The 118,055-nt window shown below is 34.8% G+C and overlaps 3 protein-coding genes across 13 annotated transcripts; 1 reads left to right on the forward strand and 2 right to left on the reverse strand.

The window, feature by feature from the left end:
* Window positions 1-7,313: 7,313 nt before the first annotated feature.
* LOC126814483 (GATOR complex protein WDR59) lies at window positions 7,314-78,143 on the forward strand. Of its 9 annotated transcripts, XR_007677623.2 has the most exons (28): window positions 7,314-7,376; window positions 11,708-11,757; window positions 13,149-13,281; window positions 14,574-14,659; window positions 14,901-14,981; window positions 15,364-15,401; window positions 17,011-17,099; window positions 17,484-17,600; window positions 26,702-26,782; window positions 28,450-28,609; window positions 29,404-29,483; window positions 41,674-41,883; window positions 45,030-45,191; window positions 45,427-45,522; window positions 46,260-46,428; window positions 47,846-47,909; window positions 51,189-51,348; window positions 51,839-52,008; window positions 52,162-52,243; window positions 52,759-52,874; window positions 53,349-53,481; window positions 58,069-58,132; window positions 64,126-64,183; window positions 70,009-70,104; window positions 74,698-74,818; window positions 75,629-75,771; window positions 76,627-76,731; window positions 76,989-78,143. XR_007677623.2 is itself a non-coding variant. In XM_050539632.2 (27 exons), exons 1-27 carry the CDS (start codon window positions 7,323-7,325, stop codon window positions 77,126-77,128), a joined length of 3,000 nt encoding a protein of 999 aa, XP_050395589.2. In that variant the 5' UTR covers window positions 7,314-7,322; the 3' UTR covers window positions 77,129-77,741. The 9 variants fall into 9 exon arrangements, 6 of the variants coding, with proteins under 6 accessions (XP_050395589.2, XP_050395590.2, XP_050395592.2 ...); XR_007677624.2 differs by lacking the exon at window positions 70,009-70,104; XM_050539632.2 differs by lacking the exon at window positions 64,126-64,183 and having other exon boundaries at window positions 76,989-77,741.
* Window positions 78,144-80,112: 1,969 nt separating this feature from the next.
* LOC126814495 (uncharacterized) lies at window positions 80,113-87,253 on the reverse strand. 2 transcript variants are annotated; one of them, XM_050539668.2, is made up of 8 exons: window positions 87,066-87,253; window positions 85,984-86,061; window positions 85,396-85,608; window positions 84,406-84,540; window positions 83,114-83,174; window positions 82,395-82,462; window positions 81,247-81,341; window positions 80,113-80,577 (listed from the first exon to the last, which is right to left on the reverse strand). In XM_050539668.2, the coding sequence occupies exons 1-8, from the start codon at window positions 87,090-87,092 to the stop codon at window positions 80,454-80,456; spliced, it is 801 nt and encodes a 266-aa protein (XP_050395625.1). In that variant the 5' UTR covers window positions 87,093-87,253; the 3' UTR covers window positions 80,113-80,453. The 2 variants fall into 2 exon arrangements, with proteins under 2 accessions (XP_050395625.1, XP_050395626.1); XM_050539669.2 differs by having other exon boundaries at window positions 87,150-87,250.
* Window positions 87,254-90,175: 2,922 nt separating this feature from the next.
* Window positions 90,176-99,084, reverse strand: LOC126814492 (protein-L-histidine N-pros-methyltransferase). 2 transcript variants are annotated; one of them, XM_050539665.2, is made up of 7 exons: window positions 98,988-99,084; window positions 98,667-98,784; window positions 94,540-94,730; window positions 94,238-94,338; window positions 93,951-94,059; window positions 93,609-93,793; window positions 90,176-92,313 (listed from the first exon to the last, which is right to left on the reverse strand). In XM_050539665.2, exons 2-7 carry the CDS (start codon window positions 98,766-98,768, stop codon window positions 92,099-92,101), a joined length of 903 nt encoding a protein of 300 aa, XP_050395622.1. In that variant the 5' UTR covers window positions 98,769-98,784; window positions 98,988-99,084; the 3' UTR covers window positions 90,176-92,098. The 2 variants fall into 2 exon arrangements, with proteins under 2 accessions (XP_050395622.1, XP_050395621.1); XM_050539664.2 differs by having other exon boundaries at window positions 98,667-99,072.
* Window positions 99,085-118,055: the final 18,971 nt, after the last annotated feature.

Here is a 118,055-nt window from a genome sequence, read left to right on the forward strand (position 1 = left end):
TTTATCTTACAAAGATCTCTGTTCTTTTCGATACTGGTACTGGCATGTATCGGACCGTATCGGGATTTTGCATGTTCGATCCTTGTATTGGCTGAGAAAGTTCTTCAGGATTTTCCGACGTGGTTTCCCCTTGTCAGTGATGCAAGACGGAAGACCTGACAAGGACAGCTGTACACATGTCTAGTGGTTTGAATGGGAAAAAAAACCCCAAGGTCCTGTGTATACATTGGCGTGCACGTAAAAGATCCCTTAGTAGTTGGAATTCAATATAAGAGTAGGCAAAGTTAATATCCAATTGACTTTAAATTTATACACAGTGTTTAAGGTCATGAGACGAAGAAGCCTATTGATTTTCAGCGATTTCCGATAATTACTGCCAAAGTTATGGCCCTTGATCGCTTCAAAAAATCTTGTGGACGCTCTAGAGGTCAAAGTTAATATCCGATTGAGTTTAAATTTATACACAGTGTTTAAGGTCATGAGACGAAGAAGCCTATTTTCTGATAATTACTTAATGAGTTGTTACTCTTAATCAGATTTTAATGTATTATAAATGTTTCATTACCGAAAAAAGTAAAAATATATGACAACTCTTGTTGACTGCCCGGACGATTTAGCTGCTGTGGGCATATGTTTCGTTGTCTGGCAACCTATCTTTTTAGTATAGTACAATTACCATTACAATTGGAAAAAGTATTATAAGGTTGGTTTTTTTTTTCAATGGTAGATTTATGCATACGGTGTGTATAATAATTAAGATATCATAACAAACCTATTCATTTCCCTGATTTTTACACTAACATTTTGGGTATTATTTGAATTAAACATGAATGATTTGTCTGTTGCAGGTAAACAAACTTATGAAGAAGCAGCTGCATATATTCAAGCGCAATTTGAAGCCAAGAACAAGAGTTCAACGAAGGAAATCTATTGTCACCAAACTTGTGCTACAGATACTAACAATATTCAGTTTGTGTTTGATGCGGTAACAGATGTTATCATCGCAAACAATCTGAGAGGATGTGGCTTGTATTAAAGTGTCTACAGACTATGAGAACTATGTATCTGTTTGTGCAATGTCGTGCCGTCTGTGACTTATCATCCACATTCAATTGGACTTTCGGCAGAGAGCAAGCAAAAATGTCTCTGCTCATATTGTGTGCAATTTTAATGCCATTATTCTTGGGAAAATATACAGGTCCTTCTTGACGTAACTGTACAGACTCATTCAGGATATGGAAGCCTAGATATATATACCAGGAATACGGAAAATTATTTGATTTAAAGACATGACACTTATATATGTATTGACTTTTTCTTGCTGCAAATTTTATCTATATTGGTGTTCCATAGGAGATGCTGGTATATTTTGCCAGTGTATGAATTGTTTTAGTCTGTTTAAGTTTTGTTCTATGTGCAATATTTGTAACATTCAAGCTCATAGGTGTTCATACAGCTGACCAATACCTGTATTTGTATTTCAAAACGTATCATGCTTTTAATAGCTCCTTGTGTTTTGCACATTCTGGTTGTTGGCGACACCATAAATGGACGACTCAGCAACTAGTGAGATGTTTGAAGAGAGAATGCCGTCTACAATTAGTGAATATTTTACTCCAGTCTCATTATGTTTCGTAGCTTCTCCATTACTTGGATCAGACATCCTCTTTTCCAACGAGCAAATAAATGTACTAGCATTGGAAGGACACTAAATGAAACCTCATGGAGAACTGTACATTTTATCTGTTAACATTTCTGCCATTGTGAAAACACACACACACACACACCACAGATATCGAAAATCAAGATCTCAATGTGGAAGAATATGGCCTTGTAACCTTCCATGGTTCTTAAGTGATATTTTATGTTAATGTTTGTGATAAGAAAAACGGGAAGACAAATTATTTGTTAACATGGCATCAAAAGTTATCAATGTCGGAAATAGTACACTTGTTTTATTTGTCTGTAACATAACATCTTGCATAATTCAAAATTGTTTCAGGACGGACGGTTGGATTTTTTTACATTAGTTAATATGAGAACTGGTAAATTGGTCCGAATGTTTAAATTTCTCTGTGCCTTGTTAAATATGATCTAGGAAAAAGAAATTGTAATAAAAGAGACCGATTTATGGCCAAAGAAAATTAAACATAGAACAGTGTAAAGGACTAATCTAAATCTATAACTTCTAATGCACCCTTATTAAATAATAAGATTCTGTTAAACTATATATTGAAGTTGATAGAATTTATTTCAAAGCTTCAATGTAGTTAATTAAAGAGCTTTTAATGTAGGTTTAATATTTATGTCGGTTGGCCTAAATACATGTAGATATTAATGTCTATCATCTTAATTTTGATATATAAGCATTTAGACTTTCAACAAGCCAACTTTGATCACTTCTGTAATATTATAGGTTTTAAAATAATCATACTGCTAAAATATGCCAGTATATGTATTATGTATACCAGTATATGTACGGCAACAAAGTGTACTTGCACAATATACTAATTAAGTACAAGAAAATATGTATGAATGTATATTGTATGTAATGATTTAATAAATACTTACAGCAAATCATGAACCATGGCGTGTATACTTCTAGAAAATGTCTAGCTGTGTAATATGACATTTTTGATGTAAAATAGACTAAGAAAGGTATTAAAATACGATGTGAATGAATCACATTACTACAGAACCTGTGTTGAATGATATACATCATTAGAAACCTACAATCTAAGGATTTTATCCATTGCTAAGTGTGTATAAATATGTAATGTCAGACTAAAAAATATGTCTGAGATTGTGTTCTTGTCTTGATTCATGATTTGCTGTCTTAATTGAATGTGACAACTGTTAATAATATTCTTGTGTGTGTTTTATTTATAATTGCTAGATATACAATGTAAATATGATATAATATGTATTTTGATCCTCTTTCATCCTAACTAGTCTCTCTCTCTCTTTCTCTCTCTTATCACAACTGATATAGCATCAGGCAAGCAGAGAAAATAATTACTAAGATCAGATCCGATACAGTATGGTGTTCACTATTACAAGATCGCTGGGTCCAACATTACTTTGGTGCAATATATTATTTATTATTAGAAAATGTATCCAAAACATTGCTCAAGTTTTCTGTCATAATAAACATCTTTCTTTGTATTTCTTAAATTAACTATATGTTCTCCACTGAAATCTTCATTTGTCTCACTTACATTATAAAATGTAAGAACTTTGTGTAGCGAGGACATAAATCATTGAAGTATTATGGCCTCAGCGATTGTTCGGTTGTAATATTATTAACATAATATTATAATAATAAAAATATACCTTTCATAATATCACTCACTAAATAATTTAATATAATATTTATTGTTTAATTTTATTTAGAAATATCAAAAGCAGTGTTCTCATAATAGTATTATTTAAAAAATCTTTTAATGATGACAACAAATTTTTTTACAATTGTTTTATATTTAGTTTTAAGTTTTGTATACTATACCTTTTACTCTGGTTTCCCTTTGCAAATCCGAATCAATGGTCTTTAATAGAAATCCCTTGATTTATGTTTATTTAAGTTTTAGACATGTTTTATTTTGTGAGATTTATCTTGTAGTTTATTTAAGTTTTATCGTTTGTTTAAATTACCTAGCTTCAAAAGGTTAGAAACTATTTATGAAAAACATGACATTGTTTATATTAAGTATATTCATATATTTATCTTAATTTTGTCTTTCTAAAAGACACAAAAACAAAGATAGTGTGTGATTATAAACTACACTGAAAACTGTAGTGATATAAAACAGACATACATGGAAAATAAACCACTTTATAATCCAGTTTTATTTGATAAATCTTATGTGCATATTGTTAAGTTTTAAAGTGAACAAACATACTGCTGTACTGCACAGGGTACATGATTTACAGTTAATAGTATTATGTAAAAACGGCTTAATTAGGAGTGAACCTACACTTGGCTGCACTGTACATGAAGTGGTTTTGATTATCTACTTTTAGAAGAAAAAAAACATTGCGTAATCATTTTGGCCAGGGTATTTAGCAGTTTTAGCCTCAAGTTCTTATTTATTATAGTGTTTCATAGATCAACCCATTTTGTATTCATCAGGTATTAATAAACTGTGATTTATTCTCAAGAATGCAACCTTTGTAAAGCCAGACTAAACTCAGTGACAAGCATAAAAAAATAAATAAAATCAGTTGACAAAATAAAATCAAAAGGCATTACCATTATGGGCAGGGCGGATGTAAAATTGTTTGAGTGTATCAACAAGAAAGGCCACAGCAAATTATCTAATTTGTTTTACATTTAATATGTTATTTATTTGACAGAGGACATGTTTTTCTCTCATGAAAGACTTGACCAATTACTGAGAAACTAATTAATTGATAGAAAAGTATACATGTACATTACTTTAATTAAGATGATTTATGACTTTTCTTATTTTGGACAAATCAATCAAATCACTGTAGATTTCTACAAATCTATTAGAACAGTCACGGCAAACTTGATTCTTGAAATGATATTTATTATTAACTTATTGAACATATGGCTTCAAAATGTGCATGATATTTAATATAGGAATTTTTTTAGAAATAAATAGCTGCTCAATACTGATATTAATAATATAAATTATGAATATTAATCATATACTATAGTGAATCACTACAAATGCTACAGTAAAGTTTGTTGCTTGCATTCAATGTAAATGTAATTATATAATGTAATTTGATGGCTTGTCTTTGGCCATCTACTGTGTTCACCTAGTGTTTAAACTAGGTGGTTTAAAAGGGGGTGTTGGTGGGTAATAGTAAACGATAGAGTGGGGTGGGGTATGTAATGAAATGGTGGGAAGGGTTAGATGTGTTGACGATACGATTAGAACTGGTCATATTATGATCAACTTAAATCTGTAATTATACCGTCTTGTAGTTTGTATCATCTTATCCATGCTATGTGTGTGTGCGAGGAGGGAATCACTGGTAGGCCCTCCTACTAATTTATTTATTTCTTTTATTTCAATGTTCATTGAGAAAATTGTTGCATGAGTGTACAGTTTCAACTTTTAAGAAATGATTGTTTTATGGTCCAATAATATGTGTATTCACACTGACAATGTTGATGCTTCTTATCCTTATAAGTGTAGGCTGAAACAACTATGGCGAAGGTGTTGTCATTAGGGAGATATTAATACAAAACTGATAATAATGGTCAACAGAGATCTTTACACACAGTAATATTACATTGAACCAGAAAATTGTGATCGCAAATATTTTGATCAAAATAACCATCTTGATCAACTCGGTGATATATAGTATGGCCTAACAAAAGGATGTGAAGCATTAATGTGTCAAATGGCATTCAATGTATGTACTCAACTTTCATCTTTAAACATAATTACATGACCATTATCATATTTCTGTTTTGTTTTTATTTTTTCCAAATGGATGATTTTTTTGTACATCATTGCAAAATAACTGCCAATTGTAAACTGCAATTTGAAAGTTTTATTTGACTTCAAGGAATCATCATTTGATATTCCACCATTCTAGTCTTGTCTAGAAAGCCTGGAACTTGCTAACATTGTATTAGTGGACTTTAGAAGGTGCCACAGTAACGTCAGTGTATTATTGTCTCTCTTAAAACAACCGAAAATAAAATATTAGAATTTTACGAGTTTGGATTTACTCTTTACATTACATTCCTTATTACAGTCGTTAAAACCATTTACAGTTGATCATCTATTATCCTAACATAAAACAGCTATTTAATACCATAAAGTTTCCAGATTATAATACATTTATTCATTAATAAGACAGCATATTGAGAGTAAATTGTGTCATTTCCTGATAGCACGTATTTTAAACACACATGTAATTCTTTGTGAAACCCAGTGTCTGGTTAAAAGCTATGAAGGGACACCTAGTCACTTGAATAGAAATAACCATTTAATATTAATATGTTATTATAACAAGCTCCATTTAGTCAAAAAGGCCCTCTCTTTCTATGTTTAGAAAACCAGGCCGACCTTCGGATGTAGACTATGGTTTGGACTACACTCTGAACTATCCCGACTGTGCTCTATCGTATGGTATGGCTGGTCACGACCACAGGTTGAACTATAGTGCGAAAATCCGTGCAACTGAAGGCTACCCTGGGTGATTACATTTTTGTACAAATGACAATCTTGAAGATGAAGCAGATTGTGTATTCTGCTGAAGCATTTGCAGCATGGGAATACCATCCTTCTATCCAGATAGAATGGGTTTTTCTTTTAAATGGCTGAAATGTCCGTCCCCAATTTTATATCAGTGTAGAAATAGCTATGTTTGCAGTGGCACGTTCACTTGGACAGTATTTAGCTAAGTCATACTAGACATATTGCTGTGATTGAAATGGTCAATCTTAATTGTCTGGTCTAATGTAAGTGCAGTTAAAGAAAATGAAACATATTTTAGAAAAATTACTAAGGTTGTGTGAATGAAATGGGGTACAAGATATTCTTATACATATATACTGGACAACAACAAAATTTACTATTATATCCTTTAAAGGGAGGTCATAATATCTTCCTTCAAACTGGTTTCCCCCTGAAAATAAACTGACAGGCTTTACCAGACCTGCTATTTCTTTTTTTATAGATTTGATATGATTTATTGTGATATGATATTCAACAAATAAAGTTCTCTGATACATTTAATTATATGAAAGTTGCTAGAGGTTCATAGTCTGGGCTTGTTCTACACTTGATCAAATTGACTGCAAGGTCATTTTGGAGAATGTTATCATGTATTATGCTAATGAACAGCTAATCAACATAAATGTGTCACACCCATTCCACTGTCCATGACGGGTACTAGAAGAGTTGTCCCCCTTTAGTCTCCAAATCAGTGTAGAATTTCGAGCTTTTTGAGACTTCAGTTTAACCCTGTCATATTTTTTTTTTTTTTTTTAATTCTCTTCTATAAATAATATGGATATGAGTAACAACAAACACCGTTTCCATTCAATAGATTGATAAAAATCACTAACGTTTCAAATAAACAAAATAATTAAATAAATTGACATCAAGAGTTATGCACCCTTGCTGCACTATGTACTACAAAAATCCTAAATATTGTCATCTAGAAGGAAATATTTCTTTAATACGATATAAAATTTATTTCAAATTTGTTGTTTTTCCAAAAAGTATTTGAATTGAATCAATAATTAATACTATGAATAACAAAAATTGGGAGACAGGATGGCCATATTAAATATTAAATGCTGGATAACCGAGACAAAATAAATATATAAGAAAATGGCCGTACAATGGAGTACGGAACAATTTTTTGCGGAATACAAAGATTTACAGGTTTGTTAAAGCTCTAATAAACTTGTTCACTTTTGACTCAACCTTAGTTATGCTGAATAATGCATGAAAAGCTCTTTGAAATGCGTTTGTATCATTGTCAACTAAATTCATCCTTTGGTTTTCGTGCCTCTACCAGTTCTCTAGCTACGAGAACGGAACTAAAAACGCTGAGATATATACTGATGTGCTTGATTTTTAGCTAGAATTGGATGCCTAAGCCTTTAGTTCCAAGTGGCAAACTCAATTTCTTTATTAATGCATGCACCATCTTAAAAATAAGTTAATTTTATACTATTAATTTAGTACTTATTACACAATCTACTGAAACAACATTCATTTATCAGCAAAATGTATATTGACAATAAAGTAAATCAAGCGTTGTTTTTATCAAAATTGATTCGGACGTTCATAATTACGGCGTATTACTACTGCGCAACCCTGATCAGATTAGTACTTTGATTGGCTATTTATGTGTTACAGACGTAAATTTAAAATGTCGGGAAAAGCAATCTACTGTCGCTTTGATTTAAAAAAGGGGGATTTGTACCCGTTTCAGGTAGGATTATATGCTTAATTGTAGTTGGGTGTGGCAGAAATATTATAAATAACAATAATGTGCTACGTTGAAGTTAATAGCACCATTTCTTATCTCGAAAAACACAGAGGGTTCTCGTGATCGTAGAGACTTGAAATTTCGTTACGACGAGTCGTAAAAATAGTCCTCAGGCTATCACAGGACTATTTTTACGACTATTCAGTTTTTAACTTCGCCGATGGAGGGCTCTGAAAGTGAAAGCATCGTCGCAACAATAGCCTGAGGACTATTTTTACAACTCGTAACTTTTGATTTTATCGACTTTTTAGGTTCTCCTAGAGATAAGACGATAAGTTTATCCGTTCGACGTCATTTTTGTGGTTAGTGTTAGGTCCTTCATTGCAAGGTCGTTTTTGGCGATTCTGCTGAACAAGGCAGATTTAAGCCCTGGCTCTTTCTTTTTTAAGTCCCACCCATCCCTGCACATAGCTTATCACATAATAAACCAATTCCCATAGTCGAGAAATTTCACGTAACAGTTGGGTTTCATATCATATAATTATGCGGTAAGGTTTCACCTTTATTTCAATAGAAATTGGTTCATTATATGTTAAGCTATGTGCAGTACAGTTTTGGGTCAGTTTATGTGTAAAGTAAGGGAGCTACCAGTAACCTTTTTGTAGTCATTTGACTAAACTTGGTTTAAACTTGAAATGTATGTTTATAACCCACAGATCTCGATTGATTTCGATATTCGCGCATATCGGACCGTAACTTCCTGAATTATGGCCCCTGATTTTACAAAAAATCGCGTTTTAGCTTGTGGACCCCATAGAGGTCACAATTTTTATCAGTTTTACAAAACCGTTTGAATATATTACCGTTACACCCTATTAAAGGATGGTTGAGTTCGAATTTCGTAAAAATCAGGGTTGTGGATCCTCTGGAGGTTACAATTTTCATCTGATTTTGATGAAATTTGAAATGCATGTTTATAACCCAAATATCTTGGTTCCTTTCTATTTTCGTGCATATCAAATCATAACTTCCTGAATTATGGCCCCTGATTGTACGAAAAATAAAGTTTTTCGCTTGTGGTCCCTCTAGACGTCACAATTATTATCCGATTTAAAAAAACATTCGAATATATCACCGTTACACCGTAATTTTGTCTGAGGTTGAGTTTCATGAAAATCAGACAAAAAATGCCAGACAAAATGTACATCTGGTATATCAAAGTTGTGGACCCTCTAGGGGCCACAATTTTGATCCGATTTTGATGAAACTTTATAACTTGATAATTATTGCCAGAGTTATGGCCCTTGATCACTTTGAAAAAATCTTGTGGATGCCCTAGAGGCTACGTCATGAGACGTAGAAGTCTATTCATTTTCAGCGATTTTCGATAATTACTGCCAGAGTTATGGCCCTTGATCACTTCAAAAAATCTTGTGGACGCTCTAGAGGTCAAAGTTAATATCCGATTGACTTTAAATTTATACAGTGTTTAAGTTCATGAGATGTAGAAGTCTATTCATTTTAAGCGATTTCCGATAAATACTGCCAGAGTTATGGCCCTTGATCACTTTGAAAAATCTTGTGGACGCTCTAGAGGCTAAAGTTAATATCCGATTGACTTTAAATTTATACACAGTGTTTAAAGTCATGAGACGTAGAAGTCTATTCATTTTCGGCGATTTTCGATAATTACTGCCAGAGTCATGGCCCTTGATAACTTAAAAAAATCTTGTGTCCGCTCTAGAGGTCAAAGTTAATATCTGATTGACTTTAAATTTATATACAGTGTATAAGGTCATGAGACGAAGAAGCCTATTGATTTTCAGCTATTTCCGATAATTACGCCTAGGCTTCTTTGCCTCTTGTCATATTACAGTCATGGCAGCCATTTCATATTTCATGTTCTTCATTTTTAAACGCCCACATGGAAATGTGGTTGTATGTTGCCATCGCCCCCGTCTGTCCGTCCGTCCGTCCATCGTCCACAATTTCTTGATAACGCCAAAAGTTATCATCCAATGGTTTTAAAATTGATATATGTTGTTTACATTAGTGAGATGAAGAAGCCTATTTAATTTCAATAGGGTTATGGCCCTTGTTTCACTTTCTTTAACCTTGTGAACGCTCTAATGCCAAAAGTTAACATCCAATCTTTGGGAAATTTATATGCAATATTTAAATTAGCGAAACAAAGAAGCCTATTGAATTTCAGCAATTTCTGTTTATCACTTCTAGAGTTATGGCCCTTGTTTCACTTTGTTGAACCTTGTGAACGCTCTAATGCCAAAAGTAAACAGTCGATCTTTGTGAAATTTATATGCAATATTTAAATTAGTGACACGAAGAAGCCTATTGAATTTCAGCAATTTCTGTTTATTACTTTTAGAGTTATGGCCCTTGTTTCACTTTCTTTAACCTTGTGAACGCTCTAAACCCAAAGGCTATCATCCTATCTTTGTGAAATTTATATCCATTATTTAAAATAGTGAAACGAAAAAACCTATTGAATTTCAGCCATTTCTGTATATTACGTCTAGAGTTATGGCCCTTGTTTCACTTTATTGAACCTTGTGAACGCTCTAATGCCAAAAGTTAACATCCGATCTTTGTGAAATTTATATGCAATATTTAAATTAGCAAAACAAGGAAGCCTATTGAATTTCAGCAATTCCGTTTATTACTTCTAGAGTTATGGCCCTTGTTTCACTTTGTTTGACCTTGTGAACGCTCTAACCCCAAAAGTTATCATTCTATCTTTCTGAAATTTATATGCATTATTTAAATTAGTGAAACGAAAAAGCCTGTCAAATTTCAACAATTTCTGTAGATTACTTCCGAGTTGAGACCCTTGTTTCAATTTGTAGAACTTTGTGAACCCTCAAACAGCAAAAATTATAATCTGATCTGTATGGAACTGTCTTGTAAAGGCCCCCGATTATCTACAAAGGAGGGGGATCACGTGGCTAAGTGGGTAAGACGCTGGCTCGCTAGTCTAGAGGTCGGGTGTTCGATCCCTGCATTGGCCAAGAAAGTTCATCCCGATTTTCCGGCGTGGTTTCCCCTTGTCAGTGATGCAGGACGGAGGGCCTGACAAGGACAGCTGTCTAGTCGTTCGGATAGGACGAAAAACCGAGGTCCTGTGTACACATTGGCATGCACGTAAAAGATCCCTTGGCAGTTGGAATTTGATATAAGAGTAGGTCGTAGTGCCGCTGCCCGTGCAAAATTTCCCTCATAGCACACTGTATGCCCGTCTTCATTAGCCCAGGTTAGGAGCAGAACGGTAGGATGTTAAACCCCATTTCATTTCATTTTCATTTACCTACAAATGAATAAATATGCGACAACCCTTGTCGACCGCTCGGATGATTTAGTTGCTGCGGGGGTATGTTTCGTTGCCTGCCAACCTATCTTAAAAAGTACCATATCTATCAAAGCAGGAATGTGGACGTATATTGCAGCGATAGCGATGCTCTTGTAAACAAATTACTTCTAGAGTTGTGGTCTGGTTATTGTTTTGTAAAATATCCAATTATCCACAATTGTGACAACATTTATGATCTGCTGCTGTGATGTTTCATTGCCTGGCAACCTATCTTTTTATCATATTTATTATAGCTACCCATACTTCTAACTTAGTGCCATGTGACTCCAATTTATAAACAAATACCACTGCCCGGTTATATATTCATCAACCTCCCCACATTTTTCCACACTCCGCCTTTCCTTATTTTGAGTATGTCATATTTTTCATTTACTAATTTATGTATACTTACAGGCCAGTGCAATGGGTGTGGATTGTGTAGGACAATGGGCTTTATTAGCTGGGTAAGAGATATAATTGATGATCTTTCTGTCTCCTCGCAACTTTATAAGTTATTTTTAAGAATTATGTATATATATGTGAAAACAAAGAAAATGCTTATGAAGTACAGGCTAGTATATTCTATTTTTATACACCCACATTGAAATGTGGTCATATATTGTCTTTGACCCCGTCCCGTGGTCCGGTGTCCACAATTGCTTGTGGACGCTCTAGAGGCTTAAGTTAATATCCGATTCAATGTTAAAGGTCATGAGACGAAGAAGCCTATTGATTATCAACGATTTCCCATAATTACTGCCAGAGTTATGGCCCTTGAACACTTTGTACAGAGTTTAATGATTTTCAATGATTTTTTGATAACTTGACCAGCTAAATCCATGATATTAAATGTTTTGTATACTAAATGTTGGCATGCGCCAAACAAATTCTAATAATTTTCTGATAATTATGCCTATATATAATCGTTTCGATTGACTTTAGATTGATACACAGAGTATAAGGTCTTGAGATGAACAAGTATATTGATTTTCAATGATTTTTGATAACTCGACCAGCTAAATCCATGATATTAAATGTTTTGTATACTAAATGGTAGCATGGGCCAAACAAATTCTAATGATTTTCTGATAATTGCTTAATGAGTTGTTACTCTTAATCAGATTTTAGTGTACCGGTATTATAAACGTTTCATTACCAACAAAAGTAAAAATATGCGACAACACTTGTTGACTGCCCAGACGATTTTGCTGCTGTGGGTGTTTGTTTTGTTCCCTGGCAACCTATCTTTTTAATGTACAGCAATTAAACTTTAAACTAATCAAGTTAATTACATAAATTTTCTGGTATGCAAATTGACTGACAGATTGATTTCACATTTACAATGTCAGCAAGCCATTGAATACATATAGCTACATTGACCGAAATGAGAGCTGTGGTCTTTGATGATTTATCTTACAATATCTTTTTTTTTGTTCTCGATTTTTTTGTTCACTTTTAAACATACATTATGCAAGAGCTAAATCTGCCTATTGCAGGTCTTTCTTTGGGCCTGAAATGCTGTATAAACTATTAATTAGACATTTATTAACAAAATAAGACCATAATCAACTCTCGATGGCATAGGATACTGAAGATTTTAACTAGATTACAACGGTTCGACATTTAAAAATTAAATTTAAAAATGAGAAAGCGAGGCTAAGTCTCGAATATACCAGTACCCTGGTTACCACTATGCACACATCTTGTCAAAACTACAAACAGTGATAATTTGGCTCAGAATGACGTAATTTGAATGAAATTTTCAATATTCTAATTTATCATCTATTTTTGAATTATTATAGCAAGAATGACCAACTCTTTATTAAACTCTTAACTAATGTATCTTTAATTGCAGAAGAAAAGCCTTGGCATTGGTTAATTTGAATAACACAGATAATGTTATAAAGGTAGCCAGGAAGAGTAAATGGGAAATCAGTTGTGTACAATGGAATCCTCATGCTTCACATGCCCCTATATTTGTTACTGCTGTAAGTTCGATTGTTTTCATTGACTTTTCTGGAAAATTTTAGTTTAACTATAAGTGTCGCTAATCTCTTATTATGTTCTAATGGACACCATTGATTTCAACTGCCTAATGTGTATTACTGTTTCAACAAATGACTAGTGTCAACCAATACCAGTCTGGTCCCAGTCTTTTAGAATTTCTTGCCTTGAATCACTAGCATGAAGGGCCTATACATTAGTCAATCCTTGAAACAAGCTAAGTAGCATGTAAGATGATATTTTCATCAATGCTCAGCTGTCTGATCAGGTAAATTTTCCTTCCAGATCCCCAGTTTGTTTCATCTATAATAATGATTTGAATTAGTTTACCATGACCTAATGCTGTTCATTCTGGTGCTAAAATATCCAGTAATACAAATATGGTCCAAGGTTTCAATGATCACAAGTTTACAAAACAAGCTTGCAAAACAAGAGCATTTGTCTGAATCAACAAAATGCTTGGGCATGTGGTACTGGAGATCATTTGGAGGCTAATTCAAAAGTGATGAGACACTTTAACTTTTTTCAAAATTTATTTAATGCTGTTTAATATCATTTAGCCTAAACCTAATGGAAAAACTAATGTCATAAGGCAAATGCTCAATGTTGAGGACATGCACCAGCCTAGAAACAGCATCTTGTTCTGAGAGTGATATTTATATATATTCATACTGAAATTAAACTATTATTATCGTTTAAACTTTAAAGTGTAAGTAGGGAATTAATCGGAACTAGGAGATACACAGACTGCTGTTTCTGTTTTTCTCAATATTTATTATCTTGTGACTAGAAGTCTGTTCTTTTTATGAATGTTTGTTTTCAAACTGATGTTCTTTCACTGTCTCACATAACAATTAATGGTCTTGATTGTGCAGAAAATTGTCATGTTACTGTACTGTACAGCCAATCCCTGAAATGCATTGCCTTACTTAATTGTATATTATCGTCACCCCCGTCTGTCGGTCCAGGCGGCTGTCCTGCGGCCACAATTGCTTGTGGACACTCTACGGGCTAAAGTTAATATCCAATAGACTTTAAATTTATACACAGTGTTTAAGATCATGAGAAGAAAAATCCTATAGATTTTCAACGATTTCCGATAACTACTGCCAGAGTTATGTCCCTTGATCACATTGAAAAATCTTGTGGATACTGTAGAGGTTGTTAATCAGATTTTAGTGTGTTGTAAATGTTGCCATTACTTACAAAAGAAAAAAATATGTGACAACCCAGATGACTTAGCTGCTGTCGGTGTATGTTTGTATTTTTTTTTCAGTCTAATCAAAGATTAGATGTATACACATGGAGGGATGGCACAGCTGAACATAAATGTAATTTAAAAGCTCACTCAAGGACTGTTAGGTAAAGAAACTTAATTTGAGATTAATGTGTATGCCATTAAGAATATTTAATTGTTGTCAACCGTGGCAGATTTAGTTCACATCAGGTCCTATGCTAGTTTTATAGAAAGCATGCACAGATATCTGGTTAATTTTGTGTTTGTCTAGCAAATAATTTTGTAATGAAATAAACGTCTTCTGACTCATTCCATTTTGAATATGCTCCAATAACAATAATTACCTCCATTATGTTTGATTTACAGTGATGTGGATTGGTCACCATTTGATGTAAATATTGTAGCATCTTGTTCAGTAGATACATTTTCTTATTTATGGGACATCAGGTATACATTTAATTTATCAGTGTTTCTGTAAAGATATCCAGATGAGTTTAGTTCTATAAATAATAGATCTACAATGCTGCATTCTGAAGTTTGATTTTACTAATTCTGTCACTTAAAAGTTACAAATCTTGATTTTCTTATCCAAAATATAAAATATGTGACAACCAATATGATACAATGATAACAGCAACTTAACATCTAGGTTTACATTGTCTACTATTCAAAGAAACTATATGTAAATAATGTTGTATAAATTAATAATCTCCCTTGCAGCATGACATATTATTGGGTATTCAGTATTGACATATGTCGAGAAACCCAGGTGTAATTTCTTAATTCTATGTATTATGATTCTGTAATTTGTGTTGAATTATGTTTGTAGAGAACCAAAGAAACCTATAGCTTCTTTCCAGACAGTAGGTAAGTAATTCCCCTTAAAATCATATTTATTTATTACCATTTTTATATATGCCCAATTTCTGCTAATAACTTCATGGGTTGTGGCCCTTGTTTTCTTCATGAAATCTTCTGACAGCTCTTGAAGACGCCTATAGAGTATAGAGTGTTACAGAAAAAAACAAAAGTTAAATATAATGGTCTTCGTCATCCAATCAAAGTTCATCTATATGGGGTAGGGCCCTGAGTAGAGGCTATCGAATGTATAACCAGCGGCTGCCAGGCATGATACGCCCACATTTTGCAAGAGATGGATAGAGAACAAGCTAAAAACAGACAGGTTTTTTTGTACAATCAGGGACAATAATCCAGAAAGTAATGGACTGAAATGCAAATATCAAAAGGGACTGAGATCTTTGGGATGTAAAGATATGTTTTAAGTTTCATCAAAATGAGATAAAAATTGTGACCTCTAGAGGGTCCACAACCTTCGTATTGCATACTTTTACACAATTTGCGTACAAAGAGCGGACATTTTGTCGGGTAGTTTCATTTCGATTTTCCCGAAATTCGAATTCAACATTCATTATGGTGGAATGTTAATATATTTAAATGGTTTTTAAAATCCGAACTCAATCAAAATTACGGTGTAACGGTGATATATTCGAAAGTTTTTTATACGCCCACATTTTCATGTGGACGTATTATGCTGTCGCCCCTGTCCGTCCGGACGTTTGTCTGTCTGTCCATCCGTCCACAATTCTTTGTGGACTCTCTACAGGTCACAATTCTTATCCGATTTTGACGAAACTTGAAATATAGGTTTATCCCCAAAAGATCTTGGCTGCTTTCGATATTGGCATGTATCGGATCGAAAATTCATGGATTATGGCCCATGATTGTACGAAAAATCACGTTTTTAGCTTGTGGACCCTATAGAGGTCATATTATTTATCCGATCTAAAAAAACGTATTAATATATCACCGTTACACCATAAGGACAGCTGAGTTCGAATTTCGTGAAAATCGGCCCAAAACTGACAGACAAATGGCCGCCCCTCGTTCTCAAATAGCGTAAAAATATGGTATATCAAGGTTGTGGACCCTATAGAGGTCACAATTTTTATCCGATTTTGTTGAAACTTGAAATGTAAGTTATAACCCAAAGATCTCGGTTCCTTTTGATATTCACGCATATCGGACCGTAACTTCCTGAATTATGGCCCCTAATTGTACAAAAAATCACGATTTTAGCTTGTGGACCCCATAGAGGTCATAATTTTTATCCGATTTAAAAAAACGCATTATTATATTACCGTTAGACCCTAAGGACGACTGAGCTTGAATTTCGTGAAAATCGGCCCAAAACTGACAGACAAAAGACACAACATTTACATGTAGATCTAATGGTATACTTTAATCTGAATCTGATTGTTAATGCAAATGGTATAACTTGATAGTGGTAGGATTTGTGAACATGTCATATCTTTTAGGGTTTCCAACACATCAGTTCTAAAGTAATTCAGGATTGGAATGTTGAATATAAATTAGATGCATTTAATTATGTTTCCATGCAAATGTTTATGCTCAAAATAAAATTACTTATAGAGCTTGTATATTTGAACTGTTTTAGCTGGAGCTTACCAAGTAAAATGGAATAAAGTTACAAATAACCAGTTTGCTACCACACATGAAGGCGATTTGAGAGTATGGGATCCAAGGGTATGATCTGTTACTCCTTTTAGATTTTTTACTGATCTGGTTTAATAACCAATTCACCTTACCGAATTTACCTTATATTGTCTCGCATGCTTCAATACATAGATTTTGTACTGCTCTGGTTTAGTCATTAGTTCACAATATGGAGCAATAAGAATGTCCCATGTGATATTCCTAGCACTTGCTGAAAAGAATCTCCGACTTTTTTTAAAACCAGTTCCCACGTGTCAGGGGTAGTGTCCTCATGGCTGACAAGTAGGGTCTACTAATGTACACATTAGCAGTTGGAATTTTGCTGAAGAGTAGCCACTTGTCAGGGCTGACAAGTAAATTTTAGTTATTTTCACTTATAAAGATAATTTAATCAAGGTTTTCATATATTTTTAGAAAGGAAATATGCCATTAACTTATATAGCTGCTCACTTATCTAAAATACATGGGTTAGATTGGAGTCCATCTAGTCAGGATCATCTAGTCACAGCTAGTCAAGATTGCAGTGTCAGGGTAAGATGTTCATAGTAACTTCATGGATTATGGCCCCTTATTGTACAAAAAATCACATTTTTAGCTTGTGAACACTGTACAGGTCATAATTTTTATCCGATTTGGTTTAAACTTGAAATGTATGCTTGTAACCCAAAGGTCTCGGTTCCTTTTGATATCCGCGCATATCGGAACGTAACTTCCTGAATTATGGCCCCTGATTGTACGAAAAATCACGTTTTTAGCTTGTGGACCTTATAGAGGTCATGATTTTTATCCGATTTAAAAAAACGTATTATTATATCACCGTTACACCCTAAGGACGACTGAGTTCGAATTTCTAACAAAATGGCTGCCCGTCATTCTCAAATAGCGTAAAAATATGGTATATCAAGGTTGTGGACCCTATAGAGGTCACACTTTTTATACGCCCACATTTTCATGTGGACGTATTATGCCGTCGCCTATGTCCGTCTGGACGTCTGGACATCCGTCCGTCCACAATTTGTTTGTGGACACTGTAGAGATCACAATTCTTATCCGATTTTGACGAAACTTGAAATATAGGTTTATCTCCAAAAGATCTCGGCTGCTTTCGATATTGGCATGTATCGGATCAAAACTTCATGGATTATGGCCCCTGTTTGTACGAAAAATCCATTTTTAGCTTGTGGACCCTATAGAGGTCACAATTTTTATCCGATTTTGTTGAAACTTGAAATGTAAGTTTATAACCCAAAGATCTCGGTTCCTTTTGATATTCGCGTATATCGGACCGTACATTCCTCAATTATGGCCCCTGATTGTACGAAAAATTGCGTTTTTAGCTTGTGGACCCTATTAGAGGTCATAATTTTTATCCGATTTAAACAATCGTATTGTTATATCACCGTTACACTCTAAGGACGGCTGAGTTCGAATTTCGTGAAAAACGGCCCAAAACTGACAGACAAAATGGCCGCCCTTCGTTCTCAAATAGCGTATAAATATGGAATATTAAGGTTGTGGACCCTATATAGAGGTCACAATTTTTATCCGATTTTGTTGAAACTTGAAATGTAAGTTTATAACCCAAAGATCTTGGTTCCTGAAATTCACGCATATTGGACCGTAACTTCCTGAATTGTGTTCCCTGATTGTACGAAAAATCGCATTTTTAGCTTGTGGACCCTATAGAGGTCATAATTTTTATCCGATTTAAAAAAACGTATTATTATATCACCGTTACACCCTAAGGCTGGTTGAGTTCGAATTTTGTGAAAATCGTCCCAAAACTGACAGACAAAATGGCCACCCTTCGTTCTCAAATAGCGTAAAAAACTGACAGACAAAATGGCCCCCATTCGTTCTCAAACAGAGTAAAAATATGGTATATCAAGGTTTTGGACCCTATAGAGGTTATAATTTTTATCCAATTTTGTTGAAACTTGAAATGTAAGTTTATAACCCAAAGCTCTCGGTTCCTTTCGATATTTGCGCATATTGAATTGTAATTTTCTGAATTATGGCCCTTGATTGTAGGAAAAATCACTTTATTTTTAGCTTGTTCTCTATCCATCTCTCGAAAATGTGGGCGTATCCTGTCTGGCAGCCGCTGGTCCATTCTTGACACCATTGAAAAGTACTTAATTTGAAGTTGAATTCTTTGGTAATGCTAAGAAATATTTGTCAAATGTTGCTGCAATGTAAGACACCACAGTACATAGAAAATATAAATAGGTACACTTAATGTTTCTGCATGACTCAATCATCCAGACAAATGTAAACAATCGGAGATAAGGCTACGAAAAGCAGGATAGTGACTAAAGTGTAAGTGAAAATACATATTCATAACAAGGATTTATTGTGTGTCTGGCCAACTCAATGTAATCACTCTACTAGTTTATGGTGTGATATATTGTCATTTATGCTTACTTGAAACATAAAGATCCATATATTTTGTTGAAGGACATATTTATGGACAATTCCCGTACGACATTCAAATTTATGTCAATAACATTCCTACAAAAATTACGCATTTTCGTAATACATTGAATGAATTGAATGAAAGCTTGCCGATCCTGCTTTGACATCAAATTCAAAACAGTAATATTCCTTCAAAATTACGTGTCTGTGTTTATACGTCAAAACACTATTTTCTTATAACTTCAGTGTATGGCGTACATGACTCATAGCACATAGCTTCAAAAGCACTGCCTTAAATGGTAATCAATTTTCGTGCGGCAATCGAAATCGCGGGAAAGTTCCACTGTGGATGAGAATTTCTATATGGAGTGTTAACGGACCTAAAAGATATCGCAGACAAAATGACTGTCCATTGATTTGGGGTGTTATCTACTCTTACGATATGTGACATCTATGACTAGTTTATACATACTGTCCTTTGGTACATGCTGTGATTAAAATGTCTGACACTGGTGAAACCACGAGGTAAACACTTAGATTAAATTATGATCACATACTTATTGGATTGATGAATAGTCCGACAAGGGGAAAGCAATGACTTCTGTTTAAGATTAGATTGATGAATGGTCCGATAAAGGATTAAGTCAGTCAATCATGGCAGATTACGTAGTTAATGAAGGTAGGTGTATAGACGATATAACACGATGAATACGTTTGATCACTTAATTACCTAATCAATCCAGCCTATCATCAACGATAGTCGGGTCGAGTGGTAGTTATACACTCAGTACACTATATTAATTTTGGAATTTTGAATATTGTTCACCATATCTTGATGTCCGATTGAGCATATTCCTGGTTGGACAATTTTGGAAAATAGCCTCGAACATGTCCGGAATATACGGACGAAATCCCATCACTGTTATGGACCCTGACTAATACTGTTGTTAATAAATGTATTCATACTCACCCCACAGCATGGATGTTGTTTCGCCCATATATGCCGGACATGTCCTAGGCAAGCTGGCAAACGTCCGACCTGGAATATGCTCAATTAGGCATCAAAATTCCGAAAAATATTTACTGTACTGAGGGAAGAAATATTATTAATCTCGATTGTCATTGATAATAGTCGTGATTGATTAAGGACGTTGAGTTGTATAGTATATGCACTAACTTTTCAACACCAATCTTATTAAGACTTTGCACACTTGTTCCATGTGTAAAATAACCCAGAGGACACATAACAGTTTGACTATTTGTTGTGTAGTAATGGAGATACAAGCAGAAAGAAAAAAAACTATTTATAGCGAACTAGAAGGTTTCCTCGACCTAGATCAGTTCTTGAATAAATTTTGACGTTGTACACACCGTTCACGTCATCCGCAGTAAACAATCATGGCCGCCTCCAGCAGTAGTTTCACACTGGATCATTGACATCTATCAATATATGATGTCAGAAGAAATTCCCTCAAAGATGCGATTATCCAGGTCTACCATCTATCGCGACTGGATCATGGATGAATTTGATTTTTTGATGGTCGAAGACCACCATTTTTGAGAGCAGCAGAGTAGTGCACTGAAGTAAATATTTACTTTTTACATCTGAATTGTTGTATTTTAAAACTTGTTGTAGAAGTATTCAAAGAATTTACCGGAAAACACAAAATCTCATTTGAAGGCAAATAATCAAAGATTTTAAAAATACTTTGAGTTGATAATTTACGTTTTTGGTGTCAAAATGTAGCTTATAACCTCTACTTTTGATTCATGGAGGGGATTATCGATATCTCTTTTTAGCATGTACTAATAGAATTCCCAGGAAAACTTATCGTTTTTTATATGCCCACATTGAAATGTGGTAGTATATTGTTGTCGCACCTGTCCATCCGTCCGGAGTCCACAATATCTTGTGGATGCTCTATAGGCTAAAGTTAATAACACACAGTGTTTAAGGTTATGAGACGAAGATTTCCGATAATTACTGCCAGAGTTATGGCCCTTGATCACTTTGAAATATCTTGTGGATGCTCTAGAGGCTAAAGTTAACATCCGATTGACTTTAAATTTATTATACATAGTGCTGATATCAAGTATCGATGCATCGCCAATGCATTGATTCAGCTGACGCCGATTCGATTCTCAGTACTTTTTTGTATTATCGATGCATCGCCAAAAAATACTAATAATTAGCTTTATGTGTCCGAGGACTCCGGGGAGTTCACAAGTTCGTCCACTAGAATAAAAAAACACCTTTTAAATACGTTTTTCTGCGTGTTTTATATAATTCAAAATAAAACAATAACGGAACAATTCAATGAATCCCGCACAAATTATAAGGCTTGACCTGTTTACCCTACGCTTCCGTTATGTTTGTCTCCATTTTCCAGTGACTACAAAGACTGCGTTTGCTGGTTACGTCCCCTGGCTATCATGTCCTTTAACCCCAAGTTCAATTTCACGGTTCATTTAAATGACCAAACGAACTGTCAGAAGGATAATATTTCTCGGATGGTTCTGAACGCTAGTTTTAAAACGATTCAGTCTTATTTTCTGCCACGGGCAATAGAGAATATACTTCATGAACCCCTATAGACAGACTTTGATACGATCCGTATAAATAATGCAAACGCTGTCTCTTGTAATCACCTCACCCTTCACGCCTTCACAACAAATTTGAACAATGGCTAACAGTAACGAGTGTCAATTGAAGTGAATCGGACGATATTAATGTCATAATAAATAACAGAAGAATATTGTGGAAATAAATTTATTCAAATAAATCGACATTTCTATAGTAGGCCTAATGATAATGTTAGGGAAATTCATGTTTCTATCAGAAATACTAATGTTATTTCTGTAATTTTTGATTAACAAAATGGCGGCAAAAAATTCCCGATGCATCGATACGAGAATCTATGTTTGCGTCCGATGCATCGATGCGTAAAATTTTACTTGATATCAGCACTAATTATAAGGTCATGAGACGGAGAATCCTATTGACTTTCAACGATTTCCGATAAGTTATGGCCCCTGAGTGTATTGATAAATGTTAATATTATCATAAATGTAGTTTCTACAGATTCATTAAATTTCCTGATAGTGATATTTATACAGTTAGAATTAAGCAGATGTATCACATTTATTTTGAGTGTTTTTGTGAAAGTCTAGTTCTGAAATTATTTCCCCCTGATTTAGTGATTCAACATACATTACTCTACTGTACTCTGTATTCAAAGGCTTTCTTAAAGTTAAAGATACCTTATGGGAGATTACATAAAGAGCTGGCAGTTCTCACTATAATAGTTAACAACTAGATAATGTAAAGGGGATTTGCTGAAAATTTCAGTCAAATTTAGCCACTTGCAACCAAGTATTTAGCGATTGAATTTTAAGCTTAGCCTCGATCATCATTACTAAAGTTGGTACGATAAAAAACATAGTCTCGATTATCTAGTCCCGTCTGTCAGTCCGTCCGTCGTCCACAATTTCTTGTGAACACTCTACAGACTACATTTATCATCTGATTGTTTTGAAATTGATATATATATGTTGTTTGCATTAGTGAGATGAAGAAGCCTATTTTATTTCAATAACTTCCGTTAATTTCGTCTGGAGTTATGGCCCTTGTTTCACTTTGTTGCACCTTGTGAACGCTCTAATGACAAAAGTTATCAACCGATCTGTATGAAATTTATATGCATCATTTAAATTAGTAAAACAAAGAAGCCTATTGAATTTCAGCAATTTCTGTTAATTACATCTAGAGTTATGGCCCTTGTTTCACTTTGTTGATTTTTGTGAACGCTCTTATGACAACCATTATCATCCGATCTGTTTGAAATTGATATGCATCATTTAAATTAGTGAAACGAAGAAGCCTACTGAATTTGAGCAATTTCCGTTAATTACGTTGTGAGTTATGGCCCTTGTTTCACTTTGTTGTACCTTGTGAATGCTCTAACGACAAAAGTTATTATACGATCTGTATGAAATTTATATGCATCATTTAGATTAGTAAAACAAAGAAGCTTATTGAATTTCAGCAATTTCCGTTAATTACATCTAGAGTTATGGCCCTTGTTTCACTTTGTTGCTTCTTGTGAACACTGTAACAACAAAAGTTATCAACCGATCTGTATGAAATGTATATGCATCATTTAAATTAGTAAAAAAAGAAGCCTATTGAATTTCAGCAATTTCCGTTAATTACATCTAGAGTTATGGCCCTTGTTTCACTTTGTTGAATCTTGTGAACGCTCTAATGACAACAGTTATCATCCGATCTGTTTGAAATTGACATGCATCATTTAAATTAGTGAAACGAAGAATCCTATTGAATTTCAGCAATTTCCTTTAATTACGCTGTGAGTTATGGCCCTTGTTTCACTTTGTTGTACCTTGTTTATGCTCTAACGACAAAAGTTATTATCTGATCTGTAAGAAATTTTTATGCATCATTTAGATTAGTAAAACAAAGAACCTTATTGAATTTCAGCAATTTCCGTTAATTACGTCTAGAGTTATGTCCCTTGTTTCACTTTGTTGAATCTTTTGAACGCTCTTATGACAACAGTTATCATCCGATCTGTTTGAAATTGATATGCATCATTTAAATTAGTGCAACGAAGATGCCTATTGAATTTCAACAATTTCCGTTAATTACACTGTGAGTAATGGCCCTTTTTTCACTTTGTTGTACCTTGTGAATGCTTTAACGACAAAAGTTATTATCCGATCTGTATGAAATTTATAGGTATCGTTTAAATTAGTAAAACAAACAAGCCTATTGAGTTTCAGCAAATTTCCGTTAATTAGATCTAGAGTTATGGCCCTTGTTTCACATTGTTGAATCTTGTGGATGCTTGAACGACAAAAGTTATCCCCCAATCTGTATGAAATTCATATGCATCATTTAAATTAGTAAAATGAAGAAGCCTATTGAATGTCAGCAATTTCTGACAATTACTTCTAGAGTTATGGCCCTTGTTTTACTTTGTTGAACCTTGTGAACGTTCGAACGACAAAAGTTATCATCTGATCTGTATGAAATTGATATGTATTATTTGAATTAGTAAAACCAAAAAGTTTGTCGAATTTCAACAATTTCTGTAGATTACTTAAGTTCCAGAGTTACAGCCCTTGTTTTAGTTTTTAGAACCTTGTGAACCCTCAAACGACGAAAATTATAATGTCATCTGTATGAAATTGTCTATTAAATGCCCCCTTATTACCTACAAAAGAACAAATATACGACAACTCTTGTCGACCGCTCGGACGATTTAGCTGCTGTGGGCGTATGTTTAGTTGCCAGGCAACCTATCTTTTGATTTAATCATCAATGAGCGTTGAGCAGCAGATAGATTCTAATCCAGTAAATATCACAGGCTAGCAATGACATCAAGACTTGATTATGGTCTGGATAAGTTACTTAATATCTAATTAATAATTTAGATAACATTTTAGGCCTAAAGAAAGACCTGTAATTGGCAGATTTAGCTCTTGCATAATGTATGTTTAAAGTAGCTAAGTCTCTAACTCAATATCATCCAAAATCTTCAACATTGAAAACCCGATTTATTTGTCAAATTAAATCAACATTCATGTTGTGATCTTACTGGAAAAATATGGGCTTTTGATATCCTTTATTTAAGACAAAATAAACATTTTACCATTGGTACACGAATCGTGTACCATAATGCGCTTCAGCCCCAGTTCTATCAAGAGATTCGAGGGACGAGGCTAGACACATTGCACCAAATCAAACGGCGTATGTAGACTGGAATAACCAGACGCTAGAAATTTGCACTCGCTTGAGACTGTTGGCTTTATGTTTCGCCGAACATAACTGATTTGAAATTGGAGTAAAAACGGAAACCATTGAATGTAAATCAGTTTATATACATTCATATTACAGTATTATATGCGTTGAGACCCACTTTTGTCAATTTCTAGGTCCCAAATGTTAGCTATTTAGCTCCTTTAAGTGAAAATACTAAATTTTCTCACTTGGTTCAGTGTGTTATCTTAAATCAGTATTCAAAGACTTTGTTACCCTTAACTTACAAATAGTTTCATATATTTAACAATTTAAGTGAAATCTGGTAGTTTAGTGACTTTTAGTGACTAACTTAGACTTCTGAACTGATTTTGATCTAATTTTGAAGAATTGTTGGTCTAGTCATCATATTATGTACTGTGTTCCAGCTTTGGATAAATGAGGGCTCTCATTTAGCCCAGCATGATTCATAGGTAAAGGGAGGTGGGAGATGTATTTTAATTATTGCTGATTTATAATGCTCATTTTGATAAATGTTTTATTGTCCCCTGCATTAATTCTAATTAAGTGAGAGTGAGGACACTCTGAGTATAGATTCATTTTATCATTACCTTGACTAAGTTCGAGGATGAGAATTTTCTGCTTAGGTTAAGGAGTGATAAGTAATTTGATTGGTCAAGACATTGAAACATAACAACTCTGCTTTTAATTGATGTAGAATGTTTAAATTTGATGTAGATGTTCATTAGGTGAATGTCTTGACTGAGTTCAATGATTAACATTTCGAGCTAAAGCTAAGCTTTGGGACAAGATAACTTTGATTCTATCTGATAGAGAGTGAGAATGATGAAACTCTGCACATAGATTCATCATATCATTATCATAAGTTCGATGATGAGAATTTTCTGCTTAGTCTAAGGAGCGATATGCAATTTGATTGGTCACGACTTTGGAACATAACAACTCTGCTTTTAATTGAGGTAGAATGTTTAAACTTGATGTAGATGTTCATTAGGTGAATGTCTTGACTGAGTTCAATGACTGAGCTAAGCAATTTCATTGATACTTTTGAAAAAAATAAATGTGCGATTAATTAATATGTTTCATCTATTTATTTGGCTTGTTGTAATTTTGTTACAGTCATTTATTTGTTTTATGATTAATAAATGACATTTTACACCCTATGAGTATGAAGATGTTTTAGTTTATTTTTTTGGATTGAGGCACACAAAGTATATCCAAAGTTATTGTCCTGACTTTTGAAATAATTTTATATACTTTATATAAATAATTGGCATTGCTAATGAATGCCTCATGTAAACTGAACATACTAGAATTCATCATACTTTACAATCTGTGGTAGACAAAACTCCAGTTGTAAGCTTTTCTTTATTTCATTTATTATATTGAGAAAAATAATTTTTACTGTTTTTGTTAGATTTGGAATTGGAAAAATCATCAGCGTTCAGAAGGAATGATCAGTTTAAAAGATGTGCCAGTTTGGAGAGCAAGATATACAGTGAGTTTTATGTTTACTGAATAAATATATATATTAGCCACTTGGGAAAAGCTTACTCATGTCAAATAAGTTACGAGCAATCTGGTTTAGGAGTTTCATTAGGAGCAGGCAACCTTTTGAAATTGAGAGATGCTGTCACAATAGACTTGTGTAATTTCCAGGGCTGTTCAGGAGCACTGTAAAGTGGCAGCCTAGACAATTTCTAGCAATTTACTGGGGGGATTTCAACATTTAGAGAAATTATTAATATGTTCATATAACAAAATCTAAGTAGGCCTACGCATGGACTCTGGTCATATTTGGTAATTTTATATTTTTTTACTGCATTGTTTGGTTATTGTTTTTTTAGCGAGTTACATTCTGTGGAGATTAGTCCTTGATTTCATAATAAGACCACATTTGAGGTTATGAATATGAATTTATTCACATATAGAATTTTTGTTATTGTTCCCCACCTTTCAAAGAAAGCAGGGGACTATTAAAATGGGTTCTTCCGTCCGTCACACTTTTTGTTACACAATAACTCTCATTCTAATTGAGCAAGACTGTTCACACATGGCGTAGGTGTTTATTAGGTCAATGCCTTGATGGAGTTTGAAGATGAGAATGTTCTGCTAAGGGTAAGCAGAGATAAGCAATTTGATTGGTTGATGCTTTGGGACATGATAACTTTAGTTATAATTATGTGAGAGTGATGAAACTTGGTGTATGGTTTCAATAATTTAATACCTTGACTAAGTTCGATAATGAGCATTTTCTGCTCAGGGTAAGCAGAGCGGTAAGCAATTTGATTGGCCGTGACTTTGGAACACAATAACTCTCTTTCTAATTGAGCTAGAATGTTCAGACTTGGTGTAGGTGTTTATTAGGTCAATGCCTTGATGGAGTTCGAAGATGAGCATTTTCTGCTTAGGGTAAGCAGAGATAAGCAATTTGATTGGTTGATGCTTTGGGATGTGATAACTTCAGTTCAAATTAAGTCAGAGTGAGGAAACTTGGTGTATAGTTTTATCACATCAATACCTTGACTAAGTTCGATAATGAGCATTTTTTGCTCAGGGTAGGCAAAGCATTAAGCAATTTGATTGGTCGAGACTTTGGAGCACAATAACTCTCCTTCTAATTGAAGTAGAATGTTTAAACTTGGTGTAGGCGTTATTAGGTGAATGCCTTGATGAAGTTCGGTGATAAACATTGTCTGCTTACGGTAAGCAGAGATAAGCAATCTGATTGGTTGATGCTTTGGGGCACGATAACTTTGGTTATAATTAAGTGAGAGTGATGAAACTCTGCATATAGATTCATCATATCATTATCATAAGTTCGATGATGAGAATTTTCTGCTTAGGCTAAGGAGCGATATGCAATTTGATTGGTCACGACTTTGGAACATAACAACTCTGCTTTTAATTGAGGTAGAATGTTTAAACATGATGTAGATGTTCATTAGGTGAATGTCTTGACTGAGTTCAATGACTGAGCTAAGCAATTTCATTGGTCGATTCTTTGATAGAGAGTGATGAAACTTAATGTATAGTTGATAATCAGTTTGATTGTTTGATACTTTTGAAAAAATAAATGTGCGATTAATTAATATGTGTCATCTATTTATTTCGGGATTTTGGTTGGGGACAGCCTCACTGTTGGCGTGTTGTACATAATTTCAGCCGTTTGGTGATGGTTTAGTGACTGGAGTAGTACCACAGTTAAGACGAGGAGAAAACAGTCTCTATCTGTGGAGTTTAGAGAATCATAATCAACCTGTCCATGCCTTTATGGGACATAAAGATGTAGTTTTAGACTTTCAATGGCGTAAACAATCTCCTGGTGAGTTAATAATTACTGTAATGTTCAAACTTGGTGTAGATAATCATTGAATGAATGTTGACTGACTTTGATAATGAGCATTTTCTGCTCAGGCTAACCAGAGATAATCAATTTGATCGGATGAGACTTTAGAAACAATAACTCCTCTCATGTTTGAGAGGGGGCGTATATAGTTTCGTTATATCCATACTGTGACTTCTGGGGTTATGCAGAGGGATAAACTGTTTCATTGCTAGATACATTATTAACAGATCAATGAGCAACTAATTCATGAGTGACGTCTATTTATTTTGGGATTGAGGTTTGTTATAAGCACGGACCTCTGCCTGAAATTCCTATCTAAGTTCCTGTAATATAAAATACATAATGATTTTATTTTGTCAATGTTTCAATATATTACACATATATTACATAAACCTTGTTTTTTGATATTTTGACTTTTAAAGCTTGTGATGAATAATGGATGAATAGTATTGAATTCAGAGTTATTCCCCCATTTATATTCTCACTTAGGAAATCTTGTGAACACGATACAGATCGGTCCAATATGGGCAGGGTGGGGACATCCAAAACAGGAAAAATGTTGAATTTTTACACATTTCCAACTTCTTCAAAGTTATTTGATAGATTTCAATCAAATGTGGTTGATATGTTGCCTTGAACGTATGTTTCATTGTTTGACAACGTTAGCTTTACAAATATTTTAAAGATTTTAAAAGTTCCTCTTACAAATAATCTTTATTTCTGCTTCTCTTGGTCTTTAATGTTGACTGTAAAAAGTTTATTTTTCTCAGATGAAGTTGATTATCAGCTTGTAACATGGTCACGTGATCAGAGTTTAAGAATATGGAGAATAGATTCAGCATTACAGAAGGTAGTATATTATGTCACATCTATTTGTTTTTTATCAGATTTTCAGTTCATCTTGCCAATTCTTTGTCTGTCTGTCCATCATATAATTTTTTTTTTTTATATATATTTTTAACTAACTTAACATAATTTCACTTGAAGGGTTAAATATTTACCAACTACATGTATCAAACATCAGTAATGTGGAGAAATTTTAGTTGATTAAACCCACATTTGCCAAAAAGGATTGATTTCTAACTTACGGAATACCTGCCACTGCCAAAAATCACAAATTTCTATCTTAGCATGCATGTTATGTCCCCTTAAGAGCACCACTGTACTCATATTAAACTAGTGTTTGTCTACAATTAGCTCCCACTTGAGAACAGACACTAAGCTAGTTGGCCGACATTTTAATTCCTAAATGGACGATTTTAGTCGAAAACTCTTAAGTATACAGTAGAATCTGTACGAGCAACCACTCCTATTCAGCGACATCTCCTTGAAAGGGATCAGGATAAATTCCCCCCGCCCCCCTGTAGAAATTATATTCTATTAATAAGCGGTCACTCCTCACTATTTTACTAATAAAATAGCATTATTTTAGCAAATAGCATTATTCAACGGCCATTGTTGAATGATACATGTACCATCTTGTCGTTTCAAGTTTCAGCTTCGTAACACCTCCGCTAATCCCTTGATTAATAGTTAATTATCAGGCCCGCCACCGATCAGATAAAAAGAACTGGTTTATTAAATGACAAACCCCGATCATTGTTTTCACACTTAACAAAACATTATGTGATAATGATTCAATAAACTAAATCTACCGTCTTTCCATTGCCACTTTGTTGCTGAACAGAAGTTTTAGCGCTTACTATATTGTATATAGAGTTACAGCCCCTGAAAATCAGTGACAAATTCAGCGATGCTTTTTTGGACATGTTCCTTTTTGATAAGATAAATTAATTCATGGATTTTCTTCTCAAAAATGGATAAATATTATCAAATACATCACAATGGTAGACAGTAGCATCAATGTTGGTACAAAATGAAACGTTTACAGAAGTTATATCAGGGATTTGAGTTAAAGGATTTTCATTCCAAGCAAATTTCAGCGACCGTCAAATTTACTGATGTTTGCTCCCAATTCATTCAAACGTAAAATTTACTTAATATTAGCACTAACAAACACTGAGATTTTATTAAGAGGTCACTCCCTTTAAGCTGTTGGTCATGAAAAATCATGTGAGTGGCTGCTTAATACAAATAATACTGTACTTCGATAATTTTGAGAAACATTTATTCCTCTTCAATTTAATATGATTGAAAAGGGGTTTTTTTTCTTTGTGTGTACAACAGATGTGAAACGAAGTATAACCACATTACAAAATAGTATACTATTTTGGGGATTTTCTCGAAGAAGATAGTTGTCTGTGTGCAGAATGCACTATACTCTATTAAAATCATATAGTTGTGATTACTAGGAAAATGTTTATCAAAATATATGAAAATAGTATGAGTATAAATTATAATAGTCCGGTGTACGCATCCTGTTGTTTTCGAAAATTTTTATAGAATAGTGGTAGTATAATGGCGGATATTGTAAACATTATTATTTTAAAAATGTATAACGAATATAAAACAACATCTTAGCAATTATACGCAAGGCCTTTTGGCTTTAAAGTTAGGCTGAATTGTTTATCATTTGAGAAATTCATAGAAGTTCAGTCTGTGCCTACACTTCAGTATCCCAAACGCCTTGCGGCATTGATGGTACATTGTGTGTACGAAAATGATCCTTGAGTGGCATTTAGCGATTGAGCACATTAAAAAAAAGACAACACAATTTATATGGAAAAGCAATCACTGGTGTGTACACATATAGAACGATATCAAGCACAAATGATAATAGTGAACTAAAAGGTAATATTTATATGTTAAAAAAAGGAAACCATAAGACTTTGGTTGTTTCAATACAGGGCGATTGGTTCAATTGGTAACTTAATATCGTTAACACAAAAATAACTAATAAGGTAAACAGCACAAAGAAGGACATGAAGGTAATTAACTGATTAATTTACAAAACTAAAAATAAAGCCCTGTAATTACATCAGGATGGTTAACTATGTCCTTGACTATATTGTGAATTAACAAATTAATATTATTGTCGTTTCTCCATCTTTATCATGTCATCATTTGGTTAGCTTCTATAATTTTTCTCTTCTTCTTCTGGTGTTTATGGAATGCTAGGGTTAGGATGTTGTTCCAGTCTGGTTTGTGGCTCTGGTACGAAAGATGCACATGACGTTATTTTCTACCTGACTAAATACTACCTATTAAAATGCAATAAGTAATACAAGAAATCAATTGTAAAACTTTAAACATTGGTGGCACCCTGCGTCCAGAAATCATTATATATATTTGTATATTTATACAGAAACGAAGACAAGAACATCTTGCAAACACTACTTCTGCCAATTCACAGATAACTTCAAATATGTCTATGGGAATAGATTGTAAAAAGTAAATCATGCCTTGTTTCTTAGGGCAGTATAAATGTTTGTCGAAAACTACAATGGAATGTCAACACAGTGTCAAATTTTACAAATGAATTTTAGCATTAAACTTTATTATAAGACAGTCGTGGTAAAAATGATTAAGCAATACGAAATTGATAAAAATGATTGGAAATAAATATATTTGTGACCATCTCGGTGGTAGTAACCTTATACACTATTATGGCACTACAGCATCAAAGCTGATGATGAAAAATAAAGTTTGAGGCCAGCTACACCCAGCAAAAGTTAAGTTGATTTTTCTCACTTAACCTGGCCTTCGAATACAGCTAAAAGACTAAACACTTAACAGTTAAGGCAGCTTAGCTTAGCTTAGCTTAACTTAAGTGAAAATTTTATACTTAACATTGCCTTTGAATACCACTTACCCTTAACTTACAGGAAGTAACATATATTGAAGTGAAATCTAGTAGTTATAAGAGCTAAATCTGCTTATTGCAGGTTTTTCTTTAGGCCAGGGGGGGTTGGATGGCTGAATGGTTAGCGTGCGTGCACTGTATCATAAAGTCTGTCATTGAGTCGACTGGCGTGGTTTTGAATCCCCGGTTGTACGTGACAAGGAGTAGGGTCGCCTGTCCAACCTCGTGGGTTTTCTCCGGGTCCTCTTGTTTCCTCCCACTGCTAAAGACCCCTATGCGCAAGCAAATTATTGAAATAAAATTAAACCATATTTTAGTCCCGAAATGACCTAGTCTGTGTCGAGTGGACGTTAAACCCCATTTCTCTCTCTCTCTCTCTCTTTAGGCCAGAAATGTTATATAAAATATATTCCATTCTTGGAAGGAGGCTAACCAGAAATGTATTAATTTCAGAAACAGGAGACGAATTCAGGAAACGGCGGCCTATTTCGATTATTTACAAAGAGTTAATGGGAATTTTTCACTCGTAAACAATTTTGTCGGTGCAAAAAGATGTCAAAGGTGAATTGCGAAATTTTGAAATATTCAAATACCAAAAATTTAACCATGAGTCAGACTATCCAGAAATGAATTAATTTCAGAAATAGAAGACGAATTCAACAAACTATGGCCTCTTGTGTTTACAAGCCTGTTAATGTAGATTTTTCACTATTTTTATACACCCACATTTTCCGTCCACAATTTGTTTGTGGACACTCTACATGTCACGATTTTTATCTGATTTTGACAAAACTTGAAGTATAGGTCTATCTCCGAAAGATCTCGGTTTCTTTTGATATTGGCATGTATCGAACCATAACTTCATGGATTATGGCCCCTGGACACTCTAGAGGTCACAATTTTGATCCAATTTTGATGAAACTTGAAATGCATGTTTATAACCCAAAGATCTTGGTTCCTTTCGATATTCGCGAATATCAGATCATAACTTCCTGAATTATGGCGACCCTGATTGTACGAAATATCGCGTTGATAACCCAAAGATCTTGATTCCTTTCGATATTCGCGCATATCGGATCGTAACTTCCTGTATTATGGCTAAGGCTGTGCAAAAATATCGATACAATCGATAATCAGTAGAAGTTATTTAGCGATATGATAATTGATATTGAAATTCAAATTTCGATTATCGGTATATTTACCTTCTGACGGCAAGTTACGGTCACTTTCACATGACTGAACTTGCCGTAGTCTGGCATTAGCAGACGAATGAATGAATACACAACGTCAACACAACAACTATTTTCCCCCTCTGCTTACAAACTGGCACATTTTAAATATATATTATTGTAAAAAACTAAACTTTAAGATTAAGTACATTATTTTAATATTTTCGTTGTTTTTGTTGTTATTACTAGTTGAAACTAAAATAGGTCACACACTTTGTGAACAATGACAATCGCACGTGATATATAGTAAAATTAGAATTATCTCCCTTCTTTCCCGGGAAAGGCAAAAAGCGAGGTATTGAATTGTTTTGGTTTTTACGGAACCGACTAATGTAACCTAATAAATGTAACAGTTATCTACCTTCATGGACTCTAGTAATGAAGATAAATAACTTCAATTTACTTTTGTTTGTTTTTTTATTACGATTGAGTATTGACAGATTGTATAATAATATTAATAAATATAATGTGTTTAAATAAACAGAAATAAAGACTGAAGATGTTTTGGAATATTTTTATTATACAATACTATTATTAAACATGACTGTTGAAGAACAAATACAACAAAATAGTGGTAGCCTGTGTCGACCAACACAAATAACAGATCGGTAAAGTTCGGATTTTTCCGGAAAAATGATAATCGATTATTATCGATAATCGCTGACAAATTCTTGCCGATAATCGATATTGAAATTTCATATCGATTCCCAGCCTTAATTATGGCCCTTGATTGTACAAAAAATCACGTTTTTAGCTTGTGGTCCCTGTAGAGGTCACAATTTTTATCTGATTTAAAAAAAAAACGTGTGAATATATCACCGTTGCACACTAAGATCTTAGTTCCTTTTGATAATTGCGCATATCCAAACGTAACTTCCTGGAATATGGTCCCGATTGTTCGAAAAATCACATTTTTAGCTTGCGAATGCTCTGGAGGTTACAATTTTTTTTCCAATTTTAAGAACCGTTTAAATATGTCACCATTCCACCATAATGAAGGTTGAATTCAATTTTCGTGAAAATCAAAATGAAACTGCCCGACAAAATGGCCGCTCTTTGTACACATAAAAGTATGTATAACTTCCTGGAATATGGTCCCGATTGTTCGAAAAATCACATTTTTAGCTTGCGAATTCTCTGGAGGTTACAATTTTTTTTCCAATTTTAAGAACCGTTTAAATATGTCACCATTCCACCATAATGAAGGTTGAATTCAATTTTTGTGAAAATCAAAATGAAACTGCCCGACAAAATGGCCGCTCTTTGTACACATAAAAGTATGTATACGAAGGTTGTAGACCCTGTAGAGGTCTCAATTTTTATCCGATTTTGATGAAACTTAAAACTTATTTTTATATCCCAAAGATCTCAGTCCCTTTTGATATTTGCACATTTCAGAGCATAACTTTCTGGATTATTGCCCCTGATTGTACAAAAAATCGCGTTTGTTTTTAGCTTGTTCTCTATCCATCTCTTGCAAAATGTGGGCATATCCTGCCTGGCAGCCACTCATGTGCGATGGCTATTTATAGACTCTTAGACTCTTGCGCTGAGTGTTATCGCACGGCATGACTAGCCAGAAATTACTTCGAGATAAGCCACTGAAGCGTGCACATTCTCGGGTGTCAAGTTCAATTTTTAGTAGGGAACATTTTTGCTGCATCGGGCACCCTATTTTGTGTAGATAAGTATTTTCCTAATATATAGTATTTGAAGACTGAATTGACTAGGGTATCAACATTTCCCAGAAGTATTTAGATAATACTCCATGTATTATGAATGGGAATAATAACAAAAGGTTGTTTACTTGTTGGGTATTTCAAATAAGATTACATGTCATGGTATTGATATATTAAATAGCTACATGTATATAATACACAAGGATATAAAATCATTTAGCGTGTAGCTGGTACCTGCGAAGTATATTTACAATCAATGGTTTGGCTGTGTTGTTTTTTTATATAGTGCACAATAACAACACTAAGTCTGATTGAAAGGTAAGTTGAAAACACTGGGATCAAGTTATGTATCATAATATAATATTTCTTGAACATCACTTTTTGTTAGTACTGTATAAATTTTCCTGTTCTTTGTTAACTGAATAATCTTTGGTTGTCTGCCAGGGATACATAGATTTATTATATAGTTTAAATTAATTTATGTTTTCTGGAGAATTTATGTATATAGTTCAAGTTACTATACGTTTTCTGGAGAATTTATGAGGGCATTGTGTATACTGGATAATATTATAAACTGGCAATGGAAACTAAGCAGAACATCGTTTTCAGTTTCTGATATTAGGGTAATTGTATTATTAGTGTTATTGATTTTCATTTTAATCATAATACTGATAGCTAAAATTGGCCTCATAAATTTATTGATTGTTCATATGTATATTTGGTATTTGGAACATTGAGCTGTTTTGAATTGAAGATGTATTGGTCATGTGTCTGTCAACAACATGTTTATAATCATTTTTATACACGCACATTTTCATGTGGACGTATATTGTCGTCGCCCCTGTCCTCCCGACAATTTGTTTGTGGACACTCTACAGGTCACAATTCTTATCCGATTTCGACGAAACTTGAAATATAGGTTTAACTCCAAATTATCTTGGTTTCGTTCGATATTGACATTTATCGGATCAAAACTTCATGGATTGGCCCCTGATTATACGTAAAATTGTGGTTTTAGCTTGTGAACACTCTAGAGGTCACAATTTTCATCTACTTTTGATCAAACTTGAAATGCTTGTTTATAACCCAAAGATCTTGGTTCCTTTCGATATTTGCGCATATCGGATCATAACTTCCTGAATTATGGCCCCTGATTGTACGAAAAATAGCATTTTTAGCTTGTGGTCCCTCTGCCGAAACTGCCAGACAAAATGGCCGCCCCTCGTATGCAAATAGTGTAAAACATCTGGTATATCAAGGTTGTGGATTCTAGAGGTCACAATTTTGATCCGATTTTGATGAAACTTGAAATACATGTTGATAACCCAAAGATTCGCGCATATCGGATTGTAACTTCCTGAATTATGGCCCCTGATTGTACGAAAAATCGTGTTTATAGCTTGTGTATCAAGGTATATCAAGGTTGTGTACCGTCTAGAGGCCACAATTTTGATGAAACTTTAAATTTATGTTTATAACACAAAGATTTTGGTTCCTTTCGATAATCACGCATATCCGAACATAAGTTCCTAGATTAGGGTCCCCGATTGTTCGAAAATTCACATTTTTAGCTCGTGGACCCTCTAGAAGTCACAATTTGTATTCAATTTTAAAAAAAACGTTTAAAAATATCACTGTTCCACATCATTGAAGGTTGAGTTCAAATTTTGTAAAAATCTGACTCAAACTGCCGGACAAAATGGCCGCTTCTTGTACGCAAATAGTATAAAAGTATGTACCGTAATACTAAGGTTGTGGACTCTCTTGTACGCAAATAGTATAAAAGTATGTAATACTAAGGTTGTGGACTCTCTAGAAGTCACAATTTTGATCCGATTTTTATATTCGCGCATTTCAGACCATAACTTCCTGAATTATGGCCCCTGATTGTGCGAAAAATAAATTTTTTGTTTTTAGCTTACTTGCTATCCATCTCTTACAAAATATGTACGTATGTTGCTTGGCAGCTGCTGGTGAGAAAAACATATGATCAGTTTTATTCACTCACATGTTCCCACAATCTGGTTAAAACACAGATCCTATTTTGTTTCATTTTTATATTCCAAAATTTGTTTTACTTGTCTTTACTACACTTGGTTCTGGAAGAGTTGTCATAGGGTCATAAGTCAGTCTTTTGACCCCTGACGTGACCTATGGCTATAACTTGTCAGATCTTCATGTAGTGTAGACCATCGAAAGTATAAGAAAACGAAACGAAATATAGATCTGTATTTTAATCAGATTGATGTTCCCAAAAATATAATTAAAAGCTCAAAAACCGACAGTTTAAATGATGCAGGACGGAGGGCCTGACAAGGACAACTGTCCCAGTCGTTCAGATGGGACAAAAAACCGAGGTCCTGTGTACACATTGGCGTACATGTAAAAGATCCCTTGACAGTTGGAATTCAAAATAAGAGTAGGCCGTAGTGCCGCTGTCCAGGCAAAATTTCCCTCATAGCACACTGTATGGCGTATGCCCGTCTTCATTAGCCCAGTTCAGAGCAGAACAGTAGGATGTTAAACCCCATTTCATTTCATTTCCGACAGTTTAATGGCAATGTTTTAATATTTTTCACCTTTTATGTTGAGGTGTATGTCAATTGATTCATCAATAATTCACTGGTTATTGCCATTGATTTGTCGAAAAATAATTCATTATAATGTAACCTGTTGTTTAACATATATTGGAGATATCGTTTATGAGTTGGAATATGAATGGAATTAGTCAATTAATCATTATATGTGAACGTGATTTTCATGATCTTTTATGAGTCAGAATTTGAATGAGATTAGTCAATTAATCATTAGATGTGAACATGATTTTCAAGATCTTTTATGAGTCAGAATTTTAGTGAAATTAGTCAATTAATCATTAGATGTTAACAGGGCTAGCACTGTCGGTCGCCAAAGTCGCAATTTGGGATAAAAATATGCAAGTGGCGATTAAAATTTGATTTTGACGATAATGTTTTGAGGTACTGGCGATTGATTCTTTTTGAGAACTGGTGGAAAACTATCTTAAAATTCTAATCGTATTTATCCTGGATTAACCATTATTGAGTGTCAATCACATGGGAAAATACTATAAATTAATCAACTGGCTGATAATCCGGATCGCGTCGATGAGTAATACTAATCATTTGTCTTTTATTAATGATTAGTTGATTGATAATTTCCAATGATATACATAAAGCCTATCTCAAGTCATTATTTACTCCTAATGATTAATTCAATCGGCGATTATTTGATGTTTTGTTTCGCCTTTAAAAAAACAAAAAAATGGTAATATGTGTAATGAAAATGGCCGTCACAGTTCCTTTCAAAGAGAATTAAATATTTTGATAGTTGAATTCCGTTTACTGTGGCTTCATATACGGCATGCCTATCAGATATCATTATTTCAAATCATATTATCTTGAGCGAGAAAACAGATCGCCATTTGTATCATATTACCGTTGCCAAAATGCTCTGAAAGTGAACGACAGGTATAATTGTAAGCATCTCTAACAAATAAACTTGTCTTCGTTTCAGTCTCAGTTCCCTAACTTTTAAAATCGACATTACAGGCCTGCTACTACATTGTGTACTCCGGTTAAAAGAAGTCATTATAATCTCACTTAACTTTAATGTACCTCCCATAGGTCACTTAAAGTTAAGTGGATTTTTCTCACTTAAACTGGCCTTTGAATACCACTAAAAGACTAAACACTTATACTTATAATGTAAGGGAGCTTAACTTTAAAGGAAAATTCAATACTTAACACTGCCTTTGAATACCACTTACCCTTAACTTACAGGAAGTTACGTACCGGTATATATAGTGTTCAAAAAAAGTAGGGGATATTTGATTTTTAAGTGTTATTAAAGTCACCTAATGAAACTGACGAAGAAACAAATGACAAAATGAAATGAAGTTCACATTCATCGATTTATTCCAAATGATCGTTAGACTAAGTAAGGCACAGACTGACCATTATAAGGGTAAAATGATACCCGGGGTCAAACAGCAAAGTTACCACAGCATCACAACCAAGTCAGTAACGGGTAAATCCTCCACTGTTTGCCAAACAAGCATTGATCCGACGTGGCATACTCCTAATGAGACGTCTAAGGTCATTTTGGTCCAGATTGTCCCATTCCTGTTGCAACGCAGCAGCAAGTTCTTGGACATTGGTAGGACGTTGTTGACGTTGACGTAACCTCTGTCCAAGCATGTCCCAGACATGCTCGACGGGGGAGAGGTCGGGACTCAGTGCTGGCCAAGGTAATGTGGTGATGTTCTGTTGTTGGAGGTAACCTGTAACGATCCTGGCCCTGTGACATCTTGCGTTGTCATCCTGGAAGATGAAACGGCGGCCATGACGTCGTGCGAACGGCACAACATGGACTGCCAAGATGTTGTCCCGGTAGTACTGGCCTGTAACACGCCCTGCAACAACATGTAAAGCCGTTCTTCCAGCAACAGTGATGCCTCCCCACACCATAACAGAACCACCTCCAAATCGATCATGTCTGATGACGTTAACGTCTTGGAAGCGCTCGTTTCGACGACGCCACACCCTCCTACGTCTGTCCAAAAAATCAACAGTGAACCTTGACTCATCTGAAAACATCACATTGCTCCAGCGTCAATTATCCCAGTGTTGACGATCCCTACACCAACAACGTCTTGCCTGAATGTGATGATCTCTCAAACAAGGGATCACGCGAGGACGTCGGGCGCGAAGGTGACCCCTATGCAGTCGATTCCGAATCGTCTGGCCACTCACTCTCACACCAGTGTCTGTTTGAAGACGAGCGCTAATCTGATTTGCTGTGATGACACGATTTCTCATGGCCAAGGTACGGATAAATCGATCCTGGGCTTAAGTTGTCGCCCTTGGTCGACCTGAGCGTGGTCTGTCCTGTACAGATTGTGTATCACGGTATCTGGACCATAGCCTGCTTATGACAGACTGAGAAACATTCATCGTCCGCGCCACAACCGCCTGTGTTGTGCCGATCTGTAGCATGCCAAGGGCACGTAACCTTTCATTTTGGGTAAGCCGATGCATATCAAAATTTGTTTTCTGGTCACTAAAACAATTAAACTGATGTTTCCACCCTGGAATTCAATGCCACAATGACTGTAACATTCAAAGTCAGAGTCGTGCAAATCTTGGGTTGGACCCCCATGATGATCCCAAGCATCACCTGCATTCCATGCGGTAGCTATTGGTACGTTTGGGCGTCACATGTAACTGGAAATGTTTCTTCTGTTAGGTTCTATAGTGACTTTTTTCGTAGTCATTTGCATATTTTAGTATTATGCCCCCAAAATCAAATATCCCCTACTTTTTTTGAATAGTATATTTAAGTGAAATCTAGTAGTTAAGTGACCATCTGAGACTTAAGATATCCTTTGAATACAGATTCAGATGTCTTTCAATTAGACCAATCATATCACAAATAGATTGCGATATATATTATTGCTCTTAATTACAGATTGTTTTTATACACCCACTTTGAATATCCGATTGACTTTAAATTTATACACGAGACCAAGAAGCCTATTGATTTTCAACAATTGCTGATAATTACTGGCCCGAGATCACTTTGAGATCCAGTTGACATTGAATTTATACGCAGTGTTTAAGGTCATGAGACGAAGAAGGCTATTGCTTTTCAATGATTTCTGATAATTACTTCCAGAGTTATGGCCCTTGATCACTTAAGAAATCTTGTAGACGTGCTATAGACTAAAGTTAATATAAATTTATACAATGTTTAAGGTTTAAACAATCAAAACAAATTCTAATGATTTCTGATAATTACTTAAACATGCATTATGCAAGAGCAAAATCTGCTCAATACAAGTCTTTCTTTAGGCCTGAAATGTTATCTAAATTATCAATTAGACATTAATTAACTTATCCAGACCGTAATAAACTCTCAATGTCAAGGCTAGCTTTCGATGTTGGCTGGATTAGATTCCTATATGTCGCTTAACGGCCATTGATAATTAAATCAAAACTGGATAATCGAGACTATGCTGTTTATATTAATGATTTTAGTAATGAGGACCGAGACTATGCGAAAATTTCACCCGTTTCGTTCTCGGCTCATAGTGGATCAATTTGACTGAAATTTTCAGCAAATTACCTTTACACTATCTAGTTTTTAACTATTATAGCGAGAACTGCCATCTCTTTATCTTATCTCCCATAATGTATCTTTAATTGGTTATTACTCATATTTTTGTGTGTTGTTTATGGTTTCATTACTGACAGAAGAAAAAATATGCCACAACCCTTGTTGACTTCCCTGACGAATTAGCTGCTCTGGGCTTATGTTTCGTTGCCTGACAACCTATCTTTTATGTTTTAGTTATGTGGACACCATGTAGCTGATAATGACACATCTACCCAGCAGACATCTCTACTCACTAGTAGACTACCAGAAGATTTAAGTAAATCAACCACTAGTCTATTAGAAGAACAAATGGCAACATCTTTTAATACTAACCAGCAGCTACAGAGTTTAATTAATGAATTCTCTTTAATTAATTCTAATATACCAAATGTTACAATTGAAGGGGTAAGTACATTGTTGTTTTGTTTGGGTTTTTTTGAAACAATCTGATTAAAACACAGATCCTATTTCGTTTCTTTTTTATAGTTCAAAATTTCGTTTTACTTGTCTTTACTACACTAGGATCTGGAAGAGTTGTTATATTACCGGCGTTCTGGTTGAAGTGAGGGATAAGCCAATGAAACAGTCTATTACAGGGAACTGTGGTCAAACCACTAGAAATATCAACGCTGATTGATTAATCAATGTCTGACGTCATAGGGTCAAAAGTTGCTTGTACGACCCCTGACACGACCTTCGAGTACCATTTGTCAGATCTTCATGTAGTCTAGGCCATCGAAAGTATAAAAAACGAAATATAGATCTGTATTTTAAGCAGATTGTCCATGAAACTAATACTGATTTTGAAATAAAACATTTGGATGGATACGATTGATATAGCACTGCATTGAAATACAAATATGTTAACATTAGCTCTGGCCATTTGAAGTTTACACTAGCACAGGGCTCATGCTGTCAGTTGCCAGAGTTGCAATTTGCAAATTAAAACTGAAATTTGCAATTGAAAATTTATTATGGCTATTATTTTGACCATAAATCTAATGGTAATTTTTGGGTGTACTGGCAATTCTTTTTAAGAATTGGGAGAAAATAAATCTTAGAATTCTAATTATATTTTATTGTGTTGAGTTGAGTGACCATTTTGTTGAGTAATCCGGAACATGTCAAAGAGTAATTGTTAATTCCTAATAATAAAGCCTTTCCTAAGTCATTATTTTTTCTTTACCACTGGCAAATTGTTCTAAAGTCAATGATGAGTCTGATGTAAGCTCCTCTTGACCAAATGAAATTGAAATTTCTGTCAATGATTTTGATTCTGATATTATTAAGTTATCTGAAAAAACATTGCTTCGAGTAGACCTATTGTAAATTCAAAGAAAGTGGAAATTTAGTAATCCTTAACTAAAATTTGCATTAAAAGAAAAATCAAAGTTTGTAAAAAGTACACAATATTGCTGCTAGCAGAAACTCTCAAAACCAATTTTTATACGCCCACATTTTCATGTGGACATAATGTCGTCTCCCCTGTCCGTCTGTCCACAATTGTTTGTGGACACTCTACAGGTCACAATTTTTATCCGATTTCAACGAAACTTGAAATATAGGTTTATCTCCCTTAGATCTTGGTTCCTCTCAATATTGGCATGTATTGGACTGTAACTTCATGGATTATGGCCCCTGATTTTACAATAAATCAAGTTTTTAGCTTGTGAACATTGTAGAGGTCAAAATTTTTATCCAATTTAGTTTAAACTTGAAATGTAAGTTTATAACCCAAAGATCTCGGTTCCGTTCGATATTCACGCATATCGGACCATAACTTCCTGAATTATTGTGTTTTTAGCTTGTGGACCTTATAGCGGTCATAATTTTTATCCGATTTAAAAAAACGTTTGAATATATCACTGTTACACCCTAAGGATGGTTCAGTTTGAATTTCGTAAAAATCGGACCAAAACTGCCAGACAAAATGGCCGCCCCTCGTTTATCTGGTATATCTAAGTTATGGACCCTCTACAGGTCACAATTTTGATCTGTTTTGATGTTTATAACCCAAAGATCTTGGTTCCTTTTGATATTTGCGCATATCAGATCGTAAATTCCTGAATTATGGCCCTTGATTGTACGACAAATCGCATTTTAGCTTGCGGTCCCTCTAGAGGTCACAATTTTTGTCTGATTGCAAAAACATTGAATATTTCTCCGCTACCCCCTAATGACGGCTGAGTTCGAATTTTGTGAAAATCGGACCAAAACTGCGGACAAAATGGCCGCCCCTCATATGCAAATAGTGTAAATATATGGTATATCAAATCAAGGTTGTGGACCCTCTAGAAGTCCGGGGGGGGGGGGGGGCGTTGGATGACGAAATGGTTAGCATGTGCGCATGGAATCATAAGGCCTGTCATTGAGTCAACTGGCGTGGTTTCGAATCCCCGGTTGACAAGGAGTAGGGTCGCCTGTCCAACCTTGTGGATTTTCTCCGGGTCCTCCAGTTTCCTCCCACTGCTAAAGACCCCTATGCGCAAGCGAATTATTGAAATAAAACTAAACCATATTGTTAGTCCCGAAATGACCTAGTTTGTGTCGAGTGGACGTTAAACCCCATTTCTCTCTCTCTTACTCTAGAAGTCACAATTTTGATCCGATTTTGATGAGACTTGAAATATATCTTTATAACCCAAAGATGAAAAATCGCTTTTTGTTTAGCTTGTTCTCTATCCATCTCTTGCAAAATGTGCGCGTATCCTGTGTGCCAGCCGCTGGTTGTTTTGAAAATATCTATGGACCACCTGGTTTGTTTTTCATATAAATATCATCTATATTGTAATAATAAATGAAATGAAATGAAATGGGATTTAACGTCCTATTGTTTTGCTCCGAACTGGACTAATGTAGACGGGCATATGCCATACAGTGTGCTATGAGGGAAATTTTGCCCAGACAGCGGCACTACGGCCTACTCTTATAGCAAATTCCAACTGTCAAGGGATCTTTTACATGCACACCAATGTGTACACGGGACCTCGTTTTTGTCCCATCCGAACGACTAGACAGCTGTCCTTGTTAGGCCATCCTTCCTGCATCACTGGCAAGGGGGAACCATGCCGGAAAATCTGGATGAACTTTCTCGGCCAATGCAGGGATCGATCACCCGACCTCCAGGCTAGCAAGCCAGCATCTTACCCACTTAGCCACATGATCCCTTTGTAATAATAAACTGTTCAACATGAGAATTAGTAGATGAAAATTTGTAATGTAAATAATTGCAAAATCAGCATATATTATATTGAATGTTAATATCCACTCATTCATTTCTAAATGTGATGCAAAATTCATTAAACTTTCAGTTATTAAAAAAAACTTTTTTTGTTAATATCATTCACATTAAAAGTTGTTTTATGGCAACACCGATAGATCCTGAGCACTACTATCAATTTTATTTATTAAATGACCCACTAATGGTTATCATAATGGTGTTAACTACATGCTCCAAATCAAGACTTTGATATTTATCGTGTTTCATCTTATCTTGCCTAATCAAAACCAAATGTTAAAATTAACATGTTTTATGACATTATCTTTTCTAGATGGATGCTGTGTATAGAAAATGTTTAGTAAAAGCTGTTAGTGGTAAAAGATCTGTCATCTTAAATTTAACCTTTCCAGCCGGTTACCCCAATGGAGAAGCTCCTGTATTTCAATTCAGTGAGACATCTCTAGATCCTAGTATGGAAAAAAAGTTATTAAAGGTACGGTAAGAAAGATGCAGTATTTACTGCTGAGGATGAAAACTATAAACAGAACATTGACCAATAGTCAGCATCATGCAAAGGATAATACAGTTACTAATTTATTTGGCAACGTTTCGAAGAGCATTCTCTGATCATTGATGTTTTATTTTTTATAATTTATCAAACATTGTCGTCTTATCAACAACTAGAAAAGGGAGATACATGTCTTTATATAACTTTATTGTACTTTTAGGTATTAAAAGACACATCGTTGAAACATGTACAAAGAAATATGGTTTGTTTAGAACCTTGTTTACGTAATCTTATATCATCATTAGATAGTTTGACGGTAAGTATTTACAACAACAACAACAAAATCCCGCACAGATTTCCAGTGCCAATTAAAAATATAAGCTATCAAATACACAAGATGGACTTTAATGTATGTTATAGTAGGGTAAATGAAGTTTCATTATCAACCTTTTTCAGAATTTTAACCTCTGTTCCACATGGCCAAAATTGAAGGTGAAAATGGGTATATTTTGTACATTTTCAATGTGCATTGAGTTTTTAGACTGAATATTTGGAAAAGTATATATCCCATCAACTCAGAATCTTTTGTAAATTGATAAAAGACAATCTGACATTAACTATGCCAATTTTGGAGATTTTGTATACAATAGTGACTTTGCCAGAGGCTGTGGAAATCCTGAAAAAAAAAGTGAATAGTTCATTTGTTCCACATTTTGCCACCTGTGTGAATAGCACAATGCGTGTGATGCTAAATTTATAATTTACAGCAAAAGTTGTCTCAGATTACATATTTGATAATTCTACTCCTATTAAAAATGTTAGTTTAAAGCTCCCCGAAAACCTGAAATTTTTTTACCCTAATGCCATATCTCAGCGAGTTTTAGACCTAGAGAGGTATAATTTTGGATTTGCTAGCTTAAGGCCATATACTATAACATATATTTTTTATGATTTTTTTGGAGGGGGTCATTTTCCAAACTTTCCGAAATTTGACATGGAATGATCCATCTATGTTTTCTTTATTTTCATCCACAACTCTTTAAATACTTTCAGCTAGAAGAACGAAGAACACCAGATACTGAAGTACCATTTGACTTGACATCACAAACTGCTGTTCAAGCCAAATCTTTTAACTCTAAAAGGTTTCGTACATCATATGGAAACTTCCAGGATTCTAATATACCATTTCCTAGAACTAGTGGGGCTAGCTTCTGTTCAGCAGGTAACACACACTATTATTATACACATCTGTTTAAATTTCTTTTGACTCTTATCAGGATTCTTCAATGTAACTTTCCAGTATTGAATTCTCTCTATATGGAAATTTGGGGTGAAAGGACCGGTGCTGGATTAACCTAGTAGCTATAGTAGTATATGCTACAGGCAATGCAGTTCCAAAGGCCTGCCCTATGTATATAAACTATCAATTATTGCTCTATTGCTCGCACTATACTGCCTTCAACTTGTATGTGTTCCAAATGTAGAAAATGTAACTTTGAAGTTGCTATCTTAGTAATACTATTAATTAAATGTGGGATATATTTGTCATATTATTTTCTGGCTGTATAGCAAATCAAGAAATTTAATTACTTTACTGTGTAAGTAAAAAAATTGAAACTTCATGGATTATGGCCCCTGTTTGTACGAAAAATCACGTTTTTAGCTTGTGGACCCTATAGAGGTCACAATTTGTATCCGATTTTTTTTGAAACTTGAAATGTAAGTTTTTAACCCAAAGATCTCAGTTCCTGACGATATTCGCGCATATCGGACCGTAACTTCCTGAATTATGGCCCCTGATTGTACGAAAAATCGTGTTTTTAGCTTGTGGACCCTATAGAGGTCATAATTTTTATCCAATTTAGAAAACGGTATTATTATATCATGGTTACCCCCTAAGGAAGGTTGAGTTCGAATTTCAGGACCGCCGATTGTATGCGAATAGTGTAAAAATATGGTAAATCAAGGTTGTGGACCCTGTATAGGTCACAATTTTAATTCGATTTTGATGAAACTTGAAATGCATGTTATAACCTAAAGATCATGGTTCCTTTCGATATTTGCGCATATCGGAAAGTAACTTCCTGAATTATGGCCCTTGATTGTAGAAAAAATCACTTTCTTTTTAGCTTGTTCTCTATCCATCTCTTGAAAATGTGGGCGTATCCTGCCTGGCAGCCGCTGGTTTACGGTTAAAACTGTTATGTCTGTCTGTCTGTCCTTTCCATCTGTTCGTCCACCCTTTTCATGATACAATAACTTTGATTTTAATTAAGCTAAAATGTTCATTGGTATATATTTTATTAGGTGAATGCATTGGCTGATTTCAATGATGAGCAATTTCTGCTTAGGCTAAGCAGGGTTAAACAATTTCATATGTTCATAGTGAGAGTGATGAAACTTGGTGTATAGTTTCACTCCATCAAAACTTGGACTAGGTTCAATGAAGATCTTTTTCTGCTTAGACTAAGTTTGATTGCTCAATACTTTACAAAAAAATAAATGTGAAAGTAATTAATAAATGTCATCAGTTTATTTTGTGCTTGAGATGGGGAACATCAACCCCATTATTGGTTTGTTTTACCTGGTAAATGTTTGATATCATGGTGTATAGTATAATAGACATTGTTGGAATTTAGGTTATTTAGTTGTATATGGTAGGCCAGCTGATCTGAAAAAGTCCAGTGCAGATGTTACACCAAAGTAAGTAGAGTTGTTTCTTCTTGCCTAATATAGTCTGGTCGGGGTGGAAAATTTGCGGGAAGAAATTCCTACCCAAATGATTTCTTCATTTTCTGAAACAACTATGTCCCTAGTGTTCCAGAAAAATTTTCCCCGCCGATCGGAGTTGAGCAAAATTTTTTTACAGCATTTTGAAATTTTGACCAGCAGCCATGCATGTTAAAACAAATAATAGTCACAGCAGGGAAATGTTTCTAGAATCACCATGGGCGTTATGTTCTTTAGGACGGCCACTTCTGGAAAGCTTGTAAGTATTTCATATAATAGTACAACTCAAAATATTTAATACCATATCATTAAAAAAACTTACCAGTCACAATATTTTTCACCTCCGCATAGTTGTGAATTTCGATCTGCTAAGTATATTAAGTGGCATGGTTAGTGGGCCCAGCAGTTTGGCGTGTTGCCAATCATTTAGGGGTGGAGGCCCAACATGTCTTGCACTGTTCAATCTTTTAGTGAAAAAATTCTAAATAGGGAAATTTGATTGATTAGACTACAAACTCCCTTGTGACTGTTTTGTTATACTGTACTTCACATATTTTGTAAATAAAATAGAATGAGAAATCATGTTAACCACCTGAAAATAAACAGATACCGGATAATTTGGTCCCTCGCCAATCGTCGTGTTCAGCGTCTATGAACCAAATATTAAGGATCATGAGCACGAGCGCCGAGCTGCTACGTCTAAATATAGGAGCAGTGACATTTCTCTGAAATCGGACACCACAGTTATCTATAGTCAAGCCCAGTTTCTGGCCAACACTGAAAACAAAATCCGTCTAATCAATCAAGTGGTCAACGATCTTGAATTTTGACATCACAGTGACGTCATAGTTCCGCCATTTTTTATTCTGACGTCACGGTGACGTCGTACGCAAAGCCCTGTATAGGGAAAGTTACGACAACTCGTTTACAGGCGCCATTTTGGTGTCCCAACTATAACGCCATAAAAACTATGGCGTCATGGCGTCATATAGCTTTACTTAACAAAACGTTTTTCTTGGTATAACGTTTTACGGGCTACAGTTCATCATAAACAAATTGCAAAAGTAACCAATGCAGTTTGGTTCAATGATAAATATGTCAGACGAAATCATACTCAAATTCGGCCAAAATGACATGATTAACAGAATTCAATTTGGTGTTCTTCAGGAATTTTCGGAGAGTGGTTATGCAAGCGAAATGTGTGGAAAAATCGAATTTGACAAACATCAATAAAAAAAATGTATTTGTCATTTGGTGGCGGGCATTTCTTTCAATATGACTGCCAAATTTGGTAAAAGAATATCATTTTAAAAAATAAAAATTAAAATGAAAAAAACAACATTAATTTGGTAATAAAAGGGCAGCGATAATTCATTTTAGGTACATTGAAATGTTGGCAATAAAGATAATATCATAGTTTTTAGTTACACACTGTTTACCAACCACCCATATAATCCTTTAATGACAATAAATCATATCCTTTATTCAGCTCGACGCTATACCGGTATTTAAAATGATTAGATGCAGTTCGTTTAACTTGAATGTAGATATTATATATCTATGTTGCATATATAGGACTTTTCGGTTGAATCATATCTTAGAAGTATCTTATTTCATAGTTTTACGTATTTGTCGACATTATAAAGGTATACTTGTTCTATTGTTTCATTTAGCCTATGTGTTTTCTTGTTTCACTTGACTAAACAACTAAACACAAAATTTTGTAGGAATGTATATAGGCTTTTATAGATTGAAAAAAAAGCTGATAAAAATTGAGATGTGTGGAACATGTTCGAGGCGATTTGTAACAAATCTCAGACACGATATATATTTGATACTAGTTGAGCATCAGAACAACATGATTATTTCATTGGAAATGGGGCGCAAATAGCCAAAAGAGTCCTTCACTGGGCCCCTTCAATATCTGTCTACATGTGGAATAACATGTACATTATTTGTATCTGTTAAATTTTTGCGGTTTATATATTAGAGCGATATCTCGTATAAAATGTCACTGATGAAACATATGCCCGAAACACATGTCACGCTAGACACCTTTTATTTGAATTACACTGATTTTACACTGATTTTAAGTTACACTGATTTTAAATGTTTTATCCATTAGTCAATTTAAAGAAATTTCTATTTTCGAAAAATTGATGATACAATTAATGATTGATGACTGAAAACTGACACACAATCCGGAATGACTCCAGACCAAAAATCATGGAATTTCAGGCATTTATTTTGCCGGCTAGAAGGCAAAAAGGTTGTATCTCCCAAATTACTATTTAAATTTTCATTTTTCACTTTACCCGTCTGCACAAAAAATCTTATTTTTAAAAGCGTATGCAATTTAATTGCGCTTTTATTTGGTGTATCTTTTATTTCACTTTCTTATGAATTAGACTATTCTTATAACAATAATGTGCGCTTTCTGTATAATAATAATAATAATAGTTTGTTCAGCTATACTTTTCGTTTAAAAAATGTATTCTATGACATATCTATATACATACTTGTCGGGGGCAGCCAACTTCGACACAACAATAAAATAGATAGTGGGTAGGTACAAATACTTGGGACCCAAGATGGCGACTAACTACACTTGAGGTCATATTTTCATGACGTCATATGAAATTTCTGGCTTCACAATTGTCGCAACTTTATCTATAATATTATACGGCTTTGGTCGTACGTTATTTTTGACGTCATTTCTGGATTCCTTGGTATCACTTTCCTTTATGTTGATAATACATTTCTAGACTGTAAAATTGATATTTTTGAAGTTATAAATGGTTTTCATTTTCATTATGTTGACCCAGGGGGTGAAAAGTTCAAAGTGCTGTAAAAAAATTTGCTCAACTCCGATCCGCGGGGAAAATTTTTCTGGAACACTAGGGAAATAGTTGTTTCAGAAAATGAAGAAATCATTTGGGTAGGAATTTTTTCCCACAAAGCTGGATTTGTCACCTTCTCCAACCAGCCTAATACCTTTATGAGTAACAATAATATAATACTCTAAAATCCACTTGTTTACAAACTGAAACTACATCATTCTTGTTTACAAGCTGAAACTACATCATAAACTTTATTATGCCATTTAAATTGACCATGTAGTATTTATTGTGTTTTTTTAGGTGAAGAAGAGAATTTGCCCAAATCATATATTAAGTTCATTATATCCAGACATTACATTATTAAGCCCCGATAAGTATGATTGTTTTTGTTTTTTTGTTGTTTTGCTTACAGAGCTTTATCTGATATGGTTGTATATAATCAAGTACACAGAATGAAGGCTCCCCAGCCCCAGACACCCTATGTAGCTATGTTTTCTTGCAGTCCCCCTCCTGCTGCCCAGATGATGGAATATCCTTGTACAATATCTAACTTTTATACATATAAAGAGAAGGTAAATGGTCCAAAATAATAATTTAAAATGTTTTATGGTCACAGTACAGAATCAGTTACTCCTTGTTTTACAACATTCATGGTTATATCTCTGGCAATATGAATACAGGATTAATGATACACAATGATAATGTTTGATACTATGTACCAAAAAATATCATTTTGGAAAGGTATTATCTGGTTTCTATTTTTTCCAAAATACAACTGATTAGGTCTAATTAATTGCCTTTGACTTGCTTGGTATGATGGCATCCTTAGTACCATCACAATACAGTGAGAACAAACATAACCTGAGATAATAAAATCAACAAAGGGTTATTTACATAGTCGAGAGCATATATTCATTAGCAACACGGGAATAACGCCTCCACTGAAGGGCTGGGTGATTTTCACTGTAGGTCATCAGCCAATCAGTGGAATGTTCCTCAATGTAAAATGAAACATCTAAAGGAATAGTAATCAGTCTGTACATGACCTTGTCTATTATATAGAGACAAAGAACAAGAAGTAGAAGTAAACACGTAAAAGATATACCTGATATACCTAGAAGAGAACCAAATAATGTTAAATCTACTAAATCTAAACCTAAAGTTGGTGTTGTACGAATCTATGATGCCAGTAATTTATTACCTATTCATAGACAATTAGCTGAAAAATACATGTAAGTAATGTCGACATTGAATTTTTATATTAAATGTATCTGATTTGGGAATAGAGTATTAGAACTTGATCGATCAAGATGAATACATAATATATGTTGTAAAATGATGTGGTTATTTTTATATGAACAGATGTTTATTTTTTGTTATTTTAGTTTGGATGTTAATGATGTATCTAACATGTGTTCGGCTAATGCTAATGCAGCATCAGCAGTTGGTAGAAAAGATTTAGTACAGGTTTCGTATATTAATTCCTACTCTAGGCGATTTCATAATTTACTAATTTTACTTTAACCAGTTGTTTAAACAGGCATTATGTAAGAGATATATCTGTCTATTGCAGGTCTTTCTTCGGGCCTTAAATGTTATATGAATTATTAATTAGGCATTTATTAACATGACAAGACCAGAATCAACTCTCGATACCATCGGACGGCTCCAATCTTAAGTAGATTAGAATGTTCGGCCATTGAACTGTCATGGGTTTGTTTACGTGCACGATAACATGAACAGGGGACCCTGGTTTTTCATCCCATCCATAAAAACTAGATAATGTCCTTACCAGGCCTTCCTTCTAACACCACTGCCACGGGGGGATCAACTCAAGAAAGTCCTGATTAGTGAGCTAGTGCCATACTCACTGAGCCATTGCTGCTCCCCTGCTCCTTTTCATCTGGATAAATGAGTTAGAAAAGCAATTTAGTGTACCAGTAATATATTTTATAAATTGTTTCATCTTTATTTATTTTTAGTTATGGTCTTTAGCAGCAGCCATGCATGTTAAAACAAATAATAGTCACAGCAGGGAAATGTTTCTAGAATCACCATGGGCGTTATGTTCTTTAGGACGGCCACTTCTGGAAAGCTTGTAAGTATTTCATATAATAGTACAACTCAAAATATTTAATACCATATCATTAAAAAAACTTACCAGTCACAATATTTTTCACCTCCGCATAGTTGTGAATTTCGATCTGCTAAGTATATTAAGTGGCATGGTTAGTGGGCCCAGCAGTTTGGCGTGTTGCCAATCATTTAGGGGTGGAGGCCCAACATGTCTTGCACTGTTCAATCTTTTAGTGAAAAAATTCTAAATAGGGAAATTTGATTGATTAGACTACAAACTCCCTTGTGACTGTTTTGTTATACTGTACTTCACATATTTTGTAAATAAAATAGAATGAGAAATCATGTTAACCACCTGAAAATAAACAGATACCGGATAATTTGGTTTGATTTATAGATAGAATATACTTGGGCCACCATATTTCCACAAGATAGATTTTACTAAACTGGAGATGGTGAAATTCCACTGTAAATATATATGTTATTCTATTTGCAGATTAGATCATTATTGTAAGATACAAGATATACAGACTGTAGCTATGTTATGTTGTATGTTCTGGACTCGTGAAACAATAGCCAAACCAAAAAGATCCATTTCTAAAACTTCTATGGATTATTCTCCAGCTAATGTAGGTCCTTTCATATTTTTTATCTAGCATATTGAAAAAACATGCATGTTTAAATCCTTCCATCATATATCTCAACCCTAATGAAAATATTTTCATTTCTGGAATGTTATATGATTATTTTATCCTCTGATAAACTTTCCGTGAGATGATTGTCCTTATATGAATGGGTGGATAATTTTCGGACAATATTGTGTATATTGTGTTCATATATAACAGTCATTGCTTCTTCCTGCAGTCAAGATATACTGTTTCGCACAGCTCTAATAAATTTCTTGATGATTTGGTTACTTATAACTAGGACAATATTTATTCAAGAATAATTTGCTCTTTTACATTAAATACTTATACAACAAGCATCTAATTAAGTAAATAACTAGTCTAGGCTTCTGCACAAAAGTTTTCAGATATATTATTATTAGATAAAATTAAAGAATCCCCGCCAAACAGAACCAGCAACAGACTTGTAGATTTAAAAGATCTTTATATCAATCCAACGTTTCAGGTGCAATACCCTTTTTCAAGAATGATTTTTTATCTATTCTACTGCTCCGCCCCGCCGGCATCATTTTTTGATCCAGATCCTACGCAGATGTACCAGCCTGTCCAGCTTTTCTACTTATTTAAGGGAGTGTTGCCGTACCCCTCCTCGTTTTCCAATATATTATTATTCTTAATATGATCTTAAAATTATATTGGTTTAACATATTCTATCGGTAGGTCAAACCTGTGGACAATGTCCTTCAGTATACATAAATATTCTACTGTTCTATATCTCTAAATTACTCATATAAAACTGATTAAATACACATATAAACCACACCGTGTAATATACTTCTTTATACAAAAAGGTTCACTATTAGACAACCTTAAAAAAGTGTGCGTTTCTCCGACAATTGCCTTTTGAAAAAGATGCATGGTAGGTAGAATGATTTATTTGAGGGATCTAATATATTTTGATCACTGCAAACTAGTGCTCCTACGGTTAGGACTTTTTGTTATTCGAATAGCCGTAGCTATTAACCGGTTAGTAACCGTTTAACCGTATGGTATCAATTTTAAACATAAAACAGAGCTTGTCAGGAGGTGTGAGTCATTACTCGTGCGTGCTATACTCGCCTAAAAGGCATTACCTGTGCAAAAATTTCAGGAATTTTTTCATAGACATGTACAATTCTTTAATGAAAATTTAAACTATCTAAGGTCGTAGTTATTTGTTTACCTGGTTAACTTGGTTCATTTGAAACATTTTTTAATTCAATATATATCTACGATAATATACAATCAATACTCTGTTTCCCTTCGTACGTGACATTTGGCAATAATAATTATGATTACACAATGTTACTAAGAATAGAATAAAGTAAATTGGAAGGCGTCTATTGATTGGACAATAAAGAAATAATTCCTCGCTTGCAAGTAGAATTTTTATGATTGCTTAATTTAACTAAGAACCAAAGTAGAATTCTTGCGAGAAATTACGAGATATGAAATGTGTTGAATGTCGTAACGAATCTAGTATAATGTCATTTTCTAGCCTTTATGATTATATTTTGAATGGTGGTTACGTTTTTAAGTAAATAGTAAACAAGGTAGAATATAGTTAGAAATGCCGAGAAGTATTTAGATTGGATTAACAATAGCTAAAGTCATAACCAGGTCCGTTGACTTTGCCGTATGACTACGGCGAGTGCTATTAATAGTAATAATTTTTTAGCAGTCGACATCGTAGGACGACTGTTACATTCTAAGATTTTCAAACACCAAATGACAACGGGCAAGTTTTGTTATAATGAGGAATAATGGGGGAAATCTCCGAATAACCGTACCGTTGAATTCGAACCGTTTAACCGTCCAGTTATAACTGTTTACGGCTATCCGACTATCCTTAGGAGCACTACTGCAAACTACCATAAAACCCAATATCTTCAGGATACATTTTAGATCAGTCAAGCAGTAATAAGAGTTCAGTTAAAAGTTAAATATTTCAAGGGCTAAAAAAAGACAGTTACCTTTCTTTGTATTTTGATAATTTTTCAAAAATTTGTGTTATATGCCCCATGATGATAAAATGATTGGATGGCCTTGCCTGACAACCATACAATATTTTGGGCATGATCTAATAAGGATGCGCACAAATAGTGAAAGTGAAATATCTTGTCTAGGGGATAATGACATTTGTTGTTACTTTCTGTTTTATTTTGGCATTAAAGGAACTGTCCTAGATTTTAAGAGGTATCAATAGTCCAGGCAAGAAAGCATTAGTGCAGGCACTTGCTGCAATAGAAATGCCGACCACCGTTTAAGGTCGGTCTAGACCTATATTATCACCAAAAAAAAGGTCCCAGTCCGAAATTCGTGCCCAAATGAGTCAAATTGGCCAAAATCCAAAATGGCTGCCGGTTTTAGCTAGTAAATTCCAATTTCCACCCAATTATCATAATATGATGGAGTTCGGTATCAAAATATACTTTTTCAAGGTACCTGAATCCATTGCCATACACACTTTTGTGATAAGTTTTACTGCTGAGTCAATATTGGGGGTTATTCAAGATGGCTGTTAGTTTTGGTGCTTAGAGGTATGTCGATTGGGGCCACTCCCAGGTCTTTGCGGAAGTTGATCATGCCTATTGAAGTATGTGGCGAATTTAATTCACAAAATGATTCAAATGTTGAGACACAGATGGATACAGTATCGCCTGTTTGTCAGATATGCAATGAACCATTTGATAATGATCAGCCCACCGTTTTTCCGAAAAATTTCGACAGTCATCTTAAATACTCAAGGAAATGCCCACTCAAAATGAAAACATTGTGCCCCTTTTTTCTGCTGCCCTTCCCTTGTTCATACCAAATCCAGAGATACTAAAAACCAGTTGCACTCAATGTACATACAGAATATGTCCGTTTTTCATGATGATCTAACGGCCCCACACAAGCCCAATCAGACCCTGATTTCCACAGATGACTTCCAGAATAGATTTCACAGCCGGATTAGTAATTCCATAATATTCAGAATCAATTAATTTGTCTTAGTTTTATTTATTTATAGAGAGAGAGAAAGAAATGGGGTCTGACCTCCACTCGACACAAACTAGGTCATTTTGGGAATAACATGGTTCAATTTTATTTCAATAATTCGCTTGCGCGTAGGGGTCATAAGCAGGGGGAACCAGAGGACCCGGAGAAAACCCACGAGGTTAGACAGGCGACCCTATTCCTTGTTACGTACAACCGGGGAATCAAAACCATGGCAGTTGATTCAATGACAAACCTTATGATACAGCGCGCACATGCTAACCATTTGGCCATCCAACCCCCCTTATTTATATATCCACATGAATTTAGTTCTTGATTGCAGCTAATTATGTTCATGTTCAGATCTTTAGGACATAATCATAATCCCTTAACCCTGTTTTCCAACATGGTTTTCTCTTGTCAGTGGTGCAGGACGGAGGGCCTGACAAGGACAACTGTCTAGTTGTTCAGATGAGACGAAAAACCAAGGTTCTGTTGGCAGTTGGAATTCGATATAAGAGTAGGCCATAGTGTCGCTGCCCAGGCAAAATTTCCCTCATAGCACACTGTATGGCGTATGCCCATCTTCATTAGCCCATTTCATTTCCTTAACCAAGTGTTAATGTATTTTATGTCATGGGTCACATAACCGACAAATCCATTCTACCACAGAACTCAAATTTTCCTGATCCTGCCCCCCCCTCCTCACCCTCCCAAGTGCCCTAACTTTGGTCTGCCTACCCTCATTCGGAGGCCCTAGCACACCCTCGGCTCATTGTCGAACTTAGTCATCATGACTTTATACCAAGTTTTATTCTGTCCTTCAGACTGGGACTTTTTTTGGTGATAATATACATCTAGACCGGCCATAAACCGTGGTCAGCATTTCTATTGCAGCAACTGTCCAGAATGGTGCGGAATTGAGTTCAAATGCCTGGACTACCATTGATACAAGTGCGTATACTATAAGTATGCACAAAGGGTCTCTGAAAAAAAAATTTGGCTTATTGTTTATGTGTAGTGAATAAACCGATAAATATGACTTCATTATGTCAACTACTGACAGTTTGGCAACTATTAAGAAATAAAAATTATTTGCATATCTTAAAATTATTGACACAGCACTTCAGCCAATTACTTCATATTAGCAAGATAGCTTTTTAGTGATATTCCCATTTTAAAATATGCACTAGCATAAAAGTTTCAAAGTGTTTCTCACATATAATCCACCTGTTTTATTTGCTAAATATATTTGTGACGGCTCCTTTAATGAAGAAATATTTCTTGTTCTTGTTTTTTTACTTATTCATTTTAATTAATTTTATTCTTTCTTTATTCTCTTTTTATAAACATTTTCTCTTTGATCAGGAGAGTCTTTTGGCAGTGATTATTAAATTTCAAAAATCAATCTTTTTGTCTTCTGAAAAATATTTAGATCTTTATTTTGCATGTCAATGTAAATTTATGGAATATGATTATTATATATCAATAAAATCGTCTATAGATTGATATGATATTTGAAAATTTAAATCATGCATGATAAAATGATTGTCATGTTTTTACTACGCTTAGACTGATGTGGGCATTAACTACATGTATCTAGGATCTAGTGCCGATAGTGGATGGAATATTTTACGTAAGTCTCCACACACACTTTTCATCTTCTTGTCTTAACTCTTTGTTTCATTATTTTTTGTGGTGGCCGCTTGGTAGACATATTATAGTAATAACTTTGGAACATTTCTAAAATGACATGTGTATTATATGCTTTTGAAGTTGAAATATCAGATGTTTTGAAAAGATTATTTCCAAATAAAATGGCTTTTGAAGTGTTTTACAAAAGTTCCAGTATTATTATTATAATATGCCTATTAAACTTTTGTTATATTTTTAATTATGTTGTTATTATGGCTGGGGCTAACTCGTATTTTAATTTTCAGACATATTTTGAAGGTTTGTATAAAATAGGAACTGTAGATGCAAGAGTTAACAGCTTAATACATATTAATTACTCCCTAGTTATTTCCTTTTTTTTGTCCCCCGCCTTTCGAAGAAAGCAAGGGACTCTTAAAATGGGCTCATTCATCTGTCCGTCCGTCTGTCTGTCCGTCACACTTTTTGGCACACAATAACGCTCCTTCTAATTGAGCTAGAATGTTCAAACTTGGTGTAAATGTTTATTAGGTCAATGCCTTGATGGAGTTCAAAGATGAGCATTTTTCTTCTTAGGGTAAGCAGAGATAAGCAATTTGATTGGTTGATGCTTTTAGACACGATAACTTTAGTTCTAATTAAGTGAGAAATGAAATGAAATGAAATGGAGTTTAACGTCCTACTGTTCTGCTTCTAAGCTGGGCTAATGAAGACGGGCATACGCCATACAGTGTGCTATGAGGGATAATTAAGTGAGAGTGATGAAACTTGGTGTATAGTTTCATTACATCAATACCTTGACAAAGTTCGATAATGAGCATTTTCTGCTCAGGGTAAGCAGAGGGATAAGCAATTTGATTGGCTGAGTCTTTGGAACACAATAACTCTCATTATAATTGAGCTAGAATGTTCACAATTGGCGTGGGTGTTATTAGGTCAATAACTCTCCTTCTAAATGAGCTAGAACATTCAAACTTGGTGTAGGTGTTTATTACGTCAATGCCTTGATGGAGTTTCAAGATGAGCATTTTTGCTTGGGGTAAGCAGAGATAAGCAATTTGATTGGTTGATGCTTTTTGGGACTGGATAACTTTAGTTTGGGGGGTCACGGTGGCTAAGTGGGTAAGACACTAGCCTGGAGGTCGGGTGTTCGATCCCTGCATTGGCCGAGAAAGTTCACCCAGATTTTCCGGCGTGGTTCCCCCTTGTCAGTGTTGCAGGAAGGAGGGCCTGACAAGGACAGCTGTCTAGTCATTCGGATGAAATGGAAAACCGAGGTCCTGTGTACACATTGGCGTGCGCTTAAAAGATCCCTTGACAGTTGGAATTCGATATAAGAGTAGGCTGTAGTGCCGCTGTCCGGGCAAAATTTCCCTCATAGCACACTGTATGGCGTATGCCCGTCTTCATTAGCCCAGTTTGGAGCAAAACAGTAGGACGTTAAACTCCATTTCATTTCATTTCTAATTAAGTGAGAGTGACGAAATTTGTTGTATAGTTTTATTACATCAATACCTTGACTAGGTTCGATAATGGGCATTTTCTGCTCATGGTAAGCAGAGCGATAAGCAATTTGATTGGTCGAGACTTTGGAACACAATAACTCTCATTATAATTGAGCTAGAATGTTCACACTTGGTGTAGGCATTCATTAGGTGAATGCCTTGATGGAGTTCGATGATAAACATAGTCTTGTCTGCTTACTGTAAACAGAGCTAAGCAATCTGAATGGCTGATGGTTTGGGACACGATAACTTTGGTTAGGCTATAAGTAAGTGAGAGTGATGAAACTCTGAGTATAGATTGATTATATCATTACCTTGACTAAGTTTGATGATGAGAATTTTCTGCTTAGGCTAAGGAGCGATAAGCAATTTGATTGGTCAAGACTTTGGAATGTAACAACTCTGCCTTTAATTGAGGTAGAATGTTTAAACTTGATGTAGATATTCATTAGGTGAATGTCTTGACTGTGTTCAATAATTAACATTTTGAGCTACAGCTAAGCTAAGCTAAGCAATTTTATTGATCGATGCTTTGGCACAAGATAACTTTGATTCTGTCTGATAGAGAGTGATGAAACTTAGTGTATAGTTGATAATCAGTTTGATTGCTTGATACTTTTGAAAAAAAAAAATATGCGATTAATTAATATGTGTCATCTATTTATTTTGGGATTTCAGCGGGGGACATCAGCCTCACTATTGGCTTGTTTCTTTAGATTCTTCTTTGGTGATTGGTTTCAAGATCCTGTCTTTAATTTACTGTTTTTTAGTTTTAGCTCCATTCAAATTTATATCATAAATTTATTCACCATATTGCCAAAAATTGGTTGTCTACTCTCTTACATTCTATTTTAAACACTTCTGCACAGCTCTTTCTGATTGTTTATTGATTCATTCAATGCAAATATTTATTTAAAATCTGAAGAAACTCTTCAGCAGAATAGTGTCAGAATTGTCACCATTTTATGATTCAGTAGGGTTGCAATTTATTAATTTATGTTAGATGTGTGTCTTTGTAATTTATGTTACATGTCTGTTTTTGTAATGTATGAGCATGTGTTACTGTTGTTTTTAATTATTTAGTTGTAAGTTGAATACTATAAACAAGAAAATAATGCGTTACATGTGACTCGTCACCAGTCATATGAATTCCAATACCTGTTTTCATACCGTCACTCCAACCAACTTTTATGTGAATGCTCTAATAACTACAGTTCTGATCAGGTAGTGTCCGTGTGGTCAAAATTGTAAAGTTTCCTATTGCAAATTTTAAAGTTATCACATCATTTAATTTCAAACTTATGTTGTAGTTATGAAAACTTGTGAACCTAATCAAATTCCAAAATATGCTGATGGATATTATCGGTAATATTTTGACTTAAAGCTTGTGAATGTGATGCAGAACAAAGCTCTCAATGGAATTTTTTAAAAACTTATTTTAAAAATTTAATGAATTGCTCAAGCAAAGTAATAAGCAATTTGATTAGTCGATACTTTGGATCTCGATAACTTTGATTCTATTTGAGTGAGAGTGGTGAATCTTTGTGTATATAATGGTTTCATTACATCAATATCTCCTTCTAATTGAGCTAAAATGTTCTAACTTGGTGTAGGTGTCTATAAGGTGAATGCCTTGACAGCGTTTGACCATGCACATTTTCCACAAAGTTTAAGTAGAGGTAAGCAATTTTATTTTTTGAGACTTTGGAACACAGTAACTTTGGTTCTACTCTGGGTATAGATTCATTATATCAATACCAATACCTTGACTAAGTTCGATGATGAGAATTTTCCGCTTAGGCTAAGTAGCAATAAGCAATTTGCTGGTCAAGTCTGGAACATAACACCTCTGCTTTTGATTGAGGTAGAATGGTTAAACTTTGTGTAAATGTTTATTAGGTGAATGTCTTGACTAAGTTCAATGATCAACATTTTCCGCTAAAGCTAAGCAGTGCTAAGCAATTTCATTGGTTGATGCTTTGGGACAAGATAACTTTGATTCTAACTTATGGAGAGTGATGAAACTTGAATATAGAGTTTCACTACCAGGTATTTCAAAACCTTGACTGACTTTGATAGTGAACATTTTATGCTTAGACTAAGTATAGATAATCAGTTTGATTGCTTTATACTTTTCAAAAAGATAAATGTGCAATTAATTAATATATGTCATCTATTTATTTTGGGATTGCAGCAGGGAACATCAGCCTCACTATTGGCTTGTTTCTTAAAATAATGCACTGTAAATCAGTATACCGGTATTGTAACCCAAACAAGAAAATGAGCAGTCGCGATTAATTAGATGGCAAGCTAATAAGGGTCATAAATAGCATACATGTATTTATGTTGACACCCTAAAGGACACATTAATGTCATAATGCGTTAATTTCTTGTCTTAAAGATACATTATTCAAGAGCTAAATTCGCCTATTGCAATTCTTTTTTATAGGCCTTAAATGTTATATAAATTATTAGACATATATTAACATGACAAGACCATAATCAACTCTCGATGCCATCGAATGCTCAAGATTTTAACTAAATTAAAACTGATTATACTAGTAGCATGGTTACAATAATTCACACATCTTGTCAAAACTACAAACAGTGATAACTTGACCCAGAATAAAGTAATTTGAATGAAATTTTAAATATATTCATCTTGCATTATCTATTTTTGAACTATTATAGCAATAACGGCCAACGTACATAATGTATCTTTAAAGTATTGTGCTGTGCTGTGTTAACATTGAGATCAATGTCCAAATAGGACTAGGTCAATGTGAACATAGCTTTAGTGGCAGAGATATTGTTACTTTAAGTTGTTACTTTGATATAAAATTAACCTAATTCTTAACCCTTAAGACTAATGTTGACCTTGAATTTAATTGAACACTGTATGAGGAAAGGCCAATAAAAGAATCAAATTTGATTATGCGTGTTTGTAATAAATAGATGGAAAAAATGATAGTGAACCAAGTTTGTTCTGATGAAGATGCTGGGGTTTTTTTTGGGAGCAGGAGGTGGGGGGGATTCTCAAAAATTTCAATACATATTAGAGCTCAAGTATATTTCGGGTACAGTGCAATATTTAGGAAACGTGAGAACCTCTTCCAGTAGCTGGTACATGTATCTTATTAGTTCTGCTATGTAGCTTTAATTAATGTTTAAGTTTGAGATTCAAACAAAATTTGCAAGTTAGATAATGTTATGGCCGACCTGTTACCAAATACAAATCGATTATAATGCAGATGGTCTCAGAGGCAGGAAATTAGCAGCATAAAATCAATAGAAACCAATATAAGATAGAAATGACCATAACTTCTGTTATGATTGATCAGTTTAGGGGGTCAGTAAGGATACTTTTGATATAATGGGTATTGTGTGTTTTCCTTTTAACAGATATTTGTAAATAGTAACTCAGTAGTTTTTGTAATTTGTTTCAAAGAAATCAACATAGACCTGATAGATTAATTAAATGGATGACTGGAAAGAAATTTTAGATTCTTTTAATACAGTAACTGTTATTGATTAATACTTGATTCATTGATTACTTTATTTGCATAACCTCTTCAAAATTGTAATGCCATTTATGCAGTCAAAACTGAGATACTCGGTGTCATTTCGTAACTGTGAAACAAGAATTTCAAGGAAGTGGATCCATGAATTTTTGTTTAGTAAGGACCTCTTGGACTCAACCGGAAAAGGGACATTTGCCCTTCTCTTTGACAGATCTTTACTAAATATTTTGTTTTCTCATTTAGTTACATTTATTTTTAATGTGTAGATCCTTGTGTATGTCGTAGTGTTATGATAACTTGACAGTTATAATAATCTATTTAAAATCATACAGATTTAAATATATTGTTGGTCTACAGTCTACACTATACATACTATCTTGTGTAAATTAAAACAACGTGAAAGACAAATGAAATAAATAAAACTATAGTCTAATTTTAATTAGTCAACAATGTGGGTGATGTTAAATGCAACTATTCAACATGCATATCCTAAAGAATGTAGTTAAGATTTTATATGACAATCCAGCTAAATATAGGTTCATTAATATTTATATAAAACAAATATATAACAGCATGCAATAAACTAATAAATATTCACCACAGAAATTACACATAGCTAGTGTGCATGTATGGCATGAATTGACCTAAAACATTCTTTTTTTTTCCATTTCTGATAAGTGAAAATCTTAGGAAACTGCTGCTTTCTATATCAGTTCTGTTACATTTGCCTTCTTTATTATTGTTTTGCTTTTTTCCTGTTATTATGCATTAACAGTGAGAACTTTTATTAAGGGATTAACATATTTATGGTAGAAGCTGGTTAACTCTTGCTGTAGAAATCCACGGAACACGGCACTAGATACCTAATAACTTAATTACTAGGGTATACGGGTAATAACATATATGTAGATGTCATTTAAAATAAAAATATTCTTACTTTTCTTTCACAGTATAACCCTTATCATACTGTTAGTTCTGTATCAAATCTACTAAAAGGAATAAAGACGAGTAAGTTATATAACTATAAAAGAGTGCTTGCTGTAATCCTAACATTCTTTATTTAATTTGTGTAGATTTTCAGTTGTACTCAATAGTAGTTTCTTAGGTAAAAATATACTTTAATGTCCTCCGCCTTTCCAAAAAAGCAGGGGACTATTAAAATGGGTCGTTCTGTCTGTCTGTCACACTTTTTGTAACACAAAAACTCTCCTTCCAAGTTGAGCTAGAATGTTCAAACTTAGTGTAGGTGTTTATCAGGTGAATGCCTGATGGAGTTTGAAAATGAGCATCTTCTGCGATAAGCAATTTAAGTGGTCGAGACTTTGGAACACAATAACTCTCCTTCTAATTGAGGTAGAATGTTCAAACTTGGGGTAGGCGTCTGTTAGGTGAATGCCTTGACAGGGTTCGATCATCCATATTTTTCCACTATGGCTAAGCAGAGATAAGCAATTTGATTGGTTGAGACTTTTTTTCTAATTGGGTGAGAGATGAAACTCTTGAGTATAAATTCATTACATCAATACCTTAACTAAGGAGCGAGAAGCTATTATGCTTAGTGTCTCTTAGACTATGTATATATAATTAGTTTGTTTACTAGATACATTTGAAAAAGATAAATGTGCAATTATTTAATATGTGCGGTTGTACGTGACAACATGTAGGGTCGTCTGTCCAACTAGATCCCAAAATGACCTAGTTTGTGTCAGTGGGCATTAAATCCCATCCCATCTCTCCCTTCTCATGTGTCATCTACTTAATTTGGGATTTGGGTGGGGGACATAAGCCTCACTGTTGGCTTGTATTAACATAGCTTTTTATCCAACTTCATTTGTTATATGTAATATATCTCACAATTAGATTTTGCTTATATCAGATAATTAGTCAAACACTTACATATAACGATATTCAGTATGCAACATGTATGCTCATGATACATGTAGAAGTAAAAAAGAAAGTTTGTTTATACATTCAGTGCTAAATATCAAAACTCTGAAACACATCTTGAATGTTTTGAGATTTATGTTTTCTTTTTAAATTGCACCTAGTTTCCAGTTATAATTACGCTCCACAACATAAGAAAGGTTGATGCTCGGCATATAGAATGTAGTTTGACTGTAATACGGTATATATGTTCTAGGCTCCTGCCTCACATTTAAATCGTATTGACATAATTACCATCATCTTCATTGTAAATCTGAATAATTCAATATAGTGACACTCTATCTGCCTTGTTGTAACAATTAGCCATGGAATCGTTATATTGAAACAATAATCAGGGGAGACACCACACCAACCATGAACCAAGCTATAAAGCATTGAACCAATAACCATGGGATTAACAAGTTTTGTACAGTGGGCTCAAAACAAACAAACAAGCATTGAGTCAGTTAGATATACACCACTTTTGTTAATGCATGATGAATTTTATGAAGTTGGATTCTGCTTTTATAATAAAACATGCATATCAAAATAACTACTAACCAATCTCTGCATGAAAATGAATACAAATAGCCCCCAAAAATATATCAATGCATTGATTTTTTTTCCTTAGAGTGGATTAAACATACATTATGCAAGAGCAAAATCTGATTATTGCAAGTCTTAATTTAGGCGTCAGATGTTATAGAAATTATAAATTAGATCTTTATTTAAACAACAAGCCCAAAATCAACTCTGTAGACCCACGGATGGCTCGGATTTAAATAGGATTTCACTCATTGATAAATTGAAATATGGCGCACCCTGATGAGAATACGTCCGTTAGATCAAGGCTAAATGATAGACTGTACTTAGCGAGGCCGCTGTAGAGCGTTTCCGCATGCCATTGAAAACTTTACTTGATAATCGAGATATGTAGGTGGAGTTAACGCCTGTCAATCAAACGATCGACCAAGGTGATGGCACATTTCACTACCATTTCTAGGCAAATATTACAACGATGATAACTATGTTCAGAATAAAGTAATTTGACTGAAATTTTCAATATATTCTTCTTTCATCATCTACTTTTGAACTGTTATAGCAAGAATGGCCAACTCTCTATAAAAATCTCCCATAATGTATCTTTAAGTTGAACTCATTATTATTGTTTTCTGAAGTGTACATAGATTAGGAAAATTGATTTTTGATTTGTTTTGTAAATTAACAGAAATTATCAGGAATGTTTTTTTTGCTGTGATTATTGATGTACTAATAGATTTTATTTAGATGGTATTTTGAGTTTAGAATGTTAATATTTATGAAAAGAGATAATACACATAATATCTTTTTAAACTGTGTAGTGTATTTTTATACGCTCACATTGAAATGTGCTCGTATATTGCCATTGCCCCCGATGGTCCGGCACACACAATTGGTTGTGGACGCTCTAGAGGCTAAAGTTAATATCCGATTGACTTTAAAGTTATACACAGTGTTTAAGGTCCTGAGACAAAGAAGACTATTGATTTACAACAATTTCCAATTATTACTTCTAGAGTTATGGTGCTTGATCCCTTTGAAAAATCTTGTGGACACTCTAGATGCTAAGGTTAATATCTGATTGACCGTAAATTTATACACAGTGTTTAAGCTCATGAGATGATGAAACCTATTGATTTACAACAATTTCCGATAATTACTTCCAGATTTATGGCCCTTGAAAAATCTTGTGTAACGCTCTAGAAGCTGAAATTAATATCCGATTGACTTAAAATTTATACACAGTGTGAAGGGTCATGAGACGAAGAAGCCTACCTTCTGATTTTCAACAATTTATGATAAATCCTGCCGGAGTTATGGCCTTTGATCAATTGGAAAAATCTTGTGAACACTCTAGAGGATAAAGTTAATATCCGATAAACTTTGAATTTGTAAACAGTGTTTAAGGTCATAAGAGGAAGGATCCTGTACTGTAGATTCTCAACGATTTCCAATAATTACTGCTAAAGTTATGGCCCTTGATCACTTTGAGAAATCTTGTGGATGTTCTAAAGACCAGAGTTATCATCCGATTATTTTATATTTATCGGCGTGTTTACGCCTATATATAATCATTTTGATTGACTTTGGATTGATACACAGAGTTTAAGATCTTGAGATGAACAAGTATATTGATTTTCAATGATTTTTGATAACTTGAGCAGCTAAATCCATGATATTAAATGTTTTGTATACTAAACATTAGCATGGGCCAAAATGATTTTCTGATAATTACTTAATGGGTTGTTACTCTTAATCAGATTTTAGTGTATTATAAATGTTCCATTACCGACAGAAGTAAAAATATGCGACAACTCTTTTTGACTGTCTGGGCAATTTAGCTGCTGTGGGCATATGTTTCGTTGCCTGGCAACCTATCTTTATTAAAACCGAAAGTGATGTAGTTGCTTCGACACGCTCACTGGTCTCTATAATAAGCATATAATAAGTCTACACTTGTCGGGTGTCAAACAAACCATGTGATGTAAACAATTAGCTGTGTGGCGTGAATTGGTCAACAATTGGATTTGTGTTTTAAACGTTAACAAAATTCATATTTATAATATCCAAATAAACAGTCCCTTTGGTCAGAGTCTCATCTAATCAACGACACATAAACAAAATACAGCAGCAGACTTGTGCCAAATCTGTATGCTTGCTATAGAGACTAGTGAGCGTGTTGAACCAACTACATCACTTCCGGTTTTAAACAAATTTAATTTCTCGCTTACAAAAACACTTTTTGCTTGTGTTACAGAGGGGATTACTTATCAATAATTAAAATTTATGGAAACCTTGTTAAAAATCGTTGATCCTCCCCTTTAATTAGAGGATAAGTCATTAATAAAATCAATCATCAGTAGTCATAGTACATCAATCTTGAGATTTTATGTATCACCAGAAGTTAGGTTCAATGATTATTGGTTCTAACTGCAGTAGTTCATTAAATGATCAGAAGTAGGTTGATTAATTAATTAATTCTGTTCAGTTCAGTTTCTTAGGTCCTGTTAAGTAATCAAAAGGGTACATTGAATATAATCATAAGCAGTTAACTGTTTGTATCAAATATTATGTTTTTAAAAAGAATGGTTTCATTAAATGCATCATTCACAAGAAGTTATGTGGTTTTAGACTAGAGTACTGGAAGTCCTCAACAATTAGATTCATTGGCAGAATTTATCAATGATGACTTAAACTATGATATCAACAGATAGGTTTGTCAATTATGACATCAACAGATAGGTTTGTCAATTATTACATCAACAGATAGGTTTATCAGCAGCTAGATTTATTGATTATTACTTCAGCAGTTAGGAATATCAATTATTAGATCAGCAGATAGGTTTATCAAATATTAGTCTGGAAGGTTGACGACTAGATTGATAAATGATGTCACTGTCCACAATAAAATAACTAGTATTTGCAAATCAACATCAGGAAAATGATTCTGATAATGAAGTTCCTTACAAATTTAAAGAATTGCAGTGCATTGGTGTCTATAAATATAACTAAAGCTAAAGCTTAGCAACTTCTCTACGAAAAGATATTGATATCCAAATTAAAATTTGAAATGTTGTATATGATTTAAGACCTGGGATCTTACAAAGCATTGGGAGCTTAAAGCTAATCGCCTTTTCCATTCACTTGATTTGATAGTACTTTTGTTGTTTAATACTTGTAATGTCTGTGTGTTTTGTGTCCTGACCACGGATTTGTTTTATTAATTTCCGTTTGTTTAAATGTCTTGAAAATCTATAAAGAATTGGTGTATGCATCTTTAGCAGTAAACTCATTTCAAACTTTGTTTTAAATTTACAATCAGTGTGTTAATTTAAGCCAAAGCCAATTTTGTGAAAGTTTTAAGAAATGAACATTTTTATTGCTGTGTTTTGGGGCTCTGGCATACTTGGTAATGGTCATATTTACTATGGTAAAATAAAGCTTGGTCAAATGACTATGATTCACTTACACCAGGATTCATCTTTAAACTTACGTATTTGTAATATGCATATTATTCTTGCTCTCAGATTCTCTCCAGCTTGCATATTCTGCTTATTTCCACATTAACTATTTGTCAATTATTTCTTAAAAATAAAAGGATTCAAGGATTTGTCTTTTTCACTTCAATGTAATAGTTATACATCAAAAATATATTTAAACTAAATTTTTTTTTTTTTTATCAGATTCTTATATGAGTATATTATTAAACAAATATAGAATATTAGTCCACAAGTAATACAAAAATTAATGTAACTGACACCATTAACTATGTTTTTTGTTAAATATTGATGAAATTGAAAATATTTATGATCCAAGGTAGGTAACTTGGTGAGAAATCAATAAATAACCATTAGGATTCTATTCTTGGTACCCATCAGCATTCCCCACCTTACCCAATTCTTCCGAAGTTTTGTTAGTCACTTGTAGTAGCTTTTGGTACATATATACGTATATATCTCATGCAATTTGTTGCATAGACTCTATTTCTTTCAGTCAACCATTAAATAGTTTGGCAGTAAATGTAGAATTAATTGTTTTGTTCATGCATGTAAATTTTAAAAGCTACATATTGCTGATCGTTTGGCTGTAAATTTGTTATTTTGACTTGTGTGTTATTTATCTGTTCATATTTAAAGTTTATTTTCTTGTTTCATGTTAAATTCTGTCTTTTTTTTTGGGCTAAATCTTAAATAATCTTTTTATAGAAGTAAAGATTTGTTTGCTTGGTTTTAGACTAAAAGTGTTTTATTTAATAAGTTTTTATACCATGAATAATTTTTAGAATAGTTAAAACATATTTTTGTTTTCCAAATTTATTCTATTTTGCTCATTTGCAACTAATTTAATTACCTCCCTTGTCATGATATCAGAGGGCACCATGCACATACCCAGCCTGGCCCAGGCCGCGACGGCACCATTGTCCGCGGTCGCCTCTCACCCTAACCTTGCTGCACTCTTTAAACAAGGTAGGTTCAACAAAAACATACACATTTAGATTGATTATTAATTAGTTAAAATGAACATTTTATTACTGTTGTCTCTATCTAGTTGATCTTTAAACTTGCTCTATATAACCTTGCTATAGATTTTCTTTTCTTATGTTTAGACAATAGTTTGTTTTTACTGGACAGCATTCATTCTAGGTATACATTTAGACTCTGGAATGGAATGGTGTCCAACATTTTTGCCAACAGTATATTTTAATCATATTTACACTAATACATAGTTTTTGAACCCTGCCTTTCAAAGAAAGCAGGTGACTATTGAAATGGGTCTGTCCGTCACACTTTTTGGGACACAATAACTTGGTGTAGGTGTTTATTTGATGGGGTTTGAAGATGAGCCTTTTCTGCTTAGCGTAAGGGTAGACAATCAATTTGATTGGTTGATGCTTTGGGACACAATGCCTTTGGTTCTAATTGAGTGAGAGTGAGGAAACTCGGTTTATAGTTTCATCACATCAATACCTTGACTAAGTTCGATAATGTGCATTTTCGGCTCAGGGTAAGCAGAGCGATAAGCAGTTTGATTGGTCGAGACACTGGAGCTCGACAACTTCGATCAAGGGTGATAGTGGTGACACGTTGTGTAGAGTTTCATTACATCAATACATGTACCTTACTTAACAAAGTTCAATGCTGAACATTTTCTGCTTAGGCAAAGTAAAGACTGGTCGAGACTTTCGAACACAATATATCTTTTCTTCTAATTGAGGTAGAATGTTCAAACTTGGTGTAGGTGTCTATTAGGTGAATGCCTTGACATAGTTGATCATGTGCGTTTTCTACTTAGGCTAAGCAAAGGTAAGCAATTTGATTGTTTGAGACTTTGGAACACAATAACTTTGGTTCTAATTGGGTGATAGCAATGAAACTCAGAGTATAGATTCATTATATCAATAACTTACTAAGTTTGATGATGATAATTTTCTGCTTAGACTAAGTAGCAATAACCAACTTGATTGGTCAAGACTTTGGAACATAACTCTGCATTTAATTGAATGTTTAAACTTAAAGATACATTATGGGAGATAAGATAAAGAGATGGCAGTTCTCGCTATAATAGTTAAAAACTAGATAGTGTAAAGGTAATTTGCTGAAAATTTCAGTCAAATTGATCCATTATGAGCCGAGAAAGAAGCGGGTGAAATTTTTGCATAGTCTCGGTCATCATTACTAAAATCATATAAACAGCATAGTCTCGATTATCCACTTTTTTTGATTTAATTATCAGTGGCCGTTAGCGGCATATAGGAATCTAATCCAGCCAACATCGAAGGCTAGCCTTGACATCGAGAGTTTATTATGGTCTGGATAAGTTAATTAATGTCTAATTGATAATTTAGATAACATTTCAGGCCTAAAGAAAGACTTGTAATAGTAGATTTTGCTCTTGCATAATGCATGTTTAATATAGATGTTCATTAGGTGAATGTGTTGACTGAGTTCAATGATTAACATTTCCCCGCTAAGGTTAAGCAATTTCATAAGTTTGATTGTGAACATTTTATGCTCAGACTAATTATAGATAATCAGTTTGATTGCTCAGTAGTTTTGAAAAAGATAAATGTGTAATCAATTAATATGTGTCATCTATTTATTTTCGGTTTTCGGCGGGGGTCTCACTGTCAGCTTGTTTTGGTTTTTTTTACTGTGTAAGGTGTACAATGTATGATATGAGAATTACTCCTGAAACAGATGTGGTCCCATGTACTCTTTATGAAATTCAAACTAAAAATTCATGTAGGTGATATGACATTCATTATTGTATAAGAAGCTTTGAAATTTGGATTACCTGTGACTGAGCAGTTTAGAAAGTACTAGGTAGATGGCACAGTTTAGATAATGCTGTTTTATTTTCAAGTAAAATCGAACAATCATGTAGTTAGAGAACAAATGTGTCTCCCTCTTTAAATTTTAATTGTTTCATCCAAGAGGCTATATATGGCAGTAAGTACTACTGTAAATTGGCAAAGCAGATGATCAATAGTAAAGATTGAACGCTCTTCCACATTGCTAGCCTTCCAGTGCTAAAAAAACTATATGTATTAGTTTGCAGTTCTCCTTTATTGAACATACAGCCATGAACTGTAAAATGATTGCTTTTAAAGATTTAATGAACGGAAGTCATATCATTATTTTCTTTTAATTTTACCAATCCAATGTAGTATAAATATGTGTGCCTAGTTAAGATTTCAGTTTTGAACACAAACATTGTAATACCGTGGGTGGGAGGTTTGATGGCTTAGTGGTTAGCACGTGTGCGCTGTATCATTAAGTCTGTCATTGAGTCAACTGGCGTGGTTTCGAATCCCTGGTTGTATGTGACAAGGAGTAGAGTCGCCTGTCCAACCTCGTGGGTTTCTCTGGGTCCTCCGGGTTTCCTCCCACTGCTAAAGACCCCTACGCGCAAGCGAATTATGGAAATAAAATTGAACCATATGTTAGTCCCGAAATGACCTAGTTTGTGTCGAGTGGACGTTAAACCCCATTTCTCTCTCTCTCTTGCAATACCGTGAAACTGGGCTACTTATAACATTTTTTTTTTTTCATTTATTAATGATTGCTAAGCTATTATATATTTTTAATTACTATAATTCATGGGGAATATAATTTTCCATTGTTTTTTTAAATTTGGGTGTTTAATCTTGCCTTGCCAGTGGGGGGTAATTTTGAATGACACAAAAAAAGTTAGGCGTTCAATCTTGCCTCGCCAGTGGGGTTACTTTGAACAGTTCATAAAATTGCATTCGATAAATTGATGTAAATTTAATAAATTTATCAAAATACAACAGTAAATTCATTCGTTATAGATAATCAAATGCAAGAAACATAACAAATATTGTGAATAATTGTCTTTGGGGAGAAGCTGAACATGTTCTAAGTTGCCCCATGGTGAACCTTATCAATAATCAGCATTCTGCGACCTTGTTCCACCTTTGCCAAAAATCTGGTTTGAAGTATTTGGGTCATGAGAGGCTGAAACCTATAGATATTCAGCATTTCACAACCTTCTGCACCAGACTTAACAACATACCCTTTTACAACATCCTTGTGAACATGATAGATGCTACTTTTTAATGGATTTCTTGCAAGACTGGTGTGAATCATTGGACTCCTGTAATGAGAGGATGAATCCTATTGTTATTGAGCTTTCTGCAGCCTTCTTTTCCAGAGTTATTCCCTCTTTTCCAAATACAATATGAACACGATAGAGGCTACAGATTTAATAATGAATTTGTTAAGAATTGAGTTTATAAGGGGATTTATTTTCAAGCTTGTGAACAAGCTTGTGATTTTTTACTTAAAGGATTCTTTATCCATGTAAAATTTGCTCATCATCCAAGTTTTCATTTAGGATAAGTTGCTATCTAGTATGGCTATAGTTTGTTTGAGATATAGCTGGATATAGTTATCAATGTAACATAACTGCTGGTTGGTTTTTGTTTTGTTGCTTTGTTAACTATGCTCAACAATATAATGCTGGAAATGATTTTTATTTTGCAATAGATAAGGCATATTATCATATGTTAAGTTTTGATATTAAAAATCATTATTATATCTTGTGTCTTCATAGTTTCTGCTATGCTTGTTAATGAAAAATCTGTTAAACAGGCATTATGCAAGAACTAAATCTGCGTATTGCAACTCTTTCTTTAGGCCATAAATGTTACATAACATGACAAGACCATAATTAACTCAGAGGCCATTGGTTGTCTCTGATATTAAGAAGATTAGAACGGTTCAGCCATTTAATGATTCAATTTAAAAATGGAGAAGCGAGGCTAAGCTTCGAACAACCAGTACAGTGGTTACAAACACAATCAATGCATACATCTTGTCAAACCTTCAAAGCTTAATTATCTTCGCTCAGAATAAAGTAATTTGAATGACATTTTCAATATATTCATTTTGCATTATCTATTTTTGAACTATTATAGCAAGAATGGCTAGCTCTTTATCTAAATCTTACATAATGTATCATTAATTTAGTTCATTGGTGTTGGTACAGATTCTGCCATGGACCTTATAATATATTATAAGGTCCATGATTATGCACAACACATGTTTTTATGTTCAACACAAATACAATGTACATAATTTTTTAACTATTATAGCAAGAACGGCTAGCTCTTTATCTAAATCTTACATAATGTATCTTTAATTTAGTTCATTGTTGTTGGGGGGGGGGGGGGGGTTAAACCCTATTTCTCTCTCTCTCTCTCATTGTTGTTGGTACAAATTATGCCATGGACCATGATTATGCACAACAAATGTTTTTATGTTCAACACAAATACAATGTATATAATTTTAATATGGTTCAACATCTTTCATTTGGTTAGAAAGTTTGATTAAATTTGATGCGTTGGTTTGCTTGTAGGTATCTTGTCTATATTTTTCTCCACCAAATAGGCTATGTCTATCAGACCTGATTGATATTGAGTTATAGTTCCACTGTTGACAATTAAGACAAAAATGGAATTAAAATTAGTAAATAAACTGACTTCTGCTTAATATTGTTAATTAGTTGAGGTTTTAATTTAATTATTAATTAATAGCCATGGTTAAAGGGAAGAGATCTAATAGTTGGTCAGATTCCTATGATGATTTCCGTATATTTGAAGAAGAAATAGAACAAGGAGTCGACCAAGAACAGTTACAGTATGAAAAAGATAGCAAGTAAGTTGACTCACGATAGTAATAAGATATTGAACAGTCTATATCAAATTGATGGGTCTTATTAGGAAAGAGCAACTTCACTAGCTGATTGGATTTAGAACTTCCTCAAGACGTTTATTTTATGTAACATAATTTTATGAATCTGCATAGCAGGGGACTATTAAAATGGGTTTGTCTGTCTGTTCGTCCGTCACACTTTTTGGAACATAATAACTCTCCTTCTAATTGAGCTTGAATGTTCAAACTTGGTGTAGGTGGTTATTAGGTCGATGGCTTGATGGAGTTCGAAGATGAGCATTTCCTGCTTTGGGTAAGCAGAGATGAGCAATTTGATTGGATGATGCTTTGGGACACAATAACTTTAGTTCTGATTAAGTGAGAGTGATATATAGTTTCATTACATCAATAGCTTGATTAAGTTCGATAATGAACATTTTTTGCTCAGGGTAAGCAGAGCGATAAGCAATTTGATTGGTCAAGACGTTGGAACATAACAACTCTGCTTTTAATTGAGGTAGAATGTGTAAACTTGATGTTGATGTTGATTAGGTGCATGTCTTGACCGAGTTCAATGATTAACATTTCCCGCTAAAGCTAAGCCATTTCTTTGACTTTGATTCTATCTGATAGAGAGTGATGAAACTTAAGTGTGTCGTTGATAATCTGTTTGATTGCTCGATACTTTTGAAAAAGATAAACATGCAATTAATTGATATGTGTCATCTATTTATTTCGAGATTTCGGCGGGGGACATCAGTCTCACTGTTGGCTTGTTATAATCTAACTATTGTTTTTTATGTATTATTACAGAATGTTAAATCCAGATAAAGCAGGTTTATATGATCAGTATAAAATAGCTTATGCTAATATTCTGTATAAGTGGGGTCTTATTAACCAATCAGCTTTAATTATGAAATTCATCTCTTTTCCTGTACAACCTGAGAGAACTTGTGGTAACTATTGTCAGTTCATATCTGTCAAATAACAGTTTACCATTATTGTTGGTTTGTCATTCAGTGGGTCTGTTTGTCCAGGGCATAACACTGAGGCATTGATCTAGAATGATGATCCATGTGTGCAGTGTGCACCGGACATTTTGATAGCTAATCAAGCTCCTAAATGTGTTGACTGATTCGAATAAAACTTTCACATGCGCATAGATCTCACATAGTGCTCATTCTTTTGTCATATGACAACTTGATTAGATCAATGGTTAATGGTCATATAGTGTATTTTTCGTGAAAACGACCTCCGTCTCTCACAAAATACATCTCCTCTTACAGTTTTGACATGGCCATCTAACTTTGACGTGATTTTCTACCGAAGGGGCTTAACAATTGCTAGGAAACTGATTTTTGAATCTTGTCTTTATTTCCTATTAACTTGAGTAGGCCTATATTTTGGAAGTTTCAGTTGACTTAATGGATTTGAACCCAAATTTCACAGGATATAGTACACGATGAATGCTAGAACTTTTGTACAAAGAATCTAGCAGTCAAAGGTCAAGTTACTGTGATTCTTATGAAAAATACGATAATCTTTGTTACTAAGGTGTATAATATAGCAGCAAACAATCCAAGCTGAAACCTTTTAACTGTTTCAGCCTGTGGGCTTGTATTAATAAGTTGTCTATCTTTGGTTCGGATCTTTTGATCAGGAGAAATTGTATACATTTGTACTTTCAAGGTGTACTAAATTCTAGAATCTCAAGGCCTGACAGTTAAATGATTGTGGTAAGGAGTATACGGTATATATGTAATTAAGTGTCTGTGTAGTTTTGTAAATATAATATTCCTGTTTACTTTCAGATTTCCTGATTAAATGTTCTAGCTGTAATCAAACAACAGACACACCACAATGCACCAATAATCATATAGCTTTAAAATGTTCTATATGTAGAACTGGTGTTAGAGGTAAGCACTCTTTAATACTGATATTTGAATAAGTTTAATTTTATGTGGATAAACATTACAAGAAAGAGTACAGTGAATAATTGATGGATATTTTATCGGTACTTTCTAGTTCAGATTCAGTGTGCCATTTGTCTCCTCGAAAGCATTTTAACATCTGTTCTAAATCCACATGGTTCAAATCAGATTCAGTTCACAATCAAGCACCTCAATGTTGAATGTTATATGTAATTACTAACATCGGTTTAATTCAATTACAGGTGCATCTAATTTCTGTCTGGCATGTGGTCATGGAGGTCACACTAAACATATATTAGATTGGTTTGAAAAAGAAACCGAATGTCCAACTGGTTGTGGATGTAATTGTTTGAGTAAAAATCCAATGATATTTGGATGGTAGCTAATCTGTGATTAAATAAAAGTGTTGGTGATTTGTTTAAGAATATTAAGTATAATATCAATATTGACTAAAAAAGTTAAATTTGTTATCTGTGATAATAGAGATTAAAAGTGCCAAGATTATGTTGAAGAAAGGGTTGTTTCAGAGTTTGCCTAAAGAATGTTTTATCTTTTCTTTTCCGATATCTTTTTGAGGTTGAGGAAGAGATTTGTGTTATCTTTAGAACCTATATTATTAATGAGTGAATATCATACATACATTGTCATAAACATTCTGAGAAAAACTGATCAATGTACCCAAGAGATTCTGCCACTTTCCATAGAGATGTGAAAGTTTACAACTTTGGAAGGTTAAAAGTATTCTACCCTTTTATATCTAGGGTTAGCCAAGTTTTTAACATGTGGTAAAACCATGGTAAATACCAGTATAAACTAGGGAGTTTTTCCTACCTTTTCATGGTGAAACAACAGATTGATGAAAATAAGCTTCCAAATCTCCCACTGAAGAAATTGTTATATGCAAAATATATCACAGGCTAATGCAGATAGGTTAAGACTTGCAAAAAAAAAAAAAATTGCCACAAATTTTTTGAATAGACTTAAAAAAGACAAAATGTTATTAAAATCCTATTTAATAGAAATCCAAACCAAAATACAAAATTACACACAATTCTTAAAAAATTGTATTAAAATTACTTTGAATTACATTACCTCATTGGTAGTCAATTTTTGGTAATGGCCCGATGGCAAAGCTTATGTTATCATGTATTACAGTTACTGAAATAGTTCAATGGGAGCCATTTTAATCTACCATAAATTTCCATAGGATATCTGTTTTTACTGTGTATTACTTGCTGGATACTGAATAATATTAGTTACCATCTGTAACTAAAGTTACAATATATTTAAATGTCAGTCCAGGTTGTTTGAATGCCTGTGTTATTGTTGAATTGTTTATTTGTTATATTATGTTTGTCATATGTTACATACCAATAAAATATTTGTAATATTGTTTACACATTTACTTCTACAGTAATATAGCATCCAAACTGTTTTCCCCTTTAAATAATCTTTTACAGCAGTAACAATCTTAAAGGGACTATCCCGATTTGAACAGAGTCTTAAAAATAAAAGTCCAAGTTCGTATGAAATTTAAGCGCCACAATATAGAGGAATGGCATATTTACCTTGTCTCAAAATTTCAGCTCAAAATATTGACATGTCTGGACGTGAATGTCAAAAATGCTTATCCGGACACGTAACCCTTTTAAGATTTCTGGTCAATTTTTTCGTTAGGTGGCCTAATAATCTATCGCCGTTCCTTTAGAAGTCTATACAGTGAATGACCCATGTGTCGTACTGGATAACAACAGGTAAATTTCACCTACACATTGTTTTTATAAAATAAAAGTCTGGTTTTATCCAGACACTGCATAATACAGCTTGGGACACCGGTCTCCATTTCCAGATGAAGACTGACGGGTGTAATTTTAACACAAAATTAAGCAGTTTTATTCTCCAAAATATTATCGGGATTGGCCCTTTAAATACATCCATTTGCTGTATTGGCTATAGGGAAGAATGTTAACAAAACAATATGTGCACTAATGTGCGGTGTTACTCACCTTACAAAAGCACTACAAGCCAGAGTTTTATTTCCCCCCTATAAATGCACCACAAGCCTGAATTACCAATATTCACCACAGAAATGAAATTAAACATTTGAGCTAACGAAGACAGGTTCCCTTTTTACCGCAAATGCTTTACAAGCATTGTATGGCCAATGACTACAATGATGCAAATTTAATAAGCAAAAATGCAGCATAGTTAATTAGTATTTATACCACTGAGATGGTGACTTTTGTCCCTGAGGCTGAGGTTACCTTAAGTAGTAACAGGTGTTTTGCACAAGGTATGCCTAGTCTTTTCAGCACAACTGATACCACTTTATATTTAGGTACTTTGTATAGCTAACAAAGGTTTGTTATACTTTTGTATCCATATAAGCCAGAGTGAACAAGATCTTTTTGTCCCCAGCCTTTCGAAGAAAGCAGGGGACTATTAAAATGGGTTCGTCTGTCCGTCCGTCCGTCTGTCCGTCACACTTTTTGTCACACTTGGTGTATATATATAGTTTCATTACATCAATACCTTGACTAATTTCGATAATGAGCATATTCTGCTCAGGGTAAGCAGAGTGATAAGCAATTTGATTGGAAGATGAGGATTTTCTGCTTATGATAAGCAGAGATAAGCAATCTAATTGGTTGATACTTTGGGGCACGATAACTTTGGTTATAATGAAGTGAGAGCGATGAAACTCTAAATATAGATTCATTATATCATTACCTTGACTAAGTTCGATGGTGAGAATTTTCTGCTTAGGCTAAGGAGCAATAAGCAATTTAATTCGTCAAGACTTTGGAACATAACAATTCTGCTTTTAATTGAGGTAGAACGTTTAAACTTGATGTAGATGTTCATTAGGTGAATGTCTTGACTGAGTTCAATGATTAACATTTCGAGCTGAAGCTAAGCAGAGCTAATCAATCTTGATTCTATCTGATAGAGAGTGATGAAACTTAGTGTATAGTTTGATTGCTCGATACTTTGAAAAAAATGAATTACGATTAATTAATATGTGTCATCTATTTATTTTGGAATTTCGGTGGGGGACATTAGCCTCACTGTTGGCTTGTTAAATCTTGCTTTGGTTAGCCATTAGGAGGAATGTAGAAAGTTTCTACACAATAGAATATATTTTATTCCATCTTCAACAGCTTGTTAGTTAAATACTGTCTACACATAATACAATCGTCATTTAATGATTTAATTAACTTCGTCGAAAATCCTAGAAATGTAATTTGAATGAAGTTTTCGTTATCTATTTTAAAACTATTATAGCAAGAATGGCCAGTTCTTTATCTAAATCTTACATAATGCATCTTTAAGAGAAAATCCATGAATGAAATAAAAACACTGAACTTACAAAATATGAAATTTATATTTAAAAATGGAATAATGAAAAATTGAAGTTTATGGTTTTACATCGATTTATGAATTTTAATATATCTTGAAAATCCCACTATATCTTCACGATTATCAATAAATATAAATTCGTTATTTCACACACACATTTATACTTCATAGAGCTTTTCATTCCAAAAATCACAAAATATTATATTTTTCTGGAATTCTTGTACGCAGCAACACAAATGGCTCACTTTTACATGATTTATAACTGATATTATATGCAGTGATGGTGACCAACACAGTCACTCTAACCTGTTATATTTACATGTCCACTACAGCAATAATAAATCTTATCAAGCTACACCTCCTCTTGTAGCTGTAGCTCTTTGTCTAACTTCCTGATAAGATGGGTGTACCATACGATGTCTACCCCTTGGAGTTGGATCATATACAATAGAATCACTGAATGTATCCGTACTGAAAAACAAGAAATGTGTCAATTTGGAAAAGAATAAAGTTATGTCTCCTACAACAGAAAAAAGGACTAAAATGTCATGTATTATCAAATTATCAATTATTTTTTAGAGACAACAGGATATCTCTCTATATACTTTCCGGATTGCAAAATTTATACGGTCATGTTTTAAGCCAATCATATTAGCCCATTCTGATTCGCTCTGATATAAAATATAAATTAAACCAAACGAAGAATTGTTTTGACAAATAATTATTTATAGAAATTCATTCTTGGTGTGATTTAAAATAAAGGTGAACAAAAACCCCAAAATTGTCAATGAGAAGGACTTTTTCTTCTTCGATTGTCATGCTTCACATGATGATGTCATTGAATTCTGTGAAGTTTGTGCTTGATTTATGGATCCAAAATGGCCATAAATATTCACTGACAGTAGTGGTTCTATGATATGCAAATTAGGACAAATATCTTGATTATTCATTTGATTAATATATTGAGAAACTTAATTCAGTAATATGATAAATTAAATGATATACTGGATCAATTTGAAAAAATCCCAAGTTCAAAATAATTTCAAATGAACTATACCAATCATAGGTGGTATTATTCACCTTGTTTCTACATTCATTTGTTACATGAATGATTAATCTGTTTGAATGAATGATACTTACTAGTAAAACTGGTAGAAAACACAATAATATACTAACAGAGCAAATAATATTAATAATGTCATCACTACATATAGAGCTATTTTACCATCAGGTGTCTGAAATATAGTGCATATTAATTGAAAATATAGCTTGCCAGGCAAAGTAAGGAAGAAGATAAATCGGTAAAGAAACAAAACAACAGTGAGGCTGATGTCTCCAGCCGAAATCCTAAAATAAATAGATAGATGACACATATTAATTGCACATTTATCTTTTTCAAAAGTATCGAGCAATCAAACTGATTATCTATTCTTAGTCTTAGCATAAAATGTTCACGATCAAACTCTGGCAAGGTTTTGAAGTACCTGGTAGTGAAAGTATACACTAAGTTTCATCACTCTCCATCAGTTAGAATCAAAGTTATCTTATCCCAAAGCATCGACCAATGAAATTGCTTAGCTTTAGCCAGAAATGTTAATCATTGAACTCAGTCAAGACATTCACCTAATGAACATCTACATCAAGTTTAAACATTCTACCTCAATTAAAAGCAGAGTTGTCATGTTCCAATCTTGACCAATCAAATGCTCATCATCGAACTTAGTCAAGGCATTGATGTGATGAAACTATACACCAAGTTTTACCACTCTCACTTAATTAAAACCAAAGTTATCGAGTCCCAAAGCCTCAACCAATCAAATTGCTTATCTCTGCTTACCCTAAGCAGAAAATGCTCATCTTGGAACTCCACCAAGGTATTCACCTAATAAACACCTACACCAAGTTTGAACATTCTATCTCAATTAAAAGGAGAGTTATTGTGTCCCAAAAAGTGGGATGGACAGACAGATCTACATGTATTTTAATAGTCCCCTGCTTTCTTCGAAAGCCGGGGGATAATTTAGTGTAGATGGACAATGGCGACAACAATGTACGACCACATTAACATGGGTGTACATGTTGGAATCGTATATTGAAATAATCCTAGATTTATATTTTAAGTCCAAAATAGGAGATAATTCTGAAAACACTAACAGAGAAGCCATTACTTTCAAACAGTAAGTACAGGAGTACCAGTACTATGAATTTAATCATTACTGAGAGTCTTTTTTATGTTATAAATTTAAGAATATTAAATCAATTGTGTTTGGAGTGGACACCAAACTTACCTCTTTTTTAGGAATTTCCCAGAATTTATTACATGTAAGATATGAACAAACAGCATCTTGTAATAAATCTGAAAATATAGAAATGTAGAGTGTTGTTTAGCCAACTCTGCATTTTCTAAGATTTAATGACACAAACATTGCATATTTGGGTACGATGTTATTTTTATTATAACTATAATATTAACAACAAGTTCTTCCACCATATTTCCAGAATAAACTAATGACACTCATTAATTACTTTCACTTGCTCATCATCAATCTTAGGTATTGATCATGTAATATGTAATGAAACATAACACTATGTTTCATCACTTTTCACTCAATTACAATCAAAGTTATTGTGTTCTAGATGTTGAAAAATAAAATTGCTTGTTGCTGCTTAACCTCATTATCAAACTTAGTCATGGTATTTGTGTAATGAATCTGTACACCAAGTTTCATCATTCTAGCTCAATTAGTAGCAATGTTATTGTATTCTAATATCTTGACCAATCAAATTGCTTATTTCTGCTAAGTCTTAGCAGAAAAGGCTCATTATCCAACTCGGTCAATTAATTTACCTAATGAACAGCTGCACCCAGTTTAAACATTCCACCTCAATTAGAAGCAGAGTTATTGTGTACAGAAAGGTGTACCCGATGAATGAACCCATTTTAACATTCCCCTGCTTGCCAGAAAGGCAGGGTCCAATAAATTAAAAAAACGTGTAATCAACAAACCTCTAAAATGTTTTGTTTCATTAACTGTAATATATTTAGGTATACAGTCTTCCATTAATTTCTATAATAAATACATATTCATATAAAACCAGTATATGGCTTATTGCATATTAAAGTCCCTGATAGTCATTTGAGGGAATTTGATATGATCACTCAAGTCGTCGCTTTGTCGACAACCAAGGAAATCAAATCACCTATCAAAATGATCAGTTTTGGTTATTTTTCTCTTGTGACATAACATACAACAGGTTTCTCACAATGTTCTTACAGATAAGTTATAAGTTGCTCGGGTACGTTAAATTAGGCCTAACTTACTTATTGAAATTAAGTTTGCAATTCAGGCACTAATTAAACATGTAAACTGCAAATTTTATTTTGTTAGACTATTGTAAGAAAATAAACATGTCGAATACATAAGGTAGGCCTAGTGAACTGTTCAACCTATATAGCAATATACTCAATAATAATAATATAGGACTAGGATTCATAGATGGTAATTAGAATGAGCGTATTTTTTCCAGTACCCGTAGCAAGAAAACGAAGGGTGACAGCCTATCACTCTCCTGGTCTTATTGGTTCTGGCATCTTGGTTGTTTGTTTGGTAATCTATTGCAGACGATATATAGCATAGGGTCATAACCAAATACATACATGTGTTACAGGGCCTGGGAAATGAGGAAAAACAAGTTTAGGGTCAGCGATTTGAGCTGACAAGATAAGGTAGGTAGGGTAACCATAAACATAGACATTTTTGTTTTGGCCTTATAAAGGATGTGCTGCCATTTTAAAACATGTTATATACTATATTGGCTCACAGGTTGAGTAAAAGAAGTATATAAAAAAACTAAATTCAAATTGTTTGAATCTTGATATGGATGTATTTTTTTTATATGTATAACTGACCTGCTGAGCAGAGGGATGCAAAAATTTCTTTTCGGCTGAAGCCCTAGTCTTTCAGCCGTACTTAAAATCTACCAAACCTGTTAAAAACCTAAATTCTACTTTTCCGACAGCCCAAAAAAGTTTGAAAATTGTAATGCTATGAGAACCATACAGGTAGATAAATAAATGAAGAATATACAGATATTGCTAATTGATCAGGACAATATTTTAAAATCTTGTGGCTGTTCTAATCCATTTAAATCTCAGCTATCCAATGGTCTAGAGGGTTGATTATTGCCTATTGGTTTGTCATGTGAATAAATGTTTAATAGTTTATGTAACATTTGAAGCCAAAATAAAGACATCTTTAGCTCTTACATGATGCATCTGTAAATAACCTTTGAACTTACATTACATTCCTCTAATATTTCTTTCATATCATCCTCCATACACAGAGCAAAATCCCAATAATCTGGTTTTCTTACACCTGCTATAATATCACATCTAAATACTTCACAATAATCTGCTAAACATACAATATTCTCCTACAAAACAAAAACTATTATAATATTCCAATTGAAATTAATGGCCATAATTAACTACTAATACAAAAACTTCTTCAAATATCCAAACTGAAATTACTGATAATGGACATAATTAACTACAAATACAAAAACTTTTTCAAATATGCAAACTGAAATTACTGGTAATGGCCATAATTAAGATATTTTCATACACTTCCAGAGGTGGGTGGTATTTTAGACTTCATTATTTACATCTTAGACTTGTTGCAAGCATGTAGACATGGAAGTATATTCATTTAAAATGCCTTTCAAGGCCGTTTTTCTTTTGATGATTTTACTTCCATTACAACCTGGTACAATGTTCAAAAAACAGGAACTGATGAGTTTTGTGACTAATCAAAAGTGTTAGCTCACTGCCACACAGTTGGACAGGCAAGGAAGAATCATTTTAAAGCCAATCTGATTAGATACAGAAACTAATAAGAAGAGCAGGCGAGCTATGATTATAGTTATGTATTATTATGTACTGTTCCCATTTCATGGCAGACCCTTGTTGAACTACTTGCAGTCTTTTTCCCGAAATTATTTATATACCACAAAAAGAAAAACAACCAAGTAATTTTTTCAAATATGTCTTGCATGCATTTGGTAATTCAGAGAGGTTATTTCGGTGCTAACATATGGACATGGTATATTCTTATTTCAATGATTTGCTTGTGCACTGGGATCTTTAGAAGTCGGCGGTACCCAGAGAAAACCTATGAGTCCCCGCTCCTGGTCACGTACAGACACGGAATCAAACACGTGACTTACAAACAATGAATGCATTAAACCACTCAGCCACCCAACCCCTACATGGTAAATCAAGGAACTTACTTTTGCTACTATTTCATTCATATGACGATTATCAAAATGTTTATCCACAAATTCTTCGCCAACAAAGGCCTTGCCACAATAATTACAGGTCCATTTACTCATTGATTCCATAATTTTATTATCTTCTTGTATTCTATACATATCTCTATGTGGGTGTAATGGACATGATATTGGCAGTTCTGCATCCAGTAATTCAAAAGGTAGCACCATTTTCTAAAAGGGAGAGAAACATACTCTTACAAATTTTGCTTTTAGTTTATCCATTCTTTCAAACATTAGGTGTCATTATTTGCTAGGCAATGAAGCATACTCCCACAAGTAGCTAGAGTAGCTATAGTATCGAGGTGGCAGTATAAAATGTAAGTTACAAATTGGTGTTACTTTGGAAATTATGAGAAAGTTTGAACAAAACAACATAAGAAGTTGAGACGCATAACAATAACAAAACCTAAACTAAATTCCTGCCTCCAATGCCAGTCCATAAACGATAGAGGTACATATTATTGACCACTGAGCAGTATGGTCTACTCAAATATCACAGATGTACTAATCATATTTTCAGGTATGGAACCGTACTGATATACTTACAGAATTAATTACATTTCTGACAATTCTAGATTTCTGCCTACTGCATCTATTATTGGCTTCAAGTGGCCTAATCACCACCTACAAATAGAAAGTTTAATCTTAGTTTACATTTTATAAAACAATACCGCCATACTGGTATGTAGTTCATTGTAAAGAAACTATGGGTAAATAAAAACTAATTCATCTTCCACAAGTCCAATACCGGTATATTTTGCAAATCAATAGGAATGTAGCCTACCTCTCTTTACTATACAATAACAATGTATTGCTATAATTCCATAACGTTGTAAAATGATATAATAACCTCTTCTCTAACAGAAATTTTAAAACATTTGAATTGTTCAAAGCAGCTGGGGGCAGTCAGCCAGCTGTATTCCCCTGAGCGTGTCCGGGTAAGAGTCCCTGTCTCTCGATTGAAGGGTCCGGGGTAGTTCTCTCCCCCTGTGCATAAGAAATTTTTTTGAAAATGTGACAATAATCTTTCCCCCCCCCTCCCTTGCCCATACTATAGAATCTGGGCAGGGAAAGTAAATCAGTAGTAATAAAATTCTGAATATAATTCTCTTGTCCATCTATACTTAAAGGAGCTAATAAATCGCTAGTATTTGGGACCTACAAATTGACACAAATGGGTCTTAACGTATATATATGATAATGTAATATGATGAATGTATAAAAACTGATTTACATTCAATCGTTTCCGTTTTTACTCTAATTTCAAAGCATGTTTCGCGAAAAACGCCAGAAGTCTCAATCAAATGGCAATCTCTGCGTCTGGTTATTCCAGTCTACACCGATTATTTATTGGCATGCTCTCCAGATAAGAATATGGGGTCACTGTTTGACATGACTTGTGGAAATGTCTAACCTCGTTCTTCGATTCGCGTGCTACAAATTGCGCTGAAACGCAATAGTAAAATGTTTATTCTGTCTTAAATATTGGACATCCGAAGCCCATCTTTTCCCGGTAAGATCACAACACCATCAATGAATATAAACAATTGACATAATGACAAATAATTCATTCGTGTTTTCAATGTCGAAGGTTTTGGATGATATTGAGTTAGAGGCTATATGCTTACCAAAAATAAAAATGCAATATAATACATATTAATAGATTGACCTATATCTATAACTAAATCATTATTTAATTTATAAAGACACACATTTTGCAGCTTATGAAAAGCACACCCTAAAGAAGCCTTTGTTGATCGTGGCCCATTCAGATATTAAATGGAGTTCACTTCCCTTGATTAAGCTGTTTCGGTGATTTAAGGGAGGCAAATCCATTTAGGTACTAAAGTTCTAAATATAGTTGTCGCCCTTTTACAATAAATTCTGGGATATCGTACATGATCATCGCGCACAATAGTTTATAAATTGCATGTCAAACGTACAACTTGATGCTGTAACAACGGTGGATTGTGGCTAAAATTATTCTGAAGGGTTAGGGTTAGAATTGTGGGTATAAACAAGGAAAAAATCAAAGATATTTCTCAGATCGGGAGGATCCAGTATCGTGCGATAACATCCAAAATGCATCATCAAAACATGATTCTCGATACTCAGACTACTGTTTATATTATATGCTGATCTTTGTGGTGGTCAATTTTGGAAAAAAGATCGTATATATAAGTAAAAATATTGAAATTTGTAAGGGCCGTCTCGATCTGCCCACAGACGATGGGCTGGCTGAAAAGTTCTAAACCTGAAAAGGATAGATCAATTGGGTTTAAACAAACTTTTTCCACCAACTGCAAATACAAATCAGATACATAATATCCTCCAGCAACTGCCAAACAAAACCTTTGGCTAAAACAATTACCAAAGGGCTTAAACTATGCCAAACCCAACATGCCATTTGATGCAGAACACTTTGCGTTAATAGTTTTTTTTTATAATTGACAAAAAATAGTTTTTTTTAATTGACAAAAATAAACCCATCGTAGAAACTTTAGTCACTTTAGACAAAATCAATCAAAAATTAATGCAAAAACAATAGAAACGTTTGATTTTTCTACTTTGTATACTATAATATGTTTCAACATTCAGATCTTAAAGATAATTTGGATTGGTTTGTGGATATAAAGCTTTTAATGGAGCTTTCGGGAAAGGCAGAAACCTGATGGCTACTGGCCAGAAGATGAAACGTCGCAATGCTGACACTGTAGTTTTTCATAAAGAAAAATTTCAAAACATTATACATTTTCTCATTGACAATGCCATATTTGAGGTTGGGGATCAGATAATACAGCAAACTATTTGTTTACCGGTGGGAACTGACCCCGCCCCATTTATGGCAAACACACATATAAATATGAATTCTGCTTTCAGGATCATAAACGAAAAACTGATTACAATGTAGCTAAAAGCCTAAACTATACCTTCCGATACATTGATGACATAACACCTATCAATGATAACGGAACTTTCAACAAATATAAAAGTGAAATATAACCCCCAGAACTTATATTAAATAAAGAAAATTCTGGCACTATAAATCCATCTGTTCTTGACCTGGATATTAAAATAATTAACAAAAAATTTAATGTCGGTATTTTCGGCAAAACGGACAAATTTGGATTAGGAGTAGTAAAATACCCCTCAATTTATAGTAACATACCATATACTACGCTATATGGTGTTTTTTATAAATGTAACGATAAAGAACTATTTCTTTCTAGAATATTAAATCTCTTTATTTTAAGTGCACTGCCAAAGATGGTACACAATTACGTATTTTAAAAGAAATTTTGAAACTTCCATTTCTTCAACATACCAAGTTTTACATTTCTTATAAGTATATTACCGACTACATATTGGATAATGATCCAATTCAATATTTATTCTAAATGTTCTGTAGTTTCCTAATCCTATCTGGATTATCGCCCTTATTTTATGCCTTTAGGGCCCATATAAATGCTCGTTGATAGTATTATTTCTTCAGCATACCGGTACCTGTTTTGCATTTCTTGTAAGGGTTTACGTATTATATTTTGTGCAATTACATTGCTGAATAATTCCAATTAGTTCCTAATTCGATAGCTTATTAACCATTTGGCGTTATGTTATCTGGATTATCGCCCTATTTATTGAGGTTTTTATTACATTTTTCAAACTCTGACATCATTAAATTCATTAGCAACCTACCGCTTTTCCGTCACATCATTCAGTCAGCCGAACATCATTCAGTCAGCAGACGGCTGTCTTTCGAGACTTTTTACATTTCTTCACTTGCCTCTTTGCATTCAGCTTTGTTTGTTTTTTACTCTGTTTTTGTGGTAAATGGAACATAATATACCTCAATTCTATTGAATACTAAAAATGTTTTCTCACTTAACTTAGACTACCTGTTTTCTTTTATACAATTAACCGATATGGTTACCTGTATAGGTAAAAATTTTACTTCAATTTTGAATATGTTTACATTCATATTTCTTGTAACATATAGCAGATTATGACTCATGCTGGCAGTACACAATGGTTTCTCTGGGTTATATTCCTGATTGTTTTCAAATATGAGTGAAGTCTGTGTTACTACAGGCCTGGGACTGTACAGCGCAGTGGACGCTTACGGCTAGCCCCCGGATTTATTCACTTAAATTTTTATGTTAATTTGTTTGTGATTTCTTCGTATTGTGTCTTGTCCATAGATTTGTTTTTGTGTAAATTATGTGTGGTGCAGTCCTCTTGCACTTACTATTGAATGAATCATAGACATAAGAACTGCAACTGTGGTGTTATTATTGTCTTCGTACCAGACCATCTTGTGAACCTACCCATTGAAATCATCAGAAATGGACAAAATTGCATAGGGCAGTCATCAAGTACCTGCAAGTTGAACTGAAAAAAGGACTAACCCCAACACAGATACATAACATGCCAATCATCATTTTTCTAGCAATGATGACTTTTTTTTAGGGGCTGAAGAAAATTTCTTCCTCCTGACCGGCATCCAGGCCTTGCAACATCGTTGGCAAAAGTGTGTAGGCCTACACCTCAAAGGGGACTATGTAGACAAATAAATGGAAACCATCAACTTTGTAAAGGTCTTTCACAGATAGGCTTAGAACTTTTCAGCCAGCCCTTGTAATTTCTTGGGGAAATCATTTTAAGTTTCTACTGTTGATAGTAAATCTGCCGTAGAGACTATACCAAACTGTATGAAAACAAAGCAACAGATAAGACCATGTCTGCTAGTAGACTCTTTATTTCTTATAAAGATCACAAACTGTACGATAAATAAGAATACATCAATCGAGGTATTGAAATATAATATTAATCATTTTTCAAGGATATAAGAAAAAGTATATTTTCAAAATCACAAATGCAGGTTTTCTATTATGCTAAATTAAAACACATGAGAATTTACAAATTTTACATGATTATAATATATACACTTACACACCTTGGGATGTTATTTGCTTTGATCTCCCATGCATGTTGTTATGAAACGTATCAACCTGTTGTGATGTCATCAGAGGGTGATATCTGATATCACAAATTCTTTCTTTTAACATTTTATTCACCTTTTTGTACAATGTTGTCAAACGATTCGGAGGATGAACTTTGTTAGGCCCATGTTACTTAGTTTCTTCACATGACTGGCGTGGTTTCGATTCCTCGGTTGTACGTCACAGGGAGTAGGGTCGTCTGTCCAACATCGTGGGTTTTCTCCAGGTCCTCCGGTTTCCGCCCACTGCTAAAGACCCATACGCGCAAACAAATTATTGAAATAAAATTGAACCATGCATTAGTCCCGAAATGACCTAGTTTGTGTCAAGTGGACATTAGACATTAAACCCTCTCTCTCTCTCTCTCTCTCTCTCTCTCTCTCTCTCTCTTTTCATCTGACCATCAAGAACTTGTCCAAACTCTCCACATCAGTTTTATTCAAAAATCTTTAAATGTGAAACTATTCCCATAACTAAATACGGAATTCGGTGGGTAATATTCATCATTATATTTTGCTTACTTCCCAGTCAAATGTAGATATCCAAAAAATAAGATCTTAAATACTCATATCTTCCAGCGCAAACAGGATTTTTTGCTCACTATCATGTTTATGATTCCAATACACTGACCAACTGTTAAAACAGTTCATAGCCCACTGATTTCTGGGTAAGGTATTTATGGGCACGGCATTATTGGCACATTCAGTGACATCTTGTAACTTATCATTTGTAACTTCCTCAAAATCCAAAATATCCGAGTACATTAAATCCTTGTTAAATATTTTCTGCATAAATTCTGCACTTTGACTAGCTTTAAATAATTCACTGTCAGAATCTACATTTTCTTTTTCAACCATAATTTCTACATACTCATACTGACTTGCTTGGATCAGTTTGTCCTTCAAATCGTTTAACAACATTGCGCAAAATGAATACCAGTTTGTGAACACGTGGTTACTAAAATGTAATGCACGTGCAACTTATGGCTTGTTTTCTTAATTTTGTCCTATTGTCCTTCACATATCAACCCTCGATTAGGGTAATATTTATCTCATAAATAAATGTAAGGCACTATAAAATCTTGTCAGTATTCAATATGCCATTATCATACAATATTATTTTGTAGAAACTAAAGAATACATCAATATTGCTAATAATTATAGGAATGTTCTTTTTAGTAGGTGAAAATCTCAAATTAAAGTGTCATATGTTCTCCCAAATAATAGCCCAGGGGGGGTCAACCTAGCTGAAAAGTGTACCAATTTTCTCCTATATGGTATCAATGCATGTATATCTGGTGGGCGTGGTATTCCACGCCCAAAATGCCATGCCCCCCAACTAGTTAGATTAGCTCCAAAGTGTATCACATGAAAATCGTACAGCAGTGTACCGTACATCTTCAGGTATTACAAAAACACTCTGACACAGTGCCCGTTAAACTATCCTAGTTGGGGGCCGTGGCATTTTAGGGCGTGTCTGTTCGGGGTAACCCACCACACAAACTGTCTGGCAGTGGTCATTCATAGGAGAAAGTTGGTACACTTTCCAGCTAGGTTGACACCCCCTGGGCTACCGCTCTATAAATAAATACATAAAAATATATTTGTATTTCAAAAATTAATACATTTTATAATTATCTTCTATAAAGCAGCATTGTTTCGTTAACTTGTAACTTTTGGTGAAAGCACAAAGAGAGCATCATCTAATACATAGAACGATTTACCCATATCTCCTTCACAAAGATACGGTACTCGTGTAAATTTGTCCACATTAAAACCTGCTGGTTCAAACACATGTTTAATTAAACTGGTAGCTTGTTCTTCAAAACTACTTCCTTCAACATGAATTTTTTCTGTTGGTTGGTGATCTGAAGATCCTTTAATAGAAAAAAGGATCATTTTTCTTTTGTATAAACTTGTTGTTGTACTTAGGGTTAAACGTCCGCTTCCAGCGAAGGTGATATCGCAGACAAGTTGTCTTACTTTCATTTTTTTATTATTATTATCTTAGCGCATGCGTCTTTCCTGTGGGAGAAACCGGAGCACCTGGAGTAAACCCACGAAGTTGAGAAGACATCCCTATCTCCAAGCCATAAACGCTCGCACCAGGGATCAAAACCACAACTCCAAGCAACAGAGGAGAGCAGTCACCTAGAGGTCGAAGCGTGACACTCTAGACCAATAGACCAGTGATTCTCAACCAGTGTGCCGCTAAATTTTGAACGGCACACTTAAAAAATTTCTCACTAAAGAAGCCCGCTATTTAACTGATGAAATTCAAATGACTGCAATAAATTAAGTTCAAAGCTGTGTTTTTCTTTATTTAGTTTGAGTCATTCTATGTGTCTATGACTAATCTGACGGTTGTATACCATGTTTTTATTTTGCAAAATTCAAATATTTTTCATATATAGTTAGCCAGGTGTGCCGCTATTTTTTTCATGTGTTCCAAGGTGTGCCGTTGGCAAAAAAAGGTTGAGAACCACTGCACTAGACCACCACCCCCCCCCCCCTTTTGTATAAATGTACAGGTATTTTATTTATTGTATAATTAATACACAAAAGGTGCTAATTAATGTTCAATGATATATGCTGGTCTAGATGTTAGTTACTTTACAGGGGATAAAGTCATAAATCCTAAATAAACATTTTTGAATACACTATACCCAAAGCACAATTCCCATTCAAGCAGTGTTTATAGCTCAATACACAAAATTGATTAAGCATATTTCACATTCAAATAGTGTTGATAGCTCAATACACATTACTGTATGGTCATTTTATATACACATCAATTATGTGGAATATTTGCATACCATATCACACCGTTCCATGCAGTGTTATAAATCATATATTATATTATGTTCTGACCAAATGGTATAATACTATCAATATTTAAACATTACCCAGTAAAAATAATTATGAGATCATTACATAGATAAACACAAAGTTCCGAACTATTCAAAAATGTATGTGAATGTTGTATTTACATGTCTACAATCTATCACTATTCATTTATATTAATGTATACTTATCTTACAACATTGTCGCAACACAATTTTCTAAGTCCATCAATGCCAATAATATAAATTATTATTTAGTTGCAATTCTTTAATGGTATTCATCCTTTTTTTTGAAACTTTTTTAAGATTTATCACAATTTAATACTAACCTTCTTCAACATATGATGAAAATGGTAAAACCACAGCTACTAAGGCACGACCTCCACCTTTTCTCAAGGACTTTTTAATCGAGTGAAGAATACTAATTGGTTTATCACATCTATCCAAAAGGTTTAAACAACCAATCAAATCATATGTTATATTTCCATTGTCCCAGGCATCAATATCTAAAACACTGAAAATTACAACATTATAGAATTTTAAAAACACTGCATGATGAAGATACAGCTTTTCTGTCAACAACCTAGCATATATGAATTATGAAATCGTTATTCCATGTTTGATACACATATAACCCAGAGAACTGATATGTGTGAGGCTTTTTAATTTACCTGAAATTTCTTTCTTTTAATCTTTTAATCATAACATTAGAAGCTTCTGTTGCATAAACCTGATTAAATAAATGTGATAATTTCTGTGTTATTTTCCCATCGCCAGCACCTATAACAGAAATCAGAAGTTAATTACATGAAATTTAAATTTTTACAGTTACACAAATGTAAAACATATTCTTGAGAAACGCAAATAGTTTCTATATCTTTATATATTTTTTTTTTTCTCAAAGGTAAACTTCAGATTGGACAAGAGTGTACAGTTATAGCTAATTAAAATAAATTACCTAAATCAAGGAAGTTCTCTGCTCTCCAGTCATCTGTAATGTTGAGTAAATCTTTAATCTGATTTTGTGAAAATATAAACATAGAACCTCTATCTAGCCATCTGAAAATACACAAAATCAATTATAATGCAGAGTCTGTTTTTTATAAATAAAGAAAAGCTTTATATTTAACAATTAAGCTTAAATCTAACTTATGTATCTGATTCATGCTGAAGTGAACTTACTGTACATTAATTTCGGAGAATTGTTCTTTCAAAAAAATTATTTTCAAACTAAGAAATATTATTGTATTAAAAGCCTACCCATTGATTGATGTTGGTGACATAAACCAACTGAGAACTGAACGAGCCATTGAGAAATATAACTGTGTAAATATATAATCTGATTTTTCATAACAATTTTCGAGAAACAAACTGGTTTCTGTGTCCTGATGACAAGGCATAAATTTATCTTTCAACTCTTCTGGTATTTTATCCACTTCAAACCGATACCACTGAAAATAAAACATATATTATTATTACTAATAAAGATTCTACAAAACTCTTGTTACTGTAGATTAGCATTACAAAGTTTTGCCCCAGACTACATAACAGAATTTATATCAAAGCCACATTACTGTCAATCTCTCTGTTCAGAAGATAAAAACCTTCTTGTCATCCCAATATCCAACATTCAAATGAGTAAACGATTCTTCCCATTCTCTGCACCTAAATTATGGAATTCAATCTCATTGAATACTAATAGCAAACTGAAGAACTCTGAATCAATTGACATTCAAACAAAGACTCAATAACTTATTTGTTCCAATATACACTTTGGATAAATGGTGGATCTCTTACATGCGCCTTTGGAACCATTCATTTGGTGTTTAGGCGATATATAAATACGTTAATGTTAAATCTATATCACATCCTTGAAATTCCACGCATTTTAAAAAGAATCGAATTAATTTTAAGTCATCTGAAATAATATTAACCAGAATAACTTATAATGATAATTCATTTTGTAGAAAAAAAAATTGATAAATAACCTTTGACAAAAGAAAGGACATTAATAGATACGGTACTTTGAACTATTATACTATGTCTATAGTATTCATAATAACACAACTTTATGGATTTACTACTTCTTGGTTTATTACATGCAACGTTTGATCATTGCTTGATAAAGATACCTGTAAGAGTATTGAAACGTTGCATGTAATAAACCAAGAAGTAGTAAATCCATAAAGTTGTGTTATTATGAATATTATACCTCTACTTCTAAATGTCATTCAAGGAACTTATCAAACATCATTATGGTGATGAGACAAATAGGATTATTAATGTGTTTAAAACTGTGCATAACAAACTGTGTAAGACAAATAACAATTTGACTTTTTTACTAAGATGTCGCGACAACAACATTATTCCCAATGGGTTACGGATCACTTCTCCTATTCAGTCTGCAACAGCTAATAAGATACTAAGAAAAGCAAGTAGCAAATTAGTTTTAGAAAGAATTGCATATAACCGAAAGAACAAGCAAGAACTGATTGTGAAAGAGAGTGATACTAGACACATACTAGAACATATTTTACAAAATGACCACTTAGATAGCCTTTTATCTATGCAACAGAAAGCAGATACGAAACAGAGTAACCAAATTAAAAGCCGGCACCAAAATAAATTTAATAGATTAAGTTTCATCAGTAGAGGTGAAAAGAACAAGAATAAGCCAGATGATAAAAATGTCAAAGATTACGTTAAGAGAACAGTTGTGAATTTATCTTCTACCAACTTAACAGAACCACAAACCGCGCTACTAGCAAAAGGGTTAAAGTTTATCCCAACTACAGCAAAAGTACCTAAAGAATCATTCATAACGCAGATAGAACAAGGACTACAAAAGCTGGCCCCGGGTGGTAACATTGATTTTACTAGACACCAAATTAAAAATTTACTTGTGAAACCTATCAATCAAAAACCAAACCTAACTAAAAACGAAATTAAGGCCATCAAAGAATTAAAAGACAATAAAGAAATATCTATTGTACCAGCAGATAAAGGGAAAGCAACAGTGATTATGGATACAGATCAATTAGAAATAATGGTGTCCCAAACCCTGTCAGATACAACAACCTATAAAAAGTTACCTAAAGATCCAACCCAAAAACTAGATCGGAAACTAAAAGCCACCTTAAAGATACTTAAAGAATCAGGTGAGATCGATCCTGAAACATATGAAAAGCTCAATATCTCGCACCCATCAACGCCATATGCCAAAGCTCAGGTCAAAATACATAAGAACCCGGTCAAAGTTAGATTACTGATTTGCTCTAGAGGAACTGTATTCTACAACACAGCCAGATACCTATCAAACGCACTATCAGAATTAGGAAAGTCAGCAGAATCATACATTAAAGACAGCAAAGAACTTCGAGGTAAAATAGAGAGACAATCACAACTAGGAAAACTGATCAGTTATGATGTAGTGGACCTATTTACCAGCATACCAATCGATGAAGCCTTAAACTGTGTGAGATCGAAAATCCAAAGTCAAACAACAAACCTCAATACCAGCATAAGTCCGGATAGTATAATGAAATTATTACAATTATGTATTACATCTACATATTTTACTTGGAAAGATGAAGTGTTTGAACAAATCCATGGTTTACCAATGGGATCACCAATAAGTCCAGTTATCACCGAAATATATATGACAGCCTTTGAGCAAAATGCCCTGATAGTATCCCCATTCCAACCTAGTATTTGGCTTAGGAAAGTGGACGATGTGTTTGTTGTTATGAAGGAAGAGGAAGATCACCAACTACTACTCCACCACCTCAACTCAATCCATCCCCGAATACAATTTACAGTTGAAGAAGAAAATAATAAACAACTACCCTTTTTGGACATCCTAATTGATAGAAATGATGATAAATTAACTACAAAAGTGTATAGAAAACCGACTCACACAGATCAATACATTAATTTCACTTCAGCCCACCCAACAACAACCAAGGCAGGAATAGTTTCGATACTTACCAGAAGAGCTCACAATATTTGCACTGATGACAAAATTGAAGAAGAAATTGAACATATTACTGAATCTCTAACCAAAAACAACAACTACCCATTAGAATTTGTCAAAAAAGTTATTCATAGTACCACAGAAAAACTGAACAAAGCCCCAAACGTGACAGGTAAAGAAAAGGCTCCAATTCATATCAACATTCCATTTATAGGCCCAACAAGTTATAAAATTAAAAGATTACTAACTAGATTGCAAATAGATGTAACATTTAGTGGGGGGATATCATTAAAATCACTTATCAACGCCCATGGGAGAACAAAAATACCAACAGTGGACCCAAAGGGTATAGTTTACCAGATCCAATGCGATTGCAAATCCATTTACATAGGCGAAACATGCCGACCATTATCAGTGAGACTCAAAGAACACAAAGCAGCAACTAGACGTATGGAACCAAACAAATCTGCAGTAGCCGAACATATTATAAACAATCCTACCCATAACATAGAATGGGACAACACCAATGTGCTTACCAAAAATATTAAAGTATGGAAGAAAAGAGTTTTGTGGGAAGCATTAGAAATCCGAAGACAAAAACCAAAAATGAATAAAGACAATGGAAGAGCCATTTCTAATGTATGGAATTAATTATTTTGTTAAGCAAGTTATTATCTATTATTGGAACTATTTATAAGTATTATACAATAGGATACCATAAGTATCAATTATCAGTGAAGTAAAATTAATATAATTGTTATCAGTGGAGTGGATCTATAAGTTATTATTCGTATCAGTGGAGTGGAAATTAAAAATTTTATTTATCAGTGGAACTATTATTTATAAGGGCTACTATAACTTATTTATTTGTTCTATTGGAACAATAATTAAAAAATTTTCTATATAATAATATGGTAAATGTATGAGCAAGAGGGGGTGGGTTCAACCTAACTAATTATGCATAATGTATTGAAATTAGTCATATTAAATATTTGAAGGTGTGGTTAATGGGTTTTGATTGCATTTTAGCTTAGGCGGTGGCTTCAATCCCCACTTTTAACACCTTAGATTGAAGAAAAATGGTAAAGCCATACTCAAAGGGGAAATGTTTGTTGTTATAGTCTTAATTAATGTTATGTTTTTATTGTTAAATGGTTCTTACTCATGGATGTACTATAAATGTAGAGTTGTTATTCATTATTGATCATTGCTTGATAAAGATACCTGTAAGAGTATTGAAACGTTGCATGTAATAAACCAAGAAGTAGTAAATCCATAAAGTTGTGTTATTATGAATATTATACTTCTACTTCTAAATGTCATTCAAGGAACTTATGTCTATAGTATTTATTAGTCAACAAAAATGAAGTTGCTATCACAGAAATGGCAAAAAAGTATTTGAATAACTATTTACGTATGGGTGTGTATCTTCTCTGTGTCGTTGATCATCTAATAGTTTGTAATAAACTGTTCTAGCTAATGGAGATCGAAATCTGCGTCCTGTCCATTCACCCATTACATAACTTTTGGTTCTTTCAAACAAACAAAAATCAAATAAAAGTATTAAAACAATAACAGATAAGAATGTTTGGAATGTTATTCCTTTGATTTTAGGACACAGATTTTGATTGAAAGCAATAAAGTGCATTGAATCAATATAGATCTATGAGGATCACGAAGTATGATTATATTTCTAATGTAGTCCTGATGTCTTTCAGAAAACACATTTAAATACCGTGAAAATAAAAGAAGTCACTATAATAATAGCCATGTGTACAATGTTTACAAATTTATGTTATTTCCGGAATACTTCGCCGGACATGTCGCATTCGGCTAACATCGTCTCTCAATACGCCTTGTCTCAAAAAGCGCATGCGTTTGGGCTAGGATTCTGGACAAACTATTAAAGGACAATATCGGTGTCAGTCATTATCACATATGTGATATGGAACTGGTTAAACACGTTCCAAATATAATTTTAACACAAAGATCATTGCGCCGATAAATGCGTTGTGGGGCTTTTAAGAGAGGGAAGTGACGAGATGTGTTATGAAGCTTTCAAGAAAGGGAAGTGACGAACGCAAAAGGAAAACACGTCGAGCTACCCTTCTATATATAACTAACTGAATTGATGAGTGATAACAGATTCACGGGCGACTTTCTGCTCACTAATATTCCTTCGAAGACCGAAAGTGTTTTCCTTTTGCGTTCGTCACTTCCCTTTCTTAAAAGCCCCACAACGCATTTATCGGCCCAATGATCTTTGTGTTAAAATTATATTTGGAAAGTGCTTAACCAGTTATATCACGTATGTGATAATGAATGACATCAATATTGTCCTTTAATTGTATTAGTAGACCTATGTCTCTCCAAGTACAGGCCTCGTAATTTTTGAGCGAACAGTTTCTTTAAGAATACTAATTAATAGATACAACTGTAGACTATGGTGGCTGATAGTGGCCATAAAATCTCACCCTTTTTTTATAACCTGCTATTATAATATAATGGGCGACGGAATACTAGTTAGTAGTAGTACACTGGAGCGATAATTAAGATCGAGATTCCAGAAGCTGAAACTCCTGGATAGAAGAAAACATTGCCACCAAGGTTAAGCCAGTAGAACCGACCCAGTGGTGGAAATGTAAAGTACAACAGTCTATACTTAGTTATGTCGTTTACCAAGGGAAGTGGCATCAGGTGTCCTTTCTTTGCACGGCAGAAAAATAAATAATACCAAATTATAGTGATAGTGATAAGTGAACCCATTTTGGTGGCATCGTGCCGCCTCCGGGGAGCAAAAGCTAATCAAAATTACTTTATTATTGCGGGTTTATCTCTACGACTGTCTTCATTTGCCCGGTTTGGGAATAGCACGCCGCTCTGAAAGTAGTACTAGAAGAGAGAGAAAGAGAAATGTACTTTAACGTCCACACGACACAAACTAGGTCATTTCGAGACTAACACATGGTTCAATTTTATTTTAATAATTCGCTTGCACGTGTATAAGGGGTCTTCAGCAGTGGGAGGAAACTGGAGGACCCGGAGAAAACCCACGAGGTTGGACAGGCGACCCTACTCCCTGTCACGTAGCAGCGGGGAATCGAAACCACGCCAGTTGACTCAATGACAGACCTTATGATACAGCACGCACGTGCTAAACATTCGGCCATCTAACCCCCGTTAAAGGAGTAGGAAAATTCTTTATTGATAGAGTCCGGAAAACGATCCGCAGCGTATATTCTTCAGTTTTGCCTCATCGCTAAAGGGATAAAGGACTAGATAATACAAAATTGGCCTCTTAATTAGATTGACCGATTGTAAGCACTCTCTAAAAGATCCATATGCTCCCCCTTATTTATCTTTTATATAGGCAAATTCTTTATTGATAGAGTCAAGAAAACGATCCGCAGCGTATATTCTCCAGTTTTGCCTCATCACGAAAGGGATAAAGGACTAGATAATACAAAATTGGCCTATTAATATTATTAGATTGACCGATTGTAAGCACCCAAAAGATCCATATGCTCCCCCTTATTTATCTTTTATATAGGCCTACGCCCACATTTTCGTGTGAACATATTATATCGTCATTGTCGCCCCCGTGTCAGTGTGTGTCCGTGCGTCCGTTCACTTATGACCTTTGAATAGCTTTTAGTAACTGGATAGAGTAAGAATATAACACATACTTATGGAAAACAGCTACTGGTGTATTTAGGCCCAGGCAACGTTTCGAAGAGGATTCTCTCAACGTTATTTAACTAATACAGTATTGCAGACATGAGGCAAATGTATAGACAACATAACAGAACCATGCATGACAACAACAAAATCAAAGGCCTGTGACACAAATGGTTAACATATACAATGAAAAAATTATACAACTAATTAGAAACCATACATAACAACTACTAGATTAAAGGATGATTAACATTAAACTATAGAATATATACGTGTATAACAATAAATCAGTCTAACTTGGTGGGAGCTATTCTAGACTAGGAGAAAAGGCAACTATTTATTTATAATAAATTACATGTAACTACTTTATAACAACTAATTAGGTATAGAATTTGTAATTAAGGTATGCAATTGAGATATGGATTTTATGAGACACTAATAAAGAGTAGAAAATAATAATTATTAATGAAGACGTTTAAAAAAATAAAATAATGAACAACAAAGGTGTCCAATGAGGATAATATGTAGTTTAAAAAGCACATAAGATGAGCGAGTTGTTGTTGTTTGTTAGTTGTATTTTAAGTCCGCTTCCACCGAGGTGATATCGCAGACAAAAGATGAGCGAGCAAACTTTTCTGTACATATAGCCAGTGGTCACTATATACACTTTACGGAGACCTCCCACGAGATTTTCAATTACACCCTTAATCCGGTTGATTGGCCGGTGACACCACAGGGACCACACGTATACAATATACTCTATTAAGGTCTTGTCACTATCCATACACACCACCAATTGACTAGAGTGTGTATTGACGGTTCAATTAACACCATTACTGACCTAATTATTACCTGATTATAATTATCTACGTGTAAGCTACAAATCACTATAATTCAAAGCATTTCTAAATTACATACTTGTGGCTGGAATATGTTAGAGTAAATTTTAAAATGACACATTATCTTTGTGTTTTTGAGAATTGTGAAAATTCCAGCAAAGAAAAGGTACATAATATGCCGTCGATTCTCTTCCGTCCAAAGTGAAGACATTTTCGATCATGAACATACTCCATGCTGCAACCATCATGAATCACCAACGAACTAAAAGATGTAACAATTTCTATCAGCAGATTCACCCCAGCGACTCTGGCTGTATACGGTTTGAGAGAACGACTTTAGTATTGTAATCTACTATGCTTGTATCTATGTATCCACCTATGATATATAAAACGTAAAAACGGACTGTTGCATTGTTATAACTAACTGAGAAAACAGTAAGAAGTAAATACACAACGTGAAGGGAAAGCAAAGACGATAACAAGGTTACTAAGATATGTAGTAAGAAAAGATGCATGGGTCGTACATAGGATGTGGTGACCGGATTGTGTTCCCCGCTCTCCGCGTCTGACAGAAGACTCGTGGTGCTACAGGGAAATGGCGGTCTCATTCACACAATAAGATGACTCCAGGAATATGATACAGCTGGCTACTCAAATAGGTAAATAGATCCGCGAAAACCTGGTGAATATGAAGCACTTATTCGACGTCTTGCACGAAGTCAAAAGGTAAATTTGTAGCTTGATAGAGTTTAGATCATCATAAAACATACCACCGACATATCAAAGTTGACTTTTATCTCAGACTGAAGTAAATGTTAATTATAATATTAGAATTATTACTGTTTCTTTCAGGTTTGAAAACATTGATGGCACTTGGAAAAGAAAACCACTGTGGCAGCATCAATCTCTGGATTCCAAGTATAACGAACCATCTCTATTGGTGTGCTGCGACCAGCGACGAAGACGACTCGACGCAGTTACTTTGTCCATCACATCCAGAAGTACCCCCACGAAACCATTTCGTTTCATAAAAGCCGAGAATTAGTTACCTCTTGACTTCATAGATGTTCGTAGTGCCGTCGATAACAGTTTTACACCCATCTAGTTCTCTTCATAGAAAGCGAATTATTGTACAGGTTTACTGTTGGCTTACTCCAATTGATTCTGATCAAAAGGACACGGGGAATATGGCTATTTCGACTGTCTTTTTTTATGGTATTATAAAACAAATTCTAAATTGGATTTTAAAAAGAAATAAATTACAAATTATTTCGTAGTCAATTCTTTTATTTAATTATGGTATTAAAGGACAATATTGGTGCCAGTTATTATCACATATGTGATAGAGCTGGTTAAACACATTCCAAATATACTATTCAAAAAAAGTAGGGGATATTTGATTTTTAAGTGTTATTAAAGTCACCTAATGAAACTGACGAAGAAACAAATGACAAAATGAAATGAAGTTCACATTCATCGATTTATTCCAAATGATCATTAGACTAAGTAAGGCACAGACTGACCATTATAAGGGTAAAATGATACCCGGGGTCAAACAGCAAAGTTACCACAGCATCACAACCAAGTCAGTAACGGGTAAATCCTCCTCTGTTTGCCAAACAAGCATTGATCCGACGTGGCATACTCCTAATGAGACGTCTAAGGTCATTTTGGTCCAGATTGTCCCATTCCTGTTGCAACGCAGCAGCAAGTTCTTGGACATTGGCAGGACGTTGTTGACGTTGACGTAACCTCTGTCCAAGCATGTCCCAGACATGCTCGATGGGGGAGAGGTCGGGACTCAGTGCTGGCCAAGGTAATGTGGTGATGTTCTGTTGTTGGAGGTAACCTGTAACGATCCTGGCCCTGTGACATCTTGCGTTGTCATCCTGGAAGATGAAACGGCGGCCATGACGTCGTGCGAACGGCACAACATGGACTGCCAAGATGTTGTCCCGGTAGTACTGGCCTGTAACACGCCCTGCAACAACATGTAAAGCCGTTCTTCCAGCAACAGTGATGCCTTCCCACACCATAACAGAACCACCCCCAAATCGATCATGTCTGATGACGTTAACGTCTTGGAAGCGCTCGTTTCGACGACGCCACACCCTCCTACGTCTGTCCAAAAAATCAACAGTGAACCTTGACTCATCTGAAAACATCACATTGCTCCAGCGTCGATTATCCCAGTGTTGACGATCCCTACAACAACGACGTCTTGCCTGAATGTGATGATCTCTCAAACAAGGGATCACACGAGGACGTCGGGCGCGAAGGTGACCCCTATGCAGTCGATTCCGAATCGTCTGGCCACTCACTCCCACACCAGTGTCTGTTTGAAGACGAGCGCTGATCTGATTTGCTGTGATGACACGATTTCTCATGGCCAAGGTACGGATAAATCGATCCTGGGCTTGAGTTGTCGCCCTTGGTCGACCTGAGCGTGGTCTGTCCTGTACAGATTGTGTATCACGGTATCTGGACCATAGCCTGCTTATGACAGACTGAGAAACATTCATCGTCCGCGCCACAACCGCCTGTGTTGTGCCGATCTGTAGCATGCCAAGGGCACGTAACCTTTCATTTTGGGTAAGCCGACGCATATCAAAATTTGTTTTCTGGTCACTAAAACAATTAAACTGATGTTTCCACCCTGGAATTCAATGCCACAATGACTGTAACATTCAAAGTCAGAGTCGTGCAAATCTTGGGTTGGACCCCCATGATGATCCCAAGCATCACCTGCATTCCATGCGGTAGCTATTGGTGCGTTTGGGCGTCACATGTAACTGGAAATGTTTCTTCTGTTAGGTTCTATAGTGACTTTTTTCGTAGTCATTTGCATATTTTAGTATTATGCCCCCAAAATCAAATATCCCCTACTTTTTTTGAATAGTATATAATACTGGGGGGTTGGATGGCTGAATGGTTAGCGTGTGCGCGCGCTGTATCATAAAGTCTGTCATTGAGTCGACTGGCGTGGTTTCGAATCCCCGGTTGTACGTGACAAGGAGTAGGGTCGCCTGTCCAACCTCGTGGGTTTTCTCCGGGTCCTCCGGTTTCGCTACTGCTAAATACCCCTATACGCGCAAACGAAATATTGAAATAAAATTAAAACCATATCTTAGTCCCGAAATGACCTAGTTTGTGTCGAGTGGACGTTAAACCCCATTTCTCTCTCTCTCTCCAAATATAATTTTTACACAGAGATCATTGCTACGATAGCTGAGTAATACAGGTTTCCTGAATCGGAAGTGACGAACGCCAAAGGAAAACACGAGTCATACCTCTATATAACTGACTGATGTGACGAGTGATACACGGCCGAATTTCTGCTCACTAATAATTCCTTCCAAGACCAAAAGTTGTTATTTGGGACTGTAAGAGGATACCTGACAATTCAATAAAGTAATTGAATGTCATAGATAAAGAGAACACGAGAAAAATAGAAATAGTCAGTTTAATTAGTTCTATCACATGTGTGACAATTACTGACACCAATCAGTCAGGCGTTAATGAATACACACCCCGGCTGTATATAGGTAATTAAGGAATAAACATTCTGAGAGGGGCTGGGGTAGCCTAGTGGTCCCTATTATAGTGTGAGTGTATGTGGCTTGGAAATAGGGGCGCCTTCTCGTTTACTCCGGGTACTCCGGTTTCCTACCTGCGCGTGCGGTAAGATAATAAACATGAAAAATAAGACTTGTCTGAGATATCACCTTCGGTGGAAGCGGACGTTAAACACTAAGAAAAAAACATTCCGAATACTATGCATTCGGTCACTGTGCCGTCACTGGCGTCTGAGGGGATTAAGAATGTTTTCGATAATTGGCAAAGTCGTTTTTCGGGAGGTCTATATAGATAGATAGATTTTATTACATAAAACACCCTTTTTGGGCAGCATGTAAATTATACTTTACAGTCAGTATCATAAATACATTATATAAGTGGATGAAAATACATAAAAAAATATGGATGAAAAATATATAACAAGAGCATCGCTAACGCAGCAATATACGTCCACATTCCTGTTTTGTTTGATATGGTCCAGTTAGCATTGAGGGTCTGTGAAATAAAACTGGGTTGTAGGACTGCTATCAGTTTAACATTTCGTTCACATTAACAGAACACAATTTTTATTTTAAAACAATCGATGTCTTTATTCTAAAAGCATGACGTTTTGAATAGGTATGCAAAGTTTCAAAAGGATCTGTTAAGAATTGCGGCCTGTAGGCAAAACACAAGACACACAAACATTAGGCGTGGCTCTGTCCCAAGGGGTCGAGCATGCACCAAAAATAATAATAGAGGTCAGCCTTAGGATTAAGGAATACGTATAAAAAAGTAGCCTTAGGCTATAAGGAATAAGTATAAAAAAAAGTTTTCAAGATGATCGATTAAGAAATGCGGTCTGCAAGTGACACACAGACATAAAAAAAAGAAAATGGACGTGGCTCTGCCCCTGGGGGTAAAAAAACAATAGGGATCATCGTTAGGGTATAAGCAATTCATATGAAAAAATTTCAAGACGATTGATTAAGAATTGTAGCCTGTTGGCGACACACAGACATAAAAAAAAAGAAAATGGGCGTGGCTTTGCCCCTGGGGGTTGGGCATGCACCCAAAACAATAGGGATGTTCCTTAGGGTACAAAGAATAAGTATGCATAGTTTCAAGATGATACGTTAAGACTTGTGGCCTTTAGACGACAAACAAACAAATACAAAAATGGGCGTGGCTCTGCCCCGGGGAGGCGAGCATGCACCAAAAACAATAGGGATCATCCTTAGGGTATAAGGAATACGTATGTAAAGTTGATACGTTAAGAAATGCGGTCTGTAGATGACAAACAAATAAATAAATATAAGGAATGGGCGTGGTTCTGCCCCTGGGGGTCGGGCATGCATCAAAAACAATAGTGATCATACATAGGGTATAAGCAATTCATACGAAATTTTTCAAGACGATTGATTAGGAATTGTGGCCTATAGGCGACACACAGATATAAAAAGAAAAGGAAATGGGCGTGGCTCTGTCCCTGGGGGTCGGGCATGCACCCCAAATGATAGGGATGTTCCTTAGGGTACAAAGAATAAGTATGCATAGTTTCAAGATGATACGTTCAGAAATGCGGTCTGTAGATGACAAACAAATAAATAAATATAAGGAATGGGCGTGGCTCTGCCCCTGGGGGTTGGGCATGCACCAAAAACAATAGGGATCATACTTAGGGTATAAGCAATTCATATGAAAATTTTTCAAGACGATTGATTAAGAATTGTGGCCTATAGGCGACACACAGACATACAAGAAAAGAAAATGGGCGTGGTTCTGCCCCTGGGGGTCGGGCATGCACCTCAAATGATAGGGATGTTCCTTAGGGTACAAAGAATAAGTATGCATAGTTTCAAGATGATACGTTAAGAAATGTGGCCTGTAGACGACAAACAAACAAATACAAAAAATGGGCGTGGCTCTGCCCCTGGGGGTCGGGCATGCACCAAAAACAATAGGGATCATCCTTAGGGTATAAGGAATAAGTATGTAAAGTTTGAAGATGATCACTCAAGAATTGTGGCCTGTAGGCGACACACAGACACACACACGTACACCCACACACACACACCCACACACACACCCACCCCGACAGGGGCGACGGCAATATACGTCCACATTATGAATGTGGACGTATAAAAAGTGGATATAAATTATATAAAAGTGGATGAAATGTACATTTATATACACTGAGGGAGTATGTACAAAATATAAACCAAAGTTTTGAAATATGTCATAGTCGCTTGAAATAAACGTGAAGAAGTGGTCTTTGAATTGTAGGTTATTTTTTTTATTTTTTTTGGTTTATATAGAATTGGGTGCCATATTCCTTATTTTGAAAGCACGTTGCACAGAGTTGCACACTGATTTTGCCATAAGTACAGAAAACTTTGCTCGCTCAACTATTAATTAATTAGTTGATAATACGCGGCGGACACGGTTAAGATCTGGACTGTCCCTTCTGATATTTATTGCCTCCATTATTTTCCGTGTCTTTTCAAACGGAAGATTAGTTGCCAGGGATTTGTATGACCCGATTCTATGTCATGGGTTTGGACTGGAGATGCTGTGCTACGGCCTAGTTAATGGTGGAGTACTTGGACTTGAGCTAACTGATTCTCTTATTATCAAGTTGCTGTCTAGTTTCACGAATATATGTGCTGTCACATGAGCAGGCAACTTGGTAGACACATTCTTTCAGAGGTGGGGGTTTGTTTTGGGGAAGTTTACAATTAGCTTTCAGGATATCTTTTAGGGTTCGTCTTTCGGAGAAAGTGATTTAGATGCCTGTTGGGGCGAGGAGTCTCCTGAGGTGGTACGTCAGCTTCCCTTGGAAAGGTATCGGGATATTCTTATTGGTGGGTTTTCAAGTTTTGGTTTTCCAGAATCTGTAGGGTTGTTAATGGGGCTGGGGTGAGGGAGTGGTATCATTGATGTTATAGAGATATTTTATGTATTTCAAGATTTTTTTTTTGAATCGGTATCAACAAAAACGTACATCGATTTCATACGAACGGAACACAAGGAACAAATTTTGCAAAAATGGCAACAAAGCTTAGCGCTCAAATACTCGCCAATATTAATGAACCATTCTCCAATTAGACGACGCACATCTAGGTAACAAATCTACGCAGTTACAATTCAATCCATTTATAGAAAAAACAAATGAAACAGTCCTAATATTTTCGACATGATCATTGAAAACACGTAGAACTCACGAATTTGACATACCTTTAGCTGAAAGGTTAAAAACTCCTTGAATTCCACAACATTAATTTAGCGGTCTTAAAATAAGTAATGCACGTCTTAAATATTAGTCCGGTAGCTGAATTGGGGTGGGGGGTATGAGACCAATTTTTTTTAGACCAGTTTTTTGCGTAGATTCCGAATCTGGGTGGTGATAAGGCGGGGTTTTTTTGTTTGTTTTTTTTTTTTGGGGGGGGGGGCGTTTTCGAGATATGGGGGGTCCAATGTCTATAATTGGGGGAAAATGTGATTATGCTGACATAAATTATGATCATGTTATATAATTATTAATAAAATATAAATTTCTAGGACTGCCCATCTCTAAATAAGTGTTTATGATGCCCCTCGACAACTGTTTTGATTTGTGGCGAGGTGGGGTGGGTGGTTGCAGGTGTGCGTGTGTGGAGGGGGGGCGGTAAAATTGGCAGGAAATGAGTTCACGTCGATTTAAATGATGACTTTCTTAGAGCTTGATGAAAATTTTTTAAATATGTTTATAATATTCCCATTGTGTGGGGGTGGACGCCGGGGTGGGTGCCTGTGGGGGTGGGGATAGCATGTGTTTTTTTGTGGACAGAAATCATTTGGTTCAAAATTGACCTTAAAAGTGGTTTCTCGTTAGCTTTTTCGTTCATTACCTATTTCGCCATTCAATACATTTAATTTTGATGGTACTTTTCAAGAGATCTGGAAACGTACATAAAAAATCACAGTAAATCAGAGACAAGTTTAGATATTAGTTTATTCTTAATCTTCATCCGACGATTCAAAATCAAAGTTCATAATATGTGCGGGATAAATATCGTCTTGGTTGCTGACCAACAGCTCGCATATGTCCTTTGGATATGCTTCAGATACCAATTCACATTGCAAATCTTCATTCAAGCCATGCAGCAAAAGGTCACTACGGCAAGGTAATAAAGAAAGGTCTGTTATATTTTCACTTACTGATGTAAGTCACCTAAGAACGCAAAATACAATTTGTTTCAGCGCTTTCATTAATTTGCAATGCGTAGAGGTAAGCTATTTGGTGTCCTCGTGGTTTGTTGTCAGTTCTACGATATTCTCGACACTTTCAATACTAATCTTGATGTATTTTTTGATCCAATCAAGATAAGTATTGAATGTGTCGAGAATAATCTCGGCCTGCATGCTTTCAGTGGTAATGACTATCTGTCTTTCTTTTTCCAACTTTCTAAACCTGTAAAGAGCTGGGATAGACAAATGATGTTTCTCATGACGTAATTACTGGTTTAGAAAAAATTGTTTGTACCATGTACAGCGAAAGGCGACTTACATCAGTTGATGACACTGAAAAAAAGATTTTCTGGGGAAATTTTAATGGTGATGAAAAATAACAAACCTTCCAAAGGATATATGCGATCTGTTGATTAGCCATCAAGAAGATATCTATCCCGCTCATATTATGAACTTTGATTTTGAATCTTTTGATGAAGACTAAGAATAAACTAATATCTAAACATGTCTCTAATTTACTGTGTTTTTTATGTACATTTCCAGATCTCTTGAAAAGTACCATTATAATTTAATATTATTATTTGGAAGGACGAAATTCGTACTGAACGAAAAAGCAATCTGATTAAAATACAGATGTATATTTCGTTTCGTGTTTTTATACTTTCGATGGCCTACACTACATGAAGATCTGACCAGTTGTACTGGGAGGTCACGTCAGGGGTCATACGAGCGGCTTTTGACCCTATGACATCAGACATTGATTAATCAATCGGCGTTGACAATTCTAGGGGTTTACCCACAGTTCCGTTTCATTGGCTAATTCCTCACATCAACTAACAACTCTTCCAGACCCCCCCCCCCCCCCGCCCTATACAATGGGAATCTTACACATATTTTAGAGATGTGCAGCGGATATAAAAAGGAATGTTTTTACCAAGCTATAGGAAAATCAGTATTTAAATCGACGTGAACTCATTTCACGCCAATTTTACTCCCCCCCCCCCCCCATATACACGCACACTTGCTACCCAAACCCCACCTCCCCACAAATCAAAACATTTGTCCAGGGACATAATATACACGTCTTTAAAGATTGACAGTCCTAGAAATTTATGTTTTATTAATATATAACGTGATCATCATTTATATCAACATAATGACATTTTCCCCATTAGTAGACATTGAACCCCCCTTATCTCGAAAACGCACCCTCAAACGCCTGATCACCCAGATTCGAAATCTACGCAAAAAACTGGTCTAGAAAAACCTGGTCTCATAAATTCACAGCTCGGGTGGCGACCCCCCCCCCCCCTCCAGCCACCGGACTATATGGTGATAACAGATATGCGAAGTTTCATTTCTTATAACAAACTATATCTCAGATAGTCGCAACCCTCAAACGTTATTTGGAATGGATGAGAGGTGGGGGGGGGGGGACCTCATCTCGATATTCGGCTGGTTTAAATACTGGCCTACAAAAACATGTTTCATATATATATATACTATTCAAAAAAAGTAGGGGATATTTGATTTTGGGGGCATAATACTAAAATATGCAAATGACTACGAAAAAAGTCACTATAGAACCTAACAGAAGAAACATTTCCAGTTACATGTGACGCCCAAACGCACCAATAGCTACCGCATGGAATGCAGGTGATGCTTGGGATCATCATGGGGGTCCAACCCAAGATTTGCACGACTCTGACTTTGAATGTTACAGTCATTGTGGCATTGAATTCCAGGGTGGAAACATCAGTTTAATTGTTTTAGTGACCAGAAAACAAATTTTGATATGCGTCGGCTTACCCAAAATGAAAGGTTACGTGCCCTTGGCATGCTACCGTGATACACAATCTGTACAGGACAGACCACGCTCAGGTCGACCAAGGGCGACAACTCAAGCCCAGGATCGATTTATCCGTACCTTGGCCTTGAGAAATCGTGTCATCACAGCAAATCAGATCAGCGCTCGTCTTCAAACAGACACTGGTGTGAGAGTGAGTGGCCAGACGATTCGGAATCGACTGCATAGGGGTCACCTTCGCGCCCGACGTCCTCGCGTGATCCCTTGTTTGAGAGATCATCACATTCAGGCAAGACGTCGTTGGTGTAGGGATCGTCAACACTGGGATAATCGACGCTGGAGCAATGTGATGTTTTCAGATGAGTCAAGGTTCACTGTTGATTTTTTGGACAGACGTAGGAGGGTGTGGCGTCGTCGAAACGAGCGCTTCCAAGACGTTAACGTCATCAGACATGATCGATTTGGGGGTGGTTCTGTTATGGTGTGGGGAGGCATCACTGTTGCTGGAAGAACGGCTTTACATGTTGTTGCAGGGCGTGTTACAGGCCAGTACTACCGGGACAACATCTTGGCAGTCCATGTTGTGCCGTTCGCACGACGTCATGGCCGCCGTTTCATCTTCCAGGATGACAACGCAAGATGTCACAGGGCCAGGATCGTTACAGGTTACCTCCAACAACAGAACATCACCACATTACCTTGGCCAGCACTGAGTCCCGACCTCTCCCCCATCGAGCATGTCTGGGACATGCTTGGACAGAGGTTACGTCAACGTCAACAACGTCCTGCCAATGTCCAAGAACTTGCTGCTGCGTTGCAACAGGAATGGGACAATCTGGACCAAAATGACCTTAGACGTCTCATTAGGAGTATGCCACGTCGGATCAATGCTTGTTTGGCAAACAGAGGAGGATTTACCCGTTACTGACTTGGTTGTAATGCTGTGGTAACTTTGCTGTTTGACCCCGGGTATCATTTTACCCTTATAATGGTCAGTCTGTGCCTTACTTAGTCTAACGATCATTTGGAATAAATCGATGAATGTGAACTTCATTTCATTTTGTCATTTGTTTCTTCGTCAGTTTCATTAGGTGACTTTAATAACACTTAAAAATCAAATATCCCCTACTTTTTTTCAATAGTATATGTACAACCATTTCGTGCTAATCGTTTTCGCGAATAGTTCTAAACAAGACGCAGGGCCAGTTGCTTTTACAAAGGTAACCAAATTGTTGACACTCCAATAAGATATGCACGGTGGAGTGTGGGTAGCGGGAGGGGAGGGAGGGCAGTGAAGGCTTTAGCCCCCCCCCCCCAATAATTTGGCCGCAAGTACCCTTTTCTCCAGGTTATTGCACGCAAGTAACTATTCGGTTAGATACAGTGAAATAACTGAAAGAGACCTGATTTTAACATAGAAGTGAGACTTCTAGAACGTACTTTCAGAAGAAAAAAAAACTGCTATCCTCTATATTGATCCCTGGGTTAAGAGGGTCGCGATTAGTTAACTTTACTGAGCAGTCGAATATTTCATTTCATCTCATTTCCGTTGTATCTATGACAGATTGGTTAATTAAAACGGCCGGAAAGGTTTTTTTTAACATTCTATTGAAGGGGCTAAAGCTCTACAATGGAAGGTCTCATGCGTACCAAAGTGAAACTCATCCAAGAACGTGATTTTCCGTACAATCACGGTCCATAATCCAGAAATCTACGGCACGATAAGCGCAAATTGGAAATAAATTGTGACCTCCCATCCGTACCATGCGATAGAGCATTGTCGGGATAGTTCAAGGATGGCTGAAAGGCTGATACGTGTGTAGACTTGTCTGAAAAATATAAAATTGCAGATTGCCAATGCGTTATTTACACCATGGATCGTATTTCAGGGTACATGGTAACACTCGGAAGTTATTAACAACTTGATGAATTTGACAGATTAAGATCTTCTTATTCGAATATATATAGGCCCACGACAAAATACTTTGTGAAATGATCCATGTTACCAGTTAACCCGGATGGAGTCAGCGTTGTAAAAAAATGTTTTAAAAGCATTTCTTCATCCCTGTCTCAAAAATATAGTTTTAGAAATTAGTAAATACAAGAAAATATAGCAGGCGAAACAACTGACATGGGCCAATGGTCCGGGCCATATTTTGCGTTCGGGTGCTGGTTCAGACTGTAGTCGCGACCACAGTTTACATCCGATGGTCGCCCTTGTGCTTTTACATTATTTGCGTAAAGAGGAGCGGCCATTTGAACTTTGAATTTGTACTCAGTCGTAATGGTGTAACTGTGATATATTTGAACGGATTTTACAATCAATAAAAATTGTGACATCTAGAGTGCCCACAAGCTAAAAATGTGAGTTTTCGTACAATCAAGGACCATAATCCAAGAAGTTACGGTTATAAACATACATTGTAAGTTTCATCAAAATCGGATAAAAACTGTGACATCTAGAGTGTCCACAAATATGTATATATTTGTCCAGTTCAACATCACAGGAAATCACCATCGACTGCAGTGCTTTCGTGGTAAGGGATTAAAAAAAACATAAAAACTTCATTGCTGAGTAATTTTACAAACCCCTAGACCCTCGCCTAAAGTCCTAGGACGGTAGCCCCTACCCCCACCCACCCCCAACCCAAATCAAGAATTTCTTCCGCCGGCCCTGTAAGAGAAATAGCCAAAATTCCCCACCCGGTCACCACAGTAAAAATGCTACTCCCATCAGTCACCGTCCATTGTGGTTGGGTTTTTTTTCTACAAACGAGCTGTTTCGTACATGAAAAGGGACAATAAAGTCTATAAATTATGGCCAATAGAGTTTACTAATAAAGGGAGAAAACTCCAATTAATATTTCCGCTGACAAAATATAGTTATCCCCCTTTCACCACGACCTCTGTCAACGAGCGTCTCTTTCCCCCGCCCACCCCAACCGCGTACCGCTTCCTGGATGTCAAAGAAAAGAAATTAAAGTAACAAAATAGTAATAAATATATTCTGTAATAGTGGTTGGCCAGGGTAATTATAAAATGGATATAATTTTCTTTATAAATAGGTATATAATTATGTCTTGTCTTTATTGCAGAACACATCTACAATGATGTAAATTTGCTGTCTATGGTTTAACGGTATTTTATTCAAGTGCAGATTAGTATTTACAATTTTTCATTTTGAAAAATATAAGTGAATATGATGCAGTAACAAGCAAAAATGATTATATTATACGACTGTTTCCATAGTAAGCATTTTATCGTATTTTGTTTATAAATGATTTTATTCTTCCTTTATATTACATACACATGTTTTGTAGTTAAGGAGGGACGTATTAACCCAAATTTCGCTCTTTAAACCGCTGTTGCATTTCAAATTATTTTGTTTATAACTATTTGTATTCGTCCCTGATATTACATAATATGTTTTGTAGTTTGGGAGGGACTTTAAGATTAGTTTGTTCCAAACTAAATAAGTTGCGCCATTACCCGTGAGAGGGTAGGACAGCTGGGACATTTGTCTAGGGGCCCGGAGCCTAGAGGTGCCCGGAGCTATGCCGAGTAATTTTTTTTTAAAGAAAATTTGTTGGTATAAATTAATAAAAAAAAATAAAATACACTGTTACTCGATCGTAAAGTAGAAGAAAACCGGTGACTTTTCTGAATGTGGGTATCTAGTGGCGTCAGGGTCGGATTAAGGCACGGGCCAATGTATTTCCCTTTAGCACTCGCTTGGTTCAGTAAATCCTCACAATAATCTGCTGGTACAGTAGAGCCTAGATAAGAAACCTCATCTCTCAACAAGCACATTATAAGCAATGACTCGGATTACAGCTTGAAAATGCTTATATCCGATTTTGCTTATATCAGAGCAAAGTCTTAATGAAACTTTTATAGTATGTAAGATTAAATAGGCCTATACTTTTATTAAGTACAGTAGAACTAATAACAATAACAGATAGTTGCACTTATGTAACACTTTTACTTAAAATAGCTACACTTCATGCCGCTGTTGTGGGCAGGCGTGACAACAAAAAATGTACTTATATGGATGGATGCATGGATGCCTGTGTAATAGGCCCCGTGAAATATTTTGGCCTATAGGGCCCCACAGAACCCTAATCCGGCCCTTGGCGTGGGTAGGATTAGAATTGGATTCTGTCAGTAAACTTTTTTGGGATAAATTGGGGAATTAACAACCATAAGCCATCTGTCCCGGTCTTCGCAGGTGTCGATTGCTCTATAAAAAAACGAAACTTTTACTTTCGTTTCGTTATAGGCACTAAGTATCTCGGTGGTTTTTTTTATATTCTTGCCAATTGCGGACCCCTTTCCTACCCATGTGTTTTAGCAAACTGACCTCCAGTTACCCAAGATATACGCCAACATGACGCTAGAGACCATGTATCTTTCAAAAAATTTCGAGCCCGGGGGAGAGACCCCCACCCCTCGCCGGCCCCCTCGCCGGCCCCCTCGCCGGCCCCCTCGCCGAGATGCTTGTCCCAGGGCCCAGAGGGCCCTGTCGCGGGCCCTGATAATGATCATTATATATTTGATTCTCTGGCAATATGCATTAAAAATGGCAATTTATACTTTAAAGGAGCTAATATTTGGGACCTACAAATTGACACAAAAGGGTCGCAACGTATATAATAATGTAATATGAATGTTGATTAAAATTGACAAATAATTCGTGTTTTCATTGTGGAAGGTTTTGGATGATATTGAGTTAGAGACACGAATTATTTGTCAATTTTAATCAACATTGGTGTTGTGATCTAACTGGAAAAAGATGGGCTTCTGGCATCCAATATTTAAGACAAAATAAACATTTTACGATTGGTACACGAATCGGGTACCATAATGCGTTTCAGTGCAATATTCCACAAGTCATGTCAAACGGTGACCCCATATTCTTATCTGGAGAGCATGCGCAATAAATACTATCGGTGTAGACTGGAATAATCAGATGCTTGAGATTGTCATTTGATTGAGACTTCTGGCGTATTTCGCCGAACATAACTGCTTTGAAATTAGAGTAAAAACGGAAACGATTGAATGTAAATCAGTTTTTTTTACCTAGCCCATTTGTGTCAATTTGTAGGTCCCAAATATTAGCGATTTAGCTCCTTTAACCACAAGCCAATATTTATATTCATTCCCCACCCAACATGATAAATTTCCTTCAAAACACCAGACACTTCAGACTTGTTTGTAAACCGTAATCAGTCAGTAGCAAATTATAAATGTTCACTACTTTCTTATCCTTTATCGTGTATTCCACCGTTTCTCGTGCATGCGTATCGCTCTTCATATAAACTTATAGTAGGACCCAAGACCACAAGGTTTGACGGCTGTCGTGCACATAACACTCGTATCTGAGTGTTGTGTATCAAATTATATTGGGACTTAATTGTATGTTGTCATAGGAGTAATGGTGTAATACTAATAACAAAAACTATCATATTCACGTTATCGTTCATTCATACTGACATTTTGATTTTCAGTGATGGGATGCTCACAAAGTCAATTTTGTTTTCTAACTTGTATAATATGTGAGGCATTTATTGTACGGTACTGTTAGTTATGTCTGTGTTCTGTTGGACAGTTTTCGTGTGTTGTTTATTATACTTGTTAAAAAAAACCATTTTTTTTTTTTCAAAGCAAATATGTTTGCTGAGGCTATAATTTTGCATATCAAAGGCAATAGACCTGTACATAGTCATCGCTAATTTCGAAAATACAATAGATTGGCAGATTTAAAGTTAAATACATTTAATATAAAAAGATTTTTATTCACCCCACACATTGATTATATACGGTCGACTTATTGTTTCTTAAAGGATGAATGGATGGGGCGGTGTCTCCCCCTGTGATGAGAGTTTGTCTCCTGTTTATGAGGTGGGAAATGACCATTTCCTTTACATCAGCATGGTGGCCGTCATATTAATCACTAAGACATCCTTTACAATTCTTTCAGATCAATAGGAGTACCTTGAGAGGGCGTGACTATATCAATGAGGTAGTGGGATAAAGTCACCCAACCTTGCATTTTTCTATAGTTAGTTGACCACATTAGGGATAAAACAAGGTTTCGGTGTAATGGATGGAAGCGGACGTTAAATAAAGCTATTTCATACACACATAATGGGTTTTATTAGCAAATATCCAGTTTGATGTAAGAGTAAGCAGCTAAGCCCTTTAATTACTCATATTTTAAACAGAACCGTAAACGGCGTTAAAGGTAGGCTACGCACCTTCGCTCCTGTAATCAACCATGAAGCCAACTGCGAAATTGTAAACATAAATTTACTTTTATACTCTGATCTGAATAACAATTTGGTCGTATATTGTCAGCTACAAAAGGATTATTTATGTTCTTGTGTCAGGTCATGAAAGTGATAAAAATGGCGTCTGTTTATGATAATAATAATGTGCAATGATCGACGCATATACGTACACTATAGAAATTGCATAATTTAGATTAAGAACGTAATTAAACAGCACTTGTCATCAAACACAATGGGCTCCAGTGTTCCGTATGATATATTATTAAATTTGTGCATAATTATAACTTATGTATATCGAGCTAACATTATTAAGCAGTGTTCATATCCTGTTTTAATATATAATTATGATTTTTTTTTCACAAACGTTTATTTAATTTGACATATTTATACACCAATTATAACTG

This window comes from Patella vulgata, chromosome 3 (genome assembly GCF_932274485.2).
Source record: "Patella vulgata chromosome 3, xgPatVulg1.2, whole genome shotgun sequence".
Classification (NCBI taxonomy): Eukaryota; Metazoa; Mollusca; class Gastropoda; family Patellidae; genus Patella; species Patella vulgata.

Excerpts from the sequence above, each read along its gene's own strand:
- LOC126814483 (XM_050539632.2), top strand. The coding sequence starts at position 7,323 with ATGGCCGTACAATGGAGTACGGAACAATTTTTTGCGGAATACAAAGAT. Across the intron at positions 52,875-53,348 it reads CGGCCACTTCTGGAAAGCTT|ATTAGATCATTATTGTAAGA; the intron begins GTAAGTATTTCA and ends TTCTATTTGCAG. Across the intron at positions 58,133-70,008 it reads TAGTGGATGGAATATTTTAC|AGGGCACCATGCACATACCC; the intron begins GTAAGTCTCCAC and ends TCATGATATCAG.
- LOC126814495 (XM_050539668.2), bottom strand. The coding sequence starts at position 87,092 with ATGTATTATATTGCATTTTTATTTTTG. Across the intron at positions 86,062-87,065 it reads ATATTGCATTTTTATTTTTG|GTGGTGATTAGGCCACTTGA; the intron begins GTAAGCATATAG and ends TTCTATTTGTAG. Across the intron at positions 82,463-83,113 it reads TGAAACAAAACATTTTAGAG|ATTTATTACAAGATGCTGTT; the intron begins GTTTGTTGATTA and ends CTATATTTTCAG.
- LOC126814492 (XM_050539664.2), bottom strand. The coding sequence starts at position 98,900 with ATGCACTTTATTGCTTTCAATCAAAATCTGTGTCCTAAAATCAAAGGA. Across the intron at positions 94,731-98,666 it reads GAGAAGATACACACCCATAC|TGGTATCGGTTTGAAGTGGA; the intron begins GTAAATAGTTAT and ends TTTTATTTTCAG. Across the intron at positions 94,060-94,237 it reads AGAGAACTTCCTTGATTTAG|GTGCTGGCGATGGGAAAATA; the intron begins GTAATTTATTTT and ends TTTCTGTTATAG.